Source organism: Balaenoptera ricei, chromosome 10 (genome assembly GCF_028023285.1).
Source record: "Balaenoptera ricei isolate mBalRic1 chromosome 10, mBalRic1.hap2, whole genome shotgun sequence".
NCBI classification, from domain to species: Eukaryota; Metazoa; Chordata; class Mammalia; order Artiodactyla; family Balaenopteridae; genus Balaenoptera; species Balaenoptera ricei.
Genome location: NC_082648.1, coordinates 77,971,850 through 78,116,028, shown reverse-complemented (window position 1 = coordinate 78,116,028; position 144,179 = coordinate 77,971,850).

The window sequence follows — 144,179 nt, the reverse complement described above, 5'->3', positions numbered from 1 at the left end:
CAAGTGCTCAGACCAGAGCCAACAGGTTCGGAATGGAGAATGGGAGACAAAACTTGGATTTTTAGTTGAGGTTTGAGCAGCTGGATCTTTTAAAGCCAATGAGCCGGGCTGAACATATACAGACATTCCTCATTTTATTGTGCTTTGCTTTATTGCACTTCAAAGATACTGCATTTTTTTCACAAATGGAAGGTTTGTGGCAACCCTGAATCAAGCAGGCTATTGGCGCCTTTTTTTCAACAGGATTTGCTCACTTTGTGTCTCTGTGTCACATTTTGGTAATTCTCACAATATTTCAAGCTTTTTCATCGTTATTATATTTGTTATGGTGATCTCTGATCAGTGATCTTTGATGTTTCTACTATGACTCACTGAAGGCTCAAATGATGGTAAGCAGTTTTTAGCAATAAAGTATTTTAAAATTAAGGTACGTACATTGTATTTTTAGACATAATGCTTTGCGCACTTAATAGATTACAGTACAGTGTACACATAACTTTTATGTGCACTGGGAAACCAAAAAGTTCATGTGACTCCCTTCATTGTGATATTCACTTTATTGCAGTTTTCTGGAACCAAACCTGCAATATTTCTGAGGCATGCCTGTAATATAAAGCAATGATGAAGAAAAAGATTATTCAATATGTGAGGCTTGTATTGTAAACAGTGTTTGATGAAAAATTAAATTTTTGTCCTCATTTTATTCCCTTCCCCCAATTCCAGCTATACTAAAGAGTTAAATGTAAAATATCCTGTTATTATCCCCCCCCCAAAAAAAGAGAGAAACTTCAAAGAAACATATGTTACCATGTATTTCTGGAATAGGGAAGATTTTCTACATTTAAAAGCAATGGTAAATATTAAGAAAATATTAAGAGAAGTAACTTAGTTTCTTATGTTGAAAAGCAAAAAAAAAAAAAAAGAAAATGTAGTAAATATAACCAAGGGTTAATATATATGTTTTCTTAAAGATTTTTTTGATGTGGAACATTTTTAAAGTCTTTATTGAATTTGTTACAATATTGCTTCTGTTTTATATTTTGGTTTTTTGGCCACGAGGCATGTGGGATCTTAGCTCCCTGACGAGGGAGCGAACCTGCACTCCCTTCATTGGAAGGCGGAGTCTTAACCACTTGACCACCAGGGAAGTCCCCGAGGGTTAATATTTTAAAACAAAAAGAACATACTAAATCTTAATTAAAATGTTAAGATACCAATAGGTAGTAAACATGAAGAGATATTAATAAAAATAAACATAATTAGATAAACTAAAGGGATATGATAATATAATAATATTAGATAATAGTTATTGAATATTTATTATATGCTAGATACCATGTTATGTTTATTGAATATTTATTATATGCTAGACACCATGTTATGTACTTTGCACATATTATTTTATTTAATCCCCACAGCCCTTTAAACTAGGTTCTATTGAGATCCCTGGTTTATAGATGAGTAAGTAGGCAGGTCAGGCCAGGTGGCTCTGTGGCTGAGTTTTCTCTCTCATTTCCTTTTGTATTTATTGAACTTAGCCTGTTGTTATTTTCATTATCTTTATCAAGGAGAGAATCAATAAATATTTATTTTTTATGATAATCTATAGGAATAGTTTTTAAAAAATTTTTATCAGAGTATAGTTGCTTTACAATGTTGTGTTAGTTTCTGCTGTACAGCAAAGGGAATCAGCTATATGTACGCATATATCCCCTCTTCTTTGGATTTACTTCCCATTTAGGTCACCATAGAACATTGAGTAGAGTTCCCTGTGCTATACAGTAGGTTCTTATTAGTTATCTATTTTATACATAGTATCAATAGTGTATATATGTCAATCCCAATCTCCCAATTCATCCCAACCCCCCTTTCCCCTTTGGTATCCATGCGTTTGTTCTCTCTGTCTGTGTCTCTACTTCTGCTTTGTAAATAAGATCATCTATCTCAATTTTTTCAGATTCCACATATATGTGTTAATATATGATACTTATATTTTCTCTTTCTGACTTACTTTACTCTGTACTCTGTCTGTAGGTGCATCCACGTCTCTACAAATGACCCAATTTCATTCCTCTTTATGGCTGAGTAATATTCCATTGTATGTCTATGCCACATCTTCTTTATCCATTCCTCTTTCGATGGACATTTAGGTTGCTTCCATTTCCTGGCTATTGTAAATAGTGCTGCAATGAACATTGGGGTACATGTATCTTTTTGAATTATAGTTTTCTCTGGGTATATGCCCAGTAGTGGGATTGCTGGGTCATATGGTATTTCTATTTTTAATTTTTTAAGGAACCTCCATACTGTTCTCTATAGTGGTTGTATCAATTTACATTCCCACCAACAGTGCAAGAGGGTTCCCTTTTCTCCACACCCTCTCCAGCACTTATTGTTTCTAGATTTTTTGATGATGGCCATTCTGACCAGTGTGAGGTGATACCTCATTGTGGTTTTGATTTGCATTTCTCTAATGATTAGTGATGTTGAGCATCTTTTCATGTGTTTGTTGGCAATCTGTATGTCTTCTTTGGAGAAAAGTCTATTTAGGTGTTCCACCCATTTTTGGATTGGGTTGTTTGTATTTTTGATATTGAGCTGCATGAGCTCCTTATATATTTTGGAGATTAATCCTCTGTCAGTTGTTTCATTTACAAATATTTTCTCCCATTCTGAGGGTTGTCCTTTTGTCTTGTTTAGGGTTTTCTTTGCTGTGCAAAAGCTTTTAAGTTTCATTAGGTCCCATTTGTTTATATTTATTTTTATACTCATTACTCTAGGAGGTGGGTCAGAAAAGATCTTGCTGTGATTGATGTCAAAGAGTGTTCTGCCTATGTTTTCCTCTAGGAGTTTTATAGTGTCTGGCCTTACATTGAGGTCTTTAATCCAATTTGAGTTTATTTTTGTGTATGGTGTTAGGGAGTGTTCTAATTTCATTCTTTTACACGTGGCTGTCCAAGACAAGGGTGCCCACTCTTGACACTGTCATTCAACATAGTTTTGGAAGTCCTGGCCACAGCAATCAGAGAAGAAAAAAAAATAAAAGGAATCCAAATTAGCAAAGAAAAAGTAAAACTGTCACTGTTTGCAGATGACCTGATACTATACATAGGAAATCCTAAAGATGCCACCAGAAAACTACTAGAGCTCATCAGAGAATTTAGTAAAGTTGCAGGATACAAAATTAATACATAGAAATCTCTTATATTCCTATACACTAACAATGAAAGATCAGAAATAGAAATTAAGGAAACAATCCCATTTACTATTGCAACAAAAAGAATAAAATACCTAGGAATAAACCTACCTAAGGAGGCAAAAGTCCTGTACACAGAAAACTATAGGAATAGTTTCAGACTCATCTCACTTATACAGTATTACCTTCAGCAGATTCTAGCTTATTAGAGATAGTATGAACCAATAAGGAGATATTCCAAATTACTGAATTAGAATACAATGTTATACAAAAGTCATGCTTTTCTATGTAACTTATAGGATCTGATAAAAATATTCTACATGATTTTAGGATTGGAACCTTAAAAATTTTTTGGAAACTTAGGCAAAAACGTTAGGAAACATTTTTAGAGAGGTAGTTACAGGAGAAAATTCTTGTGTGTGTGGCGCCTTTTTGTTTGTTTGTTTTTGTTTAGTTGTTTTGCTTTGTTTTTCATCTACTCTTGCCGGTTTTTAAAGCCTCGCCTCCCCCCCTTAAAAAATTACCTTTCTTTTTAGCTACTAAAGGCTAAGAGTTTGATTTTCAATTAACTTTATAGAGGTCCATATGCATTGCAAGGATTTAGTAAATGTATTTGACAGAAGATAATTTCAGAAGATTTTGTTTATTGAAGCTGACCAAAAAAAAAAAAAAAAGAAAAAGACTTGCAACCAATTGATTCCAACATCTGTCATGTTTGGACAGATTGTTTAAACCACAGTTTGAATATAAATTGAGTTTTGGCTGGCAAACAGATTCATATTTCAGAAATGGTTTACCTCAAGAACATTCTGAGGATAAATGTTTTTTACCTTTTCCAAACATTTATGCTAATTCAAGCATGGGCAAGCTTAAAGGCAGAGGAGAAAGCTCTTGGAAAGGGAGGGATTGAAGATAGTGGTGAGAAAATCGCATCCCTATTATCCCAGCATGAAGCCTTGCATATTTGATTTCTTTTTTCCCTTCATCACTCTTATCAAATCAGTCAACCAGTCTTATAAATTCTTTCTCTACAGTGTCTCCCAAATGGTTCCTTTTCTTCCCCCATTTGCATTGCTAGTATCCCAATTTAGTCCTCGTCCCTTTAGTCCTAGGCTATTGTAATAATGTAATATTTCATTTCCTTGATTCTGGTTTCTCTTACCTTCATTCTGTCTCACACAGGCCACCAGACACATTTTGTTAAAGGACAAGCTTCCCCATATCACTCCCCTGCACAGAATTTTTATTGCTTTCTCATGGCCTCTAAGTTTGAGCTCCTTAGCTGATATTAGAGATTTCCACATCTGATTGGTGACTCCACACATCTGGTCTAATTTGCCTGCTTTTCCAGTGTTGTTTCCAACATTCTGGGATGGTGAGACATCCCCACTTACTGCCTACTTACTACTGTCCAAGTGTATTTTACATATTCCCAGTGGCATGGTTTTGTTCAGGTAATTATCGGTCTTCTCAAATTTGGTTTTCCATTTTTGTACCATATTTTAGGAAGATATAGGGTTGTCATAAAGTTTGTGTAGACTCCCTGAGCCTAGGTGTTACATTTTTCTTTCTTTTAAATAGACTTTATTTTTCAGGGAAGTTTTAGTTTCACAGCATAATTGAGTGGAAAGTACACAGAGTTCCCATATAGCCCTTCCCCCCACACGCACAGCCTCTCCTACTACCAACAGCCCAGAGCAGAGCCCTACACTTGTCACAACTAATAACCTACATCACCCAAAGTCCATAGTTTACACTGGGGTTCACTCTTGGTGTTGGATATTCTATACGTTTGGACCAACATATAATGGCATCTGTCTACCATTATAATAGCATACAGAATAATTTCACTGCCCTAAAATTCCTTGGTGCTCTTCTTATTCACCCTTCCCCCTCCCCGGACCACTGATCTTTTTACTGTTTCCATGGTTTTGCCATATAGTTGGCATCGTACAATATGTAGCCTTTTCAGATTGGCTTCTTTCACTGAGTAATATGCATTTAAGTTTACTTCATGTCTTTTCATGGCTTTATAACTCATTTCTTTTTACCTTTGAATAATATTCCATTGTCTGGAATGTTTATATTTATCCACACAGCTACTGAAGAATCTCTTGGTTGCTTCCAAGTTTTGGCAATAAAACTTCGATGACCATCTATATTCAGAGGAAGAGCCTTACATATTTTCAGGTATAAATAATATTTACCTCTGTTACTCCTGTCCTACACACAATGCATAGTTTTCAACTAAAAATTATGAGACACACAAAAAAAGCAAGAAAAAACCTCCACCCTTTGTCAAGAGGCAAAGCAACTACAGAACTCAGATATGACTCAGGTGTTGGAAATATCAGACAGGGAATTTAGAATTACTACAATTATTATGTGAAAGTCTCTGAAAAAAAGGTGGGTAAGAATCATAAACAGCTGGGGAATTTCTTCAGAGAGATAGAAGCTATAAGAAGGAATCAAGTCAAAATCATAGAGAAAACCATGGTAACAGAGATGATGATTGCTTTTGATAGGGTTATCAGTAGGCTAGACACAGACAAGGAAAACATCAGTGAAGATAGGTCAATAGAAATTACTCAAAGTGAAACACAAAGAGAGAAGAGTAAGAAAATAAAATAAAAAATAGGACATCTAAGAGCTGTGGGACAATATCAAATGGTCTAACACATGTGTTAGGGAAATCTAGGAGAAATGGAGAGGAGGTGGAAGAAGAAAAACTTGAAGAGTAAGAATCACAGCAGACCTCACCAGAAACTATTCAATCCAGAAGAAATTGAAGTGACATCTTTAAAGTGTTGGGGGGAAAAAAAAGAAAGCAATCCAAAATTTTTACTCAGCAAAATATCCTTAAAAAAACTAAGGAGAATTATGTACTTTTGCAGACAAACAAAAACTAAATTTATTCTCAGGATAACTGTATTACAAGAATAGTTAAAGGAAGTTCTTCAGAAGGACTATGATACCACATAGAAACTTATATCTTCAGAGAGAAAAAGAATGAGGAACATTGTGAAAATAAATGTTAAAATAAATGGTATTTTAAATAATTTTATTTTATTTTTTTTCCTCTTTTATTCTTGAATTTTATTTTATTTATTTTTTTATACAGCAGGTCCTTATTAGTTATCCATTTAATACATATTAGTGTATAGATGTCAATCCCAATCTCCCAATTCATCACCTCCCCCCGCCCACCACTTTCCCCCTTGGTGTCCATATGTTTGCTGTCTGCATCTCTGTCTCAATTTCTGCCCTGCAAACCGGTTCATCTGTACCATTTTTCTAGGTTCCACATATATGCGTTAATAAAAGATATTTGTTTTTCTCTTTCTGAGTTACTTCACTCTGTATAACAGTCTTTAGATTCATCCACGTCTATACAAATGACCCAATTTCATTCCTTTTTATGGCTGAGTAATATTCCATTGTATATATGTACCAAAACTTCTTTATCCATTCCTCTGTCGGTGGGCATTTAGGTTGCTTCCATGTACTATTGTAAATAGTGCTGCAAGGAACAATGGGGTTCATATCTTTTGGAATTATGGTTTTCTCTGAGTATATGCCCAGTAGTAGGATTGCTGGGTCATATGGTAATTCTATTTTTAGTTTTTTAAGGAACCTCCATACTGTTCTCCATAGTGGCTCTACCAATTTACATTCCCACCAACGGTGCAAGAGGGTTCCCTTTTCTCCACACCCTCTCCAGCATTTGTTGTTTGTAGATTTTCTGATGATGCCCATTCTAACTGGTGTGAGTTGATACCTCACTGTAGTTTTGATTTGCATTTCTCTAATAATTAGTGATGTTGAGCAGCTCTTCATGTGCTTCCTGGCCATCTGTATGTCTTCTTTGGAGAAATGACTATTTAGGTCTTCTGCCCATTTTTGGATTGGGTTGTTTGTTTCTTTAATATTGAGCTTCATGAGCTGTTTATATATTTTGGAGATTAATCCTTTGTCCATTGATTCGTTTGCAAATATTTTCTCCCATTCTGAGGGTTGTCTTCTCGTCTTGTTTGTACTTTCCTTTGCTGTGTAAAAACTTTTAAGTTTCATTACGTCCCATTTGTTTATTTTTGTTTTTATTTCCATTACTCTAGGAGGTGGATCAAAAAAGATCTTGCTGTGATTTATGTCAAAGAGTGTTCTTCCTATGTTTTCTTCTAACAGTTTTATAGTGTCCGGTCTTACATTTAGGTCTCTAATCCATTTTGAGTTTATTTTTGTGTATGGTGTTAGGGAGTGTTCTAATTTCATTCTTTTACATGTAGCTGTCCAGTTTTCCCAGCACCACTTATTGAAGAGACTGTCTTTTCTCCATTGTATACCCTTGCCTCCTTTGTCATAGATTAGTTGACCATAGGTGCATGGGTTTATCTCTGGGCTTTCTATCCTGTTCCATTGATCTATATTTCTGTCTATGTGCCAGTACCATATTGTTTTTTTTTTTTTAATAGTTATCCTTTTAATAATTTATAAGTATACAGTTCCATGGCATTAATTACATTCACAATGCTGTGTGCCCATCACTGTTTTTCCCCCCCCACACACTGTATTTTATTTTTACAAGAGATAAATAGACTGACACCAAGCATTGTAAATGGATGACCACAACAAAAGCAACAATGATTGCAATTACCAAACACGAAACGCACTCATGCTATGTCATAATATTGACATTCAGTCCAGTAATCCTCCACTGTAACAGCTCCTTTACTTTGCAGTGAAAATTGATTTGTATATTCTTTGCCTGAGTCCTTGTGGGATTTTTTTTTTTTTTAATTCAAACAGAAAGTCACAAAAATTATAATCATCCTCATCAGTTCACTCAGTCCCATGTAATTAATTTTTTTTTTCATCTTGATCTTTTGTTAGCACTTTTATGAGTTCATCAGTTTTTCATTAGAGTTTTGAAAATGCTTATTCATTCAGTTCAGCAGTACAGTCTGTTACCAGAAACCTGTACTTGTCAGAGACTTTTCCATGAATTCCTTGAAGATGAAACCCTTTTATAGGAACATATTTGCAAAAGCATCACGGTACACCCAGAACTGTCTGTAAATGACAAAAGACTTGAAAATGACCACAGTTAAAGATTTGATGATGAAAGTTCATAATAATGCAATTGACAAGGAAATTTAGTTATTTCTGAGATATACATTTTAAAGTAATAACTAGAATTATGACTTATAACATTATACCAGAACATATAAGATTTTTAGAAATTTCATGTAATGTCTGAAACATTTATATTAAAATATTTCCACACAAATAACCCAAAGAAAGTTTAGTATTAGTTGTTTTGTTTGTTTCTTTGTTTTATACTGCAGGTTCTTATTAGTCATCAATTTTATACACATCAGTGTATACATGTCAATCCCAATCGCCCAATTCAGCACACCACCATCCCCACCCCACCGCAATTTTCCCCCCTTGGTGTCCGTATGTCTGTTCTCTACATCTGTGTCTCAACTTCTGCCCTGCAAACTGGCTCATCTGTACCATTTTTCTAGGTTCCACATACATGCGTTAATATACGATATTTGTTTTTCTCTTTCTGACTTACTTCACTCTGTATGACAGTCTCTAGATCCATCCACGTCTCAACAAATGACTCAGTTTTGTTCCTCTTTATGGCTGAGTAATATTCCATTGTATATATGTACCACAACTTCTTTATCCATTCCTCTGTCGATAGGCATTTAGGTTGCTTCCATGACCTGGCTATTGTAAATAGTGCTGCAATGAACATTGGGGTGCATGTGTCTTTTTGAATTATGGTTTTCTCTGGGTATATGCCCAGTAGTGGGATTGCTGGATCATATGGTAAATCTATTTTTAGTTTTTTAAGGAACCTCCATACTGTTCTCCAGAGTGGCTGTATCAATTTACGTTCCCACCAACAGTGCAAGAGGGTTCCCTTTTCTCCACACCCTCTCCAGCATTTGTTTGTAGATTTTCTGATGATGCCCATTCTGACTGGTGTGAGGTGATACCTCATTGTAGTTTTGATTTGCATTTCTCTAATAATTAGTGATGTTGAGCATCTTTTCATGTGCTTCTTGGCCATCTGTGTGTCTTCTTTGGAGAAATGACTATTTAGGTCTTCTGCCCATTTTTGGATTGGGTTGTTTGTTTCTTTAATATTGAGCTTCATGAGCTGTTTATATATTTTGGAGATTAATCCTTTGTCCGTTGATTCGTTTGCAAATATTTTCTCCCATTCTGAGGGTTGTCTTTTCGTCTTGTTTATGGTTTCCTTTGCTGTGCAAAAGCTTTGAAGTTTCATTAGGTCCCATTTGTTTATTTTTGTTTTTATTTCCATTACTCTAGGAGGTGGATCAAAAAAGATCTTGCTGTGATTTATGTCAAAGAGTGTTCTTCCTATGTTTTCCTCTAAGAGTTTTATAGTGTCGGTCTTACATTTAGGTCTCTAATCCATTTTGAGTTTATTTTTGTGTATGGTGTTAGGGAGTGTTCTAATTTCATTCTTTTACATGTAGCTGTCCAGTTTTCCCAGCACCACTTATTGAAGAGACTGTCTGTTCTCCATTGTATATCTTTGCCTCCTTTGTCATAGATTAGTTGACCATAGGTGCGTGGGTTTATCTCTGGGCTTTCTATCTTGTTCCATTGATCTATGTTTCTGTTTTTGTGCCAGTACCATATTGTCTTGATTACTGTAGCTTTGTAGTATAGTCTGAAGTCAGGGAGTCTGATTCCTCCAGCTGTGTTTTTTTCCCTCAAGACTGCTTTTGCTATTCGGGGTCTTTTGTGTCTCCATACAAATTTTAAGATGATTTGTTCTAGTTCCGTAAAAAATGCCATTGGTGATTTGATAGGGATTGCATTGAATCTGTAGATTGCTTTGGGTAGTATAGTCATTTTCACAATATTAATTCTTCCAATCCAAGAACATGCTATATCTCTCCATCTGTTGGTATCATCTTTAATTTCTTTCATGAGTGTCTTACAGTTTTCTGCATACAGGTCTTTTGTCTCCCTAGGTAGGTTTATTCCTAGGTATTTTATTCTTTTTGTTGCAATGGTAAATGGGAGTGTTTCCTTAATTTCTCTTTCAGATTTTTCATCATTAGTGTACAGGAATGCAAGAGATTTCTGTGCATTAACTTTGTATCCTGCAACTTTACCAAATTCATTGATGAGCTCTAGTAGTTTTCTGATGGCATCTTTAGGCTTTTCTATGTATAGTATCATGTCATCTGCAAACAGTGACGGTTTTACACCTTCTTTTCCAATTGGTATTCATTATATTTCTTTTACTTCTCTGACTGCTGTGTCTAGGACTTCCAAAACTATGTTGAATAATAGCGGTGAGAGTGGACATCCTTGTCTTATTCCTGATCTTAGAGGAAATACTTTCAGTTTTTCACCATTGAGAATGATGTTTGCTGTGGGTTTTTCGTATATGGCCTTTATTATGTTGAGGTAGTTTCCCTCTATGCCTACTTTCTGGAGAGATTTTATCATAAATGGGTGTTGAATTTTGTCAAAAGCTTTTTCTGCATCTATTGAGATGATCATATGGTTTTTATTCTTCGATTTGTTAATATGGTGTATCACATTGATTGATTTGCGTATATTGAAGAATCCTTGCATCCCTGGGAAAATTCCCACTTGATCGTGGTGTATGATCCTTATTATGTGTTGTTGGATTCTGTTTGCTAGTATTTTGTTGAGGATTTTTGCATCTATATTCATCAGTGATGTTGGTCTGTAATTTTTATTTTTTTGTAGTATCTTTGTCTGGTTTTGGTATCAGGGTGATGGTGGCCTCATAGAATGAGTTTTGGAGTGTTGCTTCCTCTGCAATTCTTTGGAAGAGTTTGAGAAGGATGGGTGTTAGCTCTTCTCTAAATGTTTGATAGAATTCACCTGTGAAGCCATCTGGTCCTGGACTTTTGTTTGTTGGAAGGTTTGTTTTTTTTTTTTTGTAAATTTATTTATTTATTTATTTTTGTTGTGTTGGGTCTTCATTTCTGTGCGAAGGCTTTCTCTTGTGGCAGCGAGCGGGGGCCACTCTTGTGGCAGCGAGCGGGGGCCACTCTTCGTCGCGGTGCATGGGCCTCTCAGTATCGCGGCCTCTGTTGTTGCGGAGAACAGGCTCCAGACGCACAGGCTCAGTAGTTGTGGCTCACAGGCCCACTTGCTCCGCGGCATGTGGGATCTTCCCAGACCAGGGCTCGAACCCGTATCCCCTGCATTGGCAGGCAGATTCTCAACCACTGTGCCACCAGGGAAGCCCCAGTTGGAAGGTTTTTAATCACAGTTTCAATTTCATTATTTGTGATTGGTCTGTTCAGATTTTCTATCTCTTCCTTGTTCCGTCTTGGAAGGTTATACCTTTCTAAGAATTTGTCCATTTCTTCCAGGTTGTCCATCTTATTGGCATAGAGCTGCTTGTAGTAGTCTCTTAGGATGCTTTGTATTTCTGTGGTGTCTGTTGTAACTTCTCCTTTTTCATTTCTAATTTTCATGATTTGAGTCCCTCCCTCTTTTTCTTGATGCGTCTGGCTAATGATTGATCAATTTTGTTTATCTTCTCAAAGAACCAGCTTTTAGTTTTATTGATCTTTCCTTTTGTTTTCTTTGTTCCTATTTCATTTATTTCTGCTCTGATCTTTATGATTTCTTTCCTTCTACTAATTTGGGTTTTGTTTGTTCTTCTTTCTTTAGTTCTTTTAGGTGTAAGGTTAGATTGTTTATTTGAGATGTTTGTTGTTTCTTGAGGTAGGATTGTATTGCTATAAACTTCCCTCTTAGAACTGCTTTTGCTGCATCCCATAGGTTTTGGATCGTAGTGCTTTCATTGTCATTTGTTTCTAGGTATTTTTTGATTTCATCTTTGATTTCTTCAGTGATCTCTTGGTTATTTAGTCATGTATTGTTTAGCCTCCATGTGTTTGTGTTTTTTACGTTTTTTTCCCTGTAATTGATTTCTAAACTCATAGCGTTGTGGTCAGAAAAGATGCTTGATATGATTTCAGTTTTCTTAAATTTACTGAGGCTTGATTTGTGACCCAAGATGTGATCAGTCCTGGAGAATGTTCTGTGCGCACTTGAGAAGAAACTAATCTGCTGTTTTTGGATGGAATGTCCTATAAATATCAATTAAATCTCTCTGGTCTATTGTGTCATTTAAAGCTTCTGTTTCCTTATTAATTTTCTGTTTGGATGATCTGTTCATTGGTGTAAGTAAGGTGTTAAAGTCCCCCACTATTATTGTGTTACTGTTGATTTCCTCTTTTACAGCTGTTAGCAGTTGCCTTATGTTTTGATGTGCTCCTATTTTGGGTGCATATATATTTATAGTTATTATATCTTCTTCTTGGATTGATCCCTTGATCATTACATAGTGTCCTTCCTTGTCTCTTGTAACATTCTTTATTTTAAAGTCTATTTTATCTGACATGAGTATTGCTACTCCAGCTTTCTTTTGGTTTCCATTTGCATGGAATACCTTTTTCCATCCCCTCACTTTCAGTCCGTACGTGTCCCTAGGTCTGAAGTGGGTCTCTTGTAGACAGCATATATATGGGTCTTGTTTTTGTATCCATTCAGCGAGCCTGTGTCTTTTGTTTGGAGCATTTAATCCATTCACGTTTAAGGTAATTATCGATATGTATGTTCCTATGACCATTTTCTTAATTGTCTTGGGTTTGTTTTTGTAGGTCCTTTTTTTCTCTTGTGTTTCCCACTTAGAGAAGTTCCTTTAGCATTTGTTGTAGAGCTGGTTTGGTGGTGCTCAATTCTCTTAGCTTTTGTTTGTCTGTAAAGCTTTTGATTTCTCCATCGAATCTGAATGAGATCCTTGCTGGGTAGAGTAATCTTGGTTGTAGGTTCTTCCCTTTCATCACTTTAAGTATATCATGCCATTGCCTTCTGACTTGTAGAGTTTCTGCTGAGAAATCAGCTGTTAACCTTATGGGAGTTCCCTTGTATGTTATTTGTCTTTTTTCCCTTGCTGCTTTCAATAATTTTTCTTTGTCCTTAATTTTTGCCAATTTGATTACTATGTGTCTTGGCATGTTTATCCTGTATGGGACACTCTGCGCTTCCTGGACTTGGGTGCTATTTCCTTTCCCATGTTAGGGAAGTTTTCAACTGTAATCTCTTCAAATATTTTCTTGGGTCCTTTCTCTCTCTCTTCTCCTTCTGGGACCCCTCTAATGTGAATGTTGGTGCATTTAATGTTGTCCCAGAGGTCTCTTAGGCTATCTTCATTTCTTTTCATTCTTTTTTTCTTTATTCTGTTCTGCAGCAGTGAATTCCACCATTTTGTCTTCCAGGTCACTTATTCGTTCTTCTGTCTCAGTTATTCTGCTATTGATTCCTTTTAGTGTATTTTTCATTTTAGTTATTGAATTGTTCATCTCTGTTTGTTTGTTCTTTAATTCTTCTGGGTCTTTGTTAAACATTTCTTGCATCTTCTTGATCTTTGCCTCCATTCTTTTTCAGAGGTCCTGGATCATCTTCACTATCATTATTCTGAATTCTTTTTCTGGAAGGTTGCCTATCTCCACTTCATTTAGTTGTTTTTCTGGGGTTTTATCTTGTTCCTTCATTTGGTACATAGCCCTCTGTCTTTTCATCTTGTCTATCTTTCTTTGAATGTGGTTTTTGTTCCACAGGCTGCAGGATTGTAGTTCTTCTTGCTTCTGCTGTCTGCTCTCTGGTAGATTCTATTTTTCATTATTTTAATCACTAAGAGATCATTATTTGTCTAAAGCAAAAATAGTGGCAATTGATTCTGGGTTTATAAAAGTGAAATATGTGACAATAATTGCACAAAGAGTGAGAGGGAGAGATTGGTAACATACTGTTATAAGGTGATTGTACTACAAGTAAATTGTTACAGTATTATTTGAAAGTAGACTCTGATTAAAGAGTAATATTTTTTAAAGTAATTTTTATTGGAGTATAGTTGATTTACAGTGTTGTGTTAGTTACTGTTGTACAGCAAACTGAATCATTTATACATATACATATATCCTCTCTTATTTAGATTCTATTCCCATATAGGTCATTACAGAGTATTGAGTTGAGTTCTCTCTGCTATACAGTAGGTTCTTATTAGTTATCTATTTTATATATAGTAATGTGTATATGTCAATTCCAGTCTCTCAGTTTATCCCTCTCCCCGCTTTCCCCCTTGGTAACCATAAGTTTTTTTGCTGCGTCTGTGACTCTATTTCTGTTTTGTAAATAGGTTCATTTGTACCACTTTTTTTAGATTCCATATATACACAATATCATATGATATTTGTCTTTTTCTGTCTGACTTACTTCAGTCAGTATGACGATCTCTAGGTCCATCCATGTCTCTGCAAATGGCATTATTTTGTTCTTTTTTTATGCCTGAGTAATATTCCATTATATATATATATATATATATATATATATATATATATATATATATATATATATACCACATCTTCTTTATCCACTCCTCCATCAAAGGACATTTAGGTTGCTTCCATGTCCCAGATATTGTAAATAGTGCTGCAATGAACTTTAGAATACATGTATCTTTTTGAATTGTGGTTTTCTCCAAATATATGCCCAGGAGTGGGATTGCTGGATTATACGGTAGCTCTATTTTTAGTTTTTTAAGGAACCTCCATACTATTCTCCACAGTGGCTGTAGCAATTTACATTCCCACCAACAGCGTAGGAGGGTTCCCTTTTCTCCACACCCTCTCCAGCATTTATTGTTTGTGGACTTTTTGATGATGGCCATTCTGACCAGTGTGAGGTGATACCTCATTGCAGTTTTGATTGCATTTCTCTGATAGTTAGTGAGGTTGAGCATGTGCCTCTTGGCCACCTGTATGTCTTCATGTGCCTCTTGGCCATCTGTATGTCTTATTTGGAGAAATATTTATTTCAATCTTCTGCACAGTTTTTGATTGGGTTTTTTCTTTTTTTTTTGCTACTGAGCTGCATGAACTGTTTGTATATTTTGGAGATTAAGCCCTTGTCGGTTGTTTCATCTGCAAATCTTTTCTCCCATTCTGTAAGACCGGATACTATAATACTCTTAGAGGAAAACATAGGCAGAATGCTCTCTGACATAAATTGCAGCAAGATTGTTTTTGATCCACCTCCTAGAGTAATGAAAATAAAAACAAAAATAAACAAATGGGACCTAATTAAACTTAAAAGCTTTTGCACAGCAAAGGAAACCATAAACAATATGTAAGGAGTAATATTTTAAGCCCTAGGACAACTACCAAAAAACTTTAAAAAAGAAATGTAAATAATAATTAGATGAGAAACATCTTCTTTCTGGTCACCTCACTCTATTCAGTGTAAAATTTATGTCATTCTGTCTTTTTATTTGATTTTCATTTATAGATCACTTTTTCTTTTGCAGTCTCTTTTTAGATCTATCTGCTATTGTTTCATATCATAGAGATTCTTAAGGACTAAGCACCCTAACATTACCTTTACATTCTCTACAAATGAAATGTGGACTCACATTTGAAGAAAAATAAAATAGGACAAAAACAGAGTTATATCACAATTGCATTGGAAACTACATTACTTATCTGTGTTAGAGGACATAGAAGGCAAAGAAAACTGTCTTAAACATGAAACTTGAAAATGACAATGCCAGCCTGGAGGGGAGGGTAGTCTGGGGGAGAATGGATACATGTATATGTATGGCTGAGTCACTTTGCTGTGCACTTGAAACTATCACAACATTGCTAATTGGCTATACTCCAATATATATTAAAAAGTTAAAAAAAAAAAAGAAAAATGATGATGCCAGAGGGAAAACATCTTTGCATTATTTCCGTCCTATGAGCACACGTACAAATTTGATTTGTAATATGAGCAACAGACTTTTTGAATGAGGGAAGAAATTAATATGTGCAAATGCATGATCTATGATACATCAAGGAATGGAAAAGTCACATGCTTATTCTGATAAAATAAAGAACCAACATAAAATAAGAGGTGATTTTGATAATCCCAGCCCAGAAAGAGACAAGTGCAATTCTCAAATAAGGTTTCATTTAGCCTTTCTACATCCATATGCATTGTGCCTCAATTTTTATAAAATACACATAAAGAGTAGAGCCAAAATTTGGCAATTAAATATCCAACATTCACTCATTTGTCCCTCTGGGTTGCATTATAAATAGTCTGTTGTTTTGGTGGCTGACAGGAAACATTCAACTTTAATGAAACTTGGCAAATATACATATAAGATTGGGAGTTAGACTGGATTTTAATGTAGGCTTGGTAAATTGACTTTTTTTTTTTTTTTAAACATTCTATTAATTAATTAATTTATTTATTTTTGGCTGTGTTGGGTCTTCGTTTCTGTGCGAGGGCTTTCTCTAGTTGCGGCAAGTGGGGGCCACTCTTCATCACGGTGCGCGGGCCTCTCACTATCGCGGCCTCTCTTTTTGTGGAGCACAGGCTCCAGATGTGCAGGCTCAGTAGTTGTGGCTCACGGGCCTAGTTGCTCCGTGGCATGTGGGATCCTCCCAGACAAGGGCTCGAACCCGTGTCCCCTGCATTGGCAGGCAGACTGTCAACCACTGCGCCACCAGGGAAGCCCCTAAATTGACATTCTTGAGCCTCATCTTCAAATGGTGAAAATATTTAGAGATTTTTGCTGGAGTCATTAGTAAATACAGGCAGAATAACTAGCATGGAGCACAACATTCAGTAGTTGATGGGGATAAATCTTATCGTCAAGAGAACAATGTGGTGGAAATAACCTGGATTGGGAGTCTGGACACCTTTTATCTGGTTCTGATTGGAGGACTGACTTTTGAGGGATCTTTGGTGATTTCTGTCATCTCTCTGGCCTTTAATTTCCTCATCTCTAAAATGAGCAAGTTGGACTAGATCAGCTAGTTAAACATTTTTATAGCAACCCAAACCTTTGTGTAAATGAAGTCTTAGACAAAAGGTCAGTGTTTCAAAGTGATAAAATCAGAGCTGGTGGGGTTAAACCTAGCAAGTGGAGCAGGAGCCAATCTCTCGACCTCCCCTCTCACCACCTCCCAGGATTGCCCAAGCAAATCCTAGGATGTCTTCGACTCAGGAGAGCATAGGAATAGATGATTGCCAATATGCTTGGACAAGTCTTTCTGCTCTGTTAATGTTTCTCCAGTGTACCAGCCTGATGATATTTTAGTAAACAAATAGCCCACGGTGTCTCTCTCAGAATGAGCCCAAACAGTAGTCTTTATAACAAAAGTGATAGACTGATGCAATCCATTTTAACAGTTAAATACGTTTAGTGACCATTGCTCAGAACTCATTAAAGATTGAATCAATATGCCATAACAATTTGGTGCATACACACACACACACACCACACACACATATGTATGTATATATATCCAATCAGTCCCATACAATCATAGCTATCATAACTGGTAAAGTGGAGACAACATATATTTTTTTAACCTGTCACTTCATTTCCATCAGAAAGATGTCATCAGCTTCATAGAGGTCAAAACAGAATTCCCAAAGTGAATAAGGTTAATTATTAAAGTTTTTGTGGGATATCCTCAATTCTAAATCAGATTTAATTAACTGGATACTAGACTCTACTCTCACTTTATCTTCAAATAACCCTTTGTAGGAGGTGCCATTACGGTCATTTTATAGATGTGGAAAATGTAACTTCAACTTTAAAGAACTTATTGAAATCACATTGGCTATTAAGTGGCAAGGCCAATATGGAAGCCCAGTTTTCTTGATTCCATATTCAGTCCTCTTATTACTAAGTCATAAGAGCCAGGGAAAATACAGACAGAACAATATACAAGCTTTCCTTTACTGAGAATGTGTTTTTACTGCTCTGCTTGAGAATTCTAAGTAGTTCAGAGATGCTCTCTGAATCATCTGATGACACACAGTTCATAAGTATTCAGGGTAGCCTGGATTTCTCAAAGGCATGATGGGTAAATAGTCTTCATGTTTCAGATTATAGTGCGAACATTTGTGCCCTGATATTAATATTTATTGATTTTTTTGAGGTTCAATGACTTGTTCTCACGATAATTCCTAAATCTTCAGAAAAACCTTGCATTCATAAATAACAAATTGTGTTATTATCCACATCTGTTCTCATTTTCTATAGGCTTAAAAATTCTCTGTTACGGGAGCCAAAAGAAATGACTACTCACCAGTGTCTATCAAATTCTGGCTCGTTTTCTCACTTAATTCTTTATTTGCCAATGAAATGCTTATCCAAAATAAATAAGGGACCTACCAAACTGCAGTGATTAACATGCAATGAGTCTCAGATCCCATTCACTGATGGAAATTGAGTAAAATTCAACACTTTAGTTATACTGTTGTGATGTCGACGGCCCGATTAGGCTGATAGAACTGCAGGAGTTACTACTTTAATATCACATGAGCATATCATTAACTTGAACCATGCCAAAGCAGTATGAAAATGAGCAATTTTCATTTTTTAAAAGAGACAATATGAACTCTTCCTGCTGCTTAAATTTGTTTCATGTGTGTGTGTTGGGATGGGGGTTGGTAACAGAGGATATGTAGAGTGCAGTTATATTTTAAATTAATAACAAGTTGCTTTCACAAAGTGTGTGTATATTTAGAAATTAAATCTAAGGTATATTTTTAAAATTAAAAAATGAGATGAATCCTTGTGTATTAAATTTTTTTGTATACTTTTGTTAGCTGCCTGAAGATCTTTTCTGGATCAGGATGCATTAGAAATAAGCAAGCAAACAAGCAAACAGATACGTGAAACACTTCTGCTTTACTATTTCCAAATTATATCTACTGACTGAAGCCCTATTAAAGAAATATTTTGAATGGATGATTTAAAAATGCTATTATCTGTTAACTCTGTGACCAAATTCCCTTTTTAAAATTTGGCACACATATTTCATTTTATTTTTATTATAATTTCAAATTGTAAAATACTTTACAATTTCTAAAGCACTTGAACACTTATTAGTATTACTTCATCTTCATGTACCCTTGTAATGTGGTCAGAGCAAATATCCATCTCTTCATTTCATAGATGAGGAAAGTGGGTTTTGACACTCTAATGCTAAATGACTTCCTAGGTCAACACAAATCCATTTCCATTGTTTGTTATCTGCATGACCTTGGAAAAATTAGTACTCTATGCCTCTGTTTTGACATCTGTAAAATGGGAATAACAAGTAGGTATGTCTTGCAAGATTGTTGTGAGGAATAAATGAGATAATCCATAAAAACTCTTAATACAGTGCCTGGAACACAACAAACATCTATAAATACTAACTGCTGCTGTTGTTTTTTTTTTTGAAAAAAACTACTAAAGATAATTATACTACAGAAAAGCATTGAAACTGCTCTTATACAGTTGTCACGAATACTTGTATACTGTTAATTGTCAACATGTTTTCTTTAGATTGATTGATTTGCTTATAATCGTTTCTGGTCCCTTTACTCCTGGGGTTCGTTTTCTTTCTTGCCTATCTGTATCCTTCCGTAGTTCTTTCATGAGGGCCTGTGAGGAGTGAAGTTGTTTATATTTTGTACATTTGAGAAAAGTCACAATTTTTGCCTTCATTCCTAAATGACGTTTAGCTGCGGGGAGACTCTGTGGTTGTTGCCAGTGAGAAAGCTGATGTCCATCTGATTGTCATTCCTCAGCTGGCCATCCATCTGTTCTCTTTGGTAGCTTTGAGGATCAGATGAAGGATCCTGTCTTTATCCTTCCTGCTCTACACTTGCACTATTATGCACTGAGGTAGGAACTTATCTTTATTTATTATGTTGATGTTAGGCTACCATTTTGAATTGGATGCTCATGGATATATTGAAGTTAGCATCACTCAAAAGATCCTTTTCCACCATTTCCTCTATTATCTTCTTCTGGAACTCCTATTAAACGTATATTAGAACCTCTCATTCTATACTTCCTGTGTCTCTTCTCAATATTTTTCCTTCACTTAGTTTTTCAGTTAAATATTTCACCTGCATTTTGGTTGATTTTCTCAGATCTATTTTTCATGTATTCTCTCTTTAGCTATGCTTAGTCTAATTTTTATTTCTAGAATTTCTACTTGGTTCTTTAAAATCTGCCTATCTTTTTCTTTTAAAAATAATCATTTACTCTTATTTACCTTATTTTCTATTCCTTTTTTTATCTCCTTGAATAATTAAACATACTCGTTTTAAGACTGCATTGTTTTCTCTGTTCTGAAGTTTCTTGGGTGTAATTTCTCCTGTTGTTTCTCCTTCTGATATTCTTCCATTTTGGCACAGTAGGTTATTGTCTGTGCGCACATATGGCATGACAGTGCTGCACGGGCATCCCATGTATGCCCTAAGTCATTGTAGAGTTTTTGTAAGGGCAATGTCATAAGTGCCTTTCTGGAGCCCTGGAGAAAATAACAGTCTCACACTGGTGTTTGCTCAATTCTGGGCTTGGAATTTCCATTCTCTTTGGGCCATGTAGGAGTCCAGGTTCCATGCGCAGTACAAACTCAAGGCTATGGAGACTGGCAGCATACTCTGTTTTTATTAAGAAATTTTCACATATTGAGGAATGGGGAAGTCATTTTGGCTTATACATGAGTTAACTTGAACTTTATGCTAACTAAAACAGCATGTTTGTGGCCTATGAAACATACTTTGTACATCTGCTTTAATTACTAAAAAATGACACATTGACCAGAAGTAAAGAGTGTGTATGTTGGACTTCCCTGGTGGCGCAGTGGTTAAGAATCTGCCTGCCAATGCAGGGGACATGGGTTCTAGCCCTGGTCTGGGAAGATCCCACATGCCGTGGAGCAACTAAGCCCGTGTGCCACAACTATTGAGCCTAAGCTCTAGAGCCCGCGTGCCACAACTACTGAGCCTGCGTGCTGCAACTACTGAAGCCCACATGCCTAGAGCCCACACACCACAACAAAGAGTAGCCCCCGCTTGCTGCAACTAGAGAAAACCCACATGCAGCAATGAAGACCCAACGCAGCCAAGAATAAATAAATAAGTAATTTAAAAAAAAAGAATGTCCATGTTAAAAATAAAGATTAAATGCCTCCCTTCCTGGTACACCAATGCTGGTACCCCTTTGATGAGACTCCCTTTCCAGGTGTCAGGCAATACTGACTCACTGTGTACATGCTGGTCTTTTTTTTTTTTTTTTTTTTTTTTTAAACCTTGAAGATAGGTATCCCTGACTTTAATGTTTGTCCTGACAGGATATGAGACTGTGCTGAAAACCAGTCTTCCTGGGAGCAGTTTCTCAGAGTAATCTTGGGAGCTGGCTGCTGGGCTATAGTCTTCAGTTTGGCTCAAATAAAACTCTTTTCTATTCTTATTATTGATTGTTTATTGATTACTTTCATTGACACAATATTAATAACGTTTCAACATAATTATCGCTGCTGCTACAGGGTATAGGGAAAAAGTTGCTGAAAAGAAAAAAGCCAGCATAACTACAGAGAATTTAATTAGTCTATCAATGTAGCTGTCCCAGTGCTCTCTTTAGGTTTGTAGCACTTGCATTCTGATATAAAAGCACACTAAACTAATAAGGAAACAGTTTTGAATCCCACTCTTAGCAGTATAAAGATATAACAGCCCTTATCCTTAAAGAGTATAACAACATTTTCATTAGCTGTGTTACTATTAAACAGGTGGGATTAGTGATGTGCCATTAACTATTTATTTTCATCGGGTTCTGGTAGATATTGGCCATCAACCCCATCAAACAGCTAAGGGATAGGGAGAAACGATGGAGCTTGGCAATATAAGAACTAGATTCCTGTCTCTTTTTCACTGGTTAGAAGCTGTAAGAGCTTAGGTGTTAAATTTCTTTATTCCTTTGTTTCCTTTCCTGAAAAATGAGGATAATGAGGCCTCTTCTACAGAGTTATGGTAAGGATTAAATAAGATAATACCTGTAAAGATGCTTCACAAGCTCTAAAGCAGTGGATCTCAGTGAGGTCTCCGGACCAGCAGCATGGGCATCACCTGGGGGCTTATTAGAAATGCAAATTCTTGACCTACTCCAGTTCCTTGTCCTAGTGCTTTCCTGAAGTTCTACTTCTTAGGACACCCTTAAATCCCTAATAAATTCTCTCTTTTTCACTTAAGCTAGGCTCAGTGGTTTTCAGTTGGCTGCAATTAATCATCTCATTGAGTGATGGAAAACATCTGCAGGCAACTCAGCCCCTCTCCCATACGATTGTTGTGCTCATGACCATTTTTTCTGGCTGCCCAAGATCCTTTTATGTCCTGTCAACTTCATTTCCTTACCCTTTCCTCTGTAGCAAACTTGGTTGTTTGGATGCTGGATTAGATATGTGCTTATTTCTTCACCCCTCTCTCTCCATCTCTACCATCAGCACGTACCTCCCCTGACCCCTGCCACACGCTCCCCCACCTTCATGCACATGAGCTTTTTTTTTTACAGTTTGTAAAATTCCAGGTCCTGACAAGGTTCCAGTCATCCTTCTCAAACATCATTACTACAGGTTGGAATTCTTTACTCTCAAACAGTAAATTACCTTTTTAGTGGCTCATGCAGTTAAACCAAATGTAACATTCAGTGCCAAATCCTACAGTGTAAACCTTAAACATTTCAGTTTTATCTGCCTTCCTGTTCCATTGGATACCAAGACTGACACACTCCATAGCTCATCCCGTAACCACTCAAGGATGTGTGAATGATGTTTAAATACAGAATTATGGAAGTTTAGAGTTGGAAGATACCCAACTTCTTCCCATTGCAGGGGTCCCTGCTACAACCTCCCTGCTTTTTGGTCATCAAACCTCTTATACACTTTCAGTGATGGAGAGTTGTGTGTTTAATAATGAGCGTTTCCTTCTGTTAAAATAAAACCTACCTCTTTGTCACATCCAAACTCTGCCTCATGGAGCACTTCAGAGGAAATGTACTCTCTGTGCTCTACAACAGCTTCATCTCTAAATTTTCCTTTCTTAGGGTAAACAATATCAACCACATTTAATTGTTTTATTTTTTTTTAATTTTAATTTTATTTTTTATTGAGGCAATACTGGTTTATAACATTATATAAGTCTCATGTGTATAACATTGTATTTCTATTCCTGTATACCCTACGGTGTGCTCACCACCAGAAATTACCTCGATGCAAAAATACCTTCTCCAAGACACATTATATTAAAATTGGGAAACGTCCTCTAAGTGTTTTTTGTTAAGTGGGTTTATGGGGTTATAGTCCTTAATATTCTTCTCCTGACCGTGACCTTATTTCACAATGCGGCCTTTTCTTAATGTGGCCCTTGAAAATTGAACATAATAATTGGAATGCGACCTGGATGTCCATCTCTATGGATGTATATTAGGACTGTGTTTATTTTTCTAATGCTTCTGTTATGTTGTTGGCTCCTAAGATATTTTTCACATTATATTGTCAAGTTAGGACTTCTGAATTCTGTAATAGGAGTTTAAAAGAAGAAATATAGAACTTATGTAATTACCATCACAACAATAGCATATCATTGAGAAAATTGGTCACCTTACACTTACCATCTATCCATCGACTTAGCCGCAACTTACCCTCATTTCCTCCCAATTTTTACAGGCTAAGCTGACACCTCTTTTTTTTTTTTTTTTTTTAAATCAAAACTAACCTCTCCACCCATGTAATTCATTCTTTTCTTTCTCCCTGGGACCTTGTCTTAATTCTTTTTTATTTTCTTCTTCTTTTCTCTTCTACTGGCTTTGCCACATTTACTTCTAAACTGTTTCAAATCTCTTCCATTATAAATGAAACAATCTCTCTTATACCTACTACCTTACCTCTTTCCTTTCTTTTATTACCAAGAAAGTGCATGCTACACTTACTCATCTCTCATTTATTTTTTAAAATATACTTTAACTTGTCTTGCATCTCAACCACTCTACCAAAATTGTTCCTATTAAGTCTAACAATTGGTCTGACTGTGAAATTTGGAGGTCATTTGAAAGTCCTTATCTTATATGTGGTATTGGATACTGTAAATCACGTTTCCCTCTTGTAACTGTTTCCATGGCTTCCATGACCCAGGACCCTTGTAGTTTTCCCTGTATTTCTCTAACCATCTTTTCCTGTTTCTCTATGGATTTTTCTTCCTCTTTCTGGCCCTTAAAGCCTGGAGTGCCCACAGTAACACTGGACTAATTAAAATCTTTGCCTCCTCTCCCCCGGGTCTGGGCCTCCAGTCTTCTCCCCTTCATCTTTCCCTCCTTCCTTGCCCATCACAATCATCCTCTGTATTGCTTCCTGAGTGATCATGTGAAATGCAAGTCTGAGCCTGCTGCTTCCTGGTTGAATCTCTGCTTCAGCTCTTCATGCTTCTGTGATGAAGCCCCACTCCTTTACATGACGTAATGTCTCTATGGCTCACTCTGCTTCTCCAGGATCATCTCTCACTATTTCCTGAACTGCATTTTAGTGCCTAAGATTTTCTGCATACACCATACTAGTTTTTACTTGCGTGTCTCTCTCAGATTGTGTCCTCTGGCTGGAATAAAACCCCCCTTAGCTTGAGAGCCTATTTCACTGGGACACTGGCCTTTATCCCTTCGCTCTCCATTGGATGAGTTAGATGTTACTTCTCTGTGCTTGTGTGAATATGCCTATCACTGCGCTTTTTATGATTCTCTCTCAATTAGACTGAATATTATGAGGAGCTGGGATAAAATATTTTTCATTTTTTGGTATCTGTGTCTCCTAACAAAGGGCCTGGATGAATGATTAACCACTGTATGGTAATTTGCTATTTACATCATTCTACATTTTTATAAATATCATTCTACATTCATCTTTTATTATAGCTAGTTTTTAGTCCAACATTCCAGGTTGTCCTACTCTTTTTGTTCTCCAGTTGACCATCAAAGCTATTCATTATCTTGCCATTCTTTGTAGTACTGGCAGATTAGATATGCATGCCATCTTAGTCTCTATCCAAATCATTAACAGTAAATGTTGAATAGGATAAATCCCAGGCTAGAATTCTAGAGTAGTGAGTGGTATCCTAGCACCTAATGTCTCATTATTCTATTCTATTTTATTTTATTTTTACAAATTGCCAGGAAGTCATCTTTGCCAAATAGCTCAGTTTCAGATGGAACTTATGCATCTAATTCCACCTACTGTTTTATGTCTCCTCCTTTACAAATATTCCATTATTTGTCTTGAGGAAATATACAATCACATCTTCTGGAATCTCATAAAACATCTTTAATGTTGATTGTAGAAAACTTTAAATTGATAAGTAATATAGAGTGCTTACAAGTGCCAGGCTCTTTTCTATGTGTTATATATATATATATTAGCTTATTTATTCCTCAGAAGAACTTTATGACGGAGGTATTATTATTTATCTATTTTACAGATAAGACACTGAATCACAGAGAGGTTAAGTAACTTGTGTAAGGTTACACAGTTAGTAAGTTATAATGCTTATCAGGCTTGGTTCTAGAAAATTCTCAAGCGTATGGTTACCACAAATTCTAACAATCACTGTCCTACCTAACATATAGTCATATCCTTCTTAGAAAGGATCATCATCTCCTTCAATACAATACACCCAATTCTCTTTGTGTGCATATCTGTGTGTGGGTGGGCAGAGTTCCTGGGTTTATAGTACCAATGATGGAAACTGTGGTGGGTGGAGAAGAAAAAAAAAAACTCCTGTAATCTAATTTGTTTTTTTTTTATGAATGCATACATTTATTTTACCTTATTTGGGATATAAAAGAATTCATTATTCCATAATTCATGCACATAAAAAAGAATAAGCAAGATTGCAAAACAAATGAACATTAAACAAGAAGTTTTCAGATCACAATCTAATTAGTTTCTGATAGGATTAGAAGGGAAATGGGGATGGAAAAAGGCCCATCATTATCTTCTTTATTATTATAGTCATAACCATTATCTTCATTGTGGTAGGAAATGTTCTGTCCCTTTCCCAGTATTTCTCTCTTGGCCCACAAAAAGGAACTTGGCCCTCCTGACTATATTAGGAAGATAACACGGGAGTTTCCCACCCCCAGTTTCATTCCTCCTTGCCTGGGGAGGAGTGAATCATATGCCTGTGGGACCACTGGACCCAATGGAGAGTCCCGTGGGGCCTGTCCTTCTTTAATTTGAGATCTTGTCTACTCTGTATCCTAATCTTGTTGCCATGCAATAGGTGAATGAATTAGTCATGGCTTCTGCATCCTGCCCCTGGGTAGGTAACACTATTTTAGGGTGAGAGGAATACAGAATTCCTTTTGTTCATGGGTCTAAGCTGAATTTCTAAATCCAAAATTAAAGGTAGTACTATGATCCAATTGACTCTTTCAGTAATGAATATGTATTCAGTAGCTGCTGTGTGCCATACAGTATCCTAGGTGCTGGGGATTCCACAGTAAACAAAAGTAGCCATGACCCTGTTCCCAAGGAACTTGCATTCTAGTCAGAGGAGACAAACAAAAAAGTACATAACATGTCTGATAGTGATGAAAGATAGGAAGAAAAACAGAGCAGGTGAAAGGGAACAGAGCATGCATAGTCTGGGTGGGATGGTGCTATTTCATATGGGTGCTCAAGGAAAGTTTCTCTGCTCATGTGACATTTGAACAGAGAGTAAAGAAGTGAGACATGTGGCCACCTGGGCTAAGAGTTTTCTGTGCAGAGGGAAGAACAAATTCAAAGGCTTTGAGGTAGGCTTATGCTTGCCATTTTTCTTGAGTGTCACAGGGAGGCCATTGTGGCTGGAGCACAGTGAATGAAATAGGAGAATGTAGGAGATAAGTTGAAAGAGGACACATGAAAACAAGTTTACTGAGGCCCTTAAAAGAAAACGCAAGGAATTTGAATTTTACATTGCAAGAGATGGGAAATCAGAGAATTTTAAGTAGTAGAATAAACAAGTATTATAGCTTGTTTATTGAAAAGATGGTTCTGAATTTAGAGTGGAATATAGGCATCATGGGGAAACTGTGGACATAGAGAGGATGGTTAGGAGGTTACTGTAGTAGTTCTGCTGAGAGATGAAGGTGGCTTCATTCAGGAAGGCAGCAGTGGAGGTGATAAGAATTGATGTATTGTGGATGTATTTTCAAGTTGGAGGCAACAGAATTGGTTGTAGATCGAGAACGGAGTTTATTATCTATGTGGTAATTAATTTTTTTTACTAAATGGTTCTTGTAAAATGTATTTTGAAAATTTAAATATACATGTAATTAGATTGAGTAGTAAAATGAATCCCCATATAACCCTCACCCAGATTCCTACTTATCAATATTCTGACACATTTGCTTTAATTATCTCCTTTTGAATCATTTTTGTATTTTCTGAGTTTTTTTAAAGTAATCTAGACATCGTATCATTTCACCCACATACACTTCTGTAAATATCTCTCAGTATCATGAACATGTTCTTACATAATGCTATAATCATACTCTAATAAAATTAATAAGAACAATTCCTCGGTATCAACTAATACCGAGATGATATTCAAATTTCCCTGAACGTTTTTTTCCTTAATTGAGATAATGTTTACTTAGAGTGAAACACACCAATCTTAAGGGTACAATACAACCACTTTTGGGGAAAAAAAACCCTGTAAAATCAATACCTTAATCTAAAATATAGAATTTTTCCATTCCCTTAGAAAGTTATCTTGCACACCCTTCTAGTCAAATCCCACTTCTATAGGCAACTACTGTTATGATTCTTATCAACATAGATTTACTTTTCCTGTTTGTGAATTTCACAGAAATGAAATCATACAATATGTATTCTTTCATGTTTGGCTTATTTTTTCAATACAATATTTTTGAGATTCATCCTAGTTGTTTACATGTAGTTCATTCTTTTTAAAATATCTAATATTTTAAAATATTAATTTAAATTAATTAAAATATTTAAATTATTCTATTTTAGGAATATAAAATAGAAACCATTAAAAATCTTTCCATATTCTAAGTTATTTTCCATATTTCTCCAGTAAAACATATACCACACTTTGAGAATCATTGCTCAGTATTGCCTCTCTTTGAATCATCTTGATCATGGACAATACAGTAAGTCCCCTGCATACAAACGAGTTCCGTTCCGAGAGCGCGTTTGTAAGTCCAATTTGTTTAAGTCCAACAAAGTTAGTCTAGGTACCCAACTAACACAATCAACTGTATAGTACTGTACTGTAATAGGTTTATAATACTTTTCATACAAATAATACATAAAAAACAAACAAGTACAAAAATAAAAATATTTTTAATCTTACAGTACAGTACCTTGAAAAGTACAGTAGTACAGTACAACAGCTGGCATACGGGGGCTGGCATCGAGTGAACAGGCAAGAAGAGTTACTGACTGGAAGAGGGAGAGGAGGTGGGAGATGGTAGAGCTGAAGGATCATCACAATAGGAGACAGAGGGCAAGCTGCAATTTCACTCACTCCTGACATTGATGGCACAGGTTCTGGTTCCTTGCTGGAACCAGATGCACATTTGCATCTTTGAAAGTTCACAACTTGAAGATTCATATGTAGGGTACTGACTGTATTGAGAAATGTCTCAAATGGAATAGCCATAGAGGTTATTTGTTGAACATCACCATAATGGGTATTATGACGAATACAAAGGTGAGTGGAACATGATTTCTCAAAGCACTTATATGTCCATGGGGAAGCAGACATGTAAGTAATCACTTATAACAGAAAGCAGAAGTAAAAATAATATCGTGTGTAAGTATAGATGTGATGAATTTGGGGTGTTGGTGGAGTATATAGGACAGGGAATTTGGGAAGCTGCTACACAGCTAGGGAATGTCCCCCAAGCTTTGAAAGAGGGCTGGACTATCTGTAGGTCGTAAATGGGGAATGGATAGTTCAGGCTGAAGGAAGGGATTTACAAAGTCACAATGACGTAAATGTGTCTGATCTTTATCCACCCAATCAGTGGGGCAAGAACCTTGAGGATTGTCTTTAACTCCACCTCTCCCTCACTCCTGTGACATCTGTCACCAAATTCTATTGGTAACACTTTACCAATCTCTTGAATCACCTACTCTCTTCTGTTCTCATTGCCACTTCTTCACTTCAAGCCCCCTTTACCTCATTTCCTCTCTCCCACACAATTGCAACTGACTTTCCACTGCTTTGCCTGCTTCTGCTCTATCTCTGTTCTAATTGCTTGTAGACACTGCCGTTAGAACTATCTTTGCCAAACCCTAAACTGATCATGCTATTTCCCTGCTTAGAGCATTGCGTATAGAATAGGATTTACATTCCTCTGTCTGTTCCTTGGGCCCTTCAACATCTCAGCCCTCTTTCTACCCTAATGTCTGGCCTTATGCTCTCTGAGTCACCATGTATTTTACCTGTAATAAACAATTTTGCTCCCTAAATATGCCTTACTTTTCTCCTGACTCTGCATCTTTGTTGAAATGACCAATCCCAGTCTTCAAGGTTTTTCCCCCTTCTCTCTGCTTACTTGATCCTCTGAGGCCAAATTCAATGTTACTTCCTTCTGGGAAGCTTTTCTCAACCCCTACTCCAGTCAAAATTAATCACTCTTTCGACATTGCATTTGCCAGGTAGTCCACACTTTGTATCATAATGATTTATATTCGTTCCCATACCGCCACTGAACTGTAACCTCCTTGGAAAAAAAGGCCATGTTTTGGTTACTCTTGGCGTAGCAAATTGCCCTTTCCATGTCTGGCCTTCATTACTAGTGTATAAAATCATCCTCTTTAACTTATAAGGTACACTGTTTTCTAGAAGCAAACCTCAGTAAATTTTAAACTATCCTTGTCATGACATATAGTCTGACATCGTGCTGAAAATCACTGAACATGGCTAATTATATGATGAGTTATAAAAATTAGATCTTAGCATGCCCAAGCAGATAGCTAGTTTATCATTTGGGAGATTCATAGCCTTGCCTTACTTGGAGACATGTGGGAGTTTTTCTTTTTTCTTTTTTTTGCTACACCTATTTTTGAAAATGTTTTCCTTCATAACTTGAGGGAAGCATGTCATACTTAAGAATAAATTGTCTGACTCAGGCAAAAATACAAGATTAGGCTAAAGATATTTTCAGCATTCAGAAATAGGACACACTGAGGTCTTGGGAACTATAACATTAAATTGAGGTAGAGATATATTAAATAGACTAAAAAATAATATCTCATGATTGAGTGCATATCTAGTATCTGGCCCTATGAAATATTTAGACTGAATTAAGGTTTTCATTATAGTTTAACTGAAATAATGAACTGAATGTTGAACTAGAGATAGGTGAGTCAATCATCATGGCCCCAGTTTTGACCTGATTCATTCAGCTCCTGGGAGATTTCCCCCTCTCTCATTAAGAGAAAATAAAAATTGAACATTATATATATGGACAATGAGACTAATAAAGAAATAATTATCTATTTCAGTCATGTGACTTTATGCTCTATATGACTTTTAAAAAACATTCTTTGTTGTAACTCATGATGTGAAATGTATAAAATATTTAAAGAGGCATTGAAACTGACATCAGACACAGGTTTGTTCTTTAAAATCATATGAATTTCAGCAGATGAAGATTCTAAACCCTTTTCCATATTTATGCTATTAAGAAATACTTACAGAATTATCACTTATACCCCCATCCCTCCTCCCCCACCAGCCCCCTAAATTCACTAGTCACATGTGATAGAAGACATTAAACAATGTAGAAGATATTTTTATTTCCACTGAAGGAATATGTATACATATTCAGAGTATATATCTTCAATCATTAAAAGTTACTTTGAACAAATAAATAACTAAAGGTACAGAAGGATATCTACAGAGGTATTCTACTCAAAAGTCAGAATTACTTTGGTTTCAGAAAAATAATGTGATTTTTTTTTTGTTAACAGTAGCACAGAATCATTTATACTTTTTATAATAAAAGTATAAATTGTGGAGTATCTCAATAATGAGCCTATATTGTATAAAAAGGAATTACATTGCAATCCATTACTTGGGTGTTCTTTATTTATAAAATGATGCTCTTGGAAATGCATTCTATCCTAATTTTTAAAATTTTCTTTTGTTTATGTACATGCAATAAAATTTTCTTCATTGTTTACTAGGAATAACAAACATATATTAAAAGCCTTATATTAAAAATATTGAGAATAAAGAGTTTTGGGGGAAGAAATGCTCAATTTTTTGGTTCCTGAATCAATAGCTATGTAAATTAAACTAATTTTTTAAAAAATTTTATTTATTTATTTATTTATTTATTTATGGCTGTGTTGGGTCTTCCTTTTTTTTTTTTTTTTGTGCGAGGGCTTTCTCTAGTTGCGGCAAGTGGGGGCCACTCTTCATCACGGTGCACGGGCCTCTCACTATCGCGGCCTCTCTTGTTGCGGAGCACAGGCTCCAGACGCGCAGGCTCAGCAATTGTGGCTCACAGGCCTAGTCGCTCCACGGCATGTGGGATCTTTCCAGACCAGGGCTCGAACCCGTGTCCCCTGCATTGGCAGGCAGATTCTCAACCACTGCGCCACCAGGGAAGCCCAAACTAATTTTTATAGAAAGAATATACAATAATGTAAAGTAAAGAAAAGGCAAGGTAAATTTTGCTTTACAAATTAAGTTAACACTGTGTATAAGTGAGAAGCCAGGAGGTATTATTTCTAGAAATATTGTTAGACGAGGACTAGGTAAAGAAAGTGGGAATTTTGTCCTGAGAAAGAGAGGACTAGAGAGACAAAATTTTTGATTATTTAAAATCTTCCCTGGAAAAGGACAAACAGGTCAGCTTTGGATGACACAGCCTGGCTCCTGAATGTTGCAGTTACTCAAGTCTGCCTCTTCCTGCTAACATCGGGATAGGCTGCAAATTAAGGACACACATAGTCTGGGGGAGGAAGATGGACCTACCAGGCAGGTGTTCGAGGGCTGTGAAATCACATCAAGAGTATTAATGATGGCCTTGTGCTCTATTCCAGTGTTTCTACAGAATATTATCACCAGCAGTGATGGCAACAACAATAACAGGATAGTAATCCCTTTGTCCTTCTAAGTACTCTATGTATTTTAAAATAAATGTAATATGGCAATAAAGCAGCAGCCATTCTTAAATTATTTTTCCTTAGCCATTTAAAAATATCTTACTACAAGCCTTGGTAAATTTAAGAAAATTGAAATCACATCAAGCGTCTTTTCTGGCCACAACGCTATGAGATTAGAAATAAATTACAGGGGAAAAAACCGTAAAACACACACACACATGGGGGCTAAATAATACGTTACTAAATAAACAAGAGATCACTGAAGAAATCAAAGAGGAAATCAAAAAATACCTAGAGACAAATGACAACAAAAACACGATGACCCAAAACCTATGGGATGCAGAAAAGCAGTTTTAAGAGGGAAGTTTATAGCAATACAATCCTACTTCAAGAAACAAGAAAAATCTCAAATAAACAATCTAACCTTATACCTAAAGGAACTAGAGAAAGAACAACAAACAAAACCTAAAGGTAGTAGAAGGAAAGAAATCATAAAGATCAGAGCAGAAATAATGTAATAGAAACAAAGGAAACAATAGCAAAGATCAATAAAACTAAAAGCTGGTTCTTTGAGAAGATAAACAAGTTGATAAATCTTTAGCCAGACTCATCAAGAAAAAGAGGGAGAGGACTCAAATCAATAAAATTAGAAATGAAAAAGAAGAAATACAAAGCACCCTAATAGACTACTACAAGCAACTCTATGCCAATAAAATGGACAACTTGGAAGAAATGGACAAATTCGCAGAAAGGTATAACCTTCCACGACTGAACTAGGAAGAAATAGAAAATATGAACAGACCAATCACAAGTAATGAAGTTGGAACTGTGATTAAAAACCTTCCAACTGGGGCTTCCGTGGTGGCGCAGGGGTTGAGAATCCACCTGCCAATGCAGGGGACACGGGTTCGAGCCCTGGTCTGGGAAGATTCCACATGCCGCGGAGCAACTAGGCCCGTGAGCCACAACTACTGAGCCTGCGCGTCTGGAGCCTGTGCTCCACAACAAGAGAGGCCGCGACAGTGAGAGGCCCGTGCACCGCAATGAAGAGTGGCCCCTGCTCGCCGCAACTAGAGAAAGCCCTTGCACAGAAACGAAGACCCAACCCAGCCAAAAATAAATAAATAAATAAATTTAAAAAACAAACAAACAAACAAAACCTTCCAACAAACAGAAGTCTAGGACCAGATGGCTTCACAGGCGAATTCTATCAAACATTTAGAGAAGAGCTAACACCTATCCTTCTCAAACTCTTCCAAAAAATTGCAGAGGAAGGAACACTCCAAAACTCATTCTATGAGGCCACCATCACCCTGATACCAAAACCAGACAAAGATACTACCAAAAAAAAAAAAAATTACAGACCAATATCACTGATGAATATAGATGCAAAAATCCTCAACAAAATACTAGCAAACAGAATCCAACAACATATTAATAGGATTGCACACCATGATCAAGTGGGATTTATACAGGGATGCAAGGATTCTTTAGTATATGCAAATCAATCAGTGTGATACACCATATTAACAAATCGAAGAATAAAAACCATATGATCATCTGAATAGATGCAGAAGAAGTTTTTGACAAAATTCAACACCAATTTATGATAAAATCTCTCCAGAAAGTGGGCATAGAGGGAACTTACCTCAACATAATAAAGGCCATATATGATAAACCCCCAACAAACATCATTCTCAATGGTGAAAAACTGAAAGCATTTCCTCTGAGGTCAGGAATAAGACAAGGATGTCCACTCTCACCACTATTATTCAACATAGTTTTGGAAGTCCTAGCCACAGCAATCAGAGAAGAAAAAGAAATAAAAGGAATACAAATTGTAAAAGAAGGTGTAAAACTGTCACTGTTTGCAGGTGACATGTTACCATACATAGAAAATCCTAAAGATGCCATCAGAAAACTACTAGAGCTCATCAATGAATTTGGTAAAGTTGCAGAATACAAAATTAATGCACAGAAATCTCTTGCATTCCTATACACTAACAATGAAAGATCAGAAAGAGAAATTAAGGAAATAATCCCATTCACCATTGCAACAAAAAGAATAAAATACCTAGGAATAAACCTACCTAAGGAGGTAAAAGACCTGTACTCAGAAAATTATAAGACACTGATGAAAGAACTCAAAGATGACACAAACAGATGGTGAGATATACCATGTTCTTGGATTGGAAGAATCAATATTGTGAAAATGACTATACTACCCAAAGCAATCTACAGATTCAATGCAATCCCTATCAAATTACCAATGGCAGTTTTTACAGAACTAGAACAAAGAATCCTAAAATTTGTGTAGAGACACAAAAGACCCCGAATAGCCAAAGCAATCTTGAGGGGAAAAAATGCAGCTGGTAGAATCAGACCCCCTGACTTCAGGCTATACTACAAAGCTTCAGTAATCAAGACAATGTGGTACTGGCACAAAAACAGATATATAGATCAATGGAACAGGATAGAAATCCCACAGATAAACCCACGCACCTATGGTCAACTAATCTATGACAAAGGAGGCAAGGCCATACAATGGAGAAAAGACAGTCTCTTCAATAAGTGGTCCTGGGGAAACTGGACAGATACATGTAAATGAATGAAATTAGAACACTTCTTAACACCATACACACACAAAAAAACTCAAAATGGATTAAAGTCCTGAATGTAAGACCGACACTATAAAACTGTTAGAGGAAAACATAGGAAGAACACTCTTTGACATAAATCACAGCAAGATCTTTTTTGATCCACCTCCTAGAGTAATGGAAATAAAAACAAAAATAAACAAAGGGGACCTAATGAAACTTAAAAGCTTTTGCACAGCAAAAGAAACTAAACAAGACGAAAAGACAAACCTCAGAATGGGAGAAAATATTTGCAAATGAATCAATGGACAATGGATTAATCTCCAAAATATACAGACAGCTCATGCAGCTCAATATTAAAAAAACAAACAACCCAATCCAAAAATGGGCAGAAGACCTAAATAGGCATTTCTCCAAAGAAGACATACAGATGGCCAAGAGGCACATGAATAACTGCTCAACATCACTAATTATTAGAGAAATGCAAATCAAAACTACAATGAGGTATCACCTCACACCAGTTAGAATGGGCATCATCACAAAATCTCCAAACAACAAATGCTGGAGAGGGTGTGAAGAAAAGGAAACCCTCTTGCACTGTTGGTGGGAATGTAAATTGGTACAGCCACTATGGAGAACAGTATGGAGGTTCCTTAAAGACCTAAAAATAGAATTACCATATGATCCAGCAATCCCACTACTGGGCATATACCCAGAGGAAACCATTATTCAAAAAGACACATGCACCCCAATGTCCATTGCAGCACTATTTACAATAGCCAGGACATGGAAGCAACCTAAATGCCCATCAACAAATAGATAAAGAAGATGTGGTACATATATACAATGGAATATCACTCAGCCGTAAAAAGGAACGAAACTGGGTCATTTGTAGAGACGTGGATGGACCTAGAGACTGTGATACAGAGTGAAGTAAGTCAGAAAGAGAAAAACAAATACTATATATTAACACATACATGTGGAATCTAGAAAAATGGTACAGATGAACCGGTTTGCAAGGCAGAAATAGAGACACAGATGTAGAGAACAAACATATGGTCACCAAGCTGGGAAAGTGGCGGGGCAGTGGTGGTGGTGGTGGTGGTGGGATGCATTGGGAGATTGGGATTGACATGTATATACTGATGTGTATAAAATAGATAACTAATAAGAACCTGCTGTATAAAAAAATAAAATAAAATTCAAAAAAATAATCTACTACAAATACAAATATATTTTTTATGTGAAAATAAAGACAATTCTAAGATACTGATGTAACTGGAATAATTCACAGTCTTTAAAACAAAGACATGGAACTTCCCTGGTGGCGCAGTGGTTAAGAATCTGCCTGCCAATGCAGGGGACACGGGTTTGAGCCCTGGTCCAGGAAGATCCCACATTCCGTGGAGGAAATAAGCCTGTGTGCCACAACTAGTGAGCTTGTGAGCCACAACTGCTGAGCCCACGTGCCACAACTACTGAAGCCCACGTGCTTAGGGCCCATGCTCCGCAACAAGGAGAAGCCACCGCAACGAGAAGCCCGTACACTGCAACAAAGAGTAGCCCCCGCTCACCACAACTTGAGAAAGCCAACATGCAGCAAAGAAGACCCAATGCAGAGAAAAATAAATAAATTAATTAAAAAGCAAAAAACAAAGATATGATTTCAGAGAATAAATGGGGCTCTATTGAGACAGGTATAAATTGAGTTTCAGAAATAAGTTGAGATTTTTAATGGGCTTCATTATATTGTTCCACTGAAATTAAAAATCTGAGCAGTTCTTAACCTACAAAACAGAAAGAGACTCACAGATTTAGAAAACGAACTTATGGCTACCAAAGGGGAAAGGTGGGAGGGGGGGGAGGCATATACCAGGAGGTTGAAATTAGCACGCATACCCTTCCATAGAGAAAATAGGTAATCGATAAGGGCCTACTGCATAGTACATAGAACTCGACTCAACACACTGTAATCACCAGAAAAGAATATACATGACTGTTAAGAATCTGAAAAAGAATATGTAGATGTCTCTCTGTAAGTGAATCAAGTGGATGTAGAGCAGAAAGAAACACGGCATTGTAAATCAGCTATACACCACTATAAAAATCAAGATAAATTACAAAAAATAAATAAATAAATAAATAAATAAAAATCTGAGCAGTTCTTTAAATGCTTACCATTATTTTCTCTCCATTTCGTTTTGCCTATTAGAACTGTTGTTTTGCCATAGTGTACCCTCTTTCAAGTTAGGGTGATACATGAAATTAATACATTCTTGCCTGAATTTTGTTTGACAATGCAAGAAATACCAATGCTCTATATGTATAGAACCTGGAAGTTACATATGTATAAAAATTGTCTTTCAGAGCAAAATATTCAACAGTGGCAATGATGATAAAATAATTCACAATACTAATCTCATAGATATTTGCTGTAAATAGAAGCATATAGGAAAACATTTTAATGTATATAAATTATATTTTAATAAAAATGATATATTAAATAAAGTAATACGATACAAAAAGAAGGAAGAAAACCAAATGTTCATGGAGAGTTGGATGGAGAGCAAGGGTTAGTGGGAGATATGGTTTGAAGGCCATCATTGATGGCTGAAGAGTTGGATTTTTCTTTACTTGTAAATGTGCCATCAAAGATGGTTTCTAAGGGGGGAAGTGAGAGGATCAGAGCTATGTTCTAAGGTGATTCACCTTGCTCAGGTGTGAGGAGTAAGGAATGTGATGAGGCAATGATGAGATGCCAAAGACCTGCTGGAGAGACTAGGAATTAAGATGGTGGCAACAGGAATGAAAACGAGGTAATACATTTGAGAGATTATCACAAAGGAAAAATTCACAGGATTTAATAATAGAATTAATACAAGGAAAAAGATTAGGGAGTCAAAAAATTTAGGACCCAGCACAGTGCCTGGCACATAGCAGATACTCTATAAATATCTGTTGAAAAAATAAACAAATGAAGGAAGTTATAATCTGAGAAATCTAGATCAGGTTTGGTACTATGCAGATAAATAGGAAATGAGGAGAAGTTGGCTGGTCGAAATGATGGCTGAAATTTAATTTTAGACATGTTTTAATGAAGGTGTCTGCTGCACATAGAGATGAAAATGCAGAGTAGAGAGTTGGAACCATTGTTTTGAACATCTGGAAAGAGGTCATAGTTGGAGATAGAGATTTTAGGATGATTAATGTAGAGAAAACAGCTGAATTACGTGAATAGAAGAGATCATCTAGGGACACTTATAGAAAGAAGGGAAGAGGGCTGAGGATAGAAGCTCGGCAAGGTGCAGTGGGACTACGGCAGAGTATTGAGGAAATAGAGGCAGCAAAGGAGATTGGGCAGGAATTGTCAGGCAGGTAAGAGGAGGACAGAGTCAAGAAAGCTAAGGGGGGACAAAGGGTTTCTGAGGGATTGGTGGTCAGGTCTCATAAACTGTAAAGAAAAGATGGATAGAAGAAAAGAGAAAAAAAAAAGATGGATAGAAAAACAGACAACTATAGGAAACACAAATGGCCAATAAATATATAAACAAGTGTTTTACCTCACTGTTAATTCAAAAAACATAATGAGACACCATTTTCATTTCTCGTGTTGGCAAAGATTTAGAAAAAATATATAGCATTGACTCAATTGGGCCAGACGGCACAGTCTTGTAGGAGTGAAGGGGCAAATGCATACTAGATTTCCTACAGGGTGAATACCAGCTTTGCTTATTGCAACAAAAAGTCCAGATGCTACAGCCTTCCTCTCGATCTGGAAGTCATCCTTGACTCCTCCCTTTCTGCTCCCCTTCCACACATTCTATTCCATCAACAAGTCCTGTAGATTCTACTAAATATGTTCTGAATCCATCAACTTTTCTAGATCTCACTGTTACCCACTTTGTCCAAGCCACCATCATCTAGCTTTTGTCCTGGCAACTATTCTTGCTCCTGGCAATCCATCCATCCTCCACACAACCAGAGAGAGTGATGTTTTATTAATGTAAATTATATGCCAATTTTTCTGTTTAAAACTCTGCAATGTCTTTTAATTGAGCTTAGAAGAAATCCCAGACTTCAAGATTTTACATTATCTGGCTCCTGCCTACCTCTTCATACTCATATTTTTTTCCTGCTGACTGCTGCCCTTGTTCTAACTTAAAAGCTAGCATTTGCAACTATCATTCTGAGGGTAGAGGAAGCTATGTTTCTCTTGCTACCTGCAGGTTGGTTCTCAGATTAACGTTATGGCACATTGCTCTGACCAGTTGTCACCAGATGGACCAAAGAGTCTTTTGTTTTGAACTGCAAAAGTTCTGAATTTTTTGATCAATTCCCTTTTGCTCATGCAGATGCCTCCTTGAGAGATTTCCTTACCCAAATGATTCTGCTTTCAGAGAAGCCACTCTTTTGTCAATTTTGAAATTTAGGACAAGGCCTAATTCTAGGTCTCTGCCTTGTGTTCATGGAACACCTCAAGCTAAATTTATATTTTCATGACTTTTCTTCCTTTTCTGGACTCTGTCTCGTCTCCAAATTGTTAGTGGTTTTTGCTGTTCTCATTTGAGTAGCCACATGATTATGGGAACCTACAAACTGGGAAGAGAACTTGTTATTAAGATGGGGCATGCAGAGTTCGGAACAACTTATTAACTGCTGGGTGTGGTCCCCATGAACCTGGCAAGCTCAGACTCATAGTGCTTCTCCTGAATTTACCCTGGGGAAGAGGCTTAGCTAGCAGTTCCTTAAAGAGCCCAGGATTTGGTGCCAGGTGTTTTCCTTGTAAAACAGCTGAACGACTTTATTCAGTGCAATCAGAGTCTTGGGTTGTCTCCCACAAGGAAAAACTGATGACCCACTTTATTTAGAACTGCAGGAAACTTTCCTTGAGATCTAAAATTGTTTTGGGGAAACAAGGAAAGTACCCGGTAATTGAGTTTTGGAGAATTTTTTTTGTTGTGGTAAAATACACATAACATAAAATTTACCAGTTTGATCATTTTAAAGTGTACAATTCAGGGCCTTAAGTGCAGCCATGATATGTGAGACCATCACCACTGTCTAGTTCCAGAACATTTTCATCCTGCTAAAAGAAACTCTACACTCATTAGGAGTCACTCCCCTTTTCCCCCTGGAAACCACAAATCTACTTTCTGTCTCTGTGGATTTGCCTATTCTGGATATTTCAAATAAATGGAATATACAATGTGTGGCCTTTTGTGTCTAGATTCTTTCACTTAGCATGTTTTCAAGCTTCATATGCGTTGTAGCATGTATCAATGCTACATTCCTTTTTTTGGCTGAATAATATTCCACTACATGGGTACACCACATTTTATTTACCCACTCTTCTGTTGATGGGTATTTAGGTTGTTTCCAGCTTTAGGCTGTTGTGAGTGGTGCTGCTATGGTATTTGTGCTAAGCTTTTGTTTGCATATTTGTTTTCAATTCTTTGGAGTATCCCTAGGAGTGGTATTGCTGGATCATATGGTAATTCTATGTTTAACTTATTGAAGAAACATGAAACCAACTTCCATAGTGGCTGAACAACCTTACAATTCCACCAGTAATGTATGAGGATGAGTTTTGGAGAATTTTAAGAGTGTTTTGGAGTGGGGGAGAGGGATAAATTAGGAGTTTGGGATTAAAATATACACACTACTATATATAAAATAGATAACCAACAAGGACCTACTGTACAGCACAGGGAAATATATTCAATATCTTATAATAACCTATAATGGAAGAGAATGTAAAACAAGAACCTATATATATATATATATATATATACATATATGTATAACTGAATCACTTTGCTGTACACCTAAAACTAATACAACACTGTAAAACAACTATATTTCAATAAAAATTTTAAAATGTAAAAAAAAGAGTGTATTGTAAAGGTGTCTGTGCCTGTAAGTGAATCATTAAATGACATTAGGATGGTTGTGCAGAAAATTGCTTCATATTTTTAAAATGAGATGAATTTATCTCCTCCTTCTTGATTAAATTCTCCCTCCTGCAGGGATGAGAATGGATCATGACGGCTAATTTTGAGTTGGGTTCCAGGAAGTTCTGAAAGCTGTTGTCAGGGCACCTGCGTATAAGATGATTACATGTGTAGTGTTTTGAAATAGTCACAGCTTAGCCATGTGGAAATGTAACTTTACCTTTTCTATTACTGAACTCAGCTTTGGTGGCGCCATTTTTTCTGATGTTGAAAACTTCCTAATCTTGCCACTGAAGAGTAATATGGTCTCTTCTGGTTTAAATAGTAACAAGTAATTAAAACTTGTTAATTCCACTCGGGATTTAAACTCATTAATTCAAAGGTCAAACCACCCACTAGAGTTGTTCTGGGCCTGGCTCTCCCCACTGCTTCCCTCCAACCCAGGAAGGTACAAACATCATGACATCGGGGAGGTGTGGTTGGTCTACACATTCTTCTCAGGTCCTCACTACCTCTGCTTGGTCTTTTGACATGAACCTTGTCATTGCTATACCTGTCTGAACTGCACTAGCCAAGCCTTTAGGAATGTACCAGAATTTTCTGTTGATATCCTCATCCTTGCCCATGCCCTGTGGTAACAAGATGTGGACCCCTTGAACCTTTTTTTCTCAGACCCTAGGCCTCCTCCAATCCTCTGGACCACTTAGCATTTGTATCACTCTCTCAGGCCTGTAGCCGGTGGAACTCATAGTATTTGCCCATCATGCCATGGTATTTGTCATAAAATGGACTCCTTGATCTGATGTAATGCTGTTTGGGAATCCCATTTGGGTGGCTTGAGTTTTGTAAGCCCGCAAATAATAGTCTGTTTAAGACCCTGTGGATAAGAAGTCAAACTCACACCTGGAATATATGTGGTCAAGTCAAAATGAATCTGTGTTCCTTCTAGGATAGAAAAGATCCAATGAAGGCAAATTCTAGTGCTAAGTGGATTGTTGGTGTCCTTGAGGAATGTTCCTGTGTAAGGGAATCAGCATTAGTCAGTGCTGCTGGAAGGTTGGACATTAGTAGGTAGAAACCCATGATTGTGGGCCCACGTATAGCCTCTTTCTCTGTCACCATGGTTCTACGTTTACAAACCCATTTTGTCAGCCTTGGGAAAGCAGATGACAGAGGCTGGTCAACATCAGCTGGCCAAGTCATGCTCTCTATCTGATTGTTTAATGCCTCTTCCTTGGAGGACACTCTGTGATTGTGATAACGTGTAATGCAAATGCAAAGATCTTCTCTCTTCAAGCCCCAAAGTCTATCCACATATGTCTATTCCAGGCCCTCTTTTCTCTGATCATCTAATATTTGTTTCTTCCAGGCCTATGACTAACCAGCTAAGCTATCTGTTGAATCCATGCACATTTAATATTAGGACACTTCTCTTTCCATATAAAGAAGATCAGATATGTTGCCTAAAGATCTGCCCACTGGGGAAGTTTTATCTCACAGACCTTACCTTCCAGACCATCACTGGATGGGGATGCAGTGTGGCCCAAGTCCATTTTCAGCTATTCTCATATACTGACCCACATTCAAGGTCATGAGATAGGTCATCCATGAACCAAGCTTGTCACTGGAAGAAGCACAAATGAGATCATGATGGGTAACATAGGTCCACCTCCTTGTATCTCTGGCCATGTCTTGGCTTTGATCCCAATATTTTCCTTCCAGCTATGATCAATTTCTTCTGGTCCTGCTCAATTTGGTATGTTGGGCAGAACCCAGCACCTAATAGGAAATTTGACTCATGGTTGCTTTGTGCTTCATGGTCATGTACTTAGTCTTTACCAGGGCCAAGTAGTACACTTAAGCAGATTTTGGAAAGGTGTATGCTGCAGATGCCATTGCCTTGTTTCAGAATTCTAAAGGTGATTCTCCTATTTTGGCTTGCCTTAACCTCCACTCTGCACCTTTCTTTAACTTTGATACATCTAATAACTTAGGGTCTGCTGAGTCAAATGGCCCAAATGGCAAGACCACTTGCATCATAGCCGTTTCTTACACTGGCCCTCAATCAAAGTTGGCACATTTCATGCCTGCTGGTTTATGGGTCAGAGGGGTATATAGATACCAACAGTCTTCAAAAATAAGACATGAACTTGGTTGAGGTGGGTCTACGGAGTTGAGAGCAATTTCCAGTAAGATTGATAGCCATGGGTTGTCAGCTGATAGTACTCTCAGCACCTGAGAGTACAACTCCTTCCATCCCAAAGGAATTCTGACAGCACAGAACAGAGTTCTCTCTGGCTCAAAGCAGTGAGGCTGACAGCTGACTTATCAACAGCCACAATGGAAGTCAGAGACAGTGGGTAATACCAGAAATGTGCGAAGAAAGTAATTCCCAAATTGCTATTCGATATTCATCCATTATACTTCATGAATGAAAGTGAAATAAAAACATTTTCAAGAAAAAAAAAAAGAGAATTTGCCTCCAGCAACCTCTCACTAAGGCAATTAATTCTTAAGGATGTATTTCAGGCAAAAGAAAAATGCTCTGAGATGAAGACAGGAAGAAATGAGAAACAAAGAATATGGTTAACATGTGGGTAAATCTATGTGAACATTGGCTATATAAAATAACAATAATAATGCCTTGTGGGTTTTACTTAAAATCTGACACCTCCTAGAGAAGCCAAAGTAAAGAGTAGCATGAATATAAATTTGGACAAAAACCATGCTTCAGGTACATATATTATTTCCTCTTTAAAAAAATTACAAGAACACACAAACAAAAACTACCAAATGGCATGAAAATAAACAGCTTTAAATATGGACCACTGCATAGAATTTCACATCCCCACATGTGGTTTTTGTGGTAGTTATTTAATAACAGATGCTAAAAAAATAATGAAAGACACAATGGTTAAATTGCATTTTTCTATTTTCGTTTTCCTTTTTTCCCCTTAAGAGATAATTCTCGGAGGAGCTTCAAGATGGTGGAAGAGTAAGACGCAGAGATCATCTTCCTCCCCACAAATACATCAGAAATACATCTACATGTGGAACAACTCCTACAGAACACCTACTGAACGCTGGCAAAAGACCTCAGACCTCCCAAAAGGCAAGAAACTCCCCACGTCCCTGGGTAGGGCAAAAGAAAAAGAAAAAACAGAGACAAAAGAATAGGGACGGGACCTGCACCAGTGGGAGGGAGCTGTGAAGGAGGAAAGGTTTCCACACACTAGGAAGCCCCTTCGCAGGTGGAGACTGTGGGTGGTGGAGGGGGGAAGCTTTGGAGCCACAGAGGAGAGCACAGCAACTGGGGTGCGGAGGGCAAAGTGGAGAGATTCCCATACAGAGCATCGGTGCCGACCAGGACTCACCAGCCCGAGAGGCTTGTCTGCTCACCTGCCGGGGCGGGCGGGGGCTGGGAGCTGAGGCTTGGGCTTCCATCGGATCCCAGGGAGAGGACTGGGGTTGGCTGCGTGAACACAGCCTGAAGGGGCTAGTGTGCCACAGCTAGCCGGGAGGGAGTCCGGGAAAAAGTCTGGACCTGCCGAAGAGGCAAGACACTTTTTCTTGCCTCTTTGTTTCCTGGTGCGCGAGGAGAGGGGATTAAGAGCGCCACTTAAAGGAGCTCCAGAGATGGGTGTGAGCTGCAGCTATCAGCGTGGACCCCAGAGGTGGGCATGAGATGCTAAGGCTGCTGCTGCCACCAAGAAGCCGGTGTGCAAGCACAGGTCACTATCCACACCTCCCCTCCCGGGAGCCTGTGCAGCCCGCCACTGCCAGGGTACCGTGATCCAGGGACAACTTCCCAGGGAGAACGCACGGTGCACCTCAGGCTGGTGTAATGTCATGCTGGCCTCTGCTGCCGCAGGCTCACTCCACATCCGTACTCCTCTCTTCCCCCGGCCTGAGTGAGCCAGAGCCCCCAAATCAGCTACTCCTTTAACCGCATCCTGTCTGAGTGAAGAACAGATGCCCTCAGGTGACCTACACGCAGTGGCCGGTCCAAATCCAAAATTGAAGCCAGGGAGCTGTGTGAACAAAGAAGAGAAAGGGAAATTTCCCCCAGCAGCCTCAGGAGCAGCAGATTAAATCTCCACAATCAACTGGAAGTACCCTGCATCTGTGGAATACCTGAATAGACAACGAATCATCCCAAATTGAGGAGGTGGACTTGGGAGCAACGATATCTTGGGTCACAAATCAAGCCCTGGTAAATTTAAGAAAATTGAAATCATACCAAGTATCTTTTCCGACCATAATGCTATGAGACTAGATATCAATTACAGGAAAAAATCTGTAAGAAATACAAACACATGGAGGCTAAACAGCACACTACTTAATAACCAAGAGATCACTGAAGAAATCAAAGAGGAAATCAAAAAATACCTAGACACAAATGACAATGAAAACACAATGACCCAAAACCTATGGGATGCAGCAAAAGCAGTTCTAAGTGGGAATTTTATAGCTATACAAGCCTACCTTAAGAAACAAGAAACATGTCAAATAAACAACCTAACCTTACAACTAAAGCAATTAGAGAAAGAAGAACCAAAAAACTCCAAAGTTAGCAGAAGGAAAGAAATCATAAAGATCAGATCAGAAATAAATGAAAAAGAAATGAAGGAAACGATAGCAAAGATCAATAAAACTAAAAGCTGGTTCTTTGAGAAGATAAACAAAATTGATAAACCATTAGCCAGACTTATAAAGAAAAAAGGGAGAAGACTCAAATCAATAGAATTAGAAATGAAAAAGGAGAAGTAACAACTGACACTGCAGAAATACAAAGGATCATGAGAGATTACTACAAGCAACACTATGCCAATAAAATGGACAACCTGGAAGAAATGGACAAATTCTTAGAAAAGCACAACCTTCTGAGACTGAACCAGGAAGAAATAGAAAATATGAACAGACCAATCACAAGCACTGAAATTGAAACTGTGATTAAAAATCTTCCAACAAACAAAAGCCCAGGACCAGATGGCTTCACAGGCGAACTCTATCAAACATTTAGAGAAGAGCTAACACCCATCCTTCTCAAACTCTTCCAAAAAATTGCACAGGAAGGAACACTCCCAAACTCATTCTACGAGGCCACCATCACTCTGATACCAAAACCAGACAAAGATGTCACAAAGAAAGAAAACTACAGGCCTATAACACTGGTGAACATAGATGCAAAAATCCTCAACAAAATACTAGCAGATAGAATCCAACAGCACATTAAAAGGATCATACACTATGATCAAGTGGGGTTTATCCCAAGGAATGCAAGGATTCTTCAATATACGCAAATCAATCAACATGATACACCATATTAACAAATTGAAGGAGAAAAACCATATGATCATCTCAATAGATGCAGAGAAAGCTTTCAACAAAATTCAACACCCATTTATGATAAAAACCCTCCAGAAAGTAGGCATAGAGGGAACTTTCCTCAACATAATAAAGGCCATATATGACAAACCCACAGCCAACATCGTCCTCAGTGGTGAAAAACTGAAACCATTTCCACGAAGATCAGGAACAAGACAAGGTTGCCCACTCTCACCACTATTATTCAACATAGTTTTGGAAGTTTTAGCCACAGCAATCAGAGAAGAAAAAGAAATAAAAGGAATCCAAACTGGAAAAGAAGAAGTAAAGCTGTCACTGTTTGCAGATGACATGATACTATACACAGAGAATCCTAAAGATGCTACCAGAAAACTACGAGAGCTAATCAATGAATTTGGTAAAGTAGCAGGATACAAAATTAATGCACAGAAATCTCTTGCATTCCTATACACTAATGATGAAAAATCTGAAAGTGAAATTAAGAAAACACTCCCATTTACCATTGCAAGAAAAGGAATAAAATATCTAGGAATAAACCTACCTAAGGAGACAAAAGACCTGTATGCAGAAAATTATAAGACACTGATGAAAGAAATTAAAGATGATACAAACAGATGGAGAGATATACCATATTCTTGGATTGGAAGAATCAACATTGTGAAAATGACTCTACTACCCAAAGCAATATACAGATTCAATGCAATCCCTATCAAACTACCACTGGCATTTTTCACAGAACTAGAACAAAAAATTTCACAATTTGTATGGAAACACAAAAGACCCCGAATCGCCAAAGCAATATTGTGAAAGAAAAACGGAGCTGGAGGAGTCAGGCTCCCTGACTTCAGACTAAACCACAAAGCTACAGTAATCAAGACAGTATGTTACTGGCACAAAAACGAAATATAGATCAATAGAACAGGATAGAAAGCCCAGAGATAAACCCACGCACATATGGTCACCTTATCTTTGATAAAGGAGGCAAGAATATACAGTGGAGAAAAGACAGTCTCTTCAATAAGTGGTTCTGGGAAAACTGGACAGCTACATGTAAAAGAATGAAATTAGAACACTCCCTAACACCGTACACAAAAATAAACTCAAAATGGATTAAAGACCTAAATGTAAGGCCAGACACTATCAAACTCTTAGAGGAAAACATAGGCAGAACACTCTATGACATAAATCACAGCAAGATCCTTTTTGACCCACCTCCAACACAAATGGAAATAAAGACAAAAATAAATAAATGGGGCCTAATGAGACTTAAACGCTTTTGCACAGCAAAGGAAACCATAAACAAGATGAAAAGACTACCCTTCGAATGGGAGAAAATATTTGCAAATGAAGCAACTGACAAAGGATTAATCTCCAAAACATACAAGCACCTCATGCAGCTCAATATCAAAAAAACAAACAACCCAATCCAAAAATGGGGAGAAGACCTAAATAGACATTTCTCCAAAGAAGATATACAGATTGCCAAGAAACACATGAAAGAATGCTCAACATCATTAATCATTAGGGAAAGGCAAATCAGAACTACAATGAGATATCATCTCACACTGGTCTGAATGGCCATCATCAAAAAATCTACAAACAATAAATGCTGGAGAGGGTGTGGAGAAAAGGGAACCCTCTAGCACTGTTGGTGGGAATGTAAATTGATACAGCCACTATAGAGAATAGTATGGAGGTGCCTTAAAAAACTAAAAATAGAACTACCATATGACCCAGCAATCCCACTACTGGGCATATATCCTGAGAAAACGATAATTCAAAAAGAGTCATGTACCAAAATGTTCATTGCAGCTCTATTTACAATAGCCCAGACATGGAAGCAACCTAAGTGTCCATCAACAGATGAATGGATAAAGAAGATGTGGCACATATATACAATGGAATATTACTCAGCCATAAAAAGGAAGGAAACTGAGTTATTTGTAGTGAGGTGGATGGACCTAGAGACTGTCATACAGAGTGAAGTAAGTCAGAAAGAGAAAAACAAATACCGTATGCTAACACATATATATGGAATCTAAAAAAAAAGAAAAAGAAAAGAAAAGAAAATGGTCAGAAGAACCTAGGGGCAAGACGGGAATAAAGATGCAGACCTACTAGAGAATGGACTTGAGGATATGGGGAGGGGGAAGGGTAAGCTGGGACAAAGTGAGAGAGTGTCATGGACATATATACACTACCAAATGTAAAATAGATAGCTAGTGGGAAGCAGCCGCATAGCACAGGGAGATCAGCTTGGTGCTTTGTGACCCCCTATAGGGGTGGGATAGGGAGGGTGGGAGGGAGATGCAAGAGGGAAGAGATATGGGGACATATGTATATGTATAACTGATCCACTTTGTTATAAAGCAGAAACTGACACTCCATTGTAAAGCAATTATACTCTAATAAAGATGTTAAAAAAAAAAGATAATTCTCAACCACTTGTCTAGTATATATTGATTGAAACCATTTGGAAATTACTCCATCTGTCAGTGAAATGCAAACACCTCTGTAGTGAAACCAAGCAGCTGTTTAAATGCTCAAAGCTTTACTAGACAAAGAAATCCTCTTCCTTAACACTGGCTCTGTTTACACTATTCCAAAACAACAACTCATTTAGGGAAAAATCCAGTATTTCCAGGTGTATAAACACAACCATTATTTATAAGGTGATTTATAAGAAGACCGAGACTAACCACTTCCCAGTTGAGGAACTGCTTAGCACTAGAATTAGTAGAGTTAGACTCCTGTGTGTGTGTGTGTGTGTGTGTGTGTGTGTGTGTGTGTGTGTGTGTGTGTGTATGTGTGTGTATTTGGTGGATTCAGAATTATTTGCATTTGTGGGCTACATTTAAAATTCACAATAGCTCAGGCACCCTTAATTGCACAAAATCCACAAACAAGCTTGGAATAAATAAAAGTCTTACAAGCAGTAGACTTGTAAATTATAAATTATAATTTATAATTCTTAACAGCCTATTTATACCATACAGGAATTTGTAAATATTTTCCATTTAAACAAAGACATACCTTCATCATATATTCTTAGCTATTTCCTCATTAACTAAGGAGGAAATTGAGTAGCATGTAGCCTCTGGACTCTGACGGCCTGGGTTTGAATACCAGCTCCACTGATGACTGCCTATGTAGCACTGAGCAAGGTATTTCTCCTAGCTAAGCCTCGGTTTTCACACCTGTCAAATGGCAAAAATAATATATCTCACAGAGTAATTGTGAGGACTAAAAGAATTTGAAATGTGTAAAAGTGAATTTGTAAGAATTTAAAAACGTAAATCACTTGATGCAATGCTTGTCACACAGCACTTAATACAAGTTACATATTATTTTAAATCATGAAGCCTTTTGCTGGGTTTAATATTGATGATCCTCAATTAATTTTCACCTCTTGTCACTTTTGGCAATAAGTGATTATTCACATAGAACTTCTTGAAATGAAAACTGCTGCCAATCACTGTCTCATTCAAATAACAACTAGGTAATTCAACAGTCAATTATTTTTAATTAGTTGTGACTATACTTTACAGTTAATGTATACCTGCAGGGAGCTTGGGAGGCTGAGCTGTTTAAAAGCAGTCATTCACAAAAGGTACAAACTTTTAGTTATATGATAAATAAGTACTAGGGATGTAACGTAGTACTAGGATGTAACGTACCATGATAAATATACTTGGCACTGCTGTATGTTATATCTGAAAGTTGTTAGAGAGTAAATCCTGAGTTTTTATCACAAGGAAAAAATTTTTCTATTTCTTTAATTTTGTATTGACACGAGATGATGGATGTTCACTAAACTTATTGTGGTGATCATTTCATGATGTATGTAAGACAAATCATTATGCTTCCATCTTGAATTTAACCAGTGCTGTGTATCAATTACATCTCAATACCACTGGAAGATAGATAGATAGATAGATAGATAGATGATAGAAAGATAGATAGATAGATGATAGATAGATAGATAGATAGATAAAACCAGCCATTTCACAGTAGCTATCAGTTGGGTCCTGGCAGGAAACAGGTGACATATTCAAACTGAGTATGGAGAAGAGTTTAGTAAAGAACTATTTACAAAGTTGTGGGCAGGTTTAGGGGGACAAGAGTGATAATGAAGTGCCCTAGAATTCATAAATATGGGAGAGCGGTTACCACTTCTAAGTCTGAATGTGCAGGGGGAGGACGTGGCCTCAGGAACCTAGCGTGGATAGCTGTTCAGAGAGGACCTCCTGACAGGGGCTGTCACCTTTGGTATTGAGATATAGCTAATGCTGCTCTGGGAAGGAGTTGGGAGTAAATACACCAGCCTCATTCTCTTTCTGCCCTTTTAACCCCCTCCCATTGCTTCCAACTGGCCAGACCTAACTTGAGAAGTCTGAGGTCAAGAGAGCCTGCTCATGAAGTCCATGCAGGCCAGTCTTCTACAGACCAGAACCTTGAAGAGTAGATTTGGAAGAACAAACAGAAAGCAGCCAGTATCATCATTACTGAAGCTGTCCCATAGCTGATGAGAGAACTGTTAAAATTGACTTTGAACACAAGCCCAGCCCTTGTGCTCAACTAGAAGGTGCAGAACTCTGGACTTACTAGACATGCGTGCAAAGTGGTTCCATGAGGAAAATCCTGGCTCGCTTGCAGGTCGTTTTCATGTGGAGACAGGGTAGACTTTTACCAGGCAAAGGTACTACTAGGCTTTGTGAACTTCAATCCATTAAGTCCCCAGATAAGAAAAACAATTTGATCCAAAGCTAGGGATTTCGTGTCTAGATGAGAAAAGCCAGACTGTAAACCCACAGTGAGTAAATCAGTAAGTGCTCTGATGATCACAATTTGGGGTTGCACAGTTTACTTGATTGCTGAGATGGGTTCTATGGTAGGTACTGTACTTTGTGTCCTCCAGCCCCATAGAGTCTTGTGATGCCCTGAAGGCCCAGCGTTGGGAGAGACCCTGAGCCAGAACAACCCAGCTAAGATGCTCCTGGTTTCCTGACTCTCAGACACTGTATGAGGTGATAAGGTTTGTTGTTATTCAGCAATGAACAACTCCTACAATAACATACAAAACATTTTGTAAAGGTCAAAGGCATTCATTGTAAACTGATCAAGGGGTGGTCTTAAAAGCAGAGTGAGTATGAAACCTAGGAGAAAGGAAGCAGATTGGCTGGGAAAAGTAGACTTAGCTGTAACGGACAACTAGAGTAAGGCAAAACCAACTAGATGTTCAAGTGACATATAGCTACTAACAGAGAGACAAAGACACAGTCATTTTCTGAGCATTTACCCTGTATATTATTTACTCTTTGCAAAAATTCTGCGGTTCTGTGATACACATTGCTATCTTTATTTTACAGGGGAAGACACTCAGGGTCAAGAGTAGAAACACGTGCTTCAGAGTCACACAGACAAGAGATAATAGAGCTCGGATTAGAACCCAAGCAAGTCTGACTCCAAAGTTCACTTTCTCTCTGTGCTTCTTTGTGCAGGAGTAAAGAAAAGGAATATTGAACAAGGGAGGTCATATTGGGAGATAAAATAAGATAACAAAACTGTCACGGGAAAATTCTTCAGTCTTTTGGAAGGAGTGGGGGAAACTGCCTGTGGTGAAAACAAAACTAAACCCAGCAAAAACATATGGCTGATTAAAAGGAGGAAGCTCACTAGAGAACAGAAGATATTTTGGGTGATAATAGAGCTTAGAGTGAAAGAAGCCCCATCTGTAGTCATCTCTTCAAGGCCAGATCTAAATATGCAGAATGTGGGTAGCTCCTCCCCCACCCCAAGGGGTACACCAGGGAAAAGCACACCACCTAGAGTAACGTGTAAACACACGAGCACAGCAGAGACAGCACTCCCTGGCTGTGAGCAGATGGGGAGGAGGGCAGGTCTCGGAAAGTTCTCCAGCAGGAAAGTGAAAGAAGGTAAAGAACATTTTGCCAAGAATGTGCCACGTGGTGCCATCATTTTCTATTTCTGAGTGTTTGTTGATACTGTCCAGCTGACACAAAAGCCACAGTGGGTACAAATTTAAGATGACATATTCTTGTTTTACTGGGGTTGGTGAAAGAGGATGCTGTGGGAAATAGATTTGGGGACCTTAACTCTGAGGGGAAATGGTTAAGCTACCTGATATTTTGAGTAAAGTGGTTAAACAGGAAAGTCTGAGAGCTAATTCTACTAGAATAGTGGTGGGGTATTACATAGCAAGTGTTATGACTCCACTTTTCGACCCAAAGGCGAATCTGTTTTACACCCCAGTAGAAATGGAACATCAGCCCTGACCCACTGAACAAAATGGCACATCAACTTCTCTGCCACTTCAGAGGAACAGAAAGCAGAGAGAGAAAATACACAACAGTCGTCTTAGAGAGACACAGTGCACGCTGTAGCAAAGCCCAGCCACTCTTGCTGTGGTTTGTAAGCTCAGGCCCTCAGCAATTTTGCTTTATTTGTTTGGCCTTAGTGATACTATCTTCACCTGGGTTCCCATGAGAAAGCAGAGTCTGAGACTAACTTTTATGAAGTTAGTTTACTAGAGGACGTCATCTCAGGGGGTCATGAGTGAAGACTGGGAAGATTGAAATGGGAGAGGAGGGATTGCCAAAATAAGGATGCATCTTCGAGTAGGTCATAGCTGTGGGTGACAAAGGCTTGGTCCCATTGTGACTCTCTGAGATCATGTAGAATGCACCTCTGAATTGTCAGGAGGATGGGGCAGAACAGCAGGCCTTTACCCACTGTTTCCAATTCTGCATTGACCCAAGGGTTACCCCGTAGGATGCCGATCTTCCAGCTTTAGGCATGCACGGGTACCAGTCAGGGCTCCACAGGCATCTGATGTCAGGTGTCAGACAAGTCCAAGCACAGAAAGCAAGAGAACTGGGTACAGCTGGGGCAAGGTGGTGACAGGTTTTACCTTCCCAAAAGGTGACTGTGGCCACTGCGATGGAGTAAAAGATTTGAGGTGTAGCGCAAGAAATACTTAATACAAATATCTTAAAAATTTGCTTAAGATAAAAAAATTTGAAAACAACGCAGAGGCTCTACTTCAAGAAAACACCGCCCTGCTTGTGTAGGACATGGATGCAGGACACACAAATCCTGAGCAGAAGATGAAATGAGACATTTTTAAATTGAACTATTCCTTTGATTATTGCCATAGCTTTACTAATTCCTCTGCAGGAGCAAAAGTGGGAATTACTCTGAATTTCCCATTACTTATTATTTGTCATTTGTTTTATGTAAGTGTATTTAAATAAACTGTTGAATTATTCTTATGTAGTTCTCATCCTGTTGAGTGGGTTCAGTAGTTTTCATCAAATTTTTTTTGGGGGGTTCTTTTAAGTCTTGTGTCTCCCTCCAATACCACAATGTATACACACACATGCATAGATTTTTTTGTAGATAATTGGAAGGTTGAGCTCAGGTAGACCACCAGAGTCAAGATTTCAGTGCCCTGAGAGAGCAAACTCAGATAAGCATCATTCTTTTACAGACTGAGTTTTCAGTCTATGTGTGCTTCAAGTTATAACAACTACTGTGACAGTTTCCTGCAAAAGCATTGCTGACCTGTGATGACATTAAATCATATCAGGTGACCTCCTCAATTCAGAACAAATGCCATTCAAGAGTAAGCTTAGGAAATCCCACTACCAGGCATATACCCAGAGAAAACCATAATTCAAAAAGACACATGCACCCCAATGTTCATTGCAGCACTATATACAATAGCCAGGTCATGGAAGCAACCTAAATGCCCATCGACAGACGAATGGTAAAGAAGATGTGGTACATATATACAGTAGAATATTACTCAGCTGTAAAAAGGAACAAAATTGGGTCATTTGTAGAGACGTGGATGGACCTAGAGACTGTCATACAGAGTGAAGTAAGTCAGAAAGAGAAAAACAAATATCGTATATTAATGCATATATGTGGAATCTAGAAAAATGGTATAAATGAACCAGTGTGCAAGGCAGAAACAGAGACACAGATGTAGAGAACAAACGTATGGACAAAAAGTGGGGAAAGCGTGTAGGGGGGTGGTGGTGGTGGGATGAATTGGGAGACTGCAATTGACATATATACACTAATATGTATAAAATAGATAAGTAATAAGAACCTGCTGTATAAAATTAAATAAATAAACTAAAATTTAAAAAAAGTAAGCTTAGGAGAAATCCTGTTTTTTCATACAGAAATTCTTAAAAAGCAAATCTTTCATTGTGCATCTTTTATTTGCCAGTTGCTTTATACATATATTACTCAAGTTTCCCATAAGCACACAAAGGAAATATTATCTCCATTCTTATGGAAGAGGCAATGGAGGCTAAATGAGCTGAGTTGCTGAAGTTCTCATGATCAGAAAGAGGCAGAGCCAGGATTTAAGTCCAGGCATGTCTGGCTCTGAAGCTCTGTTCTTTCCCCTACACCTGGGGCCTTGCCACATGCAGTGTGCTAGTCTTCTTGGAAACCAAGCATACCCAATCCACTGCACCTCACCTTCTTATGTAATAACCTGGAGGGTAGGGAGAGCCATCTGCTTCAAGAGCAACATATTTCAGTCAATAAGGCAAATAAGTTGGCAGAAAACAGAAGGATTGTGACATTGTCATTTGGCATTCCTGATTTACTCTTCTGCATTTATAAAATAGAAATATGTAGTCCAACATGTTGATTTCACAAGCCTATCATTATCATTCACTCTGAAATAAACATAGTCAGGGACATCATGTACGAAGTAAGGAATCCTTGTTTTGGGGGATGATGTCAGGCAGGAGAAGTTTCCTTTTTTTTAACTCTTACTACCTACAACACTAGTTTACAAGTGACTTCCTGAAATATACTTCAGTACTGAGGCCAGTGAAGGAGAAAAACAAGTAAGGCAGAAAGCTTGGGATTGGATTTAAGAACACAAACTCACAAGATTATTTAAAAGATAATACAAAGTAATGCTTTCAAAGCAAGGCTGGTCATCCAAATTCACCTGAAGAGCTTTAAATATATATATAGAAACCTGAACCCAGTTTCAGGCAGAGCTTCCAGGAATAAGGACCAAGCACCTGTCTAGTCAATATTTCCCATGGTTATTCTGATGATCAGTTTCAGTTTAGAGCTGCTGCTTAAGAATTTGGAAGCTAATGTATGGGGAGCCTATTTGTGTATTTTAATTTGTATGTGTAATCTTGAAAAATGAGCTCATAATTTTTCTTTAGTATGATTTCTAAATGCTCATAACAGTCTAGATATTTAGTACACTTTCTTGTCAATAGCCATTTGGAAATCCCTTCACTAATAACAAGTCAATTAGTAGAGAAAAAGTAAGAGATGTCAATCACTTTATCTCAATATGATTATATTTTAGCAGGAAACAAAAGATGACCCTAAAGAAATAGAAAGTGTGGCCTCAGAATGAGCCCAACAGTTGCAATAAAAGAAAAAAAAATAAAGACAAATATAAGAGGAATTCCAGTTGATTCTCAGGTGCATTCCCAGAAGCCCCAAAGAATCTAAAAAACCTTCAGGAAGTTCCTGTTGATTATCTTAGCTTTCTGAAGAACTGGAACAGCAGAGCTCACCCAGAAGTTACTGTGAATTTTATATGGGGTATATGCCCATGCTTCTAGTAATAGCCTCTCTTTTAGAGAAGGAAACTCCAATCCACACTCAAATACAGAACATACAGAGAAGATTATTCTGGGAGATGTAGTTCCCAGATTCTCCTCTGCTATACAGGTGCAGCAAGGAAGGAGTAGCAACAGAGAATCTAGCATAATCTTTAAATGTTTAGAATAAGAAAGGGTATGAAAATAAATAAGCTGAACATTTATATTGGTTGAATTCATTCATTCATTCAAGTGAGTGAAACAAATCACTCTAGGTATTTCAACAAAAAGAATTTAATAGAGGGAATTTGTTAATCAAGTGCTAGAGGACTGAAGAAAGGAAAATGAGAACAGAAGGGATCATTACAAAAAGCTGTTACCACCCTTAGGGGTGGAGAGGTCAAAAGAAGAGGCTGAGATCATTAGAATCTAGAGTCTTCATGAAAGGAGCCTACAAAGTTAGAACTCAGGATTCCAAGGAAGGGTGCCACCTAGCTGGATGCTGCTGGTATCTCAGGCGTTTGGAGGAGGGAACAGGGGACGCCCTGAGCAGGGGATGCTGCCCAGCTGGTGCTGGTGTTTCAGAAGATTGGGAGAGGTCTTGTGTTGTTGTGACTCAGACACAAGGAGTCACACTCAGACACATGAGGAGTAGGCACTGTCTAGCTGGTGCACAAGGAGGCTGGTGGTGGGAACGCCTCAGTAAGCTGCAGCTGTGAGCTTTTATCCTTCTGCTGCCAGGATACAAGGCAAGTAGGGTGGCCTGATAGGATAAATCAACAAGCATGAATAGACAAGTCCCTTCTCCTCTTCTCCTGCCATCCAGTCTCCCTGCTAGTTCCTCCTAGGGAGGGAAACAGTAGACTTTCTGACAAAGAGAACTGCCTGTTGTTTGCAGAACTGTCATCACAAAGTAGAGTATAGAATTTGGAACCTAATACCTGGCACATTATTCAGTGGAAAAATTCGGAAAATAGCAACAGAATAAGTCAAAACAAAGTACAGGGTAGAAATAATAGAGGGAAGAGAAGAAGTATATGATAGGACATGAATATTTTTTGGAGAGGACCAACAAAACTAAATTTTGATTCGTTGGGAAAACTAATACAATAAAACTTTGGTGGGACTTCCCTGGTGGTGCAGTGGTTAAGAATCTGCCTGCCAATGCAGGGGACGTGGGTTCAAGCCCTGGTCTGGGAAGATCCCACATGCCGTGGAGCAGCTAAGCCTGTGCGCCACAACTACTGAGCCTGTGCTCTAGAGCCCGTGAGCCACAACTACTGAGCCCATGTGCCACAACTAATGAAGCCCGTGCACCTAGAACCCGTGTTCCGCAACAAGAGAAGCCACCACAACAAGAGTAGCCCCCGCTCGCTGACACTAGAGAAACCCCGTGCGCAGCAATGGAGTCCCAACGCAGCCAAAAAAAGATAAATAAATAAATAAATTTGTATAAAAAAAATACTTTGGCAAGTGTGAGTCAGAAAAAGGGAGAAAAAAGAAACAATATTAGAAATGAAAAACGTGTAGCTGAAGATGCAGCAAAGATAATAAATGTAATGAAAATGTGAACAACTTTATATCAATAAGTTTGGAAAACTTCAACAGGCACATCATGGAAAAATAAAATTATTAAATTTGATGCTTAAAGATATAGGAACTTGAATGTTCCTAAAGGATCAATGAAATTGCACAGTAGTTAAAAATATTCTCACACACATAAAGGATAAAAAACCCTAGGTTCAGATCCTTTAAAATAAATAGGTAGTTCTTGTTTAATTTTTGTGTCCTTAATTTCTTTAAAGATTTCATGCATACCTATTTTATATTTTGCACCTAATAATTCCAGTATCTACAGTCCCTGAAGGGGGAGGCATCAATAACTATTGTTTATTGTTTCTGTTGATGGTCACTCTTTATAGCTTGCCTTCTTGTGTACTTGGTGTTCTGTGATTTTGTACTTACCTTGGTTTTAATATGTGTGACGTCCATGCACTTAAATGAAGGTATCTTTCTTCTGGAGAGGGTTTTGCTTCTATTTCTACTTCTATTTTTACAAGTAGCCAGGAGACACCCTTGACTTGGGACCATTTTAGCCTTAAGGTTTTAGGCTTAGATTTGGCCTCATCACTTGTGTGCTGGCCCTAGGCTCAGTATCCCAATAGCCATGTGCTATGGGATCCATGCTTCAGGCAAGCTGCCCCAGCCACCTCCCAGCTGTTCCAACGTGAGCTCCCCTCTAATTCTGCCCTAGCTGACCTTTCTCGGGGGGGGAGATTCACAAAGCTCTCCCTTCACTTTGAAAATCAACAATACCTGAAATAGCATGTCTTGGATAATGTTTAATTGTGAACACAGGAGGAATAGAAGGGGTTTAGAGATATAGGGAAAGCTTCAAATCTTTGGGAAAGTTTCATTTCTCAAGCTGAACTGTGGGTACAGGAGGCTTATTTTATTTAATTTATTAGTATTATTATTTAAGGACAATTATAAATGATATTCTTTTGTATGTATTGTATTTTATAAGAAGCTGAAAAAAAAAAACCCTAATGGTGGTCTCACTAAAATCTCTCTATGGCATTGAGAGAGCACTAAGAAATCAGCAGCAACACTGCGTACATTGCTGCGCCGACTAAAGACAGTGTCCTCATCACAGACATAAGTGCTGTAGAAAACAGCATTGGCCCAAACAGGAGACATGCCCAGGTTGAGCTGGGTAGAAAGGAGGAAAATGGTGAAGGACGTATGGTAGCCTTGCAGGTTTGTTCATGGGGTCCATACGAGATGACTCCTGGGGACTTCAATACGAACGTGAGAGGAACTTGGGGTGATGTTCTCATAGATATAGTGGGAACAGATCAGAGAAATATTGTATATTGTGCATCTACAAGCTACTGTGGCCCTGGGTTCATGGATTATGCAAATTACACATAAATATAGTCCTGATTCCCCTCCTGGCCTTGAGAGCATCCTTAAAATCTTTGTTTCTGTCTAGTACCAACTCCAGTTGTCTCTTCTCTTGTGTTCCAATTCTATATACTTCTCTGTGGTTGCCCAGTAACGTACCATGGAGAAGCAATTTGCAAAATGGAGCCATGGTGCTTAGAAACATTAATTCCACTCTTATGGGGAACAATTTGCTCTCAGGGTGTGGCTTTTTTCATCATAGGCTCAGGACCATTGAGATAGCAGCATAGCAAAGATATCTGTTAAATTCTTATCTATGGGTCAAGATATTAAAATGCCATGTAATTGGAGCTCCTGTTTAGAAATATTAATAACTATTGCATTGAAAACCAACTTAGTAATAAATGAGAAAACAGCAAGCCAGGAGGGTTTGTATAATTTCACTCAACTTTATGTTCTACCCAATTTACCAGGCAAAAAATAAATTATGTTTGAAAATCAGTCATGCAATATTTCTGGCTACTTTTCATGAAAATGGATTATCTGTCACAGTTCTCTGAGGCTTTAACCCCGTGTGACATAGTAACATTTTAGGACAGAACTGTGAGCCAGGCTTACGCAAGCATTAGCCAGCCAGTTATGATTTGAGGGGTTCCAAGGGCTGCCCACTGCAAATGTTAACTCTACCCATGGTCTTCTTGTTGTTTATAGAAGTTGAATTCACTCCCTAAATGTCTTCTGGAGTTGAAAGTTTTTCTGTCATTGTTGTTTGCTTATCAATAATTTGTTCTTTTTTTGTTATCAGTGAGGAATATCCAGTTTACAAACCAGAAGAGAGTACTTTCTGATTGTCTCTCACTTGCCGGTCTTAGCTGGCAGACAACCTAATTCTGAAAGACTTTGCTACGTGGGAGAGTAGTAATAGTAGAAGTGGTTGTTGTTATTGTTGCTTGAATTGAAATATAACTTGCATGAAGTGAAGCAGTGTTCAGTGTTCAGCTCATTAAAGTTTTACATGTGTATATAGCCAAGTAACCACCACCTGGAGGCTCTTTCCTCTCCCTTTCCAGTCAATACACAGCTCTGTCTCCTCTCCCACGCATACCAAAAAGTAAACACTATTCTGACTTTTATCACCACAGCCTGGTTTTGCCTATTTTAGGACTTTTTATAAATAGAATCATTCAGTATGTACTCTTTGGTGTCTGGCTTTTTCGACTTCATATTATATGTGTAAGATTCATTCATGCTGTTGCATTTATCAGTGGTTTGCTGTTTTTCATTGCTGTATACTCTTTTATGAATATGCTACAATTTAACCATTCTACAGTTGGTAGACATTTGGGTTGTTTCTATTTTTTGATTATTTAAAATATGAACATTTTTGTACACGTAGCTTGGTGGATATATGCATACATTTCTCTTACACATATACACCAAGGAGTGGAATTGCTGGATCATAGGGTATACATAAGTTTAGCTTTAGTAGAAAATGCCCAAACTGTTTTCTGGGAGGGTAGTTTTGATGGGAGATGTACTGGTGGTCCTCTGTTTGCCCCTCTAGATCAATTTTCTGCTTTTCTCTGTCATACTCTGTGCCCTGAATCATCCTAGTTTCCTGTTTCCTTATATTGGGTTGGCCAAAAAGTTGGTTCGGGGTCCATTCGTAACATCTTACGGAAAAACCCGAATGAACGTTTTGGCCAATCCAATACTTTGGCTCCTGGTTGGATTTAGCCAATGGAAGCCCCAGCAGTTGATTGGAGAATGGGGAGAGAGAGAGAGATCAGAGTATTTATTCCTTCTGTTGTCTCTTTACTTCACCACCACAGAGAGAGAGTTTCCATTCTTTTACAGACACAGCTCCTGTTGGACAGCCACTCTTCCAAAGCGCCAGCTCTCACTGGTTCTACAAACACCTTTCTTCTTCCTTGGCTTTTTAGGCTTAGTGGGTGATTATGGATACCCATTGTTGCTAGTGCCTGGGCATTTCTCCATCTAGCATGGCACTCGTAGCCCTACTCACATTCCTGAAAAAATAATTATTCTATAAAAATCTAAAACCTTTGAGTAGGCTATTTTTTCTTGTAGGGATTTTAACTGATACAGGAGGAGAAAAGATTTTGAGAGATGTCAGAATGTGTTGAAACACATAAAGGCTCCTACTCAGCATGAGAGAATTGGCACAGGAAGGAGATTGTGCTGAAGGTAGTTATTTAGGGTAATTTAAGTTAGCAAATATATTGGGTGTGAACCAGAACTCTGAGCAACATAAAGATGAGGTTCTCATCCGTAAGTAGTTTTGTTGACAAGTAGATCTTGATTTTGATCCTGGTTGCACATGACTCCTCTAATAAGCCTCAGTCACGTTGTCTATGAAGTGGAAATTATGATTATACCTGTCTCAGGTTGACCAGTAGCTCAACCACTACCATACCTCCGAAGCAGTCAGATAGTGAAGAAAATCAAGGAAACCACACACCAAAAGTGACACAGAATTTCTGTTATTTCATTAAAGGAATTCATCCAGCAGTGGTAGGTTTACCTAGGAGGCATTTTTGTACTCAGAATCTTGGAGGCAAGGTCCCACACATCCTCTAACTTCAGGGAGGCTACAACCACCAACCAAGGGTAAAGAGGTTGCTTCAGGGGTGGCAGTCTGGTATAGTGGCTAAAACAAAGCAAGGTTTGAGAGTCAGATCTAGACTTTGTCTCTTATTGGCTATATACTCTTGAGCTAGTGATGAACATTTCTCAGTTCTCCCCACTATAAAATGAGGATAATCATTCTCATACCTTTTATAATAACTGTTATTAATGCATTTATCACATTCAAAGAGGTACATAAACATATTTATGAACATGGCCTTTTCTATCCAAGCTAAGTGCTGGTATAAGCTGTTAGGACATACAAAGCTGCTAGTAGAGCTGTGGGTAACACTGCTGTGAGGGTAATATTGAGAGGGGGCATGTCGGGGGCAGGGAAGGAGCTGCGTGAGAAGATAAGATACCAAAGTTGCATAGACATGAAGACTAGGAATGGTGGTGCTGAGAGCCAACATGTGTGTATCTGAATTCTATCCTGATTCTGGGATAGAAAATTAGAAACTGCTATGTGTAAGCAGAAGAAATCTGAGAGGCAGACTATTAAAGTATGTGACTTACATTGGATTTGTCTGCAGGGATATTTGGGGTTTTGCTTTTTTGAACAACAGTCATTTGAATAAGTTCTCTTTTTGCACGTCTAGCACTCTATTCCTACTGTCTTCATTTTATTCATTTTAGAGACACAAAGTCAAAGTTAATCTCTGCGCTTGTTTGTGTGTGCATGTGTGTATGTCTTTCTTATACACACATAGACACACACACATACACAAACAATGACATATTTCAAGGCAAGCACTGACTTAATTAGCCAGAATAGAAGCAAGGATAAATAAAGGGATTTCTGAGAAAACAAATTCCAGTTTGTTTGTGGGCATGTGTGCCAAAGTAAAAAAGTTTTGAAGGCAGCTAAGGCTTTGGGCAAATTGTAATAGCACTAAAGGGTGAGGGAATACGCAAGGAAGTAAACAATGTGATTCTGGCATCCTGCTGGTGATTAGGAAAATTCTGATTCAAAAACAAGAATTATTTTCAAAGGTCTTTTGATGGAGCTGACAGCTCCTCAGCTGTCAGCTACTCTCCAGAGACCCTAATGAACTCTTCCTTGTCAGGTCTTTCTGTCTAAACAAGAAATTGCTAGTCTCTCTATCTGCCTCCCTACCGTGAATGCACCTACCTTTGCTTTGCATAGTATAAATTATTATTTAATGCAAACACTTGTTCAGGTTGATCAGTAGGTTGTTTCTGTCAACGTATATCCATGTGGTCTTTAATGTGTCAATGATGCAACAGCAGAGTATGTGTGCAAACAGGTGGTCAGAAAGAGCTTTTCTATTGATAGGTATTTCTAAAGAAGTTGCTGCAACTGTCTTAGTACTCAAGATTCCTGAAGCTCTTGTAGATGGTCAAAATACTTTACCTTATTTTCCACAATAATAGCAAATAGTAATAAGGGGCAATAAAGATGACGTCCCAGGGAACGAATGCTTCTTTAAATGTATTTAATAAATCTCATTGCTCCTTCTCTACAATATTCAAGATACTTGCCCAATTCTATACAAAGAGCTTGAGATTTCAATTTTAGAATTCAGAAACCCCTTTTTAAATTGGCTTCTGTTGTTAGATAACACAAACAGCGCCATTTTCTAAAATATTTTTTCTTTTTTGCTAATTTCCTCACATTCTTTGAAAAAAAAAAATTCACTGGCTTCTCTTTTCTCCTCCATGTTAAATGGTATTTTCCCATCTTCAGTTTTAATATTCTTCCTCAGCATAGCATGGGTGGGCAAGAGTGTGCACCTTGGAGTAATTCTCACCTGGGTTTGAGTGCTGGCCAAATTCTTCTTGGTTCTCTTTTCTCACATTTACCACTTCTCTGTCATCTGATGTGCCATCAATGTATTTGGAATTAACTCCTACTCTACTCTGTTGTGCCGTTTCCTTTTCTTTGATTACATCTCTTCAAACACTTCGATTTTCATAGTAAATTTGCCTCGTATATTTAAGAAGAGAGACTACCCATTTCATTAAAAAAGTGATGAATAACTAAAATAACAACACAACCCCCCCCCCAAAATCATCAAACTATGTTCTTTAAAGTTTGTTTCTACAATCAAATAACGCAATTAAAAAAAATAAAAGAAGAGGAGAAAGAAAGAAATAATAAAAGCAACCAGTGTCTACATTGTATCAATATAACCTTGAGTTTGATCTCTGGTATGGCCTAGTAATCTCTTACTGACCTAACCCTCTTATAGATAATAATTATAACTCTGGACAAAATTTTAAGAATAATTTTTACTATATTGGAGAATGAAGAAAGTTGAACAAATTCTGGGCAGAAGTTGACCCTTGGGTAAGTGGAATGACATGGGTGAATGTCCCATTTTTACACGTGGAATCAGTCTTTTGCCCTGAAAAATGAGAGGACAGAGGTCAGGGAAAGCACAGCTGCTGGGAAAGTGAAGGGAAGGGGAATCCAGGAAAGAAGAGAGCCAGAGATGAGAGGTTCCAAATTCTGTGTATACATTCTGCCCAGACCTTAGACTGACTCCTGAACTATGCATTTGTGGGACAGACTTAAAGCAGTCCAACTGAGGATGAAAGAATAAAACTGATATTTTAGTTGCCACTCAAAAGACAGAATTTCCAGTTTGAGAGCAATAAAATTAATTACTTGCTAAAACAAGAACAAGAAAAATCATTATTGGATCACTCACTATGTTCAGGACACAATTCAAGATTATTTGATGTACACAGATTTGGGAAAGTATGGGTCAGCTTCAAGAGAAAAGACAATCAACCAAGACCAGTCCAAAGAATAACCAGATGTTGGAATTAGCAGACTAGGGAATTTAAAGCAGCACAATAAAACAAAGGAAAATATACACATAAGAAATGACAAATAGAAAACTCAGCAGATAAATTTAAAATATATCAAAGAACCATATGTAAATTCTATAAATAAAAACTTCCAACCTAAAATTAAAGTATACTGGATAGGCTAACAGGAGAATAGAAAAGATAGAGAAATATATTAGTAAAACTTAATATTGAACAATATAAGTTATTCATTCTGGAGAACAAAACAAAATAAAACAAAACAGAGTTCCAGGGACCTGAGGAACAATATAAAAAGGTATAATATGTGTAATATATATGTAATTGGAGTTCCCAAAGGAGAAGGAAGAATAGGGTAGTAAATATATTTTAAGAAATAATGGCCAAAATTTTTACCAATTTGGTGAAAGACATAAATTTTCAGATGTAAGAAGCTCAGTGAATCTAGAAAGGGCAAATGCAAAGAAAGCCACGCTTATGCACATCAGAGTCAATCTGGTAGAAAGTCAAAGTCAAGAAGAAAGTCTTGAGAGCAGCCAAAGAAAAATGACACATTATACATAGTGGATCAGTGATCAAGTTTTGCTAATTTCTCAACAAAACTATGAAGGCCATAAGACAGTGTAACGACAGTGTAACAGTGCTGAAAGAGTGAAACTTCAACCCAGAATTCTATATTCAGGAAAAAAAATAGAGATATACTTCAAGAAATAGCACAAAATAAAGAACTTCTTACATAAAAGGAAAATAAAGAGAATCAATTACCAATCAGACCTGTGCTACAAAAAAAGGCTAAAAGAAATTCTTCAGAATTAGGGGAAATGAAAGCAGATACAAACGCAGATCTTCAGAAAGCAATTAACAGCATTAGAAAAGGTCTGGATAAACATAAAGACTATTTTATTCTTAATTTCTTTAAAATATATGTGACTTAAAAGGAAAAGTTACATTATTGTCTATGAGGTATTTACTGTATGAAGATGTAATGAATATGACAGTTATAAAGGACAGGGAAAGGGGTGAATGGACCTATATGGTTGAAAATTTCTGTACAATGTTAACTCTAAGAAGACTGTGAAAAGTTAGAGGTGTATATTGTAATTCCAAAGCAATCATTAAAAAATAATGCAAAGAAGCATAGCTAGAAGCCAATAAACACATTCAAATTTGTATTATAAAATACTTGAGGGGCTTCCCTGGTGGCGCAGTAGTTGAGAATCTGCCTGCCAATGCAGGGGACACGGGTTCGAGCCCTGGTCTGGGAAGATCCCACATGCCGCGGAGCAACTGGGCCCGTGAGCCACAATTACTGAGCCTGCGCGTCTGGAGCCTGTGCTCCGCAACAAGAGAGGCCGCGATAGTGAGAGGCCTGTGCACCGCGATGAAGAGTGGCCCCCGCTTGCCACAACTAGAGAAAGCCCTCGCACAGAAACGAAGACCCACCCAACACAGCCATAAATAAATAAATTAAAACTAAAGAACTGGATTTATTAAAAAAAAAAAAATACTTGAAAATACTTGATACGATTATGTTTTCCAATTCTGAATCTGCACATTAGCCTAGGGAAAAAATGTGCATTTGAAGAAGGCTTAAGATGAGTACTGTTTACTTTAAGACCAAAGAGAGTATTCATGATGAAGACTTCTGCGGTAGGGTTAAAAGAATTTGTGGTTCAGGATTTGGGTTTTAACTTCTAAAACCAAAACCGTCTGCTCTTCTCCATGAAAATCTCTTTGCCCTGTTCCTCTCATCCCACATTTAGTGAGCCTCTGCGAGAGGGCTCTGTCTCCTCTCTGTTCCCATATTCACACCCTAGGAGCACATCCAGAAGCCGTGGGAGGGAAGTGTATGGGTACCACTGGGAAAATAAACAGATGGACCTGAAATTCCTGGAACACCCATGTATTGGTATTTTTCTTCTTTTAAGAATAGGTGAAATAATAAAGTATGACCATTATTTTAAGCAAAGTATGACTATCAAGGTCACAGAGACCCCAGCTGTAAGATATCTGCCTATCTCATTTAGAAATGATAAAAATACCGAAAATATGCAAATTCCTTTTTTGTTCAGAATATTTTTGATATATCTGTATATTTATAGAGCCATAGCCATATTTACAGTTGGTCTTCTGTATCCATGAGTTCTGCCTTTGCAGTTTCAGCCAACCTTAGATCAAAAATATTTTTAAAAATTCCAGAAATTTCCAAAAAGGAAAACTTGAATTCTCTGTGCACTGGCAACTATTTACATAGCATGTACATTGTATTAAGTATTATAAGTAATCTAGAGATGATTTAAAGTATAGTCATCTGTCTTTATCCATGGGGGATAGTTTCAGGAGCCCCAGTGGATGCCAAAATCCACAGGTGTTCAAGTCCCTTTTATAAAATGGTATAGAACAATGAGTATAGCCGGCCCTCCATATCTGCGGATGTGAAACCTGTAGATACGGACTGTATATGGGAGGATGTGCCTAGATTATATGCAAATACTACACCGTTTTATAAAAGGGACTTGAGCATCCTCGGATTTTGGTATCCTGGGGGGTCCTAGAACCAATCCCCTGTGGATACCAAGGGATAACTATATATACATAGATTAAGGAGAAGAATGCCCATTTCTATCCAAAATAAAGCAAAAGAAAGTTTTAGTATGATTTCACCATGGATACATGTCATAGTTGGATTTTTATTATGAATGGTTGGAGGGTGTAAGTAAATGTGCATCTGGGTTTACAGTCTACCCAGAACATTCTTCCCCTTTTATGTAGTAAGAGAGGAAGAAAGGTCAGAAGTTTTCTCTCCTCTTATGGAGTATTTCCTTGGTGTTTCCTGTGGAGAATTAATATAGTCTTGGTATAACCCTTCTATTAGCTTCTCCCTGCTGCTTCTCCCCCTATCTGTGAATGAGAAATTCCAGCTTTAGGGCTCAGAAAAATTGAAACAGCTGAAATGCGAGTAATATCTATAAGCTGTTGGTGTAATATATTAACCAGGGAATAAGTGCATGTGAAACTTTTCAACTGTTTTGTTTTGGGGATTTTTAAAAGTGGTTTTAGTTGTATCTGTATTCAGCATCATTTATGCCATGTCCCTCTCCTCATCTCATGCTTTAAAAATTCAAGGAATAGTTCAGCCCAGAGAGAGAAATTTCAGCCCCAGTACTTTCATGACTTGTTGGCTCTGCCAGGAACTTAGTCCTCAACATGAAGGATGCAGTAAAGCTATAAGTTAAGATCTATAGGAGAATGATGGTTCTAAAGTTATATTACCTGAAACGAAATTGCAGTTCTACCCTATTCCCAGCTGCTGTACTCTTGAGTAGCTACTCAGCTTCTTTAAGCCTTGGTTTTCTAACCTTTAAAATGCAGGAATGATAGTATCCATGCCATAGGTTAATTGTACATATTACATCAAATGAATCATTTCAAGTACTTAACACAGTGCCTGGAACATCATAAGCAAGCTACACATGTTCGTTGTTATTATCACCATATTTCTGTCCGTTTGACTTTTTCCATTTCAAGAAATTTCCTTTCAGTCTCTTTGCAAAGAAACCAAAGTCACTGTTGGCTCATCCCATCAAGCATCCATTAATAATGCAGATAGACAGGTTCATGTTTTATAGCCAGAGGCCCAAATTACCCATAGCCATCTTGTCCAAAAGAGAGGATAAAAGTCAGCAGGTTGAATTTTTTCCAAACTTCAGCTTGTAGCCTAGAGCATCTTGGATTCTCAGCTGCTTCAGCAGAAACCAAAGTTCAGCTGATTAAAAAATATATATTTAAGCTACTCTCATTCAATAATGAAGGAATGTCAAAATGTATTCTGAAATGGATTATTGTGCTACTCTTGATTAACAAATGTACAAGAAGGAATAGAAAGTGTAAAGATATTCATAGTTGATTTCACTTTTCCTGATCCTCATGTAAGTACATACTCTGTGTATATATTTCTTGACAACAAATCACATATATCATAGTGAGATGAATATAATAGAATTTCCAAAATACAATTAATTTGAAACATGTATATTTGGCAAAACTTAAAGTTCCTATGCGACCATGAGCAGAGAGATGACACACTAAATTATGAATGATTCTTCTGTGATATTGACTCCAAATCTCCTTCTTCCATTTTGATTCGAAGTCATCATTTTCTCATCTTTCCTCTGCATCTCGTCCTGATGTCCTTTCATTTATTCATCTTTCAGTAAAATTTCACTTCCCTCCCCACCATCAATCATCAGAAGACATCGTTTGGTTATCTGCCCAACTTAAAACAATTCCTTTTTCTCTGGGAACTGGTCTTCCATTTACTTAGGTAATTTACACAGGAGCCATGATTTTCATGTGCAAAACCATTCTCCTAGTGAAGGCCAATTGGACCTTGGGTGGACATTTGATTTAAGCTGAACCTGTCAGATCACCCCAGAGATTTAGTACTGGGAACAAGAAACAGTCTCTGAGGGGTGGATAAATAATAATATATTGACATGTTAAAAGATTTAAACTCAGGGCACTAGGAAACCCAGGGGAACAGAGCGGCAGAGAAAGCCAGGTAGTGGAGAAGAACAATGAAGCTGAAATAATGGCAGAGAAAAGATATGGTTCCTGACAACCTTTAAGGACACGGTTTCAGTTTCCTTGATAACCAGCTGCATTCTTGCTCTAACTATGATATATTCATTTACTCATTTAATAACTCATTCACTACACATTATTTGAGTGTCCACCAGACATTGTGCTAAGCATTTTGCATACCTTATCTCACTGAGTTTCAGTTAGATCAACCTACCAAATAGCAAAACAATGGACAATGTTTAATATACTTTGACAACATCTCAGGAAACCTTGGAGATTTGATTCTGCTATCATGCAACTTTCAAGTGAAATCCCAATTGTATTATGACTACTTTCAGGCAGGTGAGTTGAAAAAAAGTGTCTATTTATAAAACTCAGTGCTATCTTCCAAGATTGTACTGGCAAGCAGATGATAATCTCTGGCCATTATTATGACCTATTTAAGGTTTCACATAATCACCTGAGAATTTGGATGTGAGAAAGAAAAGTCACAAGGTAGCACAAATATGATTTTTAGTTTTCACTTGTGAAGTACATGACTAGGGATGTAAGGCTAATAGCACCTAATGCCTAATGGCAAAAGAAAATTGAATCTTCAGACCTACAGTTTCCTAACATTCTATGTCTATTTAGCATAATGATGCAAGTCCATAAATATCAGTCTCTAGGGAAAAAATTTTTAGGCTATCCTAAATGTAAGTAAGATGTGGATAAATTATAACTTGTCCTACAAGTAGTCAACTTTACAAGAGAAAAGAATGTGCTTGTTTTGGTGGTAGGGATAAGTCATTTGTCAGGGGACTGCTGCTTCTTTTTTCACTGAGGAAGCAGAATTGTTTATATTAGATCAAGGCATTAAACTTGTATTGAATTTCTCATATTAAATACCAACTAGTGTGACACGGGTTTTTGTTAGAGGAAAGACATCGGTAGTTTCGTCACCTATGTTCCCTGAGTCCATGGTCTTACCACCCATTTAGACATTTTTTAATCCACTGCATGTCTGGCTGACATCATTGCCTATCAAAGCTGCTCAAATCTTACTTTCTCAAAGGGGCTTGTCCATATTGTTGAATTCCATATTCCCCCCTCTATCTCATTTAGAATAAAATTCTAATTCCTTCCCATACCTGAAGACTATATCTGATCTTGACCCAGTCCTTCTTTCCAGTCTTACTTTTCCCCACATTTCCCCTTGACCTCAAATAGGTGCTAAAACTTGAATTACAGAAAAATATTTGTATTAGTTTGTTAGAGCTGCCATAACAAAATACAGTTGTCTAAGAGGCTTCAGCAACAGAAATGTATTTACTCCCAGTTCTGGAGGCTAGAAATCTGAGATCGAGGTTTTGGCAGGGTTTCCTCTGAGGTTTCTCTCCTTGGCTTGTAGATGGCTAGCTTCTCTCTATGATTTCACATGGTCTTCCCTCTGTGCATGTCTGTGTCTTACCGAATCTCCTCTTCTTATAAGGACACCAGTCATATTGGATTAGGACCCACCCATATAATCTCATTTTACCTTAATTACCTCTTTAAAGACCTTATTTCCAAATACAGTCACATTCTGAGGTACTGGAGAATAGGACTTCAACATACAAATTTTGGGGGAACATAATTGAGCCCATAACAATAATGTTCTTTAGACATTGATGAATATGCCGTGGGAAGTTTGGACAGGCCATATTAGTCATAAGGTACTTGGGAAGAGGTGACAAAAGAAGTACAATGACTCATAGAAGCTTTGAGTGTGACAGAGTCTTGAGCACTTGTGCTCTTGGCTGCGTAGATTTGAATGGGAATTTTCATGATTATTTTTTCCAGAAGATGGTCTTCAGGAAGTCAGTGTGGGAGGGGAGCTTAACAGAGGAGGATAGATCAGTATATAAGACCAGCAGTCTGCCAGGGCAGCCCCATATCTCTTTAGAAAATTGAAACTAACTGAAGGGGTCTCAGAAGGAAACTGCCTCTAATGTTGTTCTAATAAGAAAGCAAGCTTTGTGAAAAATGGCAGTGTAAGAAAATCCTTTCACTTCCATTTATCATAAACTATCCAATGAAATGACTATGCAAATAGTGAGCAACATGATGGATTAGGATAATATTATTGAGACATTTAGAAACTTTTTTAGGTGGTTCTTGGGAAATGTTTTTGAATAAATAAATGCCACATTGTTTAGCTCAGGCAAAGACCCACAGGATTCATCATATTATTGAAAGGAAAGTAAAAGATGAAGAATTTAATGTTCTGAAAGATTTAATGAGGCTGCCCCAACTACACCAATAGTAACTCATTTTTAAGTTAACTATTTCCTCATGTGGGGAAACAATAAACAAAAACAAAGATAAACAAAAACAAAGAATTTTTAAAACAAAACAACAGCAAGATAATGAATTCTCTCAGGGCAGTGACTAAAGTGTCCTTATTCAAAGAGAAGGAAATTGTAAGGACTTACTGCTTAAAGCTGGAATCTAGCTTTATTTACATTGTTCACGGAGAAGTTTGAAAAGTTCATTAGGATTGATGTTTTCTCTGAAAAAAACAAAAAGCAGCAGCAGATCAAAGACACTTCCTATATTTTTAGAATGCCTGATTCATACATGTTAAGACAAGTGCTAGAAACGAACTTTCCAATTTCTGCGGACATAAGTGTGTTACGATTCCACCATGGAGTTTTCTTCCTTTCTTGCCTGATACCCTTTGTCCTAGCTTGAGCCACGTTTAGATTAAGACGTATTTGATAAAAGATATCCCAAAGAGTTAACTGTTTTTAAAAGGGTTAGAGTCTTTCCTTTAAAGATTCTCTCTTAGTCAACTGAGAGTATTGCTTATGACACAGGCTTCATGAAGCAGGTATTTGAGACCTTGAAGCTGGGACTACTACAGGAGAAAATTTAGAACTTTGCCTGAGAATCATCAATAAGGAAGACGAAAGCTCAGCCTCTCTGCACCGGTGCCAAATTGGATCTACGAGACAAAGTTTTGGGTGAAGCAGAAAAGAATAGCCTTATTGGTTTTCCAGCAAAGGGGGACACAGTGGACTCCTGCCCTCAAAAACTATGTGTCCCAACCCAGGAGGGTTTGGTGAGGAGTTTTATAGCAACAGTTCAAGGGTGGGCTTGCTGATAAGATTAGGGCGTGTGCAGGGCCTGCACTTTCTTAATCTCGTCTCAGGTGGTTGGTCTCCTAATCTTGATGAACTTCTCTGGTCCCCATAATCTTGCCTCAGGTGGTTTCTTGGCTACCCCTCCCTCGATTAGCAACTGTTCAAATCCGCCCTTTGCAACTCAGGGAAGGTCATGGAGGCTGGAGTCTTGCCTACAAGAAACTGGGGACAAAAAGGCTTTCATGCCCAGGAGCCCCGTCCTTCTTGGTTTCAATAGCAAACTCTGGTTCCCAAACTCCTTTGAGGGAAAAGCTGAACAACTATGATTTCTGAGCTGTGCAACAATGATGTGTGTATGTCTGGCTTGGAGAGGTGCCTTTACTTTTAGTATGAAAACTTGAAGTGAATTCAAATTCTTCACTGTTTAAAAGGTTGAGATACGAATATTTGTGAGAGAAAAATGGCTTCTTAAAGCTATTCATAATCATTAGGCATGCCCTGGGATTTGTTTGCAGAACAATTCAAAAACTTAAGACTTGTGCATTAATCCCTGTGGGAATTTGATTAATTTTAGATGGTTTTCTAGATTTAAACATATGGGGATGATTTTCAAAATTACTTTTCTGACCTAATTTATGCTGAGCTATAAACAGAGATAATATAGGTCGTTATAATATTCTTTTATTAAGATATTTAAATCTACTGTTGAGCCTTTGTATTGATGTGTTTGATGGGGTGATGAGTTATGATGCAAGCCATTAGGGCAATTAAACTCTTCTAGACACAATGTTCTGAGAAATTATTTATTTACAATCAAGGCAACGTGAGATCTATTTTTCTAATATTGGACTAACATGGACTAGTGTCATTAATAATAGTACTTTTCAAGCAGTATATATCTCAGAATAGAAAAATATACCTTCTGATTTTCTAATTTTAATAAAAAGTGTATGCTTAATTCCAGTATCTGGGTTATTTATTACCATGCATCTTAGACAAGCAATTAAAATCTGGTCAATAACATGTCTTCCAACCGACACATGAATGACCTTTGGCAAGTCATTCATCCTCTCTGCTACTCAGTATCCTTACCTTTCTGATAAGGGATTAGATAAGGTTCCAAAATAGACTTTGTTTTGGTTGGTCTGGGGGTAGCCCAAGCGTCTCTATGCTTTCAAAACTCCTCAGGTGTTTCTATCATGCAGTGAAGGTTGAGTACCACCCACCCGGATAATGTTAGCTTTCTAGATCTACTATTTTATGATCTAACAATGGTTCTTATATAATGGTAGATCATCAACCTTTATTACTGGAGATAAAATTTGCAGAGTTTTGCCATGGTGAGAGTTCGGAAGTGAGGGTTGGAATTTCACCCTGCTTTCTGTATGAGAATCCCTAAAGGCTTGCATATGACGCTGGTAGAGGGGCCTACGGTGAAGGAATGGAGCAGGGACAGGACAGCTGAATTGAGAGGATGCTATGAATTCCAGGGACTTCTGGGAGGCTGAAGTATAAATCACTGAAAGAAAGTAACAGGATCAGTACTGAATGGTAAAACGTTGCATTTTTCAGATATGATGACTCTTACCTGGGAGGATCTGCAAATCCTGGGATTTTCCAGAGAAGAAGTAAACTAAAATATCTGAGTATATACATCGACCTTCTTGAATTATGAAATCACACAGGCCTATAAAAACAAAGGAAAAATACAGTGGAGTAAGAAAAGAAAGTAAAAGTCCCCCATCTCTGCCAAACTCCACCTGCTGCTTTCCAGAAGTAGCCACTGCTTACACTTTGTTGTGAATCCTAGCAGATGTTTCCTTTGCATAACAATTCTGTAAAATATTCATGAAATCTATCCACTGATAATGTTTTTTAAAATAAGATTAGAATCATCATATTATAATGCTATTCTGTGACCTTTTCCCCTTGCCCATCCCCCATCTAATATATTGAAAGGCTATATAATATATGCAGAAGCATATTGTAGCTCATTCCTTTAAAGGCTGTTCAGGATTTTTGTTGAAAGGAGGTACCATAATGTAATAAACCAGTTCTCTCATGGTGAACATTTTAATCATTTCTAGTTCTTTGCACCTATGAAATATTCAGCAGTGAACCTCTTTGTTCATATATGTGTGATCAACTGGGCAACTATTTCTATAGAGTAAATCAAGTGATGTAAAATTCTTGGGAGAAATGGATTTAGAGGGTAGATAAATTTTCAAATTGTCAGTCCAAACTGTAATATTATTTAATAAGGCCATCAAGACTGTATGGAGTTTCTGTTTTGTCACAACTATACCAATCTGGAGAATTATCAATGTTTTGGATCTTCACCATTTTGGTAGGGGTATTGTTATTTTGCAGCTTTAATTTGCATTTCTTTAATTATCAATATAATGTTTTTTAAATAAGAAAATTTACAAAGAGACTCCCACTCACTTACCAACAAAACAAAATTTATGTAAGTTTTCTAGTTAGATGGTGATGAAAGAAAACAACTGAAAGGATATATTGGAGGAATTTAGGCAGAATGCAGGCATTAATTTGCGTTTTCTATCAGAAATGCATTTATTTTTCTCTTTGTCCTCTGTGGCTCTCCAATTTGAATATTCAGAAGGAGGAGAAGGCTGACTGAATACTTAGATTGAACAATAGTTAAACATATTCCTTTTCTTATGATTCTGCTGCAGCTTTCTAAGGTGAAACATTTCAAACAAAGTAAATCTTAATTTTGAGTTTAAATGGTTCACTGCTGAAATCATTACGAACACAGTGGAAATGGGAAACTTTTCAGAATGTCTTACCTCTGTAGACAAATTGGCACTCTCAAAGAATGTTAGCATGATATGGGCCCCGTGCATCATTTCCATCCCCTCTTGTCCAGCCTCATCAAAGCCAAGGTGAATGGTCACCTTGTACCGAAGATGGCCCTCAACATGAACTTCCTGGGCTGGCTGGTAGGCACCATGTTTTCCAAAACCATCTGTCCTGGAACACTGGCTCTCTCACCAGGCTCTCCTTTCCCCTTTTTCCTGTCCTCCTCTCTCATCCTTCCAAACATCTCACTATTCTTCTAGTACTCCCCACCCCCTCCCTACCCCCCTTACTGCAGGGAGCAACCTTCCTCAACCAGTGCAGTCACACATTTGTCTCATGGGACAGCCATCAAGGGGAGCCCCACCTGCCCCTCGCACCACAGCCTCATTCCCTGTCTCTCTCTTTCTCCCTCCTCTATCTCAGCCGCAGGCCCTGTGCTATCAGGCTCTTTCCCTTTGTCCTACATTAGTTTATCAAAAATCTGGTCCCTTTAGTCAACCGTGAATGTCCAAGAGCATGCACTTGGAACAGGCCACTGCTCTTGGCGCCAAGGAGGGTGGTATGCATGATGAATTATGAAACCCTTTTCCGGACAAGTTTAGAATCTCTGGTTCTGCCAGGGCACTGGACCAATGAATGGGAACATGTGTGACAAATCAGAAAATCCTTCTTGGGAAATGCTTGGGAGGAAAAATCTGCAGTCTGCTACTGTGACAAACTGAAGGCCTGATGAAAATCCTTCAGGGATGACCTGAAAACAAGCCACTTCTTATTTATGTTTTAAATTTAGGGATTGCTTAAGATTTAGCTAATGTAGTCCAGGTTTGACTTTTTAAATGCTCACAACAAACTCTGTCTCTATGTTTGGTTTTATATATTATCTCTGTGTGTGAGTTAAATATCTACCGATGCCTGTAAACACAAATACTAGTTTGATGAAGTGGATTAATGCTTTCATCCATTTTAGACGGCAAATACCACGTGACCTTTTGCATGCTCTCTATCTCCAGGGACTGACTGTGCAGGACTCACTGCCATGCTGCTAGAAGGGTTTCCATTCTGCCCATGTGAACACTCTGGGTTTAGATTTTACACATATGTGACAAGTTCAGCCACCACCACATTTTCTCCCCTCCATTCTTTTTTCTTGTTATCACAAGACTAAGATCCCAGATTTGTTAAGCCAGGTGTTTTCAGTATGAGACTTGTACACATGAGCACTCCTCACATTTCTCAACACTCATGAATTATTCAACTTGGTTTTTTCCTCTATGCAGTACGTACAGGTTTCTCTTTTCTCCCTTCTACCAGAAAGGAGGAAAGAGCTTTCTCTTCTTCTTCTTCTTCTTCTTTTTTTTCATATCTCCCCTTGTTACTACTGCTTTTTTTTAATGGAATATTTGTTAGCATCATTTTAAAATAGCTTGACACACACATCTACACAGAGATGGCTTTGTTCTCTTGGTTAAAGCCCATCAGTCACCTCTATCCATCACTAACCTCTGTCTGCTTGATAATGGGATAAAAACACCCTACATGTACAGAACACTTCTCTTTGGCCCTCTCTTGATGTCCCATTCAGAGGAAGGATAATATTACAGCATTTGGCTTTGTTCATAGTAGCTATCTCAATGTAGTACATGTTTGCTGAATTTAACTGGGCATCCTGTATTTAGTAACTCTAGTTGATACCCTATTCCATGCCTATTACTGTATTGTAATACTAGCTTGTATTTAACAAACATAGAAGAAGAAAAAAAAGTTGAACAGGGACCATTACAATAAAGCTTGAGAAAACCGTGAACTTTGTGAAGCAAACGACTCTGTGGGTTCTGTTCCCTGTTGTATCCTCAGAGCCTCCCACCCAGGAAGTTCTTCACAAATATTTGTCAAATGAACCAAAATGTGGTAAATATTGAGCAGACTATTCCCCATGTGTGTCTCTGTTTACCTTAGATCAAGTCAAACTTTTTTGGAAAGGGCCAGATAGTAAATGTCTTAGACTTTGTGGGTCATATATGGTCTCTGTGGCAATTGTTCAACTTTACCAGCATGATGGCTGCTGTAGGTGATATGTAAACAAATGAGTATGGCTGTGCTGCAATTAAACTTTACAGTCATCCCTCTATATCTGCAGGTTCTGCATCTGTGGATTCAACCGAGTATTAAAAATATTAAAAAAAAATTCCAGAAAGTTCCAAAAAAGCAAACCTTCAATTTGCCACACGCCAGCAACTATTTACATAGTATTTACATTGTATTTGCAACTATTTACATAGAAATTACATTGTATTAGGTATTATAAGTAGAGATGATTTAACGTATTTGGGAAGATATGAAAATAGAAGTGTAATATCGTGAGAATTATCAAAATGTGATGGAGAGACCTGCAATGAACAGCACTGTGGGAAAAATGGTGCTGATAGACTTGCTCAATACAGGGTTGCCACAAACCTTCAATTTGTAGAAAATGCAGTATTTTCAAAGTTCAATAAGAGGTGCGCAATAAAATGAGGTATGCCTGTACTCTGCCATTTTATATAAGGCACTTAAGCATCCACAGATTTTGGTATCCTCAGGTGGTCCTGAAACCAATCCCCAGTGGATACCAAGGGATGACTGTATTTATAAAAACAGATGACGGACTGGATTTGGCCTGCAGACCAAAGTTTATTGACATTTGCCGTTGACCCAAGTGCCCTCCCTAAACGTGAATGTGGTGATGCTGATCTGTCCCTCCTGCTTCTGGATCGCAGAAGTGGCAGAGGAGAGAGTAAAGAGAGCTGTGATGATGAATATAGACCTTCTCTCTCCACCACTCCCTAGCCACTAACAATCCCAGGGGGAATATGAATGTCTTTCTTTTAATCTAACATTCTCAGGGAGCCTTAATTTAAAGCTTGTTGTTTAAGTGTCAGGAATGAATTAGTGTTTTTCAGGGGTTTTTTTTTTGGTTGTTGTTAATAAAAAATTAAATGGAGATCCCCAGGTGGGACAACTCTTCATGAGAGCGTCTCATTCCCTGCTTCCAGGAAGAACATTTCCTCAGGGGAATGGGTCAGTGACTCACACGGAGTCTCTCTCTAGGGGTCAGATAGTGAGTTGCTGTTCTCTGAACATTACCCAGGGACCCTGTGGTTCCAAATAATACATGTCTAGACACCAAAAACTGAAGCCTCATGAGACATCTAGATTCAGAAGGAGGTGATAGTAAGTCTGTAGGTTCTGATCAGCATTGACATCTAAGGGAATCCAAGAGAAGCTTCTCTCTCGAAAATTTGCACTGGCCATACCAGAGAGGGGTCAAACATTGCTCAGCCTTAATTTTGAGAGGGATTCCCAATGCCGGGGGAAGGGGATCACACAGGCAGGGCCCCGTGTGTGTGTGTGTGTGTGTGTGTGTGTGTGTGTGCGTGCAGGTGGGGAGGGGTTGCTGCTACTGGGATCTGAAAGAGTTGCCTGCCTAGTCTGTCTGTATCAGAGATTCACTGGTGCAACCTGTCCCACCAGAAAGGAGAAGGAGTTTCTATGAACACAGCTGCTAAGTGGTCTTGTGCAGTTGCAAATAAACCACAAAGGCAGAAGCAGAATGTAAAGAAAGAAAAGGCTTTTCTTGGTGGGAAAGGAATTTATTTGGGATCTCCAGTCACTCCTTTTTTTTTTTTCTTTCCTTTTTAAACAATATTTTTTTCTCTACTTTCTTTAACTCTTTACCTGTTCAGGCATGGAGTGTTTTTCTATTTTATAAATCTCTCTCTTTTTCCAAACTGGGGAAGGATTTCTTTTTATATATAAATTTTTTCATAGCCATATATTTTTCTCCATTCTTTATTCATGCTCTTTTCTCCATGAACTACCTATTCCTTCCTAAACTGCTGTTCATCCTTAATGATTTAGCCCAGATACCACTTCCTCCACCACGAAGTCTTTCAAGACTGTGCCTATGTCTGTCATCAGATTCATGGAATTATAGGATAATTATCTATTTGTGTGAGTTCTTTGTATTCCTCTCCTTTTGTTATACTACGCTTTTTACGAGGTTAGCCTTCAGTAGAACAAATCAGATTTGAAACTAAGGCTCACAGAGGTTAAATGTGGCCAAAGCTAGAGAGATAGAAGGTGGCAGATGGAGGGTTCTGGCCTGAATGCGTTCCTGTTCCCCAAACCACTGCCTCTTCAGATTAACCTACTTTAAAAGTTCAGGAATGCCTGGCCATCTGTGACAGACAGCTCAGTAAGAACAATATTCAGTCCTTTCTACAGAGTTTTTCATCTTTCTCCTCCCTATTTTCACTCTTCCAGCCAAGTCAGCTATCTGGTTCCTTAGAGAGAATCCACAGGTGAAGCTGATGGAGCATATTCCCTGGATACTCCTTGTACCATGCTGGCTTTTTTGCATGAGCCTCTCTCACGGGAAGGATCATTCCCCCTGGTATCTGCCCCAAACAACCCATCTCCAAAGGCTAAGCCCTCTCATTTGATCTCCTTATCCACAAAACCTCAGAAACTCGAGATTCTCTGTTCAGCATCAGTGTGTTCTATCATACGAGCTGTTAATGTAAAAATGTGTGTGGGTGTACATATATATACACATACACACACATATACAGTGATAATATAACAGTGTGTCACTGAAATGGTCTTAAGGGTTGACTGATATTAACAGAAAGATTTTGGTTTCTTCCCACATCAAGAGAAGCCACATAAATAGCCCATATTTATCTGTGACTTGCTGTTTTTCCTAGCATTGTTTGGGAGAATAGAATCATGGTTCATTTTACACACACACACACACACACACACACACACACACGATGCTATTCAGTCCACAGGACAGCATCATTGAGTTTGAGTTGCTTGAGAAGGAAGGAGGCTGACACTGATAACAGCTAGAATTTAGACCAACACTGGCCAATAGAACTTTTTGCCATGATGGAAATGTTCTATATTTGTGGTGCCCAATACAATAGGCACTAGCCCCTTGTGGCTATAAAATCCTTGAAATATGGTTAGTGTGATGGAGGAACTGCTATTTTTATGTCATTTAACTTATTAAAATTAATTTAAATTTTAATAGCCACATATGGTTAGTGGATACTGTATAGGACAAAGCAAATTTACAGCATCTGCTCTCATTATTTCAATATAGGGGTTTATATCACTCATTCTTAGATGTTTGAATGATAACAGGCAGAAGACAGAAGCTTAATTTTGTTTTGTTAAAATAGCTCTCCATAAATTTCCCACTTGAGAACAACCTTGAGAACAATTCTTGGGGTACCTTAAAAGCTTGATGAGCTTTTTGAGAGAGGAAAATGACTTAGTTGCTGGAAAAAATAATAAAGGGATTTTCAAGTATAATACATATGTTCCAAATATTTTTCACAAACTTTCAAAAGTTGTGTTGTGTATATGAGGGGAGGGAATTATCCTTTATGTGGAAGTTCGTTGGAGGCTTAGAAGAGGATGGGTCCAGGAACAGAGTCCTGAGTGACAGGTGTAGCACGTGACCTTGGGTAAGTCACTTAACCCCTTCAAACTTCTGGTTCCTCATCTGTACCTTAGGAATGATAACAACACCTACCCAAACTATGCCATGGGGTTTCTGGGATAAAATGATATAAAACAGAAGCAATCATTTTGTAAAATAGGGGATAGTTGTTGAAATTTGAATTAATATTATCCTTCCAGAATCCTTCCGAAGTAATTCAGAGTGGGCATCAGCAACAGGAAGAAGGAACTACCTGTCTTCACCTTTTACTGTGAGTAATTCTGAAAAAGGAGGAAATTGTGCTACTAAGCATGGTAGGGTTTGCTTTCATATTAACCCAAAGAAATATTTGTGTGTGTGTTACTGGATTCTATAGTTATACAAAGCAATCTTGTTTTGAAAATGAAACCTAAACATGTATGCCTTTCTTTTCTGACTGAGGCTGTTCAATTTAAAGATTTCCCTCCTCTGTTTTCATAGTAAAAGGATATTTCAGAAAAAGCATGATAAGCTCTTTACTACAATTCTCATGACTCACCCACTATCTTGTTTTGTAATTTCCTGTCCTTTGGCCAAAGCCTCCAGGGCAAGCGGCATCTGTGATCTGGAAAAGTTAAAGATTGAAGAAGATGGAGGAAATCACCACGTTTAGTCAAAATGCCTTACCCACCTAAGTTTTATTGTTCTCACTTACGGGAACAGTAATAATTTCAGATACTTAACTATTGCTTTGCATTTTATTTTTTCTGTTGCTGTATCAATGGGTCTGTCAAGGCATTCCCAAATGACAGCAAATTATTCCAAACGGTAGGGGGATATGCACCTTCCTTATTTTCCATACTTGGAGAATGTCTAAGTGAATTTTCAGTTTCTTTTATTCAACCCCAAAATACTTTTTACAAAAAGAAAAAAAATTTAATATAGTCACCTATTGAAGTTTTTAAAATTTCCCATAAATACTACATTTGATTAATATTTTCAAATTGCTAGGCTGAAATCTAAATACGCTTTTGACTGACAAATAAATGTAACAGTTTTCAGAGCAATCTATTTTGGTTTATATACTTTAATGCATATGAAACAATCGATATATGGCTTATTATATTTGTAAGCATTTAATAATGAAAGTGCTGTTTCATTCTATACAGTGAATCAGAGAATACCTTGGCAATTTGATTTCTGCCATTTTGAGATTGTATATTTCATACTTTAACATTCTAGCCAAGCCTGGAGTCTAGGTATTTTACGAGTTTATCTATAAACATATTTTTAGATTATGCCATTCTATAACATGTACCATAAATACTTATAATTGAAAGCATTTCACTGTAAATTCTCTGAATGTAACATCACGGATGAATATTCCAATATGGGTTAAAACAGATGAAGCCACCTTTGTGTTACATGAATCACGAAGACAAGTTTTACTCTTTAGGGTGTGTGTAGTTGATCTAAGTTAGAACATGCACATAAGACTCTGAGAGCACAAAATTGAATGTTATGTTTCCTTTGCAGTTGATTTTCTGCATCTCACGTATTATGCAAATATGACAATATGCACATTTGTAAAAATGTGTTGGAGAAAACTCTAGAAGCCAGTAAGCAAATCTACACCCCATTCTCTAGACTGATAAAGGCAAAATGTAAGGATACCAGTACCACACAAGCAGATTTTAATGATTAGTTATTGTATGACTAGAGAAAAGTTAAAAGTAGCAAATTTCCTTTGGCAAATCTAGCTCCTTCTATATATACTTGGTTCCAGGAGCACAGTGCTATAAATTTGCTCCTTGGAATTGTGTAAAATCAGGGAATAATGTATTGAGTCCACTGGGTAATAGGAATTAAAGTTAGGTAATAGAAATCTTTGGAAAATTTTGAATTCTAACTCTCAAACAAGACTGAGTACAGACTTTTTTATTGCAAAGCCCATGTGTTGACCCTCCTCTGGTTTAGTAAAATCAAAGATGGGAACTGGGGATGTTGCTTCGCTAAGCAGAGACCCAGGTGGCATTTACTAGATTACGGCCACAATGTCCTAAATGGTACTTTAGTGCTTGAATGAGTCAGCGTGCCTCTGAAAATACCCCACACCCAGGGACCGGATGGGTAGGGCTAAGTAAACATTAGCAATATCAGATGATTACAAAAAAATATTCAAACTCTCAACAATCCAGGCCAAGATACCTGGGAGGGATTGGCTCACAGGTCACATGGTTGGTGAGGGAATGAGTGGGCATCAGTCTTAAACTCTGAGAGGCTGAATCTTCTTACCTTCTTTACACAAGAGACATGTAACCTTTTATGTCAGGAGTGCCCTCCTGGGGTCATCTAGAGTTTAGCCTAGGAGAGGTCACCCATTTGTGTCTCTTGCTTGTTTAGAGACTGGGGTGCCAGTTATTCAAAGGTCTTTGTTTTATGATGGATTTTGATTGATGTATTTCTTCGTTTAACTATTATCTGAGATGATAGCTCAAAAAAATGTTAAATCTTACGTTCAGTCTTGATGACTCAACATTCTAAATGTTAGGAGTGTAATTTGAAAAAAATGGAATATGCAATTAAGTTAAAAGAAACTTGCCTTTTTTTTTTTTTTTTTTTTTAAATCAAGATGAGATTGCCAGGGCTTCCCTGGTGGTGCAATGGTTAAGAATCGGCCTGTCAAGGCAGGGGACATGGGTTCGATCCCTGGTCCGGGAAGATCCCACATGCTGTGGAGCAACTAAGCCCGTGCACCACAACTACTGAGCCTGCGCTCTACAGCCCGCAAGCCACAGCTACTGAGCCCGCGTGCCACAACTACTGAAGCCCGCGCACCTAGAGCCAGTGCTCTGCAACAGGAGAAGCCACTGCAATGAGAAGCCCATGCACCGCAACGAAGAGTAGCCTCTGCTCACTGCAACTAGAGAAAGCCTGCGTGCAGGAACGAAGACCCAATGCAGCGAAAAATAAAATAAATAAATAAATAAATTTTTTTAAAAAAAAAGATGAGATTGCCAGATAAGGGCAAAAATGCAAATATTGTCCTGCTGAGTGAAAGGTTTTAATACAGGCATGACCAGTTTCACCGAAGCCCTCATTCTAGAAACCTTTCATAAAAGAAGTCTGTCTATCATTATGTGGATTCCAAAACATCTGTTCCATGGAACAGTAGAGTGGTGCCTGAGGTCTGTGCTGTACCAGGGTAAATTTCACTTTGATTAAGGTGAAAAAGCATGGGATTCTCAGAATTCAGAGAGGCCCTATCAGACAATTAAAGGTACCTTTCTTTTCAAATACATTGCTAAACTCTATGAAAGGATTTATTGGGAATGGATATAATTCATCATATTTCTGAATAATTTCTCAACTATTGACGAAGATTTAAATATTACATTTCCTTTTCAGAAACTGAGCTATTAAAACATACATTCACATATAAGACATTAAATAGAATATTCTTAAAATGTTTAAAAAATATATTCTGGGGCTTCCCTAGCGGTGCAGTGGTTAAGAATCCGCCTGCCAATGCAGGGGACACGGGTTCGAGTCCTGGTCGGGGAAGATCCCATATGCTGTGGAGCAACTAAGCCCGTGCGCCACAACTACTGAGCCTACTCTCTAGAGCCCACAAGCTGCAACTACTGAGCCTGTGCTCTAGAGCGCATGAGCCACAACTACTGAAGCCCGCACGCCTAGAGCCCATGCTCTGCAGCAAGAGAAGCCACCACAATGAGAAGCCCGCGCACCATAACGAGCAGTAGCCCTCGCTCACCACAACTAGAGAAAGCCCGCGAGCAGCAGCAAAGACACGACACAGCCAAAAATAAATAAATAAAATAAATTTTAAACCAAAGTGTTAAAAAAAATATATATATATATATATATATTCTGGAAGCAAGATTTAAATGTTACTATTTTTTATTCCTTTTGAACAGATTTGTGTGTTTATGTTTTTCCAAAAAAAGTCGAATTGCTCATTCTTTAGAATTAGATAAGAATGAGTTTTTTAAAAATCTTCTATAAAAAGCATTAGGTAAAATTATAAAATAGTCTCTTGCCAGCCAATCTAACACTTCGCAGCAAACAGCATGGTTTGATTAAACTCTTTCATTTGCTTTGTGTGTGTGTACTTGAATATCAATGATCTTAGTTTTTTTAAAACATGTTTTCCCTATATAATGCTTTATTTAAATGGCAAAAAACAACAATAAGCACCCAATGACTTTAGAGAGATTAACACTGCACAGTGAGAGGTTTGACACAAAAGAGACAAAAGCTGGGAAAGAAAAGGAAGAAAGGCAGGGACTTAGGTACGTGGTGGATAGTGTTGGACTTTTCATTAGGGAAGAAGCACGTGGGACACGTCATATATTTCATGTCAAACTGGGCAAAGACATTATTTTAAAATGTCATGTGGCTCATTGGGAATCATTTGACTCCCATTCTTATGCTCAAATTAGGAAATTATTATTTTTTTTAAAGTTTTCTTAAAGGGGGGAAATATACCATCCCTTTACAGACCTGCAGGGAAAGGCACGGCGGTTTGAGGCTCGAGGACGCTAAACAGCCAAATTATGCCATAGGCACAGATTCCATTATTCAACAGTAACCTACACTCTAGCTTTCTGTGGGAAGTATATCGCTAGCACTGTACTGACTGGCCTGTCATTCTGTTCTATTGGAAAACCTGTTCGATTAAGAGATTTCCCTTTTAGACCCAGTGAAGAATGACCGCTTATGAATGCAGAGGTTCCAATTTGAGGACAAACATTTATTCACATCGTGGATGGACTTTTCAAAGCACTGTTCTGCGGTTTACTACTCCTAGGAAACTTACCCAAGTATATATTTGAAAGGCTAACTGTCAGGATTCTTGCTTGGTTTACCAGAGCTCTTTTTCACCTTATGCAAAATCACAGATGGGTGTTAACGTTTCAGTGAATGAGATAGTCCATTGTATGAAATAATGAGCTTCTAGCTTTCATGCTACAACACAATTCCAGGATCAAGTCATTTCATTTTTTTAGTAATATTGACCGTAGGCATGATCACTATAAGAGTTATGGGATAGAAACACCGTTAAGCAAGGCATGTAAGTTCTTGAGGCCTCAGTTTTTCCATCTGTACATTGAGTATAATAATGCCCTCCTAAAATGTTGTTATGAGGATCAAAGGAGAAAATATGATTACAGGCCCATAGTAGGTACTTAATAAATGATAGTTACTCTCATTAGTATTAAGCCTTTACATTGTATAGGACTTCTGTCTTTTTGAGAGAGATACAGATGTGATTGAGTGGAACTCCTTCCCCAGGGAGTCAGGCCTGCAAAGAAACAAACAATACTGTCCACAGAATGATTCTCCATTAGGATGGAAATAAATACAGCTCGGCTGCTCTGGATGAAATAGTTCCAATGATTACCACGCTCTTATTTTTCTCTGTCAAAAGAAGTAAGATTACAGCCCTGGGTCAGTTTGACTTAAACACAGTTTCTGGTCATCAGGGCCCAATGCAAAGTACCTTTTAAAAATTAGAATTCTCCATAAGACAGGAGCTTTTAACATGGTCGAATTTTAAAAAGCTATTTTCATGTACTATTTTAAGCTGTAAAATTGTAACAGTATTGACTATTATGCAATTTAATTAACATTTTCTTTTGATTTTGTGCTTATGCCTTGGGATAGTACCGAGAAAGAAAGTACTTTAAAATTATTTTAAAGATTGAATGAATAAATAACCCAAAACAAATGATTTACCCTCCCCTGGATTGTGATATTTGGAACAAAATTGAAAAAGTGGATTTTAAACATTATAAGTGATTAGATTTTTTCCTTCTATTTTTTTTCTCTGTAGTTATGTTAGTCAAATTCCCATCCCCTCAAGTTTTAAAATAAAACTGATATTTGTTTCTCTAAATTTTTGAGAGTTATATTTTATTGACCTACATGTAAAATACAGAAATTTCCCAAGTGCATTGCATTGGTCAAAATATAAAATAGATTATTTGGGCCAAAGGCTAATACTTACCATCGCCATATGACTTCCTTGGAAGTCATCAGCTATCAGGTGACTATAGCTGCTGTTCATAAGGATCAACCAGTCATTCCCCAGGGTTCAATAGTTCATCACTGATAAATGTCTACAGTTAGATCTGCTTTTCAAACTTGTCAGGAAAATCTTAAAAGCATCGCCTTATTAATTTTCTTGTTATTTCTCATTGTGGCAATTAAGTATTACAAGAGCTCAAAGCAGTATATCCAGAAAGGAAAAAAAAGGCCCATTTATTAACCTAAGCATGGAATGGAAATTCTCCAAGTTGATTATGTCTTGCTTCACGACTCACATATACCAGGGATTCGGGCTCAGTCCTGACTCCAAAGCTCACACGGAACTTCCCAATTTTCAGCTATTCCTTCTAGAATAACACAGGGAAAAAGGAAACCAAGAGATAAAGTCTTCACCTCTTTAAGGTTCTGTATCCTTCCATCCGTATCTTTCACAGTCTTTTCTGCATCAGCCCCACCACCTGTCTTTGTAATAGACTTTTACTCTTCCTAACTGGGTCTGATGTTCCACTCAGGTGAACAACTTCCTATTACTCTCCTGGCTATTGTCTCCCTTCAGAGAAGAAAACATTGATGGTAGGACAAACATCTTGTATGGGTCTAGTGTTTTAGTGAACTTTACATTCGCTTTGCCTCAGTGTCATCTTCTACAAAATGAGCCAGTGGATTCTCCAGGTCCTAACCTTGAAGATGGGAGAAATTAGTGCCTGGAGTGCTGCAGCCTGAATGCCTGATTTGAACCCTGTTTCTAGCACCTACTATTGCTGTGACCTTGTCCAGTGCCTTTATCTTTAGAAGTCTCAGTTTTCTCATCTGTGGTATGGACTTAATAATAATTCCTGCTTCAGAGAGTTGTTATGAAAATTAAACGAGACACACACACACACACACACACACACACATTACTAAAAAAGTATCTGGCACATACTTAGTGCTCAGTAGCTGTTGTTATTTTAAACTACCTGGTTACTAAGGATGAGTTCTTATCTGAACTACCTAGTCTAGGAGCAATGTCCATGATCATATATAATTATAGTAAACTTGGGTAATGTCTAAAGTCAAAATATTTTTTCCTGTCACTCATTCCTTCCTGAGGATGCAGGTTGGGATGGAGAATGGGTTGCTGCAAAGTTAATTTGAGGATTAGCATGCAAACAAAAGCTGCTGCTCCGTTTGGGTAAAAATGTGCCGCTCGTAGGATATTCTGTAACACTAGTGTGAACTGTGAGTGTGTGTATGTGTGCATATTGGTGGGTCTAACTGTACCGAAATGGAGAGAGTGGTGAGCTTTTGAAAGCCATACTCATACATTTCTGTTTAAATACATTAATCAACATTCCCATCTTAACACTTTATTTGGGGAGAATAAGTTCAAGTGCAGGACTGACTTATTTGGCCTCTTTACTGAGAAAGAAAGTGTGATTAATTTTTGTGCTTACCTGTTCTGTCCTTCTCTATCTAAACAAGGGTGGTAACATCCTGACACTCGGGCAGCAGTTGCCTGATTTCAAGTCCAGGGCGGGTAGGTCCTCTGTGACACCCTCCAGCGTCCTCAGCCACTGACTCTTGCTGTTCACAGGGCTCCAGCCTCCCCTGGGACTGATGGGCGGGGGGATGGACCTTGCGGACAAGTAGAGTCTAAACCATTCTGGATGCATTTTAACCCCCTGAACAACTACCCCTTTTACTTACATCATTAATTTGCTTTAAACAAATGTATTGCTGTAAGGTTTTGGGTAAATTAAATAAATAACTAAATTTTGAAAAAAAAAAAATTGTGCTTACAAGGATAGAAGTGCAGAAAGCTTTTCCTTCCCTGTGTTATCCCTGTGACATCTACTGACCTACACCTGGCAATTCTCTGGGACAAAAATATGCCGAAGAGAACAGCACTGAGCAGACAGACGTGAGGGAAAAGGTACAGGATGACAGAGTGGGTGGGAAGTGCATTTTACAAAGTATGAAATGGAGTGTTTTATTTATTTTAACAGCAAAAAAAAAAGGCATTGCTTAAAGGAAATATAGTTTGAGATGGGTCAAGGAGCCAAGCAAGGCAGAGCCATCAACAGATCTTCTGGTCTTGTCTCCTTTTAACCAGACTTCTTGTTTTGTTTTCACCAGGAAAAGATGCTATTCATTATTGCACGCATAATGCATGCCTGGTACAATCCTATACACATCAACTGCATCATGATTTAACTTTCTTCTTACAATAATTCTAACATTCCTTTCCTGTGGGTATTTGGTTCCTGTTTTACAGATAAGGTTTAGAAAATTCACATAGTTTTCTCAGAGCTGATAGGTCGAAGAGTCATAGTTTGCACACGTTTCTGCCTGGCTCTGAAACTTGTAATCTTAACTATTGCACTCAGCATCTGTTGAGGATGAGTTTCATGGAATGTGTGATGGTTAATTTTATGTGTCAACTTGACTAGGCCACAGTACCCAGACAGTTGGTCAAACATTTTTCTAGATGTTTCTGTGAAGATGTTTCTGTATTTTTCGATGAGATTAACATTTAAATCAGTAGATACTGTTTTAAAGCAGATTACCCTCCATAATGTAAGTGGGCCTCATCCAATCAGTTAAAGGCCTTAATGGAACAAAATCTGAAGTCCTGAAAGAAGAAGGCATTCTACCAACAGACAGCCTCTGACTTGAACTGCAACATTGGCTTTTCCCCAGGTCTCCAGCCATCTGGCCCACTCTGCAGATTTCAGATTTGCAGCCTCCATAATCACGTAAGCCAGTTCCTTAAAATAAATCTCTCTGTTCATTCATACACATCCTATTGATTCTGTTTCTCTATAGAACCCTGACTAATGCAGGATGCTTCCTCTCTTCACTCAGGTGAGTTGGCTGAGAGACGAGCCAGGGCATGTTGGCCTGGTGTGGCTTTTAGGTCATGGGATCCAGGTGGGCATGAAGGGCCTCCATGAGCTTTCTCAAGGTGTTGGCGTGGTGGCTAAGGGCAGATGAATCTCCTTTTATCCAATGCGTGACAATACTTCTTATTTCCTGGTTTGCTAGCATAAGATGGGCCACATTATTTAGTATTTAGTAAATACATTCCAGTTTATCTTGGGAATATATTCAGAAATTAGTCCACAGGTAGTACATATGTAAAATAAATATAAATGTATATCTGATCTATGTATATACATGCTAAGTGCCATAATGATAGGTCTTCTATATCCAAAAATATGTTATCTTTTTCCCTTTCAAAAAAAACTCTAACAAACAAATTTGGTGATCCTTTTCAGATGAGGAAACTAAGGCTCAACGATAATTAATAACTTGCATTGGGTAAGTAGAGGAGTTGGTTTTCAGTTCAGATCTGTCTGATTTTTAAATCCATCTTTTGAACAACTATAATTAGTACCCTCTTTTGTATATTATATGCCTCTGAAAATAAGCACAACAATCTAAAGTATGAAAACTAAATAGATATTAGTTGATTTTCAGAGATTAAAATACATATTATGATATTCCTAAATAAATCTCTGCTATTAGAATAACCTTTGGTGACTTACTTTTCTTAAACAGTTGAACGAACAATTGACCTGATTTAGTACAATAACTATCTAATGCTATTTTATTATATTGATTTTATCTCTAATTCAATCATATTGGGTTTATAAAGTTTACAATTCATAATATTATTATTTATTCACTTTCATTCATTTAATAAAATAAGAGGGAGAGGATGTGATAAAACAAACTCAGCTATACAGACAAAAATAAGCGTTTCCAAACCTAAGCTGTTGGTGAGTGAAAAAGTACCCCCCATTAGAGAATTAAAAAGTGTTTTTTTATCAGTTGATGTACCTACTTCCAGAAGGGATGTTACTATATAGTAAATGAAAGTATGATGACATTTTTTTTTGAGAGATTAACTTGTGAAAGTTAAGGATTATCTGCTTTGCATAATATCCCTTTTATTTGTCCCGTTTCCCATCACAAATGATCTTTCAGGCTTTGGAATTTAGTTTGGTCAGCCTATGGTTCATTACAAAAGTCCGTTGAGAAAGGTTAAAACCAGATAATGAACAGAAGCAAAATGTCGAATATTTCATAAGGGCTCCTTGATACCTTCCACATCATGGGTATATTTTTATAAGCTGTGTTTCCTGTGCCATTTTGTGAGAAAACCAATGCTAGCCTCATAAGCATCTACCAACGTAAATGAGACCATCATGTTTGGAAATTTATGGCTTAACACAATATAGTCTCTAATATTTAGCTCCAACTCTAGAAGGCAATATTATCTCTTTATCTTATGAACTTAGTATGGCTGACCAAACTAAGTCTGAAAAAATTAGATGAGGTTGAAAGAAGTCAGACTGTGGTGGGCAGATCACTTTAATACAAGTCTAAAATAGAATCAAGAACATTGGAGCTGTTCTACTTCTGAACACGGAGACATTTTGCCAAGACGTGTGTCATCAGCACTACAATGAGTGCATTAGAAACTGGGAAAAGCCTTGGGAAGTCCCCCAGTGAGATAGCTGCCAAGGGAGGTGCTTCTCTGCGACCCTTACCCCAGGTAACCAGGGTACTATCAAATTTAGCTCAGAAATGATTCAAAGAAGTATGAACAGAGGAGATATTCTAAACTAGGGAAAAAAAAGCCTAAGTTTCTCTACAGTCTTGGTTTATTTCCAATAAGTCTTGACCTCTTTTTCCATCCTCCCCTCCCCTCCAGAGCTAAAATAGTTCAATTCAAAATAAAGAGCTCACTATGAGTACTTAGATTGATCCAATAATCTGATGATTATTTGAGCCTGGTCAATTAAGTGGATAAAGTTCAAAAACATGGAATCGAGTTAAACGTAATGGTAAATTTATATCCACAACATTTTGTAAACTCAGAGAAACAACTGGATCAAAATTATTGGCTGATTTAAAGTTTAAGTGGATTTTAATATTACAGATGTTCTTTGTAATCCTCTGCAAATTTACTTGAATGGTACAAAGTAAGTAGATGAGAGTTTTTGAAAGAAGAGAGTGCTTAAGTGATACCAAATGATTAAGTATGTTGAGTTACCGTTTGGCGTGTGGCACAAGCTTCAGAGCTTTCTGGGGGAAAGAAGCCTGGCCCACATTTGGTGGGCTTCTGCAGAACTTATACACATCTCCTTTCTGCTGAAAAGTAACAGACATCTATTGGAAAAAATGAAAAAAGACATATCCTCTTCGATATGTCACTTAAAGGGAAAATTAATGCGATTGTAAGGCAACAGGATGTGGGTGTCTGACTCACAATGCAAGTGGGCCACATGATGTGATGCTGACATCAGAAGCTGCAGGGACATTTCCTTGGGTTTCACACCAGCAGCAGCTGAACCCACTCCTCTGAGTAGCACCACACACAGCATCAAGCAAGTCTTTGTGGCTCCGTGTCTCTCTCAGGGCCCTGCTGTCCACAGTGTCTTAGGGGAAAGCTGACATTACTCAACACCCCTCCCTCCCCCTGTGACCTGCCTTTTCCTCTAACCATTTTCACAGCTGTCATGCTCCAAGCTGCCCAGGAAGAGCAGCAGATGGCTGGGAGAGCTGTGCTCACCATTCAGCTACCTGCGAGATAAGAGCAGCCTTTTTTCCCTTCCTTGTTCCAACCTGCGTTATAATAATGGAACGATGTTGTTCCCTAAAACACAGATGAGGCTGGATGGCATATGTGTGCTCTCCTCCATCCTGTGGACCCTAATCTCGTTCTCCATGAGAATCCCGCAGACCAGATTCAGTTCTTTATGTGACACAGGTCATGTTCTGCCTCTTGTAATTATTGTTTGTGTGCAAATCTTATTCCTCCTCTTTGAAACAGGGAACAAGACCCACTAATCTTTTTATTGTCCATGGCAGCTGTAAGAGGCCCTGAAAATTAGTATTTGTTAAACTGAATAAACTTCAGAAGCATTTGAATGGAAAACAATAGGTGCATTAACCCATCAACAATTTACTGAACGGCTACTATGTTCTAAGCACTGTCCTAGTTCTAAGTGTCATGAATGTGAATAAATGTAAGTTCTTGTTCTCAACTAAGTCATATACTAGAGGGAGCCAGAGAAAGAGAGAGAGAGAGAGAGAGAGAGAGAGAGAGAGAGTGAGAGATCACAGGGTGCGGTGGAGTACAGAACAGAAAGGAATGAAATCTGTGCCTGGGACAATCGGTCAAGGCTTCCAGGAGAGGGCGAGTTGATCTGGGTCCTGAAGGATGGGTGATATTCAACAAGCAGAAAGAGGAAAAGGGCATTCCAGGCAAAGTGAGCATTCCTTGCAAAACCACAGTCATGGAAGTAATGTTTTAATTAGGAAACTAAGGAAAGTTCAGAGTGACTGAAGCATTGAGAGGAACAGGGAAGGAAGGGAGAGAGGCGGGGGGATTTATTTTCTATTGCTGCATCACAAGTGACCGCAACCTTAGTGATTTAAAACAACACATATTTATTATCTCAAGGTTTCTGTGGGTTAACTGAGTCCTCTGCCCAGGGTCTTACCAGGCTAAATTTGCAGAGTTGCCTGGGTCTATGATCTCTTCTGAGGCTCAGGGACCTTTTCCAAGCTCACAGAGTTGTTGGCAGAATATAGTTCTTTGAGGCTGTGTGATCCAGAAACTTTTTTTTTGCTAGCTGTTCACTGGAGATTACTCTAAACTCCCGGGGGTCACCTTCAGGTCCTTGCCACACGGCTGCTCCACAGACCCTGCCACAACATGCTTCATTCTTGAGGTCAAAAGGAGAGCATCCTCCTGACGCTTTCCTTCTCTTAAAGCACTCACCTGATTAGGTCTGGCCCACCCAGGCTATTCTCCCTTTAGCTGCATTAGTAACTACAGATACACTATAATATTCAATGGCCCTGCCCACACTCAAAGGGAGGGTATTATAGCAGGGTATATGTGAAGGGGGTTGAAATATTGCTGCTGTCTTAGAATTCTTCCTACCACAGAAGGAAGAATGGTGAAGAAAGTGAATGAATGAATGAGTGAGAGTGGAGTGAATGGTGGAGAAAAACAATGGGGTCCAAAACTTGAATTTTCTCTAGACCCTGCCACTTATTATCCATCCAGTGTTGGGTCCTTTCATAGATATAAATTCTTTTGCTTATAAAATTGGATAATAACCTTCATAGAGATGGTCTAAGTAGTAAATACACAATATATCATCAAGAACTCTATACAGTGCTTTGGGTATGTATGTTTGGTATAAAGGATCTTGTGAACTATGTTGAGGCACTCACACTATTCCCTAGGGCAGGGAGTGGAAAACTCATCAAAATCTCCCAGAAGGGAAAAAACATGATGAGGTTTACTTTTTTTTTTTGCACTGGGCCCTGAGATTCAGCAATCTGGCCTCAAACCAACCACTCATTTGTATTTTAGTTCTAACAGATACTAAGAATTTGTAAATCATTTTTTAGGTGTTTTTTATTATACAAAATGTCAAACATATTCAAAGTAAATAGAATAGTATAATGTTTACCCACGTAATTATTATCAAGCTTCAATAGCATTAACATTCAGCCATGCTTGTTTCATCTATACTTTTTCCTTCTTCCAATTTCCCCCAACTTTATTATTATTTCTTTATATAGTTTTTTTTAAGGTTAGGTTTACACATATTAAAATGTGCTAATCTTAACTATATAATTTTGACTAATTGATACACCCATATACCCCACACCCCTATCAAGATATAAAATATTTTTGTAGCTTAGAAAGTTCCCCCATACCTCTTCCCAGTCAACCCCTCTCGCCTTGTTCAGACAGCCACAGCTCCCTATTCTTTTTTTTTAAAATTTTTTATTTTATTTTATTATTTATTTATTTATTTATGGCTGTGTTGGGTCTTCGTTTCTGTGCGAGGGCTTTCTCTAGTTGCGGCAAGCGGGGGCCACTCTTCATCGCAGTGCGCGGGCCTCTCATTATCGCGGCCTCTCTTGTTGCGGAGCACAGGCTCCAGACGCGCAGGCTCAGTAATTGTGGCTCACGGGCCCAGTTGCTCCGCGGCACGTGGGATCTTCCCAGACCAGGGCTCGAACCCATGTCCCCTGCATTGGCAGGCAGACTCTCAACCACTGCCCCACCAGGGAAGCCCCAGCTCCCTATTCTTACCAATAATTTAGTTTTATCAATTTTAGAACATCATGCAAATGGAATCATACAGCATGTACTCTTTTGTGTCTTTTTTTTTCCAGCATAATATCTGTGAGTGCATTCGTGTCACTGAATGTATTAGTAGTTTATTTTTTTGTATTGTTGAGTAGTGTTCCATTAAAAGAATATACCACAGTTTGTTTTTTCATTCTTCACATACCTGGGCTGTTTCCAGTTTGGGGCTATTGCCAATAAAGCTGCCATGTATTATACATCCTTATAGTGTCCATCTTTATGTGGACATATATTTTTACTTTTCTTGGGTATACATACAGAAGTGGGATCGCCGAGTCAAAGGGCAAGTGTATGTTTAAATTTATTAGAAACTACCAAACTTCTTCCAAAGTGTTTAGAGCATTTTTAGACTCTCACCAACAATGTATGAGTTACAGTTGCACTATATCCTTTCCAACACTTGGTGTTGCCAGTATTAATTTCAGCCATTCTGATGGGTGTGTACTAGTGTCTCACTATGGTTTAATTTGTATTTCCCTGATGACTAATGATATCGGGTAATCACATTTAGATGTGGAATAACATTGCTTAAGAGCATTGGCTGAACCAACCCTGGTTAAAATCCTTGCTCTGCTCTTGCCTGGCAAGATTCTTTTTTTATTTTATTTTATTTTTTTAACTGAAGTATTGTTGATTTATAATGTTGTGTTAGTTTCTGGTGTACAGCAAAGTGATCCAGTTATACTATATATATTTTCATACTCTTTTCCATTATAGGTTATTAAAGATATTAAATATAGTTCCCTGTGCTATATAGTCAGACCTTGTTGTTTATCTATTTTATATATAGTAGTTCGTATCTATCAATCCCAAACTCCTAGTTTATCTCTCCCCACCCCATTCCCCTTTGGTAATCATAAGTTTGTTATCTATGTCTGTGAGTCTGTTTCTGTTTTGTAACTAAATTCATTTGTATCATATTTCAGATTCCATATATAAGTGATATCATATGATATTTGTCTTTGATTTGCTTCACTTAGTATGATAATCTCTAGGTCCATCCATATTGCTGCAAATGGCATTATTTCATTCTTTTTTATGGCTGAGTAGTATTCCATGGTACATATATACCACATCTTATTTATCCATTCATCTGTCGACGGACATTCAAGTTGCTTCCATGTCTTGGCTATTGTAAATAGTGCTGCTATGAACGTTGGGGTGCATGTATCTTTTCAAATTAGTGCCTGGCAAGATTCTTGACTTATTTGCAAAAGAAATAAAATTATAGTATCTTCTTCATGGAGTTGTTGTAAAGATTAAGTGAGATAATACCTATAAAGTTCTTAGCAAAGTACTTGGCCCAATAAAGAGTAGCTTTACTACTCATTAAGACTATTTAACAAACTCTGCTTATTGACATACTGCTACTCAAGTAGGTGATATTATTATTATTTTTAAATGGAGGGAATTAAAGGAGGGAATCTCTTGTACACACAAAGGCTGAAATCCCAAACACTACATTCTCACCCCAACAGATGACATAACCAAGCCTCTCTCCACACCAGAACATCCTGGACTGAGCGGACTTGGCTACAAGTCTTAGCCCATTTCCCCCATGATGAACAGACATGGATTCCAAGGTTGCTGCTTCCTGTATATCTTTTCCCTAATGTTGCTCTGCAGAAACTGCAGAGCTCTGCACACTGCCTGAGCCATCCATTTCTCTCTTTTCTCTTCTCCACCTCTATTTCTCTCTTTTCATTATTTTCAATATACACCATTTGATTTTTAAAATTGAGGGAAAGGAAGGCAAATGTGATTCTTGGTAGTATCTATTTTGGAGGTGGGAGTGAGGGAGGTATAACCTTTTGGAAAGAAAAGGAAAGAGGAGTTCTCTCTTCGCAAATGTCTATTTGGTTAAATTCACTAGGTATTCTGGTAGTGGTAACATACTTCTTCCTGCTGCTACTCCCCAACAGGGTGTGGGATGTATCAGAACAACCAGGATCTTGGCAGAGGGTGTGAATAGTTTAAAAAATCTCCCAGATGATTCTGATGTCTTCCTGAGACCCACTCGTTAGAACTGGAAGAGAAAAGGGTGAAAGACAAAGCTGGAAGCTGTCCAGAAATGTAAAAAGTGGCTGAAACAAGGATTGAAGGCAAGGATTGAAGGCAAGTGGCCAGCAAAACAGGAGCAAAGCCAGGCATAGGTGGCTCCTGGGCAGTCAAAGGGAAGGGAAGTGTCCACATTATGAAATGCTTCAGAGAAGTGAAATGGGATGAGGAATAAAAACAGGTCACTGGGGCTTCCCTGGTGGCGCAGTGGTTGAGACTCTGCCTGCCAATGCAGGGCACATGGGTTCGAGCCCTGGTCTGGGAAGATCCCACATGCCGCGGAGCAGTTGGGCCCGTGAGCCACAATTACTGAGCCTGCGCGTCTGGAGCCTGTGCTCCTCAACGGGAGAGGCTGTGATAGTGAGAGGCCCGCGCACTGCGATGAAGAGTGGCCCCCGCTTGCCACAATTAGAGAAAGCCCTCGCACAGAAACGAAGACCCAACACAGCCATAAATAAATAAATAAGCAAATACTTAAAAAAAAAAAAAAGAAAGCACGTTCTTCAAAAATTATTAAAAAAAAAAAAAAAAACAGGTCACTGGAGCTGGAAGTTAAGAGGTCACAGGTGATGCTTCTGAAAGGTCCATTTATGTGTATTGTTGGGAGCGAGTGGAGAGGATAGAAGCCAAATTTTATTATGGGTTAAAGAGTAAGTGGGAAATAAGTAAATTCATATTTCTCCTTTAAGAAATGGTTGAAAACATGGAGGAGAGAAGAGAAAAAAGGGGGGAAAAAGACAGCTTATATAACTGTGGGCAAGTTATTTCTCTGGGCCTCAATTTCTTCCTCTACAAAATGGGGGTAATAATAGTACATATCGCACAGGATTTTGTGAGAATTAAATTAACAGGTAGCATATGCTTAAAACAGTTTTGGGAACATAGAAATACTCAAAAAAATGTCAACTCATATTATATTATTGAAGGAGAAATAGAGTAACTCTTTTCTTCTTATCGCAAAGTCTCAGGAATGAGTCAACCTGCCCTTTTCCACTGCCACTGCCTGCTGTTCCATTTAGGTGCCTCCCCCAGATGTCAGACACACTATACCCCTCATTCAAGTTCCAATTGCTCCTCAGCTCGGCAGAGCCACAGTAAAATTCTTTAATCTTTGAAAGGATTTTTTTTCTGCCTTCAAGTAGGTACAAGACTAGGATAACAAAAAACACAACCAGTGGGGAAGGTACAAGAAATCTGAAAAGAAATGGTATTAGTTCTCATTGACCTTCATTTCAAAATAAACTGGCAACAGCCCTCAGCATTTCAAGTTTTCCCCTTTTCCTTCCTCCTCATCCCGACTCTCCCCGACTCTCTTTCTCCTTCTTGTTTTACAAGGTTTCTCAATAACAATACTTTATTACTATTTTTTAATCTTGGGGCTTTGCTTCTCCTTCAGCACTCCCTGCCCTTTTGAAACACTGACTCCAACGTCTAGCTTACCTTATATTTGATGTGGGGTACTGGGGGGTGAGAGAAGAACAAATAAACACAGGTGTTATAACGGAGGAAAAGAGTGTGGTATTATGAAAGGGACATTGGTTTTCATATCAGAAGGGCTTAAACCCCAGGTACAACACTTACTAGTTGAGAACATGACTTTGTTTCTCTGTGCTTTTGTTTTTTCATTATTAAATGTTACTAAAATGGGACTAATAACATGACCTATCTCATGGGGTTTAGTGAGAAATAAATGAAATCACATGAAAGAGCCCCTGGTAGTGTGAGGCCTGTATATACACATCAGCCACTTTCCTCCCCAGGACTAAGTAAGTGTAATTTATATATTAGGGAATAACTTGGCTGCATCCACCCCGAAGTGGCCCCTGCCTCATGAAGGAAAAATAAATTTTTAGTTTTTTTCCTGACAGGAGTCATTGAAGGGGAATAAATCTATTTCAAATAATGGTGAATAGAACCTTTAAGACTGCTATAGCATCCTGTTGTAAAGTGTGCATTTTATAAATGAAAATAGTGTTTACCAATGCTGAAACGTAAATGAGACATAAGAAAGCACGTACTCACCTAGGAATGGAAGGTCAGGGGTGGGGTGTTAAATCTTAAATGGTAGTCCTCTTGGATTCATATATTGTGAATTCTATGTATTCTATAGTTGGAATGGGAATTTTTCTGTATTTCTGAGAGGGCCATAACATGAGCTAGTTAACTGCTTTGATTTTGTCTCACCTTGAGTGTACAAAAGCCATAATGTGTAAACAGTGTTTCTGCTATACCGATATTGTTGCCTCAGCACCCTTGCTCTGACACCCGCTGCTGGCTCACCTCGGAGGCGGGGCATCCCGCCCCGATTTGGAAACAGGAGAAAGGTGAGCTTCCACAATAGAGCTAAGAGGATTTACCTCCTACACCTGCTCCAGTTGGTCCTCTTACCACAGCCTGAGTCTGCCTGAAGAATTGCTTGCTTACTGTGCCTTTCTAACAATGGGGTTTTCAAAATGGGGAGTGCAGGATTGGACACGAAGATTGACATCAGTCCCCTCAGGCCTTTGTAGCCACTAATTCTAAAAAGTCATGGTCATATCCATTGAGGGCAAACACCTGTGCCAGCCTTCATCAGGAAAGCTTTTGTTCCAAAGGCACATACCTGCCCCTAGCTGGTCATGCCTTCCTACTCAAGGGCATATCTATAGGAGTCATTAATTAAAACCAATTAATTAATACCTATTTTGGTCACTGTGTTTACTTGTTTTTTATATTTTCATGGACTTTTAAGACATGGGAAAAGCATATATAAACATTCTTGTTTCTGGATTCTATGATGTGGAAACAAGAAATGTCAGCTTGATCCACTCAGGGCAGTTTTCCTGTATCTCCTGAGTCATTTCTTTTCGGTGAAGTAAAAATCATATTGCAAACCATTCTGCCCACAGTAAACTCAGAATCCTTACACGCTAGAGGTATGTTTCAGTAAGAAATTGATTAGGCTTGAGCCTAGGTGATCAAAGGCAGATAGTTCCTATAGAGATGAATTTTCACCATGAAGGAATCCTCAGCTCAGGATGGTAGCTCTGAGCAATTCCACTGGTTATTTGAAAATGGGTGTGTAAATATACTAAATCAGGTAACTTATAGCCATGTGAGAATTTGCATTTAAAAATTTAAAAATTTCCCTGTGAGATGGCAATTTTAGGTGTCAACTTGACTGAGCTAAAGGATGCTGAGATGGCTGGTAAAACGGTATTTCTAAGTAATCAGTTTAGCACTTAAGTTGTAGGGGATTTCTCTGCATTTTCATCCACTAACATTGGTCTCTAAACCCTGCAGTGTGTGAAACATCAGCTTATTTGCTTTCCTTGTTACAGATCTGACCACTGTTCACAAAATTCTCCTGTCGTTACAGATAAAGAATATCTTGATATTAAAAAAAAAACATTAGTTCTAGGTCTATCTGTGAGGGTGTTTCTGGAAGATACTAGCATGTGCATCAGTAGACTGAGTAAAGGAGATCACCCTCATCACTGTGGTTTAGGCATCATCCAAAACATTGAGGGCCTGAATAGAAGAAAAAGGAAAAGAAAGGGCAAATTTGCTCTCTACCTGATCTAGGACATCGATCTTCTCCTGCCCTTGGAAATTAGTGCTCCTGGTTCTTGAGCCTTTGGACACGGACTGGGGCTTTCACCTTGGCCCTGGTTCTTAGGCCTTTGGGTTTGGACTGGAATCACACCACTTGCTTTCCTGGGCCTCCAGCTTGCAGAAGGCAGATTGTGGGACTTTTCATAATCACCTAAACCAATCACCAAGCCTCCATAATCACGTGAACCAATTCCTCACAATAAATCTCTTTCTATATATCTATATACTCCCGTTGGTTGTGTTTCTCTGGAGAGCCTGACTAATACACCCTATAAATGAAAGCTTTGCTCCCACTGCACTGACGCATCAAGGCCCGTCTTGCACAGAATCCCTGGTGCTTGAATGGTGGTCAGGAGACTGTGAACAATGAACACTGGCTCAGGATATCCATGTAGAAGCTGCAGTGTTCTTATTAGATTTAAAAGTGTCCTAAATGCAATAGCCAACTTCTCCCGTCCCAACAATGAAAAACTATGATATTCATCTATACCTGTAGATGACTGCAAGAACTACAGTGGCAAATTCCCCATATGAGTGATCTTAAGCAGCTTCATGCCTTCTCAATTTCAAATTCTATTTAGAATTTCTCTAAGGCTCGCTAATTTTATAAGTAATATACATATACATATGTTTATATATACATATTTATGTATATCTATATATACATGTATATATATAATATATATATGTGTAAAATACATACATGTATAATATATGTACTAAATACAAAATATATAAATATACGTATATATAAAATGAAAGGCCTGTAAATTCTCAAATAACAAAAGAATTAAGTTCTCAAAGTCATTTATAGAAGTAAATTTTTAGGACTCAGAATATGTTAGAGGTTCGATTCTTAATCTATTGTTAGTTTAGTACCAATCCATTATGTCCTAGGGTAAGGTAATCACAGTGAACTAATCACAGAAACTACCCATTTCAGTATTTTTCTTTCCCTTTATTTCTGTGCTTATGTCTCCCATCTAGGCCTTAGCTGATGTCTCTCCCAGCCCCCTGGGCTCCCGGTCCGGTCCAGAACCAGCACTTACAAAGGGATCCTATGCTGTGATATTTGGGACTTTGCAAATCCAGTTAACAGAGCAAGTAGGAGGCTGGGCCTGGGCCACCACCCTTCCTTCCCCAAGTCAACGGTTTCCCCTACAGTGATAGCTCCAGGGGGGAAGTGGGCAACAGTTTTCTCAGGAGCTGGGGAGGGGGAGCCTCGTCCAGACCCACTGGAGTGCTGTTAGTCCTGGTGACTCAGAGGCACTGAACTCCTTGTGTTACATGAGTAGTTTTTCAATGAAGTTTTATGTCTTTTTTTTCCTTTTCTGTTTTAGTATTTGGTCTGTTGTTGTTCTGCATATAGAGCAGAAAAGTACATCAAGCTGCTTTTCAGTTTCTATGGAAAGGTGCCTTCATCCTCTCTTTCAGCTTGAGATCCAGACACGTCTGTCTTCAGAGGCAAGCACCAGTAGTGGAAGGGGCATATGACATAGTTTAAATTTTCCATCTGGCACTTACTGGCTGTGTGACCTCAGGAATGATATTTAACCTCACTACTTCTCTTCTCTCAGTCAATAATACCTGCCTTCAAGGGTTATTTTGAGTTGATGAAGTAAAGTATTAGAAAGTGCCCAGCATGGTACCTGGCTTATAGTTAGTCACATTTCTTTCCACATCCTAGTTTCCATTCCTTCCTGCCCCTCCTCTTAATTCTGAAGACGTTGGCCGATGGGAAGAACTCATTCCCCACATCCAAGCTTTTGGGAGATGGGGCTGAGCCTGGCCACAATTGTGCAACATTGGGAGATGTTGTGGTTAGTTTCTGTGCCATGATTAGTTTATTATCTTATCCTTAGTCCTCATGGTTGGTAGGAGACTAAAAATTGATGGAGAATCTAACCACTAACTTGTGGAAGGTGGGGAGGATGGCCGAGATAGGACAGGGATTCCAGTATGGGCTCCACCAGATGGTAGATCAGGAAATACCAAGCAATGGAGCCAATGGGAGGCTGGGTCTGGGCCAGCACCCCAACCTCCCCAAGAAAACAGCTTCCTGTCAAGTGTAGCCATAGAGCACAGTGGCAGCAGTCTCCCCATGGGTCCCTGAACTGCGGGAGTGATGCCATTCCAGCCCTTGGATTCACACAGAGAACAGTTGGCTGGGCCCCAAGACCAAAGGCGAGTCAAGGACATAATCGGAACAGAACAGACTCCCCCTGTAGCCACAGCCTTTCTGCCATTCCTGTCCTCCTCACTCAGTGAGTCATGAGATTTCTTATTTTCTACTTCTCAGCTTTTCCTGCTTTGTGGCTGAGATCAGCCACATGTGACATGATTCTCATTCTACCTAAGAGCATGGGGAGAGAATTTCCTATGGCTGGTCTCACGTAGCTGGTCTGTACAAGAGAGGCTGGACACAGCTAAATCAGTATTTCATATAAACGGTATGTACAGTGTTAAGATCCTGGAAAAACTTGAGTCAAACCCAGCCTTTATTGCTTTCTTGTTACGGGACCTTTGGTGAGTGTCAAACTCTCCGAATCCCATAGCAGCCTATGCTTCTTCCACTGGAGCAGTTAGCACACTGCATTCTAACTGTATGGATACTTCATTTGGTTTCTCTGTTAGACTAAACACATCTTGAGAGAAATGCTGTGTCTATAGCAAATAGCACTGTCCCAGAACATGATAGGCATGGAATGGAAGATATAATTCAAATAAATGGACAGATTAGATGAGGTCAATTCCTATGCCTTTTATACTATTTTTACTTCTGATAAAGTAACAATTGTGGTCTGGTATTAAATGACAATATGGACTGCTCTTCATAGTAAGGGTGTATAAAGCTGGCGCAGAGGAATCTGACACATATACTGAGTTCTTCTTTGAGACAGGGGAAAAAGATGATAACATCATGCTCTGAATTGTATAATTAGAAGTGGGAGGGATCTAGGGAATTAATTGGAGGTCTTCAGGGATTCATCATTCTTTAGAGAGTCTCTTCTATTTATTTATGGAAATTTCGGGGACATTTCCTTAAGGAAGGTTTGATTTTCATAATACAATCCAAGGCAAGATTGGCTTTGTTTTAAATACTGAAACTATATTTTAAATACTGGAACCATATAATTTATAGTGAGGTATGATGACATCCTAGCCAAGTACAGCTACAATTCATGATATTTCTGGAACCTTGGCATATCCAGTAAGGTGCTTCCTCCTCACTGTTTATCATATGCAATCTCAGTCTCATAAAACAAAAGAGCTAAAATTTTTTCACTTTTCATAGTAGGTTACCACTTGGATTCTGATGCAATGTATTGTATAAACTACTAAGAGGAATTGGGTGTAATTTAACTTTGCAAACTAAAATTCAGATACAGCTAGTATCCTTATAAAAATGTGTGGGAGGGAATGGTATCAAGTCCCATTTTCAGTTTATCATTATGGTCTTAAAAGCTCATCTCTTAGAGTGGATTGACAGCAAATACTAATAGAGAGAAAGGGGAAATTTGGCATGCTCGATAGGGTTGGAATTATTTTCTTGTGACCCTATAAAGGAGGGCTGGGAGCTGACCAAAAAGAATTGAGAGAAGGGGCGAGGAGACCCTGTCTGCAAAGCTGACAAGCTCCTTTGCCTGCATGATACAATTTAAATACTTTCATTTTATGATTATGATTATTTTTTATTTTTAGCAGGCTTTGTTCAGTGCCCTAAAACCTTATAATGGCTCCTTATTCTTGTTCAACAAAAGGCACATTTCCTCACTTGATTCTATTCTTGTCTCCCTCCTGGAGAAATTAAGGGAGCAAACACACTTTTTATCAAACAGTATGCCAATTTTCAAAAGCACATGCCATCCACCAAACCTTACTGAATAACAAAGACTTCTGTCGAACAGTTTGCACTGTCATTCTTTTGCTTCCATGCTGCACAGAATGCTCTGATTGAGGGCATGACAACTGGACACTGATGATCACCTGAGAATGCTATTCAGTGTATGCAAATTCCCTTCCCAGCATTCTGAGTAAAGCCCGTTGGGAGGGCAGTACTGTGACAAAGCATATTTGAAAGAGGATGGTCAACCATGGATATTACCATGCACATATGGCCACATAAGGCTTGAATATATAACGCTTCTTCCTGAAAAATAAGTTGGCAGACATATAGAATTTGCTGTTAATATTTGATGCAGGAAGGGGTTGCTATCCAATCTGGAATGAGTGGGGAGTGATTCTGGGCACATTTTTTTGTTTTTTTTCACGGCTATTGTCCTGTCTGTAACCACTGCAGAACTGACATTCAGGAGATGTAGCGTTAGACTCAGCAGTAGCAGCCAGGGGAAGCTTGGTCCATTCTTCACTGACTGCATGGCAAACACTATTAAAGGCAGGGGAAGCCATTTGTTCATGAATATACATTTGATACATATAAATGCTTTGTGCCATGAATATTTATCTCTTTCATGGATTGCAGCTGTTGTGTATTGAAAACTATTAACAGGTTGGAAACTGTCCTTTAGAAATCCATGTCTGCCAAAAAAAAAAAAAAACAAAAACAAAAAGGAATCTATGTCTGCCATTTGTGTGCAAAACCATGTCTGGAAATTTATGTTTTCCCCCTCCCTCTTTTGTGGGAAAGATAGAATACTACTGGGGCTTAAAATGAGGTTGATCCCTTAGTAGACAGAAAAGAGAATTTGGTAAAAATGGAAGACTGCTTTCATTAGGGAGATATATATATGTTTTCTAACTTAAATTGTTTATGTAATTTTACAACCAAGGCAGTTTTTTGTTTATCAGTTGGTATTCAGGTTTTGATGAATGTTCCATTGTTAACAGAGGTGAAAACACCAGATATTAAGTAGTGTACAATTGTGGGGGAAAGGAGGGTCACATGACCTCTACCACTAAAGATGGGATTCTTAGGCCTGTGGATACTCAGGGACTTTAAGGTGGGATGTATAGTTTTTCAGGCTCTGATGTTACACTCCCTCATGTGCTCTATAATCTAGCCACTCTTAACTCTTCTATGTTCCTCCAACAAACCAAGCTCTCTCATGCCTCAGGGCATTTGTTAATTCCATTCCCATTGTCTGAAATATTTTTCTCTCCAACAATTCTGGGCACCCCTCCAGGTTCTCCTCTTAGCCCCTTTCTCTTCCAGAATCAGCTCAAACATTTGTATCTTGTCATGTCTTCTATGACCTAACCACCTCTTTAGGCATCACTCTCATCCTCTGAACAGTCCTTAAATAGACCCTACCTTAAACAAAACAACATGTTACTTAAATGAATAGACAAATGTATCACACATTAGGTATGAAGCTTTTTTAGTTATCTGGTACACTACCCAGGTATCACTAGGTTGTATCCTAGGAATGTGATCTGTGTCAATCTGTTTTGCTTAAAATGTGTTCAGGCACTTCCCTGGTGGTCCAGCGGTTAAGAATCCACCTTCCAGGGCTTACCTGGGGGTGCAGTGGTTAAGAATCCGCCTAAGAGTACAGGAGACACGGGTTCAAGCCCTGGTCCAGGAAGATCCCACATGCATGGAGCTACTAAGCCCATGCGCCACAACTACTGACCCTGTGCTCTAGAGCCTGTGAGCCACAACTACTGAGCCCGTGGGCCACAAATACTGAAGCCCGCACACCTAAAGCCCCAGCTCTGCAACAAGAGAAGCCACCGCAATGAGAAGCCCACGCACTGCAACGAAGAGTAGTGCCCACTCGCCGCAGCTAGAGAAACCCTGAGCACAGCAATGAAGACCCAATGCAGCCAAAAATAAATAAATAAATTAATTAATTAATTAAAAAGAATCCGCTTTCCATTGCAGGGGACACGGGTTCTATCCCTGGTCAGGGAACTAAGATCCCACATGCTGCGGGGCAACTAAGCCCATGCTCTGCAACTACTGAGCCCGAGCACTCTAGAGCCTGTGTGCCACAACTAAAGAGAAGCCTGTGTGCCACAACCACAGAGAAGCCCGTGTGCCACAACCAAACATCCCGCATGCTATAACGAAGATCCTGTGTCACAACTAAGACCTGACGCAGCCAAATAAATAAATTAATTAATAAATTAATATTAAAAAGAATAAAAAATGAAATGTGTTGTGTTAACATAATGCTTGGGAAAACTCTTTTATTAACCAGTGGTTCATATCTCTACATGTTCTGGGCTTATACACTTCCCATTACTCAGGCTGAAAATAAAGCCCTTTTGGAGAATTCATTTGTACTAGGTTAACTAATTCCATACTACTTTGGGGCTCATGAATTAAATGAGATCTAGGCTTACTTCTTTCCTCAGCTATTTGTATTTAGCCTTAAAATTTCTTCACTCACTTCCCCAGTCAAGGTTATCACTCTTGTCTGGATTTTATCCAAGACCTTTGTCCTCTTTCTAACCATGGAACTCACATTTGAATTAGGAATTTCAAGTTTGTTTGAGAAAAATTCTTAATGCCAGTCAATCAATTTTAATCTGTAAGATAAAAATTATTGTGTGCTTCTAATTAACATAAAGAGCTGCCAATAAGATTTTTTAGACATTTCTATCTCTTTATGCATATAGGTCTAGAAAGATGTATGAACATAGGTGTATCATAAATATATCTCTGTCTAGACTACAGATCTTTTCGTACATTTGCATGTTGTTTACATCTATCTATATCTATCATCAACATCATCATCACCACCAACATCATCTGTCTTAGTTCTCTCAGGCTGCTATAACAAAAGTACCATAAACTGGGTGGCTTATAAACCGCATTTATATCTCACAATTCTAGAGGCTGGGAAGTCCAAGATCATGATGCCAGCAGATTTGACGTCTGATGAGGATCCAATTTTTGGTTTATAGACAACACTTTCTTGCTGTGTTCTTACATGGCAGGATAGGCAAGTGATCGCTCTGGGGCCTCTTTTATAAGGGCACTAATCTCATTCATGAAGGCAGAGCCCTCATACTCTAATTATTTCCCAAAGGTCCCTCTTCCTAATATCGTCACCTTGGGCATTAGATTTTTAACATATGAATTTTGGGGGGACACAAACATTCAATCTATAGCATAATCTCTTTCTCTATTCAGTTTATGTGTATAAATAGATCTCTGTATATATTTGAATAACTTATGACTACCAATATTAAGAAGGAATGAGGAAAGTCCAGGCAGCTCTTTTCTTAGGGACCAATTATTAATTCCTTTTATTTCTCTAGCCTTTCCTCTTTCATGTCTAGTTTTTAGCTATTTCATTGTTCATTAAAATGTTCTCCAGGGGAAGGAAGATGAGCTCTTAGCATCAAGTGCAGTGTGCAGTGCTCGAGGGATACTCATTAAGTGTCTGTTGACAATGCCGGTGACGATGATAAAATTCAAATCAGTTAATTGGTTCTGCACCTGTTAGTAATCTCAGTGAAACTTTGCATTAGATATAGGTTAAAACAGCTGGAGGATTTTCTGTGACTAGGGATGTGCTTCTTATGGATAGGAATACCCATGTAGAGGGCTTTTTTTTTTTTTTTTTAATTTATTTATTTATGGCTGTGTTGGGTCTTCGTTTCTGTGCGAGGGCTTTCTCTAGTTGTGGCAAGCGGGGGCCACTCTTCATCGCGGTGCGCGGGCCACGCCTCTCACTATCGCGGCCTCTCTTGTTGCGGAGCGCAGGCGCAGATGCGCAGGCTCAGTAATTGTGGCTCACGGGCCCAGTTGCTCCGCGGCACGTGGGATCTTCCCAGACCAGGGCTCGAACCCGTGTGCCCTGCATTGGCAGGCAGATTCTCAACCACTGCGCCACCAGGGAAGCCCCCACGTAGAGGGCTTTTATCTCTCAACTTCTCTCAGCTTGGAATGGAATAACAGAGTGAGACCAGTCCTGGTAAAAGCACAGCAGACAAGTGCGTCTGTGGTGACTGTGGGGTTGTCAGAAGCCACTATCTGCTCACACTCTTCCTTCACCTGCAAAAGTTAAACCCACAGTTTATCCTTTGGGCTAAGACATTCCTTCTATTTTCCCCTGTTTGGGTATGCACAGGACATTGTAGAAACAGAGAGGAGGTTCTCTAACTCAGAGAAGGAAACCTTTCAGCTAATTCTTGAGCGACGTGTAGAAGTAAGTGGAATGGACGGGAGTGTTTGGGGAAAAGCTTTCTTCCTCTTGTATCAGCCAAGATAGGCCGAATTCAAAGTCCTGAAAGGGTGGCATGAGATTATAAAATACCTAAAGAGAGGAACCCAGAGGAAGTGACAGCTGAGAGACAAACTTCACCCACTTTACAGTTTCCTCTTGGGCCACTCGGTGTACCCAGAGAAGCACTCTTCATTTTCATATTTCAGAGTTTTCCCTTTGTCTCTCAAAGATTTTGTATTGTTCTCTGTATTTAATTGCTGTAACAATTTTAGATGTTTATTGATGTTAATGGTGAAGGCAAGTATAAGTAGAAATTTAGTCCCTGGAGTACATATACTTCCCTTGCAGTGTATTTTCCATTACATTATTGAATACAACCAATATAGTCTGGGGATACAGGAAAACCTACCAACTTGTTCGCCAGGTAATAATACTACGAATAATGCCTATTTTATTTAAAAGTTAAGTCTTAATGAGATTCAAACCAATTTTCCAAATCTGAGATCAATTTCACACACACACACAAATATATGGGTGTGCTGTGAGATTTTAAGAGGAAATTTATTCAAGAGAATGTTGTTATTTTACATCACCCACAGATTACATGTTGAAATATGTCCTATTTATTTAAAATGTCTTTCCTGCATGAAGTAAGCCTGTTCCTGGTAAACACATGTCTCCTGCCCCACCTACTTCAGGTTCTTGTCATTTTCCATCTCCTTTTTTTTTCTGTAGAATTTTGTGTCCTCAAAATTTAAAGAAGCCTGTGGCTTTAAATTTCTACAAGACCTCCAAAATGCTAACTGCACCCCAAATTCCTGCCTTTATTTTCTTTGCCTAAAAATAAAGAGAAAAACAAACAAAATACACACACATACACACACACCATAAACAAATTCCACAGGTTTCCACAGAAGGAAATAGCTAAAGAGGGAAAAGAGGAAAAAGTGGGGTGTGTGTTGGAATTAAGGCAGTCAATAAATAACATTCCTCTCTTCCCTGCCTGAGTTTGAAACCATCTAACAAATGGGAGTCAGGATAATCATCAAAATATCAGCTGTATTTGAGACAAAAACTTGGATTGGAGAATGACTTACATATGTGACAAATGGACTTATTAATTCTATATACCAGAATGGGATAGATTTATCAATCTGTTCACAAAGCAGAGGTAGAAAAATCACTGTCTTTCTGACATAGTAAAAGTGACAGGAGTGGTATGTGTCCCTGTAAATTTTATAGCAACAAGAAGTACAGACAGCATCTTCCTGGGGGGAAAACTGGCTTCTAAATAGAGGAGGGAGCTAAGTGGAGGATTCCCCGTTCCTTCTTTCAATTACCAATCACATTTAAAAAAGTAAGAGAGGGCGTGAGCAAAAGACAGGACTATTTCTCCAGCAGTGGTCCCTTCATAGGGAAATCTTAAGACAGGGAATAGGAAGAGCCCCTCGTTTTGACATTTAAGGACTTCTGTTAGCCCCACTGTCTGAATTTAACTAGGCCACTTCGATTTTCTTTAAGCCTTTGGCAAGCTTCATGGTCACTCTGAACTATTCTTGGTTTGCTTATGCCTTTCAAAATTATCCTTAGTAGGGTTCTGAGGGCCTGGCTCTTGGGAAAGAGTACACTTTGTTCCAAATTTGTTTTTAGCTAAACCAGAATAGAGCCAGATCTTGGTGCTTTCAAAACAGAACCTCTATATTAGTCACCAAAATTAGAAGCAATAAAACCTATCAGATCATCTGCTCCCTCTTCATGCCAAGCCCAGGGAAGATGGGCTGCTTATTCTCTTGAATGTACACTGTTTATAAGAAGAGTAACTAAATCATGCTTCCTCAGAAACAGATGCTGAGGGGCTCATTATTTGTCAGCACACACACATTCAGAAATGTATCCAGAGCACATGGAGAAGAATACACTCGAACAAAAGAAATCTGCACTGAGAAGACTCTTTTTTCCCACTAGGTCAATTTAATTCCTTAATCAACTTCCTACCTAGCACTCAAATCATATCTAACTTTTTAATGTTCACTTTTATTTTGTTGAAATTATTCTCATCAGAATCATTATTTTCCATGTAAGATTTTCAATGGAAATGAGTTCTTGCTCATCAAGTTTTTTATTCATATCAACAATTATAGCATCTACAATTGGAAATTTTGTTTTATGGACACTCTTATCTGTCAAGTCCATTTATTCTAAATCAAATTCTGCAGAGAGAAATTTTATAAAAAAGTTTTGCTTTTGTCAATTTTTAGTAAAGAACCAACTTTACCATATGCAATTTTTGTTTTATTTTGTATGCTTATTTTTACCATTAATATTCATTATGAATTGGATAGAAGAAAATAGTTTGTATTTATTTCTTAGCAAATTTGTGAGAAAATACTAAGCAATTCATGTGTTATTCCAGGATTACTGTATGGTACAGGATTGGACTACTCTATTGCTAACCCAACTCTACTGTATATTTTTCCATCACTCTGAGTATTGCATTTTAAAGTGCCTCTTCTGATGGAGCAAAGAGCATATGGAAGGGCCAAATGTCTTGTTTTGCTCCATATTTATCAATATTTAGGAGAAAAGAAAGGCAGGAGTGTTAAAAAAAAACCCTCTTTCTTCTCTTTTTCCCTTTAATATTTGTTTTATTTTTCCTCTCCAGCCTTATCAAAATTTCTCTGACTTATCCTTTTATTCTTCTGTCACTTTGTCTCTTGTTCAGTACTCTGTCTGCCTGCTGTTGGCTTTATCCTCTCTTTCTTGCATCTTCTAAACCTCACTCACTATCTTGAATGCTCTCCTCTGAAGCATTTAGCTGAACCTCTATCGTCCTACTTCCATCTCTTACCAAGAGCTGCTTATCAGAGCGCTCGATGTCATGATTATAAAGGCGCAGAGAAGAACCTCTTGCCCCTGCCACTTAGAATCCCACTTGGATCCAGTCACCATACCAAAAGAGGTTGTGAAACTGTTTTTTATATGGCTTTAAATGCAGCACTGAAAATGACCCTCTTATCTGGGCTTGGTTTTATGTGGCAGAGGGATGGATGTTATGATCTCAGGAGGACCTTGCCAGATCAAGGAACTTGGAATCATCAATTTAGACTTATTGGACACCCTCTGGGTGCTTGGACCTGTATTAGATGATTTCACCGTTCATGCCCTGAAATATAGTTTCTGCCTTCGTCTCAGCTGTTTAAAATATTGTGGTATTGGGCTGTTTTCGCAAGCATTTGTTTTTGTTTCTGTTGTTATTTACTACTAACTGGGTTTTCATGTTTGTTTGTCTTATAGTTCAGTGGTTTTTAGAATATTCAGAGTTGTATAACCATCACCAAAGTCTAATTTTAGAACATTTACAACCACCCCCAAAAGAAACTCCAACTCATGTTCATTAGCAATCTTTTCTCATTCCCCAACTGAGGAACTACGACTCTTCAATTTTCTGTCTCCATAGATTTGCCTATTCAGGATGTTTCAAATAAATGGAATTATACAATGTGTGGTCTTTTGTGACTGGTTTCTTTCATTTAGCATGATATGTTCAACACTCATTCATTTTATAGCATGTATCTGTACTTCATTTTTTTATTGCTAAGAAATATTCTATTGCATGAATATGCCACATTTTGATTATCCATTCATCAGTTGATGGACATTTAGCTTTTTTCCCACTTTTTAGCCATTATAAATAATGCTGCTATGAACATTCATGAGTGGGTTTTTGTGTGGACATATGTTTTAATTTCTCTTGGGTATCTATCTAGCATTGATATAGACAGTTATCTTAGGATAATTCCATGGCTACCATTTTGAGGAAGTTCCAAACTCTGTGTTCTAAAATGCCTGCACTGTTTTACATCTTCACGAGCAATGTATAAGGGTTCCAATTTCTCCCCATCCTCATCATCACTTATCATCTGTCTTTTTAGCCATTCTAATGGGTGTGAAATGGTTTTAATTTGTATTTTCCTAGTGATTAATGATGTACAGCATCTGTCCATGTGATTATGTGACATTTATATCTTATTTGGAGAAATGTCTGTTCAAATTCTTTGCCCATTTTTAAATTGGGTTATATCTCAGCCAATTCAGATGGCTGTAACAAAAATACCATAGAATGAATATAGTATAAATGATAAAAATATATTTCTCACAGTTCTGGAGGCTGGGAAGTCCAAGATCAAGGTACTGGCAGATTTGGTGTCTGGTGAGGACCTGTTCCTGGTTCTTAGAAGGCTGTCTTCTGTGCAATGCATGGTGGAAGGGGTGAGGGAACCCTCTGGGGTCTCTTTTACGAAGGCACTAATTCCATTCACGAGGACTCTGCCCTCATGACTTAATCACCTCCCAAAGGCCCCACCTTCAAATACCATAATATTGGCATTAAGATTTAACATATAAATTTGGAGGAGAGGCACAGATATTCAGTCTATAGCAGATTGTCTTTCCATTATTGAGTCATTAAGAATTCTTTATATACTCTGTACATAAAACCTTTGTCATATGCACTTCCAAGTACTTTCTTTCATTCTGTGGCTGTCTTTTCACACTCTGGATAGCATCCTTTTTAAGTTAGATGAGTCCAGTTTATCTATTTTCTTTTGGTGCTTGTGCTTTTCACATCATATGGAAGAAGCCATTGCCTAACCTAAGATCACAGAGACTCACTGCTAAGTTTTCTTCTAGTTTGATAGTTTTAACTCTTCCATTTAGATCTGCAATTCATTTTTAGTTAATTTTTTTTTAATTAATTAATTTATTTATTTATTTTTGGCTGTGTTGGGTCTTCGTTTCTGTATGAGGGCTTGCTCTAGTTGCAGCAAGCGGGGGCCACTCTTCATCGCGGTGCGCGGGCCTCTCACTATCGTGGCCTCTCCTGTTGCGGAGCACAGGCTCCAGACGCGCAGGCTCAGTAGTTGTGGCTCACGGGCCTAGTTGCTCCGCGGCATGTGGGATCTTCCCAGACCAGGGCTCGAACCCATGTACCCTGCATTAGCAGGCAGATTCTCAACCACCGTGCCACCAGGGAAGCCCCCAGTTAATGTTTTTATTTGGTGTAAGGTAAGAGTCCAACTTCATTCTTTTGACTGTGGGCATCCAGTTTTCCCAGCACCATTTGTTGAAAAGACTGTCCTTTGCCCATTGAATTGTCTTGGCACCCTTGCTGCAAGTGAATTGGGTGTGAATGTAAAGATTTTTTTTTGGACTGTCAATTCAATTCCTTTGATCTGTATGTCTAATCTTATGCCAGCACCACATTGTCTTGATTACTGTAAATAAGTTTTGAAAATGAGAAGTGCAAATCCTCTAACTTTTTCTTTTTCAAGATTGTTTTGGCTATTCCGAGTCCCTTGAATTTTTGAATCATTTTGTCAATTATTGCAAGAAAATCAGCTAAACTGTGAAAAGGATTGCATTGAGTTGGTAGATCAATTTGCAGAGTATTACATCTTAACAATGTTAAGTTTTCTCATCCATGAATGTAAGACGTTGTTCCACTTATTTAGACCTTTAATTTTTTTAATGTTTTATACTTTTCAGTGTACAAGCATTGCACTTTAAAATTTTATTCCTATTTATTTTATATGTTTTGCTATTATTATAAGTGGGGTTGTTTTCTTAGTTTCATTTTTGGATTATTTGTGGCTTGCGTATAGAGATACAATTAATTTTTATACTTTGAGCTTATATCCAGGCACAAAGTTGAACTTGATTATTAGTACTAATAGTTTATAATGAATTTCTTTGGATTTTCTATATGCAAGATGATGTCACTTGCAAATAGAAATAGTTCTACTTCTTCCTCAAGGTCAGCTGGAGGTGAGTGACTGGTACTTTCTTCTTTCCTATGTATTTCCTGGTCATGCACCCAGATTTGTTCATGCAAATGGCCTTTTAGATGCTCAGAAATATGTCAAACTCCTCTACTGCCATCTACTTCTCTAGTACTTCCTTTTAAATTCCAGGTGAGGTCCATGTTTTCCATAACTGAAATCACAACCATAAGCAGTTGCTTCTAGAAGTTTGTTAGAACTTCTATGTTAGAAGTGCCTTGCCTCAGCTAAGTTGAGCTCTGAGTCAAATCAAAGAGCCAACATACTCTGGAAATAGAGATTTTCTAGGTCTCTGCAATTTTGGACAGATTATTGACCATTTTCTTGGATGATGGTTTTACTGGAATTCCACAAGTGGTCAGACTTCTCCATTGTCAGCAATGTTGTCAGCTTCTGGCTAGGGTGCCACTGAGCTGGGGAGTGAAAAGGGATGGGAATAGTCCTAAGTTAGAATGTCAAATAACCCATTGTCTCACTGAGGTTCAGTAATTTTTTTTTCATAGATGATTTTTAGTTTACTCTTTGGTTAATTTTTTCAGGGTTAGAAAATGGTTGATTTTAGGTGTTTTGCCTGTATTTTCATTGTTTTAGAGGGACAGCAAGTTCACTAAGGTCTTCATTTCACCATTCCAGAAATCCACCTCCCTGAGAAGATTTAAAAAAAAAATGAAAATCAGGTACTACATATAAATATGAACACATTAAAGATTTTGTTTGACTCATAGTGAGAGAAACAGGCAGATGTTATAACTGATCCAAAAATGAATCCAATGAATAGATAAATTTGTAGATTACAGATAGTGAAATAAATGTATAAATGGAGGTGAAATTGATTTTTCTGAAGAGTGGGGAGGGCTGCCCCTCCACTGGACAGAATTCATTTTCATGTGCACAGACAAAAATCATTTTGTATTGTTATCAGTTACTTATAACTCATAAAGTTGTAAAATAGCTCCCACTGAATCAGAATCTGATAAGGATAAAGGGTATGTTATAGAAATGTGTAGTTTTCCATTGAAGCACAAATTTTTCCCTACAGAGTTGGTAAGAAGACTTTTGGAAAAAAAAAAGTCTTATTTTGTTGAAAAAGAGAAAGAGGTAGAAAAGAAAGTAAATAAATATTTTAAAAATTTAAAAATTTTTTAAAAAAGAAAAGAATCACTACACTTTATATCTTCATATTCAAATCTCCCCAATCATCACTTTGTAATCACCAAGGCTATTCCATTTGGGAGACTCTTTCTGTCCTATATTCATCAAAGTTAAAGTACTAGGGGACTTTACATTTAGGGGTTGGAAAACCATTGCTGTTTTGACTTTGTGAAGTGGGTGTACCTATTAAAGCAATGTCAGGTGCAGAGAGAATGCTAATGTTAAGATGGCTTCCAAGTTGCCTAAAATGGCTTCCAAAGTAGTCGACCAGCATTCCAAGCATTGTTGGACTCACACTTTGTGTCTTTAATCACAGAGCAGAAATCTGTTTTTTACATCAACTTTCTAAATCCTGGTGGAGAATATTCGTGATTTAAAACTATAATGATGACGATGATGATAATAATAATAAAACAAGTGTAGATATGGGTATAACAGTCACTCAAATAAAATATTGTCCTGCCAGATTTTAGCTCAGACTCATTGTAGACATTTGAGACACACTTGTTGTTTGTGGCATTATTCCACTATAAAAACCTAGCAAAAAAAAAAAAAAAACCTAGCAAGCCCAATTCCTATTGTCAAGTAAGAATGAAATGTTGAGTAATAAGAAAAAAAAATGTCTTGATGTAGTTCTTCTAACAACTGCAGAGTAGCCTTAATAGAGAGCAGTCTCTTTACAGCCTCATCATTTGCTGTACATGGTACAGTTTATTGGATAATATTTGAATTATGGGTACATAGTTCCAAACTTTAGTTGATGGAAACTCACACCCACTATCAGATATGCCTCTTGAATTTTGGACAAATTAGAAAAGAGTTTTGACTTTTGTGTCAGAGGACTGAGATTGAAATAGGAACATATCAATATACATTAAGAAACAGATCTCAAAATCGAGACATTTCACCCTAAAAATGATTGCGGTAGGTTGAGTAATGGTCCTCCAATGATATTAAATCCTAATCCCTGGAACCTGTAAGTGATCCCTTATATGGGAACAGGGTGTTTGTAAATGTGATTGGATTTTGTGATGGGGAGATTATCCTGGAATATCAGGGTGGGCTCCAAATGCTATTACATCTGTCCTGATAAGAGGGAAGCAGCAGAAGATTTGACAACACACAACAAAGGAGAAGGTGGAGTAAAGACAGAGAAGAGAGAGATTTAAAAATGCTGGCCTTGAAGATTGGAGTGACACAGCCACAAGTCAAGGAATGCTAGTAGCCACCAGAAGCTGCAAGATGCAAGGAATGAATTCTCCTCTAGAGCTTCCAAAGTGCAGCTCCAAAACATCTTGATTTCAGCCCAGTGATACTGAATTCAGACTCCTGACCTCTAGATCTGTGAAAGAAGAAATTTCTGCTGTTTTAAGCCACCAAGTTTATGGTAATTTATTACAGCCGCCTCAGTTAACTAATAAAATGGTGATGAAATATACTTATTAAATCCTTCAAATGGTTTTGGTGTTTGTTGAGATCAGTAGTTGTGTTTTTCACTCTAAGTCTCCTTGGATTATCACACCCATTTCTTCAGTGGAGTCACCCACTGCCTTCTCAGTTCTGTCAGAGCACTCTGCACAAAGTTTTATATCAGTACCTATCATATTATTCCAGTTTGTAAAAACCACTCCAAACTTAACAGCATAAAACAACCTCCATTTCATTATGCTCATGAATTCTGTGGGACAGGAATTGGTTAGGGTACAAAAAGATGGCTTGGTCTGTTCCACAGTCCCCAGGGCCTCGCTGGGAAGACTGAAATGTCTGAGGAACTGGAATCATATGGAAACTTATTCAGATACATGACTGGTGCCTGGGCTATAATGACTCAAAAGTTGGGCTTACCTTGCATAGGTTGACTAGAGCCTGTACCTGTAACCTCCTAGGTTTCTCATAGAATAGTGACTAGGTTCCAAGAGGGAGCATCCAAATCACCTGTAAATATTTCCATCACACTTTATTGATCAAAGTAATCAAAAGCTCACCCAGATTCCAAGAGAGGGTTCACAACTCAGCCTCTTTACGGGCTGTAGCTAGGTGCTGTTGCAAAAAACATGTGGGTGGCGGATATTGTGTGGATATCTATTGAAAGTACAATCGTACCCATTCATTGCAATGTAGATACATTTTTACCTGTCTGTCATCTGGTCTGAAACTCAAGTTCAAGGAAGTTGATCTCTCTTTATATCCCTAATGCAAAGCACTCAGTAAATGTTTGAACTGCAGGCATAAAGGTTGGAGAGATGCAAAGAGGAAATGTGAGAAGAAAAAGGAACTTGAAATGGACTAACTGTATCAGCTTTAAAATGAGTGAGGCTTTCTTCTTGATATAAAAACAGCTTTGTGTGTGGATCTATCTTTCCTTAACCTACTTTTCCTTTCTGCTTTCATTTCCTTTTTTTTTTTCATACAGCAGGTTCTTATTAGTCAACAATTTTATATACATCAATGTATACATGTCAATCCCAAATGCCCAATTCATCACACCCCACCCTCACCCCCCTGTGGCTTTCCTCCCTTGGTGTCCATACGTTTGTTCTCTACATCTGTGTCTCAATTTCTGCCCTGAACACCAGTTCATCTGTACTATTTTTCTAGGTTCCACATATATGCATTAATATACGATATTTCTTTTTCTCTTTCTGACTCACTCCACTCTGTATGACAGTCTCTAGATCCATCCACATCTCAACAAATGACCCAATTTCGTTCATTTTTATGGCTGAGTAATATTCTATTGTATACATGTACCACATCTTTATCCATTCATCTGTCGATGGGCATTTAGGTTGCTTCCATGACCTGGCTATTGTAAACAGTGTTGCAATGAACATTGGGGTGCATGTGTCTTTTGGAATTGTGGTTTTCTCTGGGTATATGCCCAGTAGTGGGATTGCTGGATCATATGGTAATTCTATTTTTAGTTTTTTAAGGAACCTCCATAGTGTTCTCCATAGTGGCTGTATCAGTTTACATTCCCACCAACAGTGCAACAGGGTTCCCTTTTCTCCACACCCTCTCCAGCATTTGTTGTTTGTAGATTTTCTGATGAAGCCCATTCTAACTGGTGTGAGGTGATACCTCATTGTAGTTTTGATTTGCATTTCTCTAATAATTAGTGATGTTGAGCAGCTTTTCATGTGCTTCTTGGCCATCTGTATGTCTTCTTTGGAGAAATGTCTATTTAGGTCTTCTGCCCATTTTTGGATTGGGTTGTTTGTTTTCTTTTCTTTTCTTTTTTTTTTTTTTTTTTTAATTTATTTATTTATTTATTTTTGGCTGTGTTGGGTCTTCGTTTCTGTGCGAGGGCTTTCTCTAGTTGTGGCAAGCGGGGGCCACTCTTCATCGTGGTGCGCGGGCCTCTCACTGTTGCGGCCTCTCTTGTTGCGGAGCACAGGCTCCAGACGCGCAGGCTCAGTAGTTGTGGCTCATGGGCCTAGCCGCTCCGCGGCATGTGGGATCTTCCCGGACCGGGGCACGAACCCGTGTTCCCTGCATTGGCAGGCGGATTCCTAACCACTGCGCCACCAGGGAAGCCCTGTTTTCTTTATATTGAGCTGCATGAGCTGTTTATATATTTTGGAGATTAATCTTTTGTCCATTGATTCATTTGGAAATATTTTCTCCCATTCTGAGGGCTCTTTTTGTCTTATGGTTTCCTTAGCTGTGCAAAAGGTTTTAAGTTACATTAGGTCCCATTTGTTTATTTTTGTTTTTGTTTCCATTACTCTAGGAGGTGGATCAAAAAAGATCTTGCTGTGATTTATGTCAAAGAGTGTTCTTCCTATGTTTTCCTCTAAGGGTTTTATAGTGTCCACTCTTACATTTAGGTCTCGAATCCATTTTGAGTTTATTTTTGTGTACGGTGTTAGGGAGTGTTCTAATTTCATTCTTTTACATGTAGCTGTCCAGTTTTCCCAGCACCACTTATTGAAGAGACTGTCTTTTCTCCATTGTATATCCTTGCCTCCTTTGTCATAGATTAGTTGACCATAGGTGAGTGGGTTTATCTCTGGGCTTTCTATTTTGTTCCATTGATCTATGTTTCTGTTTTTGTGCCAGTACCATATTGTCTTGATTACTATAGCTTTGTAGTATAGTATGAAGTCAGGAAGTCTGATTCCTCCAGCTCCGTTTTTTCCCCTCAAGGCTGCTTTGGCTATTCGGGGTCTTTTGTGTCTCCATACAAATTTTAAGATGATTTGTTCTAGTTCTGTAAAAAATGCCATTGGTAATTTGATAGGGATTGCATTGAATCTGTAGATTGCTTTGGGTAGTATATTCATTTTCACAATATTGATTCTTCCAATCCAAGAACATGGTATATCTCTCCATCTGTTGGTATCATCTTTAATTTCTTTCATCAGTGTCTTATAGTTTTCTGTATACAGGTCTTTTGTCTCCCTAGGTAGGTTTATTCCTAGGTATTTTATTCTTTTTGTTGCAATGGTAAATGGGAGTGTTTCCTTAATTTCTCTTTCAGATATTTCATCATTACTGTATAGGAATGCAAGAGATTTCTGTGCATTAATTTTGTATCCTGTAACTTCAACAAATTCATTGATTAGCTCTAGTAGTTTTCTGGTGGCATCTTTAGGATTCTCTATGTATAGTATCATGTCATTTGCAAACAGTGACAGTTTTACTTCTTCTTTTCCAATTTGTATTCCTTTTATTTCTTTTTCTTCTCTGATTGCCAAGGCTAGGACTTCCAAAACTATGTTGAATAATAGCAGTGAGAGTGGACATCCTTGTCTTGTTCCTGATCTTGGAGGAAATGCTTTCAGTTTTTCACCATTGAGAATGATGTTTGCTGTGGGTTTGTCGTATATGGCCTTTACTATGTTGAGGTAGGTTCCCTCTATGCCCACTTTCTGAGGAGTTTTTATCATAAATGGGTGTTGAATTTTGTCAAAAACTTTTTCTGCATCTATTCAGATATTCTTATGCTTTTTATTCTTCGATTTGTTAATATGGTGTATCACACTGATTGATTTGCATATATTGAAGAATCTTTGCATCCCTGGGATAAATCCCACTTGATCATGGTGTATGATCCTTTTAATGTGTTGTTGGATTCTGTTTGCTAGTATTTTGTTGAGGATTTTTGCATTTGTATTCATCAGTGATACTAGTCTGTAATTTTCTTTTTTTGTAGTATCTTTGTCTGGTTTTGGTATCAGGGTGATGGGTGGCCTCATAGAATGAGTTTCGGAGTGTTCCTCCTCTGCAATTTTTTGGAAGAGTTTGAGAAGGATGGGTGTTAGCGCTTCTCTAAATGTTTGATAGAATTCACCTGTGAAGCCATCTGGTCCTGGACTTTTGTTTGTTGGAAGATTTTTAATCACAGTTTCAATTTCATTACTTGTGATTGGTCTGTTCATATTTTCTGTTTCTTCCTGGTTCAGTCTTGGAAGGTTATACCTTTCTATGAATTTGTCCATTTCTTCCAGGTTGTCCATTTTATTGGCATAGAGTTGATTGTAGTAGTCTCTTAGAATGCTTTGTATTTCTGCGGTGTCTGTTGTAACTTCTTTTTCATTTCTAATTTTATTGATTTGAGTCCTCTCCCTCTTTTTCTTGATGAGTCTGGCTAATGGTTTATCAATATCGTTTATCTTCTCAAAGAACCAGCTTTTAGTTTTATTGATCTTTGCTCTTCTTTTCTTTGTTTCTATTTCATTTATCTCTGCTCTGATCTTTATGATTTCTTTCCTTCTGCTAACTTTGGATTTTGTTTGTTCTTCTTTCTCTAGTTCCTTTAGGGGTAAGGTTAGATTATTTATTTGAGATTTTTCTTGTTTCTTGAGGTAGGCTTGTATAGCTATAAACTTCCTGCTTAGAACCGCTTTTGCTGCATCCCATAGGTTTTGGACTGTCGTGTTTTCATTGTCATTTGTCTCTAGATACTTTTTGATTTCCTTTTTGATTTCTTCAGTGATCTCTTGGTTATTTAGTAATGTAGTGTTTAGCCTCCATGTATTTGTGTTTTTTACGTTTTTTCCTCTGTAATTCATTTCTAATCTCATATGGTGTTGTGGTCAGAAAAGATGCTTGATATGATTTCAATTTTCTTAAATTCACTGAGGCTTGATTTGTGACCCAAGATGTGATCTATCATGGAGAATGTTCCGTGCGCACTTGAGAAGAAAGTGTAATCTGCTGTTTTTGGATGGGTTGTCCTATAAATATCAATTAAATCTATCTGGTCTATTGTGTCATTTAAAGCTTCTGTTTCCTTATTTATTTTCATTTTGGATGATCTGTCCATTGGTGTAAGTGAGGTGTTAAAGTCCCCCACTATTATTGTGTTACTGTCAATTTCCTCTTTTACGGCTGTTAGCAGTTGCCTTATGTATTGAGGTGCTCCTATGTTGGGTGCATATATATTTATAAGTGTTATATCTTCTTCTTGGATTGATCCCTTGGTCATTATGTAGTGTCCTTCCTTGTCTCTTGTAACATTCTTTATATTAAAGTCTATTTTATCTGATATGAGTATTGCTACTCCAGCTTTCTTTTGATTTCCATTTGCATGGAATATCTTTTTCCATCCCCTCACTTTCAGTCTGTATGTGTCCCTAGGTCTGAAGTGGGTCTCTTGTAGACAGCATATATATGGGTCTTGTTTTTGTATCCATTCAGCAAGCCTGTGTGTTTTGGTTGGAGCATTTAATCCATTCACGTTTAAGGTAATTATCGATATATATGTTCCTATGACCATTTTCTTAATTGTTTTGGGTTTGTTTTTGTAGGTCCCTTTCTTCTCTTGTGTTTCCCACTTAGAGAAGTTCCTTTAGCATTTGTTGTAGAGCTGGTTTGGTGGTGCTGAATTCTCTTAGCTTTTGCTTGTCTGTAAAGCTTTTGATTTCTCCATGGAATCTGAATGAGATCCTTGCCGGGTAGAGTAATCTTGGTTGTAGGTTCTTCCCTTTCATCAATTTAAATATATCCTGCCACTCCCTTCTGGCCTGCAGAATTTCTGCTGAGAAATGAGCTGTTAACCTTATGGGAGTTCCCTTGTATGTTATTTGTCATTTTTCCCTTGTTGCTTTTAATAATTTTTCTTTGCCCTTAATTTTTGTCAATTTGATTACTATGTGTCTCGGTATGTTTCTCCTTTGGTTTATCCTGCCTGGGACTCTCTGTGCTTCCTGGACTTAGGTGGCTATTTCCTTTCCCATGTTAGGGAAGTTTTGGACTATAATCTCTTCAAATGTTTTCTTGGGTCCTTTCTCTCTCTCTTCTCCTTCTGGGACCCCTATAATGTGAATGTTGGTGCGTTTAATGTTGTCCCAGAGGTCTCTTAGGCTGTTTTCATTTCTTTTCATTCTTTTTTCTTTACTCTGTTCCACAGCAGTGAATTCCACCATTCTGTCTTCCAGGTCACTTATCCGTTCTTCTGCCTCAGTTATTCTGCTATTGATTCCTTCTAGTGTATTTTTCATTTCAGTTATTGTATTGTTCATCGCTGTTTGTTTGTTCTTTAATTCTTCTAGGTGTTTGTTTTTTAATTCTTCTAGGTCTTTGTTAAACATTTCTTACATCTTCTTGATCTTTGCTTCCATTCTTTTTCCGTGGCCCTAGATCATCTTCACTATCATTATTCTGAGTTATTTTTCTGGAAGGTTGCCTATCTCTACTTCATTTAGTTGTTTTTCTGGGGTTTTACCTTGTTCCTACATCTGGTACATAGTCCTCTGCCTTTTCATTTTGTCTATCTTTCTGTGAATGTGGTTTTCATTCCACAGGATTCAGGATTGTAGTTCTTCTTGCTTCTGCTGTCTGCCCTCTCTATGTCTTTATTCTGTATATATTCCTTCTGGGAATCTACTTGAAGATCCCCTTGCAAAAAATACAAAATGATATATGTACAAGATATTGATTTTGACAATATTTAAAATAGCAAAAGCCCAGAAACAACATATGTCCATTCCCAGTGAACTGGTTCAATAAATTATAATATGTCCACATAATACAGTACCAATCCTCTGTAAAATGTGATGAGGAAATCTCTGTATTCTGATATGAGGTGACTCCAGGGAGTTTAGTTAAGTGCAAAAAAATGCAGAAAATGCAGGGGTAAAGGTGGCAGGACCAGGAAACAAGACTTCTTTGGATATATATTGCAATATGTTTTTATTTTGAAATCATTTAATGTTTTATAAAATTTTAAAAATAAAATTAAATAAAAATAATCACTAAACATTGAATAAAGAATAAATATATGATTCTAATTTTATGTAATGTAGAGTATAACAGGAAAATGTTTATTTCATGTGATTTAAAATGCAATATTTTTGGGCTTCCCTGGTGGCGCAGTGGTTGAGAATCCATCTGCCAATGCAGGGAACACGGGTTCGAGCCCTGGTCTGGGAAGATCCCACATGCCGTGGAGCAACTAGGCCCGTGAGCCACAACTACTGAGCCTGCGCACCTGGAGCCTGTGTTCCGCAACAAGAGAGGCCACGACAGTGAAAGGCCCGTGCACCGCGATGAAGAGTGGCCCCCGTTTGCCGCAACTAGAGAAAGCCCTCGCACAGAAACGAAGACCCAACACAGCCAAAAAAAAAAAAAAAAAAAAAAAAAAAGCAACGAGTAAAAGAGTGTATATTAAAAAATAAAATAAAAAAAAAAAATGCAATATTTTTACCATATAACCCTAATAAGATGTATCCTCAAGACCAACTTCTATTTAAAAAAATATTTCACTGAATTAAGTAGACTTGTTTCTAGTAGTTCTGTTGTTATTTTGAATATTGTTAATTTTTTAGGAATCTATATTTTCAGTATATGAAAAAAATTATAAAATCAAACATTAATTTAAAACCTGTAATTTGATATGTGAACTGGAAAACACTATAAAATCATTAATAATTTTTATTTTTTCCTAATATTTACCCCTGTCCACTAAAAAGACCTGGAAGCAATGACAACAACTGCTATGGACACTCCAATGCCAGATTGTGGTCTCTAAAAAGTATCTTCTTTAAAAGAATTTAATTAAAGAGTTTACTCTTAAGACTGTGATATAAATTGCAATTTTTTTCCATTTTATTTACTTTTGTCTTTGCACTGATATTTTTGTCATGAAGATTTTTTTATTCCTACATATTTAAATTTATTATTTTTTCTATTAAGATTTCTGGATTTTCTTAAATTTACAATTAAATAGACTTTTCTTCCCCTAAAGTTATAAAGGAATTTATTTATGTTTTAGTCGAGTACTTCTATGGTTTTACTTCTGATATTTCATTTTTAAACATTTAGAGAGTATTCTGGTGTTTGATTAGAGGTATGGTTTGATTAGAGGTATGGTTTGATTAGAGGTATAGATCCAATTTTGTCTTTTTTCTAGCTGGCTGCCCAATTGCCTCAATACCATGCACTTTTATACTTCTATTTGAAGATGCTACCTTTACCATATGCTAAATTTTCATACATATTTGGATCTATTGGTAGACTTTATATTCTGTTTTGTTGATCTTTCTATTAGTAAATCTACTGTTTTATTATATAAGTTTGTAATACAACTTAATACTTGGTAGAGTTAGCACCAATAATATCTCTACCATTTTTTCATAACTTTCCAAAATATTTTTACTTTTTAATTTTTTCCTATGCATTTTTGAATCACTTTTCTTAGTTCCAAAACAAAACAAACTACAGCAACAATCAAGAAACAACATCCCTTCCCCCCCAAAAAAAATCCTAGAACAGGAAGAACATGGCTTATCTCTCCCTTGATGAAGTATATTTTTGTGTCTTTCAGAACTGATTTAAAATTTTCCTTGCAAAGGATTTGAATATTTCCTATTAAGTACTTCAAACAGTTATTAATGCTGCAAAATCACCGAAACTTAGTGGTATAAAACAACCATTTTGTTATACTCATAGATTCTATGCATCAGGAATTCAGGAAAAAAAGAATGGTGACAGATTGCTCCATATTCCATGACATCAACTGAAAAGAATCAAAGGCTGAGGTATCTCAATTGCTAGGGACAGGAATCATCTGGAGGCATCTTCATTCACAAATCTAGTAGTTGAGTCTGACTGTTGTCAGGAATCTCAGCTGGGGCTGTCACCTGGAAACCTATATATGGCCTCCCTATGTCATCTGGGCTGACTCATGGCATGGTGGCCTTGGACATCTTACATGGTGCTCAGGGCTCCAAAGGCAAGTGTCTCAAGGGAACCAGATGGAAACTGTATCACCTTTGATAATCTATCTTTAGAAGTCATATAATATCACTTCTACCACAGTCACAAGCCCATCTAGTTTCAGGCAGAGGGACATGGATTCTACCTCTTTTGATAAGAGGAGTGTCTAAGTCATATTTTAAGAATATGTGGGATGAAAGATATTGCTGAAGTCATGTTTTGAAAATACAATGAGCCAGAGGATTTTTCTTTAACATTTTTTTCTGTTGCCTTTATAGATTGGGACTTTTCTTTCATTTTATACCCTAACTGGGTGTTTATTATTTAATGAATGTTACTGATTTCTGTATATGACTTCTATACCCTACAACCTTATTGATTTCTGTCGCTTTCTTTTTTGTGTGCTTGATTCTTTTGGGTAATTAGTTATACAGTCAGATAATCAGCAAAAACAGTTTTATCACTTCTGTTCCAATTTTTGAGATTTTTTTTACTCTAAACTTTTACTCTTGCAAATTGTGTTGGCTTTGAGCCAGTATAATGTTAAATGTAATGGTGACTGTGGATATCCTTGTCTTTTTCCTGACTGTAGAAGAAATGTCTCTTTGTTTCCATTAATTAAAATGCTACAATTGAAAAGAAACTATTTTCTCCACAGTCTCCTTTTTTTTTTTTTTTAAATAATGCTCCATTATCATTTACTGGTTCAGGTCCTTTTTATTAATTAATTAATTTATTTTTGGCTGTGTTGGGTCTTTGTTTCTGTGCGAGGGCTTTCTCTAGTTGTGGCAAGCGCGGACCACTCTTCATCGTGGTGCGTGGGCCTCTCACTATCGCGGCCTCTCTTGTTGTGGAGCACAGGCTCCAGATGCGCAGGCTCAGTAGTTGTGGCTCACAGGCCTAGTTGCTCCGTGGCATGTGGGATCTTCCCAGACCAGGGCTCGAACCCATGTCCCCTGCATTGGCAGGTGGATTCTCAACCACTGCGCCACCAGGGAAGCCCATCTCCTCCTTTTTTAAAGTTGTGCTATGGTATTTGATATATAGGTAATCATTACTTCACATTTTCATTTTGAATCACAATCCTAACTATTATAAAGTGTCTCTTTCTTTCTTCCTCCCTTCCTTCCTTCCTCCTTCCCTCTTTTCTTTCTTTCTTTTCTTTCTTTCTTTCTTTCTGTCTCTCTCCCTCTCTCTCTCCTCTCTCTCTTTCTTCACTTTTTGGTCTTATTTCTACCTGATCTGATATTAAGATCATCAACCCTGATTTTCTTTTATGGCTTATATTTTCTTTCCTTAAACACCTTGTAGGTGTTCCTCCACTGTCTTCTGGCATTAAAAGATACAATTTGAAAAGTCTGATACTGTCTTAGCCTGTTTGGGCTGCTATAAAAAAAACACCAGAGACTGGAGTAGCCTGTAAATAACAGAAATTTATTTCTCAAAGTTCTGAAGACTGGAAATCTAAGATCAGGGTGCCAGCATGGTTGGGTGAGGGCCCTCTACTGGATTGCAGACTTCCTTGTTGTATCCTCCCATGCAGAAGAGGCTAGAAATCTCTCTAGAGCTGCTCTTATAAGGTCATTAATTTCATCTGTGAGGGCTCTGTCCTCATGACCTAATCACCGCAAAGGTCCCACCTCCTAATATGATAGTATACTGGACGTTAGGATTTAACATATGAGTTTTCAGGGAGACACAAACATTTAGCCCAGAGCAGATACTAATCTTATTTTTTTCCTTTATAAGAGGGTTGATGTTTTTGTCTATCCAATGAAATTTTCTTTGCCTTTAAAGCCCAATATATTTATTAGGCTGTGTCTTGAGGCCAGTTTTTCTTGGTACACAGGTTCAATATATAGATTCACATCTTTTAGTTCAAACAATTTTTTAAAATATGTTTTAAAGTATTAATTCTCTCTCATTGTTTTTCTTCCTTGGAAGCTTCAGCTATGCACATACAAAATTTCCTTTACCTGTCTTCTATATCCATCATTTAAGATTTATTTGTTTCCATTTCATTTGTTTGTTTTCCTTACCTCTATTTGTCAGACCCTTTACTAAACTTTCCATGTCACCATTTTCTTTCATTTTTGAAAGAACTTTGTCCTTTTCTTTTCCTGAGTTCTGTCAATTCCTTTTTTCCTTTTCTGGTTTTCTAGCCATTACCTCTTATAGTCTGACTGTTATTCCAGAACTCTTGTACTTCTGCTTTGTAATCTTTCCTTATAGGTGCAAATAATTCACTGTTATTTAAAAATTCTTATTGGACTATTGGATTATAATTATTTGCTATATAATACAGAAGTATTTTAGTAATGTTGCTTTGTATTGGAAAATTTCTGTATAATTTTTCATGTTTTTTCTTACACTATTTTCCTATTTTTTGGTTTTTTGGTTGTCATATATAGATTAGAGCAAAATGTTCCTGGATGTGAGTATGGAATGGAATGGGGTGAGAGCAGGAATAGCTTCCCTGATTCACAACTCCCACTAGAATGGTATGGACACTGGTATAATATGGAAACTGATCAGTAAGAATAGATATTTCAGGGGGAATTCCCTGGCAGTCCAGTGGTTAGGACACAGCACTTTCACTGCTGTGGGCCCGGGTTCAATCCCTGGTCGAGGAACTAAGATAAAAAAAAAAAAAAAAAAAAGATACCTCAGCCAACCATTTCATTTTATAAAATAAAAAAAAAAATGTTCAGGAGTGAGTTTATATTGAAAATCAGCCCTGGCCTCAAAAATCTTTCCTCATAGTGTGCTACTTCTATGTCGGCATCCTTCCTTTGCCACTTGGAATCTAAGTTGGCTCTGGAGGGCTTCTTCCTCCAGCCCTGTATCTCCTCAGCTTATTCTCTCAGCTGCTGTTACTGAGGGACACAGGTCTTGTCCTTTGTAATCCACTCACTTTTAGAAAGTAGATTATTACTGATGTTTTCTAAATACTCTCTCCTCTGCACTCATCTCTGGGCAATTTCAAGTCTTCCTTCTGTCCCCAGTGCTCATGTCCAAATGTCTTTCAATGCTGTGTTCAGAGCACTTGCGTACAGTTTGGGACCCTCACCTTTTGGAGAATAGATATGTATTTTGCTGTTGGTTTCTGGGATGGGCCTCTGCAGTGTCAGCACTCTCCAATCTTCCCAACTACTGAATCATGGCTGCGCTGGGGCCTTCCTGCCTGGCTCTGCTGGTCTCAGTTGCTTTTGGCAGCATGCACACATAATTTGAAATTTATGGGCTTTCTCTATCTCCTATTTTTAAGTGAAACTGGAGCTTGTGATTTTTTTGTTCTTTTTCTTTTCATTGTCTTGTTGCTCTATTTCCAAGAGAAGCAGAAAGATTCAGAATTGGGCTGCCACCATACTCTTCCAGAATCATAATTAATATAATTATTTTTGTCATAGTGAAGATATGAAGGATATTCTCACTTAAGTCAGGTAAAGAATGGACTTTTCATGTGGAAATATGAGATTCTCTACAAGACGGATTCCTGGGCAAAATATATTCCCCACTGGTGACTTTTCAAGATGTGCTCTGAACATAATTGAGAGAGTGCAGCTCGATAAACTTATTAGGTAAGCAAATCTATGCAGAGAGTCTGTTACTCCCTGAGAAATAAAACTGGGTAGAGGAAAAAGATTCAGATTTACATGTTACAAAAATGCTGTTCTTTATTTTAATCGACAGAATTGAATTAGACTCCAGCATCAGCATGCATTTCCCATTGTTTTCTTTTTATATTAACTACAGGAGACTCATTAGAATTTCATGGATGTAATTGTTTCTGGGTTACATCCTCAATTAATGACTGTAATTGAAAGATCGGATAGGATTTGGATAACGTGACTGTAATTTAAGCGTAAGACAGACGTCTGGGCCTCTATTTACAATGCATTTGTTATTTTTTTTCTTCTACTGTGGAGGAGTATTTACGAGAGGCAGAAATAAATGCATTTCAAACAGCAATGTCTCAATCAAAACAATGTACATATTGTGTGCTGGGTACTGTTTTCCCGGGCTGTTTTGTGACTCTGCCGGCCTCAGCAGGATGCATGTGCATAAAAAGAGCTTGTGCTCAGATCTTCTGGGAGGACTTGGGGGAGGAGAACAAGCTACAACAAAGGGGAGGTGGAAGAGAAGGCTATCTCTGTCTTTCTTTATGTTCTGTTACAACACTGTTCAAAACCCAGCATCTCAGCCTGCACTTGCCAAGGATTCCCTAATCAGTTTTAGATTATGTCATGGGGAAAGAAAAAAGGACCACCCTCAAGCTCCTAATTATGGCTCTTCTCCGCTTTCCTCTCCTTATATTTTCCCCCAGAAGTAGATATTAACCTTATTAGCGTTTTTGAGCAGTGCATCACTGATTATCTATACACAGGCTTTGAGGCAGCTGCGAGGGGCAGCTGAACAATTACCCAGGGTTAGCCGGATTTGCTCCAGACTCTGGAAACACAGGAGTCTATAGACCAAAGCTCTTGGGTTCAAGGATGTCTGCTATTTCTTCATCCAAGGTCAAATGTGGACTGTGTAGCTCATTATGTGTCTTTTTCAATACTAATGACCTTTCTTTCTCTTGTGGATCTTTTGATCTGGACGGAATGGCAAAGACAGTATCAGGATTGAAGATGTGATAGATGAAATGGAGAGGCCAAGATGTGTGGCTGGACTAAACCACCATGGAAAGAAAAAAGAAAGTGGGACAATGAACAGTAGGAATAGAGAGTTAGGAAACAGAGAGGATGGGAAGGGAGGGGCCCCTGATTCAGAGATGATTTATCAACAATGATAATAACTTGACACCTATGGTACCTCTTGTTGTGGCTCTCATGCTCATATTGTGAGCTGAGGAGTACTTCCTAATATGTCATCTCTGCTTCAGAAATACAAAGGAGGGTGCTTGCTAGAAAGCAGATTATCAGACCCTACCACAGTCCTATAGGAATCAGAATTGCTGGGTATGGTTCCAGGATACTTCATCTTTCCAAGATCCTAGGTGATTCTGATAGACGTTGGAGTTGAGAGCAACTGGGGAGGAGGCAGTGGAAAGCAGAAGGAATGACATGATGGTGACGGGCCGGAGAAGGTGGCTGGGAGGGTGGGAACTGAGAGCAGACTCAACAGGCACATATTCAGCCCTTACAGAAGGGGGGCTGGTAATCAGAGGAGTTCAGTGTCTTCCTGTAAGTTATGCACCTGATAAGTGGCAGAGCCATAGTTTATACTTCTAAGTCCAAGGCTCTTTCTTTGTACAAAACCTAAGTCAATAGGGTTAGGAAAGTGTTAGAATTTGGATGGCAGGTTACGGGAAGAAAGCAACATGTCGTGGATCTAGGTCTCAAATTTATCTGTTGAGATAGGGACAATTTCAGGAAAATAGTGTGGAGGCAAAATATGTTCTATTTTGTTTAACCTCATATTCTAAACTCTTTTTTTTTTTTTGCATCTTTCATGAATATTTTGGGGCATGGTTGTATATTAGATGTAAAGTTACACACTCAACTTACTCTTTTGTTAAATTGATGGCTTTTAAAATTTAGCATGGTTCTAACTCATAATATTGTAAAACCATCATTTGATATATTAATTAAGGTGTTTTAGTACATATTAGCAAATACCCAACTAATAACTTCTTTAAAACTCTATCTGTATAGTATTTAAAATCACCTTGCCAGCAGTACTACACAGAACTTTGGATGTAATGAATTTATCAATTTTATCTTCTGCTCCAGACAGACGCCTCTTTCCATTGCCTTCCTGAGCCTTGCCGTCTTTCATGTCTGCATCATCTCAAATCATCATGTTTACCAGATCGGCTTGTTCAGCACTGCTTTCCCAGTGGCACAGCCTGGGTCACCCTCTCTCTTCAGTATCTTTTCTTGTCCCGCTCCGCATTTTGCCACTGAGCTGCTCCTCCAGCTTTCATTTCTGGCTGAACTTTACCCATGGAATTTAGATCTCTCTGCCTAGTGGTCATAACAAGCTCCCCTCCCTCTTCATCTATTGAATGTGGCCATCTTTATGAATAGTCTTCAATCATAATGCCCCTTATTGACATGGTGTCAGTAAAATGTTTGATTAATAAATAAATTAATAAATGATTTCAGACCACTAAGTAATTAGATGGCTTTTAAGTGCCCAAATGACAGGCATTAAAAATGAACAAATAAATATAATACCAATACTGATTTCCTCTATGAAGAAAGTAAAACAGAGTAAAGTATTAGAGAGAGAAAGAGAGACAAGAAGGTTTTTACTCTCTATGTGGGATGGATAGGGAAGATCTTCTTGAGAGAGGAAGACTTGAATAATGAGAAAAAGTTCATTTAATGGTAGAAGAGTGTACAAGGGAGAGGTGTGCAAAGGCCCTGAGATGGGGATGAATTTGAAGCTCCGGTGGGAACAGAGAATAAGCCCCCATACAGCAATAATAGGAGAGATTAGAGAGGTAGGCAAAGGGAAGATTCTACTGACTTTTCTAGACCACAGCCAGGAGTATGATGTATATTCTAAGTGGAATGGAAGCCACTGGAGGGGGTTCCCAAGGGAGGACCCTGATCTAGCCTCCCCATCCAGGTTCTGGGGAGACTGAACCTCTTCAGAGAAGCATTCTAGACATTTAAGCTAACCTAGTCCTTCTTTCTACAGTTGTAAAATAGACATAGTCATTCTCTGATGATTGTCTTTTGTATTAGAGTTCTCCAGAGAAACAGAACCAACAGGATGTGTGTGTGTGGGGAGAGAGAGAGAGATTTATTTTCAGGAATTGGCTCAGGTTATTATGGAGGCTCACAAGTCTAAAATCTGCAGGGTGGGCTGTTAGTCTGGAGACCCCCAGAGTAGCCTAACCTACAGTTCAAGTCCAAAGGCCATCTGCTGCAGAATTCCCTCTTACTTGGGGGAGGTCAGTATTTTGTTCTATTCAGGTCATCAACTGATTGAATGAAGTCCACCCACATTCGGGAGGGCAGTCTGCTTTATTCAAAGTCCTCTAGTTTAAATGTTAATCTCATTCAAGAAATCCTCAGAGAAACAGCCAGAATAACATTTGGCTACATATCTGGGCACTATGGCCCAGTCAGATTGGTACCTAAAATTAACCATCATGCTATGCTTTTCTTATAGGACAAGACAAAGGAAGAAACATTTTCCATTTTAAGAAGTAGTTCTGTATTTCATCACAGGTGGATTTGCATGTATACATTTTTGGTGTTGCAGTAAATCAGCAACCATAGAATTAACAATCTCCTTCCAATAATGGTCATATTTATTAAAGGCTTTTCTGAAATAAATGTTAAAAGTATAGTAATCAGACTGGAAGAGTGAAATAAAGAACAAAAGAACATAGACTAGGTCAGGATAAGAAGAACAGAAAGGAAAAGATTCATAGGAATTTACTGATGAGATTCCTTAGTAAAAGAGAGTAGAGACAGCTAGTAGGAACCTAAGTTTTGTTGATGCAGAATGGGATGATGAATATTTTTTTTCCAAGAGAAGCACTTCATGCAAATGAATAATGGAGGTTAGCCTTATCAGCATGCTGGAAGCTTCCAATTATTCAAATTACGCAAAGCCATCAAATATGTGAAAATCAAAACAGAAAGAACCATTAATTCCCATTCTGTCCCCTAGCCTTCTAGGGTTTTACCCACGTTTGTGATAGAAAGATACTTCAACCTTGAAATTAAACAGAGAACACAGTGTGGTGATTTAGTTACACATTCACTATTTAATTGTTTTAAAGGTGATCTAGGCAAATGTACAACATTGAAGTATGCATGTTTTTAGTGTGCAGTCCAATTCAATTCATGTCTTGCATGATGGATTTGGAGTTTCAGATCATTCTAGTTAATAGAAAATGTGTTAATTAAGATCAGTTTAATAATGGTGTTTTTGGAGAATTAAAAAAATGTTTAATTCAAGCACCACATTTCCATACTGGAAAGCTACAGTGCTTTGAAAATGAATATATTGGATATGAAATATGTCCTTCACAAATCATCCTTCAAAAATTGGATTTCTGAATTTTCTAAGTTTGAATCCATCTGTCAATCCACAAAGGACCCCTCCCTTTCCTCTCTCCCAGCCATCCCCTTCCTCTCCATACACCTGTGACATCAATAGCTTAAGACAGTGGCTGCCAGCTAGAGTCCTGGAGACCCACTGGGGAGAGAGGGCCCAGAAAATGTTGGCTTTTTGTTGAACTGGAGAAGAAATTCACAGCATAAGGGTCCCTCTGTTACTTCCCATTGAGCTGAGTCCCAATTATAATGTGGCCATAGAGACCCCTTCCTGTGTGTCCTAACAATGTCTCTTTTAAAGATGTCAGGAAAATGGCCTAATGGTAAGTTCCATCAGAAAAGAAATATTAGACTAAGGGGATCTGATAGTCTGGAAAATCCACTGCCACTAGCAAGCATTTATGTTATGGGGCGAGCTACCAATCTTGTTGTGCTGATATTCTTTCATCTGTAAAATGGATACAACTATTGTTTATTGAGGTTGTACTATGTGCTATGTACTTTCATACTTAATCTCTCTTAATCTTCATGATAACATTATGAAGTAGGCATGATTATACACTTACTCATCCCTCTGTAGAAGAGACAACTGATGCTTAGAGATGTCAGGTATTGACCAAGATTGCACAAGCATGGAGAAAAGATTTGAAAGCAAGCCCTCCTCAGTGCTTGATCTTAATTATCGCACTGATTTCCAGTATGCTACTTAGCACCTACCTCATAGTGTTGTTTCTGGGATGAATTTATTTAATGCATGTAAAACACATAGCACAAATACCTGAAAATAAAAGGTAGCTTCAGCATCCGGATACAACAGCAGCAACAACAAAGTCTTCTTAGGTAATCTTTTTACTAATCCCCTTCCAACATTCCCCTCACCTTTCTTCAGTGCTAATGAATTCAGAGACAGTACCATCTAATGGGTATCTGTTCATGTAATCAAGACGTTTTCATTATTCCCTAATTATTTTATGAAGACTATGTTTCTCTACAGTTCTGTTGTTTTATGTAGGGAGAGTCAAGGAGCAACAGGCTCTTGGTTAGAAGATCAGCATGGATTCCTAGCTCTTCCACTGGACTTCGAGGAAAAAAATCTAAGTTCAGTTTTCTTATTTCTGAAAAGGGAACAATGATACCTGTTCTTTGCCTCTGTCAGCTCTAGAATAAAATTCAAATTAAAGCAAGCATAAGAAAGGCTTTATAAATGCCAATGTGCCATAGAAATATAAGGGTGTTAGCAAGGGTTATGACATCTTCTGCTTCCCTTTCATTCATCCATTTTTATGTGTCTATCAACATAAAAAGCAATAATTTTTGACTTGCAAATTTTACTGTTAGACTGAACTGTTGAATGATACAGTCAAAGGAGGATGCATTCACATTTTATTTTTATGTGAATAAATTAAGGACAATTGTTTTTCCCTTTTACTTTTTTTCCCCCCTTGTGGCAAATGAGCTCATCTGTTGATATTTAGACCAAAGATTCAAATTTCTTTCTGGAAAGTATTTAGGCTATAAAAGCTCATGTGAGCTAATCAACCTGTGTGAGGTTGGTTGGTTTGTTTCAGACGGTGTTAGAGGTTGGCCCCCCTGAAGAAGACTTTGACACAGAGATTTGAATATAAGAAGGCTATTAGGAAACACTCTTGGGTTCAAAACCTGGGGTGAAAGAGAAGGAAATAGGATTGGGCAAAGGGAAAAGGTTACTTTAATCAAACTCAGGAAAGGTCTCAGCTGACTCCGTGGGTAACTCTAATATGGGATGATCCTTCAGAGTTGCCCTGAACTGGGGAGGAGGGACTGAATCTTTGTACTCTCACAACAGCCAATCTTGGATGCAAGGCTTCCCCATGGAAGATGACATGGCTTAAGGTGAGTTGGCTTTCTTCAGACAAAAGCAATTCCCAGAAGAGACTGACAGCCAGGAACACTTGCAGCTGCTGGGGGATCATGCCCTTTAGTTCTGAAAGGGACCCTGTGTAGCATATTACAGTATCTAATACAGATAGCAATGTACCTGCTTTACCAGATCTACTTATGATTCTCATCAACATCCTCCTGGTGAATTATCGTGCAGACTCAGGTAAGTCATTACCTTATGAGTATTTCTACCTAAGTTTAGACAGAAAATAATTCTTATTATATTATGCTGAGCCTTATATTAAGTTGAAATCTGACACCAGATTCTTTAATCCTTGAAAAGAGAAGATTCTGAGGGAACTCTACTAAAGAGCTCGACTTAGCATTGGAACAAAGTGAGAATAGTACAATATTTGGAGTTCATAAATGTTTGCTGGAGGAATAAAATGTTGGGTGAAATGGAGAATTTATGTAGCTAATGGCTATAGCATCAATCTTTACTCACAGTCACAGTTTTCAGCCCCTGAGTAAGAATAATGCCTAATACTTTTTGAATATTCACTACATACTGGATACTGTTGTAAGTTCATTACATAAGTTAACTATATTAATATCATAATAACCCTATGGGATGGGCATTATAACCACATTTTACAAACGAGAAAACAGGCTCAGAGAGATTAAAATGTATATCTAAAGTCACATGACTAGTAAATAATGAAAACCAGAACACTCTTACATCTCATAAAGGGAATGATAGTAAAGGAAATTTGCATCTCACATTTTAATCCTTACTCTTTTTCCTAACCTTTTCTTTTTCTCTTTGCCATATGCATTAGTTTCCTAGGGCTTCCCTAACAATGTAGCACAACTTGTGTCGCTTAAAACAAGAGAAATTTATTCTCTCACTCTTCTGGAGGCCAGAAGTCTAAATTCAAGGTTTGGCAAAGTTGGGTTTTTTCTAGAGAGTTCTAAGGGAAAGTCTGTTCCATGCTCTTAGCTTCTGATGTTACCAACAATCCTTTGTGTGAAGACATACCACTCCAGTCTCTGTCTCCATCATCACATGGTATTCTACCTTTGTGTCTGTCTCTAATTGAATTAAGGCCACCTTAATAAAGTATGACCTAATCTTAATTACATCAGCAAAGGCATTGCTTCCAAATGAGATCACATTCACGGGTACCAGGGGTTGAATTCAACATATCTTTTTGGGGAATGCAATTCAACCCATAACACCACATAACTGTCAAGAAGATTAATTCTCAGAGAACACAATAATTCAACCAATGAATATTTCTTATGTGCCTAGAATGTGTCTGGTATCATGCTAGCCACTGAAGGGAGAGTGATTAACAAGCAAACTCTCTACCATTCAGTCAAAATATTTATTAAGCATCTATTATTTATCAGGCACAGGTCCAAGAAGAGAGAATACAGTAATTAACAGGATTAAGTCTCTATTCTTAAGGAGTTCATCTTCAAGTGAGATGAGATAGACAATAAACATATTAACAAATATGATCATTTATGATACCAAAATGTGTTATGAAAAAATTAAAGTAGGAAAATATGAGGAAGAGTGACTGCGGAAGGGTGGGCAACTGTATCTAAAGAGTCAAAGAAGATCTCCCTGGGAGGGTAACGTCTGAGTTGAGAGCTGAGTGACTAGAAGAAAGTGGCCATGCAAAGATCTTGGAGCAGAGAATCCAAGCAGAAGAGCAGCCAAGGGTAAAGACGCTGGTTGGGAATAATGTAGAATGCTCAAGAAAGAAAAGGAAAGCCATTTCTCTGAAGTGTATGAACTAGGGAAAAATGAAAAGAAACATGTTAGAGAAGTAAGTGGGTAAGGGGTTTGGCTTTTATCATCCTTTTCATAGGAAGTTACCTAGGGGCTTATTAAGGACAATATCTTAAATATAAGTTTTAGAAACAAAGCTCTGGCTGCATTCTGTAGGGTAGACTATAGAGGGATAAGAACAGAATCAGGAAGACCACTTAGGTGGCTACTAGATGAATCCAAACAAAAGATGGGAGGACCTTGGAGTAGGGTTGTAGCAGTGAAGTTGGTGAGAAAGAGTTTGAACAGAGATATATTTTACAACTAGAGAGGGTGGACCCTTCTCATGAATTAGATGCAGGGTCTGAATAAAAACATAAATCAGGGCTTCCCTGGTGGCGCAGTGGTTGAGAATCTGCCTGCCAATGCAGTGGACACGGGTTCGAGCCCTGGTCTGGGAAGATCCCACATGCCGCGGAGCAACTGGGCCCGTGAGCCACAATTACTGAGCCTGCGCGTCTGGAGCCTGCGCTCCGTAACAAGAGAGGCCGCGATAGTGAGAGACCCGCGCACCGCGATGAAGAGTGGCCCCCACTTGCCGCAACTAGAGAAAGCCCTCACACAGAAACGAAGACCCAACACAGCCATAAATAAATAAATAAATAAAAATTAAAAAAAACATAAATCAAGGATGATACCTCTTCATCAAAAAGCTTATGATATAATTGGTGGCATCACAGAGAGGGATAATTTTAATTCGTTGTGATAATTGCAAGAATAAGCCCAGATGGAATTCCCAAAATCATCTGGGAAAACTTGAAGGGAAGCTAGAGTTCCCTCAAGAGTTGTGGGGATGTATCTTTCATAGCTGATGTTTTGTCCTATTCTCATTTCAAAGGCTGGCTTGCCTTTGAGAAACAGGTTACAGATGGTTTTCTGCACAGGGAGAACCCATATCAGAACACTATGTTTTGATGAAGACTTCCGTTTCATGTCTCCTGAAATGTAAGTGAGTGTGTTTTACAGTATTGGGGAGCCATTTGATGAGTTGAGGGAGGGCTGGAACCAGAACATGAGATTGACCCTAGCTGTCTCTCTCTGGCCCTAGGGGAACAAGACTTAAGGCAATGGGGTGTTGTTCTTGAAAAGAACCTCATGTGAGAACATAATGGGCAGACATATAATTTATTTAAGGCCAGTCTCTCAAGATACTGTGGGTCTTTAGCCAGCACAGTTCCTCTCAAATGTATAATGGGCTCCCTCAGAGAGCACAAGAACTCAGAGTGGAATTGGCATGACTTCATAAGCTCCCAAATCCCATTTCCCTAGACAGCATCATCCGTATCAGTATAAAACAAAACTATCAGTAGCATAACCTTAATAATTACAATTGCTGTGTATTAATTACATTAAGAGAGAAATATACTATTGCCAAACGGGTACAGAACTTCCTATATAATACCTAAGCAGGTTGTAACTTTACACATACACTGCTTTGTGCTTATCTCACTTTATCTTTCCAATATTGAAGTTTAGTTTGACATTGCCCCAGGCTGTTAGCTTATCTTGCTGCTCTTCTAGGCTTCTGACCACTCATTTATGGGTTGTTTCTCTTGAGGATCTATCCCTTTACTGTATCTTCCCCACCATTGACCATCCTGTTGATTTGCTGCTGGGGTTCTATTTATTTCACCCCATCTGCATGGTAAGCTATTCCAATGTACATTTGTTAGTCTCTGATTTAGTGGGTGGTTTCTGTGATATATTTGTCTGAAAATATGTTAAGTCTTTCAAACAAGCCGTGATCTCTTAGAACTCTGCTTGAAATACCAATCATTACTACCATTTGGAATAGTAAGTTAACCTCACTATTGTGTGCTTTTCTATAAACATAGAACTTCTAAATAAAATATTCAGTGTAAATACTGACTAAAGTAAACTGTAAAGGAAATGTCTAAGAAAAAAAGATAAACTGGAGCAAGATTTAAGCAATTACAACTGGGTAAGCACCGATTAAAGCATTTACTCGACTCTCAACCATGTATATGTATTTGCATATATATCCACATATATGCATGTATATAAAATCAAACTTCTGATATTCTCTCAGAATTAATTTCTATATCCTGACTTTTACTCTTTAGGTTCATAAATCTTTCAGTGTTGTGCTAGAAGCTAGTGGTATTTGAAAGCTTAATGCATATCTACTTTGGGCAGGCTTTTGTATAGATACTCAATCCTTAATTGAGTAAAAAGTAGTTAGCAATTTCACTGTCTTAGTTCTTTCATTAAGCTTTTCAACTGATTACCTAAGGCCATCCTATTTTCATTTGATAAGGGAAACAAAACCAAATCTTTTTGTATCATTTTCTTCTAAGGCATACTGAGAAAAGGAAATTAATATGTATTGATTTTTCTTAGGACTGATTTAAGAAAACTCTGTGAATTCTCATATTTGCCCATTTTGCTAATTTCTGCTTTTACACTCTACTTCTGAAAAATGGTCATTGACTTTTCTATTACATGCTTAAACTGCTGCCACTTAATTTTAAAGATGCTGAACTCTGCTGCCATGAAAGTTTTAACACATCCTGAGCAAATCACACTGCAACTATTTTAAGTGAAACCAGAGAATGGCTTACCCCAAAACAGTAACTAGTTTTCCCGGTGGAGATAATTATTCCTTTCAGTATAGTTCAGAATAAAAATCAAGACCATCAGTTTAGAGTATAAATAGAAATATACTCTAGGTTCTCTAGGTTGTCTTAAGCCTCGGTGAGTGCAAGAATGAAAAAACAATCAAAATTAAGTGAAAAGAAATTCTAGGCAATATATTTTTTTAAGATGTGATAAGAAAAAACCTAAAAGCCCACTCTGAGACCTTACAATTTCTAAAAGTGAAAGGAATGTCAAAACAGCATGTATAGGAATTTTTAAAAAATCTGAATACTCAAGACTTACCTCTGTGAAACAGCTACTGACTTGTAGAATCTTGGAGGTGATGGTAGCCAATCAGAATAACCAGATTTTTGTCAAATATCAGATTCCAACATTAAATACACAGTCAAAATCAAAATCAGGCATCAGCCCGCATGCCCCACATCTTTCCTGAAAAACAAAAGATATGAACAGAAAGGATGACAACATGTTACCGTGGGGAGGTCATCCAAAGAAATCATAACTAATTAAGCAAACACCATTAAAAATAAATTATTGTATTGTCACTGTGAACTTTCCTGTTATATTAGCTCCTAGATATTTTATTATTTCTAATCTCTTTCTGCAGGTACTGATGCTTTTTGATAGCAAGTGAGAGCAAACCAAGAAAAAATGCACATTGTGCATTAAGTCATCTCGTAAGTCTTTCAAGAACGTTACTTGAGAAATGTTGATTTCCACATTGCTATACCCTTTGGCACGCTGCGATGTATTAACTGGTGAGTAGTACATAAAATAAAACATCAACATTCTAAGTTTCATATTCATGACAGCTAATGAGGATTAACATAGTGGTCTTTTTTATAGATATAGGTTTTGGAAAATGTCTCTCTATATATCATTAGTGTATAATGGCATCATTTAGAAATTTAGAGAAAAACATAGCAATTTTATCTTAATTAAAATATTCTTCTGAAGGGATTCACTTTCAAGTAATTCAATGTTCCTGAGTGCTGGTGACGTTATCTTTTCAATAATAATTAGACAAAAATGCAATCATTGTATCATGGAAAAATTTATTGCAAGTTGCATATACAATCATTTCCCTCTGTTGCAGATTTTATCTTTCCTTTGGAATTACTCTGAGGTGAACCATTACAAATGATTATTGAGGGATATAATTAAAGTTGTGCTGCCTTCTGATGTTTGGGGGCATTAAATACCCCTGGTTCTTTTGATGTTTTTTGTAACTTGTATTTCTTTCAAAACTTAGGTAGCTTAATTTATATGACTAGGTGACAGTGTACTTCTTCTTATATGTCATAGAAAACTGATGAAAAGATGAGAATATATGGCTCATCATGATGATATTCAGGTATAAAGAAGTATTAGATAAAATGTAGAGTAATTGGGGAAAAGATTTATGTCTTGTGCCAGTCATATGAATTTTAAAAATAGCTTTACTTTTTAACATTGAAAAAGAGAATGTTTAATATCTATTTTCTTTCTTATATTTACCTGTACCATACGTCAGTACATGTGTGCATTCACTAAACTAAATGTGGGCTTTTATTTTGTAAATCAAGAAAATAGAAGCAGTTTCTATAGAGGAATAGAGAGGAAAATGAATGGAGGGGACCAGCATAGCTTTTGTTCCTTCAAACTCTCTGCTTTTGTTATTGTTTTTGATTACTTAGTGTTAGAGAAGCTATTTTGATGAGAGATTTTGGAAATTCCTGGATAGCATATTTTGTTTTGGGATCCAGATGACAAAAGCTAGCAAAAAATTTTGGAGAAGGCAATTCTTACCACCTATACCAAACATTCTACAATGTTATGGCTTCGATAACATTGACAGGTAGGCTTCTTTGTGCAAATGTTCTTGTAAGGGGTAGCAGCAATGAAAAGGCTCTTCAAGTGACTTGTTGTGTATCATTCTTCAAAAGGAAGATCCAGAGCAGAAGCAGAACATGATGGGTATCATGTATGTACTGTAGCTGATAGCTTGGGTTGCAAACACACTTATATGTTGGGGGAATGTCCTAGAAAACATGTGGGAATCATAAAGAGCCTGGTGGTTCTGCGTGAATAAGTGAGGGCATTTTATAGGAATATTGGTTTATTGATTTTATTGTAGGTTTATTTGTACTCATCAGATAAAGTGGCTTAATATTTGGGGGTTGTACATTTTAGCCTATCTTAGTTTTAAGCTCTGGATTAAAGTCAGAATAGAGCCTAGATCCCAAAATACTGTGTTAGGATACTTTGTGTTAGCTGTCTCAATGATGTGTCATATAAAGGTTTGTTTCTCGCTCAGGGGAAATCTGATGCAGGTCAGATGTCTTCCATTTTGAGTTATGCTCCGTGGGGGCCATGATTACCATGTTCACTGCAACAGAGGGAGGGAGGGAGGGAGGGATAGAAGAGGCACCCCACTCCTGGTACCAAAATCTGTATTAGTCAGCCTTCTCCAGAGAAACAGAATCAATAGGACATAGACAGATTGATGGATTGATAGATGTCTATCTATCTATCTATCTATCTATCTATCTATCTATCTATCATCTATCATCAAGAGATTTATCATAAGGAATGGCTCACATGATTATGGAGGTGAGCAGGTCCAAAGATTTGTAGGATAAATTAGCATGCTGGGACCAGGAGAGCCAATAGTTTAGTTCCAGTCCAAAGGCAGGAAAAAAAATGATGTCACAGTTTGAAGGCAGTTAGGCAGGAAGAATTCTCTCTCACTTGGGAGAGGGCAGCCTTTTTGTTCTATTCAAGCTTTCAACTGATTAAATGAGGCCCACTCACATTAGGGAGAGCAATCTGCTTTACTCAGTCTATCTACCAATTTAAATGTTAATCTCATCCAAAACATCCTCACAGAAACACCCAGAACAATGTTTGACCAAATATCTGGGCACCTTGTGGCCTAGTCAAGTTGTCACATAAAATTAACCTCAAGTTTACACCTTGCAATTGGGTACCCATACAAATCTCCTTAAGCCATACTTAACCTTCAAATAAAGATAATACCAAGGTCATCACTCTACCTAAAATGATACAACTATCCTGTGTATAATAGAAAACTCACTAACTCCTTTCCCAGAAGAGGAGGTGAAGCTCTTGAGTAATGTTTACTCTTTTTGATATCCTGCATTTAAATACTATGATGTACAGTTAACAATACTTAAATACTATGATATAAAATCAAACAATCAACATCTTATTTTACGTTATAAGGGAATAAGAAAGGGAAGAAAACAGAGACATTTGCTTAAAATTATACACACACACAAACTATCTGTTATAGTCTTAACAAAATAAGGAGGAAATACTTACGACAATTATAGTCCTTGGTGAGCCCTAAACATCTCCAGTATGATAGCTGAAGTTTGAAAAGTGAAAAGCACATACACAAGTCAAGCTTTGTACCAAAGCTTGAAAGTCAAACAGACATTTGTACTTTTGGACCATATGAAGCAGTTTTATTTGAGTATCAATTCTATGTTCTTTGCCTACGTGAAAAAAAAAATGATTTTTATGCCTCAGTTCTGGATGACTCTTCTGTTGATTTTTTTGCTTCCCACACTGATGATAGAGCCACATTGGTTATTTCCTTAGGGAATCTCAGACATTTTCACTATAGAGTCTGCATTAACCAAATATGAAGTTATCCAGGTTATTCAGTAAGAAATGAAAGTCCACAGTAGATTCTATCATCTTGTAGTCATTTTTGAGGTGTAGACAAGCCTCTTCACCAACTATTCCTCTTCTCGTAAAAGTACATTTTTGGGATTAAAAAAACAAAAAAATTGTACCACATGGACTTATTCCTCTGTTTACCCACAAAGTACGGTGCTGCTATGTCATCTTCCCATCCAAAGCATCCATCATACAGAAATAAAATTGTAAGAAACAGGTCTACTTCTACCCTTAAAGACTCTTCCTTCCATGAGTCTTGCTCTCTATCCAAGACTAAGCTAAACACCAGGTATGCTTAAAGATTTCTTGTTTATCTTCCTCTCAATCACAAAACACAACTATATAAGAAATTATTATTATAACTATAGTAATAATAATTCTTATTTTACTGAAAAGCCACAGTTGAGAGAAAATGGGTGAAAACCCAGAAGAAAGGAGAAAGGAAGGAGAACAATCAGGAAGCATGCTGCCAAAGGAACACAAATTAACGAGATGATTTTACTACCAATTACTCAAGTGATTTCCTAGATCTTTATTTACTTTTTTATTCTCCAGCAGTTTGATTGCAGCAGTTACCTTCTAGTTTGGCTCTCTTTACATGATACTTAAAAATTTGATAGATTTAGTCAACTAATGAGAATATTAAATTTACGTTTGTCATCATGTGACTAAAACAACAAATATTCACTGGATTAACATCTTGCTACTAAGTTCTCTTGGAATCAAGGACACATGGTTTGACCCAATTAATATACAAAACAAAGTTCTCTCTATCACAACTTATTCCAATAGATGTGTTCAGTGGGGGGTATTAAGCAAGTCACCTGGTTCTTATTTAAATAATAT